The sequence below is a fragment of the Pteronotus mesoamericanus genome, unplaced genomic scaffold (assembly GCF_021234165.1).
Source record: "Pteronotus mesoamericanus isolate MK-2021 breed Mesoamerican mustached bat unplaced genomic scaffold, CSHL_Meso_final contig_2, whole genome shotgun sequence".
Classification (NCBI taxonomy): domain Eukaryota; kingdom Metazoa; phylum Chordata; class Mammalia; order Chiroptera; family Mormoopidae; genus Pteronotus; species Pteronotus mesoamericanus.
Window position 1 is genome coordinate 8,017,136 of NW_026555084.1, and position 144,179 is coordinate 8,161,314.

General features: G+C 46.7%; 1 protein-coding gene and 1 non-coding gene across 2 annotated transcripts; both read left to right on the forward strand.

The window, feature by feature from the left end:
- Positions 1 to 13,161: 13,161 nt before the first annotated feature.
- Positions 13,162 to 92,920, forward strand: ATP10B (ATPase phospholipid transporting 10B (putative)). Its single transcript, XM_054568593.1, has 22 exons — positions 13,162 to 13,442; positions 14,425 to 14,619; positions 28,511 to 28,715; positions 40,451 to 40,536; positions 43,850 to 43,956; positions 47,395 to 47,526; positions 50,553 to 50,680; positions 52,197 to 52,449; positions 53,498 to 53,736; positions 59,911 to 60,102; positions 60,599 to 61,202; positions 63,609 to 63,718; positions 65,880 to 66,006; positions 68,600 to 68,784; positions 72,854 to 73,175; positions 75,865 to 75,941; positions 77,324 to 77,449; positions 82,621 to 82,821; positions 84,575 to 84,655; positions 85,995 to 86,099; positions 88,861 to 89,048; positions 92,476 to 92,920. Exons 1-22 carry the CDS (start codon positions 13,168 to 13,170, stop codon positions 92,918 to 92,920), a joined length of 4,383 nt encoding a protein of 1,460 aa, XP_054424568.1. The 5' UTR covers positions 13,162 to 13,167.
- A 22,769-nt stretch (positions 92,921 to 115,689) lies between these two features.
- On the forward strand, positions 115,690 to 115,793 carry LOC129066795 (U6 spliceosomal RNA). Its single transcript, XR_008528730.1, has one exon. It is a non-coding gene; the product is annotated as a U6 spliceosomal RNA (small nuclear RNA).
- Positions 115,794 to 144,179: the final 28,386 nt, after the last annotated feature.

Sequence of the window (144,179 nt, forward strand, 5' to 3'; positions counted from 1 at the left end):
GTTACAACTTAGCTTTTCATTTTATGTTTGATGGATATTTAAGTTCTTACCAGTTTTTAACGTGTAGTAAATGATATGCTGAACATGTCTGAACATGTCCCCTGTGCCCATGTGCACCCATTTCCCCAAGGTGTCAACCTAGGAGTGGGAACGCGGGGTCTAAGGGTGGGCACACCCCTAGCCCGGCTCGATGAAACTAAATCACATTCCAAAGTGGCCCTAACAATTTGTATAAGACAGTGCCCCTGGCGTCTCATCTTTGCCAAATACCAATGAAATTAAACTTATTTTTTCCCCCAGTCTGATGGTGTAGCCAGGCATTATTTTCCTGGTGTTTGCATCTACATTTCCCTGATTACTAGTGAAGCTGGAAATAATTTCACGTCATTTAGAGCTACTTGGATTCCCTTTTCTGTAAACAATCCTGTCATTTCTTATTTTTCTGCTGGGTTGTTTATCTTTTCCTTGTTGAATTTGTATTTGTAATAATGTTACAAACACCTCCTCCCAATTGGTGACTTGCTTTCCACATTCTCCAGGGCACAGCAAATTTAATGTAGTCAAACTTACCCATCTTCACTCTAATTATTGATGTCTGTCTTATTCCCTCCGTACCACAAGGTTGTGGGGATATTCTCCTGTATTTTCTTTTAACCCCCGCCCCACCAGGAGGGAGGTCTTCAATACACCTGGAATTTATTGTTGTGTGTGTGAAGTAGAAAGGTGTTGTTACATGAGCTAACAATGATCTCCACACTGTTGACTGAGTAGTCCATCTGTCCACACTGATTTGTACGGCCCCATCTGTCATGTATAAGGCTCCACATATGCGCGCAAGTCCGTTGCCCACCTCTCTGGTGTGTAGCCTTTGTTTGCTATCCTGGTGCCAACACACACTGATTCTCGGTCTCTAAGGGGTCTTTAATCCATGAGTTAATTCAGGGACCTTGGTTTGCTGGCATCACGCAGATAAATGAAATCGTAGTTAGGTGGTTTTTCCCCTGTTCAGGCTGCTCTTCCAACACTACATAGGACAAGTCTCAGCGCTGCAGAAGTGAGCACAGCAGAAGGGAGGAATTGAATAGACTCAAGCTCACCTTTTACCTCTCTTCTCAATACATACCCTTGTGGTGTTGCCGACTCCAAAGCCCGTCCCCGCAAACTGCTGCTGTCACAGTCTACCGTACACGATGCTGTCCTCAACGGTCCTCTCCTCATATTGCTGGACAGCAAAGACACTTGTCTTTCTAATGGCCCAAAGGTCCAAAGGCAAGGTGTCTTGATGCAATATGTATAGACTGGATAATTATAAAGCTCTTGTGAGAGAAACCATTATACTGGAGATATAAAACACCACCAAATCTCCACATGCACAACTCTAAAAAGATTGAGAAAATTGGAAATAAATGAATCACCCACCAGATGGGGTGTTATCTCCTTGGCGCTTTTGTGAAAAGACAGAATGAAGTGTTAGGGGGCGGGAGGGAGGGTGTGTGTAGCTAAGTGTTAATTTGTTTTTATTTCAATTTCCTATGTCAGAACAATGAGCCAAACAAAGCAATGTCCCTGACCAGAAATATGCTTGCCTGTGGTTTAATGGGTCTTACAACAACGAGGAGCCCTTTCAGGGTCTCAGATGATGCAAGGTGAGGGATGGCTGTCATGGAGAGCCCCGGGTTCCAGCCCTAAAGCCAGACCCCTGTCCCCCCACCCCCTACCAGCTCAGGGGCGCTACCACAGTGGGAGAGCTAGGAGCAGTGTGGGTCCCATCGGAAGATCACTTAGTATTGTTTCAGAAAAGAATAAAGGGATAATAAAGTAAACGAACCTGTTAGAGCAACAGCAACTTCAGGGGAATGAGTATGCTACCTCCCAACAGGGCTATTCCAACAAAGGACGCTTGTAGGGATAGTAGTTACATCCTGGTATATATTGCTTTTACTTTGATCCAGTGTTCCTTTACGGTTACAGCCACTGACCCCCCAAAAACCACCATCATGCGTTGGGATACCCGATGATAAGAAACCTTTCCACTTTCTCTCCTGAGCTGTCTTAAAACCAGTGTGGCTGCGAACGGGGAGCAGAGCCCCCCACCGGAGCAGGGAGGGCAGCTGGCAGCAGTGGCACCAGACCGGTGACAAACAGGGGCTTTTGTCACATACATACATGTCTAGACGACGGCAGGACCAGGTTTCTCACTGTCAGGAAAGGGAGTTATAAACACAGAAAAGGAAAAAGAATAAAACAGTCCATAAACAAGCCTTTGACTGATCGAGTCTCTAGGTGCCAATGACCAAGTACAATTGTGGCGCTAGGGTCAAGTTCTGTGCTTCTCTCTGACTCAAAATTCTTTGTGATTTAAGAAATGTTTTGAAATGCCCTGGCGAAATCCAAATGGAGTCTTTAGTTTGTATTGTACCAGTGTTAATTTCTTATGTCGACAAGTGTATCCTGTTTCTGTAAGATCAGGAGACTCTCTTGGGTGAAGAAACTCTATATGATCTTTGCGACATTTTTGTAAACCTCCAATTATTCTGAAATCAAAAGTTCACTCAAACAAATCAACCAGGGCAATCACAGACATAAAAGGGAGAGGAGGAAACATTCACAGCTCACACTGAAATAGAAACACCAAATGCCAAGCTGCCCAGGCTATGGATTTGGAAACGGGTTAACTCCGCCTCTGCATTCCTTTGTGACCTTAAGCAAGTCACCTAGTCCCTCTTCATTTTATTCATTATTTCAGAGAAAAAAGAGCAATCAGATGGATGTTTAAAAATATGGAGAAATTCAGATTTATCCACAGGCACACCAAAAGTGAAAATTCCATATAAGCAAATTTACTTCTGCAGCTCTTCTGGTTTACCAGACAATTTCAGTTCCAGCGTATGCAAATATTAAGTCCTTTCTAAGGAAACAGGAAACTAGAGGGTTAGACATAAAGATGGTAGACTGGAGGTAAAGACATGCATGAAATGCTATTGAAAGTGTGTGAATGTTGACCTTAGCACTGAACCCTGAGCATGTAGGGAGAGCCTTTGCTGAGAGGCGTGAGAACACGCTGTTCAAAGTGCTTTGGTCAGAAATCCTCCTGGACAGGTTTAAGGACATGTCAACCCATGTCGTGGGAACAGAGTTTCAGAAGTACTGCCCCAATCACCTGCCCCTGTCAAAAACCCCAGTCATTCAGACTTACTGAGACCTAAGGAGGCAGAAATCAAAAGCCATGGGTTTTGTTTTTATGCTTCATAACAGATGTTGCCTATAAACAAAATTAATTTCAAGTTTCTGGTGTTAGGAGAGGCAAGCATTAAAAAAAGTTTCTGGGAGCAGATTCTGAGTGAAACTGTGCCATATCTATTGTGATTCAAAAGGACGAATGTCATTTATATTGACTTTATTTACTATGCCACCTTGATTGTTTTGTTCAACATAATATTTATTACACTCTCAAAACTGTAATGAAACTTTTTTTATACTTTCCTAGCTCACCAGGAAAGGGAACTTCTATTGGTTCTCAAGTTCCTTAGCCACAGATTCCTCTAAATGAGCACACAGAGGAACGCAGCCCCACAGCCGAGGTGACCCACTATGACACAGGCCCAACCTGCCTCAGAGGATTGTTTGGGGGGTAAAGTGGAAGTTCTCTGAAATTTTTAAAAGTAATATTGAAATACAGATTTTTTTTTTATTCATCAAAGAAATCAAGCCTTTCATGGTGTTTATCATTATACCAGGGAAGAAATGGTTTAAAGTGCTAACTGCTGCCAAGAGGTGCCAAGTAAAATGACAAGTGACCCTACCAGGCACTGGAACAGAGTGATCCCTGCTCCCATGAGACCCTGGGGGCCAGTGGTGACCACCCTGTAGAAGCTCTCAATCCAGACAAGTACATAGTTCCAACACACGGAACTACAAGCCAACACAGGGTGAGGACAGAACCCCATGAAGCACATACTTCAGTCATACTGCAGATCCAAGGAAAGGGTAGCGTCTAAACCCTGAAATATGGACAGTGGGAGAGATGCGAAAGGAAAGAAAGTAATTTCCCATGACTGGAGCAGAGCATGAGAGAAAGATTATCGAAGGGAGGCTGTCTCTAGCTCACAGAGGGACGGAGTCATAAATTACGTTCAAGTTTTGTTCGGAATCCTATCTGAGAAAAACTGAAAGCCAGAAAGGGTTTTGAGCAAGGTGATGACGTGAATAGGTTTCCAACTTGACGGTATCTTCCTGATGTCACTGTGGAAAAACAGAGCAGCGGGGAGCAAAATTGAAAGGAGGGGGACAGGCTCTGAAACCTTTCAAGTAATTAAGGCAAGAGATGAAAGAAGGCCGGGACTGGCGTGGTGACGAGGGGCCCAGAGGAGGGCGGCAGGAGTGGACAGCTGCGTCTGAGTTGCCATGAGCAGGGCTTGGGGACAGGCTGGATACCTTGGGGGAGGGCAGTCAAAAGCTTGGGCACCTGAAAGGGTAGCATCGCCTTTCCATGGGGCAGGAAAGAGGGGGCCATAGCGGATGTAGTGGTGAAGACAGTAAACCTGTTTGTAGGCAAACTGAGAGTGGCATTCCTAAAACACATCCCGGTGGAGATGTCCAACAGACAGTTGGATCTTTCATGACACTCCTCCCTACTCTGGGAATAGAAGTTTGGAGCATATAGAGACCTTTTGAGAACCTTGTTGTTTCTATATTAATCCAATGAAAGAGAAGAAAGAATAACTGAAAGAAGTTCAGTTATTTCCTTGGAAATATGAGAAGGTACAACCCAAAGCACGTATGAGAGAGGAACTCAGCCAAAACAGAGGAATAGAAAAGGCTGCATTTCTGACAAGAGAAGAGTCAGCCACTTAGCCAAGGTCACTTATGTTTTATGGATTGGCTGTCCTATGGGGAGGAAACAGGCCAGCCGCTGCAAGGTCCCCCGCCCGAGTCACGCATCCTCTTGAATTCAGAAAAGTCAGGGTGAGAATTAAACCCAAAGCCAAAGAACAGGGGCCTTAGTGACCACCTGGTCCAATTCCCTCATTTACAGGAGAAGGAGCCAGGGCCTAGAGATTACTATTCAAGGCCCTGGGATATTATTCAGCCATAAAAAAAAAAAATGGAAATCTTGCCATTTGTGACAACATGGATCCATCTTGGGGGCATTACGCTAAGTGAAGTAAGTCAGACAGAGAAAGACAAATACCAAATGGTCTCACTTGTAAGTCTAAAAAAAAAGCTCATAGACACGGAAAACAGATTGGTAGTTACCAGAGGTGAGGGTAGGAGGGGGTGAAATGGGTAAATACAGCCAAAAGGTACAAACTTCCACTTAAAAAATAATTAAGTCATGGGGGTGCCTATAGTTAATAATACTATAGATGGCTATGGTATGAGGACTATAGTTGATAATACTGTGTTGTATATTTGAAAGTTGCTAAGCGAGTAGATCTTAAAAGTCCTCATCACAAGAGAAAAAGTTTTCTGTAACTTTGTGGTGATGAACATTAACAAGACTTACTGTCATGATCATTTTGTAACATAGACAAATACTGAATCATTATGTTATGTACCTGCAACTAATACGATGTAATATGTCAACTCTACCTCAATTTTTTAAAAAAAATTCTCTGCACTTTTCTGAAAACGCAAACACCAACCTGCTACCATCTTCTTAATTTCCATTTCTCCCGCTTTTGCCAGCTCCTTCTCCCTCTCCCTACTTCCTCTCCCTTTGCCTGTTCCCATAATTCTGGTTGCCTTGCCTTTCACCCCAAGGGTTGGTCAGAGTATATTCCCACCTTAAGAAAACTCTGGAAGCAGATGCTAAAATGTCAGTTTTTCCCACCCGACTTCACAAACCTGGTCCTACATTCTTTGCAGTAAGCCAGGCGCCTAGTCCCTTTGGCCTTGAGAAAGCCCCTCCCAGGTTTCTCAGCCTGCCCCCGCCTCAGTCTTTCCGGGTGGCTCAGTCGCTTGTAACTCACAGGCACGTGCTTTGAGGGAGTTGGACTGAGCTCGTCCGTGTGTACTATTGTCGCGCAATTACGTTCAGCCCTGCGGGCCTGGCACAACTTTCTCCTCCCTTCAGCTCAGCACTGATTTATTTTGTTTCTGTGAGCAATTTGTCCACTTTTAATTAGACCCAACTTAATCATTTTGTCAGTAAAATAAGCCAAGACAATCTATAAGACAACATGTAAGTAAAGTCACATTTCTGCCTGGAGGGGTATAAGAAATGAAATTACGCATTTCATTTTACCTGCTTCTTACCCAAAAAAACCCCAGAAGATTGCCCACATTGTCTTTTTGTTTCCAAAGATCTTTTGCCTTTCATTAGGAAATACCTGGGAAACCAGCCTTGGACTGCAGAGAAGAACATGGGAAAAGGTCATTTTCAATGGAGAGCAGATATGTGAATGCGTAAGGCAGTATCTCTCCCGGTTTGTTCTTTGGCACCCCCTACCTTAGAATGATCTGGGAGCTAGTTAAAGGGGCGTATTTCCTACCCCATCCCCAGAGTTTCTGATTTAGTGGGTCTGAATCAGAGGTAGATGTTATACAAAGGCAATCATAAAGAGCATTAACAAGAGAAATGAGCCCTGACTGGTGTGGCTCAGTTGGTTGGGCATCGCAGGGGTTCGGTTCCTGGTCAGGGTACGTGCCTAGATTGTGGATTCAGTCCATGGTTGGGGGCATGCCAGAGGCAACTGGTTGATGTTTCTCTCCCTCTCTTTTTCCATCCCTACCCTCCTCTCTAAAAGAGAGAGAACAGGTGAAAGAACTAACATGATCTGATTTTCACCATAGGAAAATAACTGGCTGCTATGTGAAGACTAGATTGGAAAGGAAACAGGGAGGGTGCAGGAACCAGTTAGAAGTCTGCTGCAGTAGCCCAAGACAAGAGAACGCAATACCTTTAGATTAGATTGAGAGCAGTAAATGCTGAGAGGCAGATGGACTTAGAGACTATTTAGAAAGCAAAAATTGTATAGAACTTAAGAAATAGATTGGCTCTAGCAAATGAAGGAGAAACCTTGAAGTACCTACGTCATTTGGGTAAATGGAGATGCTTTTCATAGAAACGGGCACTACTGAAACCAATGTGAACTTTGGACAGAATCCAAGAGTTTCAGAAATGTTAAAGTTGCGCTACCTGGGGAGGTGGAGATGGCAAGTTAGAACTGTGGTGGGCTACTCCCGTCCAAAGCTCCAAGAGAGAGGCCTGAGTTCCAAGTACACCGAACGGGAGGTCAGCTTGCTGGGTACTGGCGATACCCTAAATGCTAATGAACTTGGGGAGTAATGAAGTACGACACAGTCGACTACAGGAATATCTTCTTGTCTGCTTAAAAAATAGTTGTCCTTGAAAATCTGGTGGAGTGAGGCTCTTAGGGCTAAGGAGCTAAGAGAAAAACCAACGAGGGATAAAATGCATTAACTCAAAAAGTAGAAAGAGGCTGAGTGTGGCATGTTGATGCATGAGTTTTGTGAAGACCTACCCATTGATCATTCCTTTCCCATGCAGCATTCCATTTGTTGTGCATTTTCATTATCTTCTACGGAACTGCATCCTTTGGCTAATTTTATTTAAGGCGATTGCTGTTTCTTTCTCATTCTCCCCTCCCCTATCACACTGGTCTTCCCTCCCGCCAACCTCCGAAGGCGATCCCCACCCCACCCAGTACAAGGGCCTAGACTCATTTCTTATTCAATATTTTTCCTCTCTAGAGGAAGTCAGCATCTGGCATCCTAATTACAGGACACGTTTTGTTAGTCTGTGAATGAGCTGTATCACAGCTCTCTCCCTTCCTATTGGGAAGGGACAGAGCACTTTCTGGTGCTCACGAGACTGGCTGCCCATGGCAACTCTGTGTGGGCGCCAGTAGCTGAGGACCACGTGCACAGAGGCTCAGAGGTTCAGCCGTCGGCCCCCATGGCGCCTGGACTACCTGAAAACTTCACTCCAGAGTAAAGCCTATCCTGTGACCCTCCTTTCCCACAAAGGCCTGGGCCGGCCCCAAAACTGAAAACCTTAGTAATGGGATTTCAAACTGTGATTTTAATACTCTGGCCTGCAACTAAATATGTGTCCTTGAATGTATAATGCCACCAATTTAAGAATATGTTGTGAGGATAAAAAGAAATGTTACCATACCAATTATGTTGACATATCTTAGGATCAAAACATTAAAATGGCTGGGGGGAAGTACACCTTGGGTTCTAGGAGATACAGATTTTCCTTAAAGGAAGTAGGAAGAAATGACAGATTCTAGAGAGGAATTATTCTGTCACCCTCACTTTGTTTCTTCATCTGTAAAATAGGAATGGGTAAAATGGGTACAAAATTTCATAAAGTAGTAGCCATTTCCTCAAGCAAATCTAATCAAAATAAGTAGAAGAGGTGAAGTGAATATGCAATTGATGATGATTGTTTTAGTGCAAATCTTTCCTTGATCTAGTAGACTGCTTCTGGAACGGATAGGAATCTGGTTCCCTGGGGTTTTATTTAGTTCAGGGTTGATAAAGACCTTTTGTCACTGTTGTCTTGACATGTCTGTAGGAAACAAACAAAAGCTTGTTAGCAGCCTTTTGTGCATTTGTAGGTGAGCCTCAAATAATGAAAAATGACTGATGCTTTCTGAACGATTGGTGATGTTTCTGAACCTGGTCCTCAGGAGAGCAAATCTAGAACAAGGTTGTAATAACAGGACAACAGTTTTTATTTTAACAAAACAATAGGTCCCATTAGTACCCACTGGGGAAAAAAAAACTAGTGTGTCACATCCCTTAATTGTAGATATTAATGCTTTAGCACAAAGCCAAAGTTGATATTTTAGCTTCTAAAAAGTAATTTGACAAAATATATTGCATTTAATGAAATAAATTATATTCAGATATGGCAAAAATTAGAAAAAGGGGACTCACGAATGATTTCAGTTTGAGCAAAACTGATATAATTGATTGATTACACTAACTTCAGGTGGTTTCTTCTAAGGTGCTTATTGTTTGTTAATTAGGTGTCTAACAAGAAATCATTTTTATTTTTGTGTGCGAGATTTATATATTTTGTCCTCAAGATAGAGTGATATAAAAACCCCTGTGGTAAGGGTCAAACTTTTTTAGATTTTAATTAATTCGAAAACCAGGATAGTGTACCACTTATCAAGAATCCAAGTGTAGATTAAATTACATAGGTATTTTTCCCCCGTAGTCCTGACCAACTGATGAACTTTTTAGATAACCGTATTTGAATGGAAAATAATTTTTGAGTAACCACTTATCCTTGCTTTCTAGCCCTACTTGAGTCTTCTTTCATTTTTAAAGTCAACATGTTTACTCTGGCCACAGAGAGCTTGCAAATGTGACTTCTTCCTGGGATGCTCACTTGCTTCCAGACACACATGTACACACACACAACACATACACATATACTGCATGTCAAACACACACATAGACACACAACACAGACAGATACACACAGAAGCACATACACCGAGGTCCGAGTTACCTCTCACTCATCCCCTGACCTCAGCTCAAGCCCCACCTCTTCAGGGACAAGGTCGCGCCCCTCTGTAATGCAAGCACATTGCACCCATCCTCCTTTCTGGCACTTTTACTGGACAGTAAATATATATTTATTTCTATGAGCATGTGTTTAAAAATCTCTCAGTCTCACTAGAGTGTAAGCTTCAGGGAGACAGGGGTGGATGTGTAGGTTTGACTCACTAGGTGTAAAACCAGGGTTCATTCAATAGCTACTTGTTGATTCAATGATTGACTGGTCAATTGACCCATAGGAGTGCAAATGGAATTTGCTAATGATGGGTTTTATTAAGGTTCATTAAAATGAAAAAGAAAGGGCCTGGCTGGTATGGTTCTTTGGATTGAGTGCCCTTGGCCTGGCCTGTGAACCACAAGGTATCCAGTTCGATTCCCAGTCAGGGCACATGCCGGGGTTGCGGGCCAGGTCCACATTTGGGGGCATGGAAGAGGCAACCAATCAATGTATCTCTTGCATATTGATGTTTCTCTCTCTCTGTCTCCCTCCCTTCCCCTCTCTCTAAATAAATAAATAAATAAATAAATAAATAAATAAAAATATTTTTAAAAAGAAAGGAACTGGGGTTTATTGGAAAGCAGGACAGAGGAAGTTTGGGAATGAGAACAGGGTTTCTCAGCAATCTATAATTGACCCAGTGTGTTAAGCTAATGGTCCGCCACCGAGAAATGTCCCCTTAACCACCATCTAGGGGACATTCTGCACAAGGAAAATGATGTTGGTGCTGGAGAGGATTGTCACTTCAAGCCAGAATCATCCAAGTGTGTACAAGCAAAACTGGAGTTTATCGTTAATGGGAGGTGCCGTTGCAAAAACTGTGAGAAAGACTTTACAACTGGGAGGGGCTTGGAGAGTTTCTTCAGGCATGCCCCTCCCCCCTGAAAGCACTAATAAACCGCACCTCAGATAAAAGCGTTACACAGTCCCCCTTCATTTCCTTTTCTACTTTTGGAAAGAAGTCATTTATTTGGAGGAAAGTAGGAGCCTAGACTAAGAAGCTGCCTCTCTGGCGTGGCCTTGGCCCCGGGGCCTGTCCTTGTGTGCTTGGGCCAAAGCAGCTCTCGTCTGCTCCCTTCCCTCCCTAGGGCTCTTCAGGATTCCTCCTGCGGCACCGCCACCTATGAAGGCTGTTCCCTGAGCCTTTGCCACTTTGTCCACAACTTCTGTGTACTCTACAGGGCACTCCTGTGAACTGTCTCTTCCTAGAAATAGTTCTACCTGGAACAACCTTTCACAAACCCCCTACCTTGCTAACTTGGATGTGTTCTTCAGGTGACTGTGAAAATAAATATTCCTTTTTCCAGGAAGTCTTTCTGACTCTACTACCTTGTGGTACACACAGATGCACACATACACATATATACATTATTTTTTGAACCACTGGGATGTCTTGCTTCTTTACCCTACCTACTTTAGCATGGACTTCCCAGGAACAAGAATATTTTCTTACATAACCACCATATAATTATTAAAATCAGGAAATTCGACATTAGTAAGATATCATTCCCCAATCTGCTTTTACATTCAAATCTTGCCCGTGGTCCAATAATGTCCTATGCCTATTTTTATCTCCGCCCAGTTCAGCATCCAGTCCAGTACCACACATTGCATGTAGTTGTGATCTCTTTTTAGTCTTTTTAAATCAGCCACAGTCCTCTGTCCTTCTTTGACCTTTGACATTTGAAAAACATAAGCTCACTGATTTGTAGGCTAGCCCCCAATTTGCGGTTGTTCAGTGTCTCCTTGTGACTGCCAGAAAGGTAGTGTCATGTCCTTCTCAGTACATCGTACGTATCAGGAAGCGCAAGCTACCCCACCCAGTACTGGGGACGTTTGCTTGGATCTTTTGGGTAAGGTGCTCCCTGCCAGGTTTCTCTACTACAAAGTGATTCTTTTTACCATTGTAATTAATAACTGGGGAGAAGATACTTTGAAACTATGGGAATGTCCAGTCCCTCATCAAACTCCCATCCACTAGTCCGGCATCCATTTTATATCTGCTTTATTTTTAAGGAAGCTTATTTTACACTGTTAATAAAGACTATGATAACTATAATAGAATATATAACTATAATAACTGGGCTTTTTAAACCACCCCACCTAAAATACCTGCATCTTCCATATCAATGCAACCTCTTCATTTGTGAAGATCTTGTCACCTACAGCTATGAGACGTCTCATTTATACGGCACCAGCCAAGGCAGTATTTCTCATTTGCATTTTCAACTCTGTTCATGAATTATCTTTTCATTTCCTTTTCTTTTACAATAAAAAAGAATCCATAAAAGTGGCATATTTTTTGCAATGAGAAAAAAGATATACAATATCATTTCTGGCTTGTCAAATGTCATAATACTGCTTTTGGTCACATTATGATGGGCATCTGTAATTGCATTTATTTTTTCATGCTTGCTACAAGGACTCACTTAAGACTCTGAATAGCTTCTTATAGCCTTGGAATCTGTGGATTGAAAATCATTTGGATTGATTAAAGTCATGAGGAGAATTATGATAAGGGTCAGATCACATGGGCACCAGGAAGGGAAAATATTACCATTTAAACTAGAAATGGGACTTTTTCTCCTTAAGTGAATCATATTTACAATGACAGAAGGGTTAGCTCATTGTAAGATTAATAATAGCTGGCATTCACTCATCCATTTATTCAAAAGAAAATCATCCTGTGAGCCTACTAGGTAAGAAGCACCATTACATACAACTTCTAACTACAAAGGATATCTTTGAATAATATCCTTCTGGGTCTTCAAGCAAGCTTTGGCTTAAAGGAACCTAAGGACTTGCTTATAGCTTTCATTGAAAGAGCTCAGAAACTGAAATATCCAGGATAAAGCTTCATTCACCCACCATCTAGGGAAATCGTCTGCTTGACAAGTGCACAGTTTCAGAAACCCTCAAACGGAGCTGAGAGAAAGGAAGGACTCTCCCACCCCCAGCCCCAGGCAACCAGGTCAGAAAAAGCCAGCTGGTGTTCCTGGAACGCCACACAGCACGTCCCAGTCATCTCAGGCGCTAATGTGCTAGAAAGGAGCCTCTCTCCTCTGTCCTGCCTATCACTGTCATTTGAGTTTCTGGCCACAAATACGGTTCTCCAGAATATCATCAGTATCAGAAAATTTCAGAGCTGTAGAAAACCTAACGAATAAATACTTTTCCCTTTAAGACATGTCTCAACGTACTTTTACGTACTGTCCAATTTGTTCCTCCCAAAAACCTTGTGTGGAAACCTAAGACCAGCCAGGTGAAGGGACAGTTCAGCGCTAGTGATGAACCAGAGCTAGAATTCTGACCTCTGTGGTCACAGCCCACCAGGCTGGCGGCCACAACTATATTCAGAACCCCCTCCTTAAATGCTTTTGTAGCACTTAGTCCCCTATTAGTTGTGTATTATTTATACGATTATTCGCTCAATGTCTCTCACCCTAGGACAAACATGGATGATGGGGATTGAACCTACTTTTCTCACATTGTATCCCAGGATCCTCCTTGGAAGGATAGGTGGAAAAGGGATGAGCTGATATACCACATACACATATTTACATATTTCTTCTGACCCTAGTGACTTCTCATGTCCGTTTCCAGACCGTAGCTTGCTGTGGGAAATGGCCCTCTCAGTGGACTCATCCTGGCACCGGTGGCAGTGGCGATTCAGGGATGACCACCTGCAGTGTCCATCAGAAGCCACACCACTGCTGTCCCCAGAGAAGGGGCGGCTGAGCTACAACCTGACGCAGCAGCGGGTCGTGTTCCCCAACAACAATACGTTCCACCAAGACTGGGCAAAGGCCTCCAGGAGATACTCCGGCAACCGAATCTGCACGACCAAGTACACCCTTCTCACCTTCCTGCCCCAGAATCTCCTGGAGCAGTTTCACAGGTACACACGCACTTGGCCAAGCGAAGCTCACTGTACCCAGACATCTGCCACTCACAGAACCTCCAAGAGGCGCCCTGTGAGCCTCCTCTTCTTAAGTATCCAAATGTATGTACACTGAGAAGCCCTGTCGTTCATTCACTCATTCAGTAAATATTTATAAACACTCTACTCTGGGTTAGACCATGTGTCGAGTTCTAGAAATACATGAGGAAAACAAAAGAGATTGTCCTGAATATATTGTCCAGTGAAAGAGACATTAATTTTACAAATTATATAAATAGATATAAATTATAATTCAGATAGATATTTTGAAAGAGAGATATATGGTGCTGTTGAGCAGGAGGGAAGTCTGACCTAGTTAAGAAAGACAGGGAAGACTTCCAGGAGGAACTGATGATTAAAGTATAATCTGAAAGAAGAGAATGCATTAAGTAGGTGAAAAGAGGCAGAGAGGAGTCAGGAAAGGGAGCCAGGAAAATGTTTCTACAGATGGGTCTTCATGTGCAAAGGCACTGTGGCAAGGAGAAGCAAGATGCACTTGGAAAACTTAAAAATGCAAGCCACTCTTGCAAGACAATATATGCAAAGTTGTCTTTTAATTAAAAAGCAAAACATGCACTTAGATATCAGCCTAAGTTGTAATTATTATAAAATACCATTTATTGAGCAACTACCATGCTCCAGAACCCTCTGTTGTTTACAAAAATATGACGCCGTGGACTATCTAGAAGAGCCCTTTAAAATAGGCAATGCTATTCCCGTTTTACACAGGACAGAACACACTCGGAAAGGTCACACAATTCATAAACAGTAGGAACCAAGTTTGAATCAGATAGATTTGGTTTCAAAGCTCTTTCCATGATTCGAGGTGACACTGAAATGTCATTTTAGCTCGTGAAGGGCCGAGAGTAGGGAAGGATTAGTGTGGAGAGTGTGTTTCCTTCTCCAGGATGCTCACTCCTACCTCGCTTGCCCCTTGCAGGTGGGCCAACCTCTACTTCCTGCTCCTGGTGATTCTGAACTGGATGCCCGCCATGGAGGTTTTCCACAGGGAAATCACCATGTTACCACTGGCCACCGTGCTGTTCATCATCATGGTCAAGGATGGCATGGAGGACTTCAAGAGATACCGCTTCGATAGAGCGATAAACTGCACCCGCATCCAGATATATGAAAGGTAAGGGGAACCATTCTTCTGTGTTCTCTCTTGCAAATAGGTTATGCAGACTCTTCAGCACTTTCAAAAGATCGGTCTGTCTTCCCACGTATTTTCTTGAGTTCACTTAATTCAGTGATTTTTCAAACAGGGCAATTTTTCCCTACAGGGGACATTTGACAATGTCTGGAGATGTTTTTAAATTGCTATTTTGGGAAGGAGAGTATTACTGGTGTCAGTCTAGTGGGTAAAGGCCAAGGATAATGCTAAACATCTTGCAATATATGGGACAACTCCCCCACAACAAACAGTTATTATCCAACCCAAAATGTCAATAGTGTTGAGACTTAGAAACCTTTATTTAACTTGTGTAAACATGCATATAATTAAACACAAGGATGTTGTATTATTAAGAGTAGGACCAAGAATGCTAGCGTTGACTGAGTCATCTCAGGAGACCCAGTTTAGGAGCAGAGCTTTGGAGGGTGACAGGCAATGTCTCCCAAACAAGCAAATGAGTGCCATCTTTCAAGCACCTGAGCCTCTTAGTTAAAAATCCCTGCTTTTACAACTTAACCAGGGAGGTTTTAGGACCCAGAGTTCGCACACCTGTTCTCAGCTGCTAGGGTGGAAAAGAAAGATACCTGGGGGTGACGTCTGCATTCCAACAGGTGGAGCCTCAGCAAGGAGGAGGAAGTGGCCTAGCAAGTGCACACCTGTCCTCTGCAAGCTCTTTCCTCGTTAGATTTCTCCCCGGGTGTTTGTGTACTGGCTTTTTATTTTTAATTTGCCTTTAAAAAGGAGAGAGAAATTTCCAGAAGAGAGAGAAGGTAAAAGATGTCAGGGACATGACATGCTGGTTGCAGAACATGGAACTGAACAGGGAAAAACCTCTTCTCCGTGGAACTCACACGCGATCCTATGAGAATTAAAGAGACGGGATTGAGCAGAGATGAGAAAGGAAGGGAAGAGAAGGCGGAAAAAGAAAGAAGACAAGAAACGAGTGGTGGTCTCCAACCTGCCCTTTGAAGGATGGTCCCACAAAGAGAACCCCAACAGACACTACTGTGGGAATCAAATTAAGACCAGCAAGTACACTGTGCTGTCCTTCGTACCCAAGAACATCTTTGAGCAGCTGCACCGGTTTGCCAACGTCTATTTTGTGGGCATTGCGATTCTGAATTTTGTCCCCGTGGTCAATGCTTTCCAGCCCGAGGTGAACCTGATACCAATCTGTATCATCCTGGGGGTCACTGCCATCAAGGATGCTTGGGAAGACCTCCGGAGGTACAAATCTGATAAACTGATCAACAACGGAGAATGCCTCGTCTATAGCAGGTAAAGCAAAACAGTCAGCTTGTCTTGTGGGCGCAGCTCTGCCCTGCTGGTGGTTGCTACCACAACAGCTGCTGTGTGGAGAAGGGATGAGTAGGGAGAGAACATTATTGTATCTCAGGGAAGCTGTTCAGTTCTTCACAGTGGAGATTATGGTCTGAAACCAAAACACGGAAAATGAAAAAATAGAGGATTGGCTCCGTACTTTATTAAAATTAGGAGGTCTTTATTATATGGCATTTTCTTTACTGATTCAAATGTATTTAGTATTTAAGCATTTGGCATAAATTCTCATGTATTCTTAATCCTGTGGGCCATGAGCATATTGGAGCATATTTGGAGGCCCCCCCAGGCAGGCGGCCTCGCTGTTTGTTGGGGACCTACTAGTGGAGGCTGTACTGGGAGAAGCAGCATGGGAGACCCACCGCCTGCTTAAACACTGTCTCTGCCACTAGAGAAGTACGTGACCTTAGGCAATTCACCTAATCCCTCTGAGCCTTGCTTTGTCATTCATAAAATCGGAACACTTCCTGGGGTAGTCATTGTAATTGCCCAAGATAATCCTTGGCAAGCGCTTAACACTATACCGGACATAAAATAAATGTCAGCTCAATACATAAGCTGTGATGGCTTTATTTTTAGAATGTGAAACTCAGTCCATCATCAAGCCTGTCCTTAAGCTTCCTCTCTGATGTTGTCCCAACCAAAGCAAAAACTGCACACCACCTGTCTTGCCACATTATTTGTTATTTTATATGCGTCATTCTTTTACAAGGGTTCCAAAGAACAATTGACCAGTCTCGGATGTTAGGGAAAGGACATGCTCTTGGTCAAGAGGGGAAGAAAAGAGAGTTATCCTGTTTCTCAGCTTTGGTCCCGCTCACACAGGCTGGAAGGCAGGAAGGCAGCGGAGCCTGGGCTTACCGATCGGCTGCCTGACTGAGCGCTTTCCGGGCCAGCAGGCAGACACCTTAGATGATGGGCTTGCTAGCCAGGGAGGGCGTGACATCTTGGCAAATCTGGGCAATGTGCCTCTCACTCAAGGAGCAGTCTGGCTGACGTTTCCACTCTGACTTTATCAACATTAATTCTGCACAAGTCACAGCGGCTCTGGTCTCTCTCGCTTCAAGGCATGTGCTGCAGTGCAGCTGCGTGAGCAGGAGCTGCTTCCTGTCAAGGGAGAGTCCTCTTCCTCAGGAGGGGGATGGTGACCCCCTTGGAGCTGCCTGGCGAGAGGGTTTCTGAGCAAAACTCCATCTGGAAAGTTGTCACCAGGGGAGCGTCTCATGCAGGTGACTCATTTGTCTCCAGGTCACCCCAAGAGAGGCCCTTTGCTCTCCATCGGCTTCAGATGAGCTTCCACCCTCTGCGTTCTGGGCCACCCCTGCGTCTAAGAAACTGAATCACAAGGCTTTAGTTTGGGTTTGTGGTTGCTGGTTTCTCCGCTTGGCCTAATTGTCTTGAATGTTGTTGGCACAAGCTAGAGCTGAGATTTAGTCATTGCTCACCTGTGAATAAGGAATGATAAAGAGAGGGGACATAACTGTGGGGGTCGAATGGCTTTCTTTGAAGAGAATGGTTTTGTGGAAAGCATCGCTTTTCTCTTGCCACCGATCCACACCATCACTTTTTGTTTCCACCTTTCTCCTTTGTTGTTGTGGGTTGTTTTTTTTGTTTTTGTTTTTTTTTTCCCCCTCAGAGAAGCTAGTGAGCCAGGAAGCTGTTTCCTTGGGGCAGAATGCTTGGGGACCTCAGCTAGCCTGGTCCTGTTCTCCCTGCTCAGCCAGAAATCCTCCGTCCGGAGCGTCCCACAATGCTGGGCCTGTTCTCCGGGATAACGTCAGTGTTGATCGGCCCACGGCTGGCCTGTGCGGGGTGCTGGCCCGTGTGGGCGCTGGCCTGACGGAGACTGGGCTGCTGTAGTTCTTTCCTTAAAATAACCTCCAGGACAGCAAAAAGCTGAGCTGGTAACAATCCCAGCAAAAAGAGACATTAGGCCACAGGCTTACTGGCAGAGAGGGACATTACAGGGTTTTGTGGCAGTATTTCCCAAAGTGTATTTAGTGGAATAACAGGGACAAAGAGACATCTTGAAAAAAAGACATCCATAGCCAAAAAAAAAAAACAAACAAAAAAAAAAATGTATGCTGGCCCTCCTGACCCCATGGCCCATTAGGGACTATGAAAAAGTGCCCAGTAAAGAAACCTCTTCATCATTGATTCACTCAGTGGTGTTGGACTTACTGAACCTTAGAAATATTTGTCAATATTTATTACTTTTTCCAGCATAGCAAAATAATTGACTACAGGGACTGGAAGGTAATTGGATAAAATAGACTGGATACAAAGAGGGAAGCCATATTGGTGTGTGCGTGCTTATAAATGGCAGCTGACACTTGGCGTCAGCATTAGGGTGCCGTAGAGCTCGCTGGGACTGTGGCAAAGGGTGGGGGGAAGCCTTGCCCTTATCTCAGGAGGCAGAGATGGCCTCTCAGTGGTAGCTGGTCATCATGTGGACATGCAGGGTGGGGCAAAAGTAGGTTTATAGTTGTGAGAGCACAGAACAAAGTTGATTCTTGTATTACTTATTAATTACTTGTTAATTAATTCTCCATACAAACAACTATAAACCTACTTTGTCCAATGCCATATAGGCCTAGTGTTGCTGGATAGCCTGAGTTTTATTCGAGGAGCCAGAACTGATATTTTTATTTGAAACAACCTGATTTTTAAATGTTGCTAATGGATTGATTTTTTTTTTTTTCAAATACTTCAGACATGTTTTATTTGACATAAAGTTACGTTGCCTGTGAGCTCCCTAGTTTGCAACCTTTGCTTTATAGTTTCCTAGGAATCTGGTCTCTGCAAAAGAATAATTAGATTCTTCTTTTGAAATTTATCTTCATGGAGAGAGCCTCTTAACCTCTTTGGGCAGACAGGAGGTATGATCTTGAAGTGAGAATGCAGGCCTAGGAGTCAGGAAGCCTATCCTGTAGGCCTAGATCTTCAACTAACTACTAATACAGTCAGCTCTTGAACAGCATGGTTTTGAACTGCACAGGAATCCATGTATAAAATGGACCCGCACAGCTCAAACCCGCGTCATTGATGTAATAGCTTAGAAAAGCCATTTAAATCTCTGGGTGTCTATTTATACTTGCGTAAAACTTTGGAGTCAGACTAGATCTTCTGCTGTGAGACACACTGTGAAAACAGAACTCACAGCCAAATAAATTGAGGAAATGGTACAACCGTGCTCATTAACATAACAAAGGATCTGGGAGACCCTCCGTAAGTCCTAACCACCTGTGTTTAACTCACTCATGTCGGTTGAAATGCCTCTGCTCAAAGCAGCAGAAAGCTCAACTCAAACAAGTTTAAACAACAAAGAGACTTCTTGGTTTAAGTCACTACAAACATCCCGAGGTAGGCATGGTTCAGTCTGCACTCCAAATTCAGCACTTCGCTGTCCTTTTCATTCAGTCCCCTCTTTCTGTCCTTTTTATCTTCAGGCATGCTTCCCTCGTGGTAATAACATGGCTCCAGCAGCGCCAGCCCTCACATCTACATGCGGTAATTCACAAAGGGAGAAAGAAAGGCACTCTCGAAGCACCTTGGAAGGTCCGTCCCTCCTCCCACCTCAGTGACCACAGCGGGTCACATGCCCATCCCTCAATCAGTCCCTGTGAGCAGGAGATGGGGTTATGCTAATTAGGTTATACCTGAGCCACAGAGTCCAACATGCAGTCTGCTTCCCGGAAAGCATATGAGCTACCCAGAGAAGATTGAAACACAAATTTTTTTTTTAAAAAAAAAGAGAGAGAGAGAGAAAGTTTCTGAGAGAAGGGTAAGCAGATATTAGAGAGGCCATCTCAATTGTTCTCAAAATTATCACCTTAAAAAAAAATTTGAGCTTAGATTCTTTATAAATCGCTTTCCACATGTTAACAGGCAGGAACATATATATTTTGGGACATTCTGTACTGTATATTCCTAAGGTTCTTCAAACTCTGGAGTGAATCAGTTCTATGAAAAAACCCAGAACAGGAAGCTAGGAAATGCTAGGTTGCGTTAGTTATTATGTTAACTGATGGATGCTCAATGGCACTTCCTTTTGTCAAATATTGATGATACATAACAGGGGGTCAGACAAAGAATACAAGATCTGAGAGGGTAATTTTTTTTCTGAGAAGCAACATAAAAGCTTATATCTCAATCACTAGCTCTCTCCATTTTGTCTCAGATTCATACATTAGAGAAACTGATGTCCTTTTTTAGGTTGTTTTCATTTTTGTGCAATTGAATACTAGGGCCCTTCGAATTTTGCTCAGCGTAATCCCGTGCATCATCCAGCCTAGACGTGTTTAGACTCTGAGGAAATCTTTTTGCAAACACCAGAAGCCTTGTTAACAGACTTACAATCCTGTTAGAGCATTTTCTTTTAATACAGCAACTGTGCTTGCGGTGTAAAGGTGACCCATTAATCAGATTTATGGAGTGACTTCAAGGAGAGATTAGCTTCAGAATTGTATTAGCGCTGTTTCTCCCAGGGCTCAGTTTAATGAATCTAGAAAAAAATACCCAACAAGAGATTTTTTTTCCATCCAGCTTAGTAAATTTTTATTTGTGTTCAGAAAACAGGCAATAAGGAAGCAGGAGTGGGAACCAAGAGAATCCAGACTGATTGTTGTATTTTGTATGTTGTAATATAGCAAAAGTGCTTCAAGAACCGGGCACTCACTCATTCATCTGTTTAGCAAATATAAATTCAGGACCGAGTATGTATGCACCGCCGTGGGCCATGTGTGCCCTCGAGCGGGTCTTAGTGGTCCAGGGGTCAGGGGGAACTTGTGAACAGCTACAGTGGCCCATGTGCATTGGTAGCCTATTTACAAAGAGCCACAGTCATGCAGGGGATACAGTGACTCATCTGCATGTGAGGAAGTTTAAGGCCGAGGGGAGCCCCAAAGAGGTGACATTGCAGGGGGCATTGAAGGCTGTGCAGCATTTAGCCAGGTAAAGGGAACGCCTTGCCGTTCCCGTGTCAGCTAAAGGTTGTGTGTGCGGCTTTGTGCCGCTATCGAAAGGACCAGGGACAAGAAATGTCAGAAACCGAGAAGAATGACTCAGATGAGAAAATCTTAAATTCTGACTTTTCCCAAGATTTGGGAACTGTCTTTTCTACAGAGTCAGGAAACTGCCGCAACATGAAAATAATTGTGGGTGCGGCAGGCGAGGGGCTACGTCTTCTGACCACGTGGCCCCGAGGACCTGGTTTCCTGCCGGAGACGGCGCCTGGCCTGCAGCCTGTTGGTGTTTGTAAAGCAGTTGCCTTTTGTGCCTGTGCCCCCATCCGAAAGCCTGAGAACGAGGACACCGAAGGTCCTGATCCTGGGTCTGTTTCTAATTAACCACATGACCTGAACAAAGCTGCTTAAGCAGTTGGGACCCCACATGTCTTATCTTTAAATGGCAATGATAATCTCTCTGTGGTGTGTTTTCTGAAGCCATGTGCAGATGACATGCAAGAGGGCTTGAAAATAGCACAGCTGTAGAAATGAAGTACGCGATGCAATGCAAAAGGATAGCAGGTAAGGCAGTCTCAGCAACGACATTGAAAATGTGACACCTTACTGGATGCTTGGCATCAAGGACTTTGGCGTCAGACCTGGGATTAGCACAGAACTGTCACTTACTAAATGTGTACTTACAGAATTGCTTGATCCCTTGAGCCTTTATTTCCACATCTGTAAAATGGGGACGATGCTAGCACCTCTCTAGTGTCTTGAATGAAATAGTCCTTATAAGCCATTTAACTCAGTGTCTGCACCATAACTATTAGCACTAGGTAATTTAAAAAAAAAAATTTCCAGGCACTTCAATTCTGCTTTTACCAGTAGCAGTCCTAATGTGAGCCTTCATCTTTCTTGCTACATTCCCCATTCATACAAGGGAGGGAACGGCTTATTTCAGTAGTAAAAAACAAGGACATTCGCAGAGCCACATTGACCAATGGGCAGGGTTACAAGGTTCCACAAGCAAAAACCTGTGCTCTGCTTTCTCATTTCTCATCTAGTCTATGGAAAGGATTTCAAAACTGAATTCGAGAAATCCCTCTGGAGCTTGGATCTCCTCTCCACTCCGCCCCTGAGCACGCTCGTACCAACTCTTAGATTCCGGCAAGGGATGTGGGTGGCCTCAGCCAGCCCAGAGCCTCGGCCATTTTGTTTAGCCCAACTTCTAATGCAGAGTGTGCATTAGAATATCCTGCCTGTGCAGCTATTCCTAAAGCAGCTCTTGGACCCCATGCCACTATTCTCTCTCCTGAATGACAGCTCTCTGGGAAACCCACAGGAGATGAGGCAATGGATGAGGCAGAACTGAGGTTTTGCCAGGGCCATTCTAACATCTAAATACAATGATGAATTCATTTTCACCCTAAAATTACATCCTGGGCTGTTGCAGGTATTAAATGAGATAAGGCATGTAAAGTGCTTAGTACAGTGCCTGGCATCCGGTAGGACTCATAAAATATTAGCTAACATATTGCTGAGGAGAATTCTATACTCTTGATAACCAGAAAGCACCATGAGTTTGACTCAAAGGGAGGAAGAAAGAAAGACCATTGACTGGGGTTTGGAACCACAGGTGAGGAAGCACATTCTTTACCGTAGAACAGGAGTATAAGCTGTAACGACATAGCAAAACGGGCCAGGGGGAAGAATCTAAAAAATGCAGGCAACACAGCAACATCAGTGGCGTTTGAAGCATGACGATGAAACGCACCGCCGGCTGGAGACGGCAGACCAGCAGACCATTGCATCCACCCCGCAGGTCTTCGCTCTGCATTTGGCACCAGCAAACAGGCGCCGCTCGGAAGCGTTAATTTTGCAAGTACCACCCTCCACCCACTGACGCGCCCTGTGCTCCCAGAAGGCCATAAACCATTTGGGCCAATTCAACTTGTCATTTCAGGATAGGATGCATTAGGTCTTCCCTGAAACTCAATGGGTAGAAGAGTCATAAAACAAGAATTCAAGTGTCACTGAACTTGTGTCAACCAGCCTGATTTGTGTTTTAGTGGGTAAGGATTTATAGCCTCTGTTTTGCCATTAATGAGCTCACAGTTTCTAAGAGCGAGGCTGCTGCCCTCCACCCCACCTCCTTGATGCCTATGACACCAGCTGCTGAGGCCTCACCTGCTTTGTGGCTCACTCCCCAACAGAACCAGGAAACCACAACGACCCACAAAGCTCTTACAGCTGTCACTCGTACGTCCTGGTAAACACACCTGTGTGACCTTACATAAATTAGACCACCTTTCTGGGCCTAAGTTTTTCATCTGTGAAACAGAGATAATGGTAACAACAAAAGTTGTTTCATTATGAGATAGTTAAGTGGTGATATAGGGTAAGTGCTGAGTAGATTAAGGGTACTCAATATATATAACCTTATTGTATTTATTACATTAGAATAAATTATATATTATATGACGCATATTATTTATATCATAGTATATCATATTATCATATATTATCATTACTGGAAGTTTCCACTGCTGAGTCTACGACAAGAAGAGGTAGATTGGATGTTAAAATAGCTAAAGGTTAGCAAAGCTCCTTTTCTGCTGCTTCATGTTCAAGACAAATCTTCTCTTACGCTATTGCCTAGGAATTTTATAGTTTGCATTTTACATTTATGTCTGTGATCCATTTTGAGGTAATTTTTTCAAAAGGTATAAGGTCTGTGTCTAAACTTTTTTTTTTTTTTTGCATATAAATGTTCAGTTGTGCCAGCACCTTTCGTTGAAAGGCTGTATTTCTCCACTGTATTGCCTTTGCTCCTCTGTCAAAGATCAACTGACTCTATTTGTGTAGGTTTGTTTCTTGGCTCTCAATTCCGTTCCATTGATCTATTTGTCTGTTCTTTTGCCGGTGCCATACTGTCTTGATTCCTGTAGCTTTATAGTAAATCTTGAAGTGAGGCAGTGTCAGCCTTCCACCTTTGTTCTTCTCCTCCAATGTCACGTTGACTACCCTGGGGTTTTTTGCCTCTCCATATAAACTTTACAGTCAGTTTGTCAGTGTCCACAAAAGAATTTGCTGGCAGTCCTGATTTTAAGGTACACTTTTCCGAGAGTTTGTTCCAGTTGGCAGCACTCAGAGCCCTCAGTCTTTGATCTGCTGAGTTTGGGTCCCTCTTTTCTGGGCTTGGAGAAAAAGTTTAGATGTTTGGATTTTCTTGTGTTTGCACATTGTATGCCTGGGCCCAAGCCACAGAATGTAATCGCAGGCATAAAATAGGCGTCCCAATAGCGTGAAGAAGAACATGCTGGGGCTGGCCTTGTAGTGCTTAGCCTTCGCCAAAACACTAACAGCCACTGTGCTCCTCCTCATCATCATCGTGAAAGAAGCTTGTGTTTATTGAGCAGTAGGGGCAAAGCCCTGAGCTCAGCACTCTGTGGCATGTCGCCGATCCTCTGGGGCACCGAGAGTTAAGTAACGTGCCCGAGATCTCGCAGGGAGGGAGTGGAGGAGCTGGGATTCAAGCCTGCTCTTAAACCCTACCCTGCGCTCATTGTCCCTGACTCTCCACTCTCACCCTGGGGCAGCCACACTGACCATTCTGGGCTCAACAGTCAAGCTTCCTGAAGGGCAGCACATCGTCCTTTGCTGAATGAGAAGTCCCGCAGACAACTGGTCCTCCTGCTGATGTCCCTCTATTCCAGCTCCTTGAAACCCTTTCCATAAAACCCACATACTTGAGAAATGAAGCTTTAAGTATCCCCTCTTCCCCTACCCCCTCCCCATTTACCTGCTTTCCTACGGCATCCAGTTGGTTACAAGTCTCTCTTGCTGTTTATTTACCTCTTAATAAGCTCTATTGCCTCTCGGAAAGCCATTTAACGCGGCCTCACTTAATTTCTCCTGGAGGCAGAATCTGCCAGATGGAGTCCTCGTCCCAAGCCACATTGATTTGTCTTATTTTTTAGACATCAGTGAGCATCCCATGAAACTAAAATAGCAGTCAGTTCCCAGGTGTGGACTCACTGAGCAGCGAGGTGATCCAGAGTGTGTGGACGTGCCCACCTGGGCCAGCTGTTCCAAACAGGCTGGATAACAAGGGAATGACTCCCTCAGGGGGCTGGAGCCAGCAGCTGGCCATGTCGGGATGTCACTCTGAGCAGGAGCTTGCCGCTTCTCCGTGTCCACTGGATTCAGCCACTCGCCACCTCTTCTGGCTGGACCCCCGGGGCTATGCATCCTTGTCTTTTCGACAGTCATGCCCTTGACAGTTGAAGAGACAAAGTGGGCCCAGAGGATCAGAAGACCAGTGCAGAGTGGCCCAGTGCCACAGGCAATGTTCCTGATGTCTCCTTTTCTTTACCCCTAAAATTCCTACAAAATTGGACTCGATTTCATAACATAACCATATTTGGGTTAATACAAATAGGATTCTTTAAATTAGGTGCCAGCTAATTTACCCAACCATATTCCCTACCCCCTCCATGCAAAAAAACATCTTTTTTAAGAACCAGCACCCCCAGATTATGTTGATCTCCTTACTCCCAGACACACAGGGCAGGGCGTGTGCCTGGAGGTAGGCGTGCCTCTGCTGGAGAAGCACAGCCTGCCGGTGGGCATCCCCAACTTGGGGAGGTAAGCCTACAGCTGGGCTGAGGATGTCCCTTCACCACTGCGTGCTGTCATAAGGGAGAATGGGTTACATCTAAAGGAAAGACCAAGATTGGTCTGACTCACAGCTTCTTGGGAGGCTCCATTGATGTGTGATGCCTGTCATCAAGGTGGCAATTGACAAGACAACTCTCCAGCCCAACACAGAGGTGACTGTTCATAAAAATGTATACCATGAGCTCATTGCCATTACCTTCCAACTTCCATCACCTTAATAACCCACATTCCATAATGAGCAGTGCAATCCTTTGTAAGAAGGGAGAAGAATGAGATGTGGTATCTGTCGGTGGAGGTGCATTAGCCTTGCCGTTGATAAGCCTGCATCTGCAGCACCGCCAGCTAGCATTTGCAGACCTGGCCCAGGGTGCTCTGAAAGTGCTGGTAATCAGGAGGCTGCTCCCAAGTCACAAGTGTTCTCATGAAACCCGCTCTCAGCTACCAGCTGCAATGCTGGGATTGTAACAATCCAAGAGACCCCGCCATCCCCAAAGGCATTATCTGATAGGATACAGATGTTAAAGAGGAAGGGTGGGGAAGAAGGTAGACAAGTTGAATGATAATTCTTTGTTCCTTGGAGTAATTTTGCTGTTAATATTTAAGAATGCTTTCTGAAAGCACACTCACAAAAAGGGGGGGGAGCAATAGAGAAAGCCATCACGCCATTACCATGTAAGATCTCTTTTTGCATAGAAAGCTCAGGCCATTCCGAATTCCTTTCAGCAGTGTTCCCTTTAAACTGCTCTGAAGAAAGACCAATATTTGCCTGAATCCGTCCCTAAGTGAATTATTTGACAGAGACATTGACACTCCCAATGGAGGCATATCGCCCTAAATGCATCAATAAACAGATACATGTATTTCTGAAATCACGCTGAGAAACAATCTGGGGTGACTGTTCCCATTCTTCATGTGGAAAAAGAGTGATGTGGGGCAGAGAGCAAGCATAAAAGAAGCTGAAAAGTGCTTAAAAAGCCATGACATGCTTTCCCATGAATAGAATTGTTACTAAAACTCTATAGGTGCAAAGCCCCCGCTCCTTAGACATGGTCTCCGTAGCTAATGGAATGCTGTTGCCCGTGGAGGGATTTGACCAGAGTGCTGAGCTCTCAGAACCACAGGCCCCCCCGCAGAACTCTGTGGGTCTTGAAAGTTGCAAGGCTACTCTCCGGCTCTGAGGGTCCCTATTGCCTTGTAGACGCTGAGAGCTCCCCTTGGCCTTCCAAAGAGAAGCACATTCATCTCAGGGACTGAGAGAGTCCTCTGTGAGTCTTTTATGACAAGGAAAATAGAGTCATAGGAGGGCTTGCTTGAGGCTCTTCAAAGGGCCCCAAAGCAGGGGGGGGTAGACATCAAATCCCTCAGGGATGTTTGTAAAGCCAAAGGAGAAATGGGACATTCCAGTCATGCCTCTTTCTCTGGAAGAGTGGGCTTGTCATGCCCAGGGCAGCCCAGATTCCAGTAGAAACAAAAGCAATAACATGCCCAGAGGGGTTCAGCATCAGTAGAGAAAAACAGCAAAGGAGAGCCGGCCTGCCCAGGCCTGGCAGGGCTCCGAGGCCCGCGTGGCAAGCCAGCTGGGCCCGTTGAAAAGACCCCATGTGGACTATTGGTTTGTTTCCCACTTCCACATTTAAAGAGGGACATTTCTAAATGCTGCCTGAGATAGGAGAGCCCACACCCCCAGGACAGATCCTGAAACCATGTCACACAAGAACAATTGCAGGCACTTGGAAAGTTAACTTCAACCTGACACGTCCCAAAGGCTTCCTGGGACATCTGATGAATACCTTACATTATTTTTCAAATGGTAGAAGATGAGACGGATCCGATTCCCTGGGAGAGCAGAGCTAGCTCCATGTTTGGCCAAGGAGAAGGAATACTCTCTGCAATAGGAACTCCTTGATGAAGAACAAATAGCCTGGGGAAGTAGCGAGTCCTTTTGCCAGTGGTGGGAAAGCTGCGGCTGCCGTATGGCCTGAGAGGAGAGAGGGGCCTGTTTCTGAGGAGGTAGGCTGTCCAGGCAGTGAAAACTGTGGGGTTTGGCACCCCTTGGCCCCGGGCTCAGGTTCCAGCTCTGTTTTATTGTAAGACCTTGGGAAATCTTTTTTGGATTCTCAATTTCCTCATTCTTACAATGGGTACAGCAGTATCTACTCTAGTGGGTTATTATGCAAGTAAATGAAACATAATTAACCCCTGAACTTGGCGCAGTAGAAATGGTAAGTTTGTCATTACCACTGCCACTGTTATTATCTGAGCTTAATAAATTGGATGGGAAGAGAAAGTATTTAATATCCTTAGCTTTCTTTAGTCCTCTAATTCTATGATTGCTGTGGGTTCCACCCAAAGTTCCTGGTGCCATTTTCCTAAATCCCTGACAGCCCAAAGTTTGCTGTTTCAGAACCACTCAGATCTTCCTGGACAGTAGCCTCTACCCTCGCCTTTCCTATAGCCACTCTCTTCCTATAATCAGAAAAAGTCTTTCCCATACCCCAGTTTCTTGCGACCCTGCTTTCTATGGAGATAACTGGCTATTCTGGGAAAAGATATATATTCAGAATGCATGCTCATGTCACTGTATAGTTAGTTACCTTCTGCTTTCCATTTTTCCTCCTGGTGGGAAGCAACCTGAACACAGTAGTACCCAGTCAACAGCAGCAGTCAATCAAAACTTTAAACAATCATAAGGCTGGAACTTTTATTGGTGGGATTCTATAGATCACGCTTCCCTTTTCTAGTGGGATTCTGGTGGCAGTCACTGGGGGAAGGGAAAATACAGAACAGCCTTGTGACAGGATGCAGGCAGGACCTGCCTCCATTCACTCATCAGTTTTCTGGAGAACCTCAGGACTCGCTCTGACCCTGTCTTTCTCCCACCCAAGGAAAGAGCAGAACTACGTGCAGAAGCGCTGGAAGGATGTGCGTGTGGGGGACTTCATCCAGATGCACTGCAATGAGATCGTGCCAGCCGACATACTCCTCCTCTTTTCCTCGGACCCCAGCGGGATCTGCCACCTGGAAACGGCCAACTTGGATGGAGAGACAAACCTCAAACAGAGGCGTGTGGTGAAGGGCTTCTCTCAGCAGGTAGGGCACTTTCTAACACCTCCAAGGGTGAGGTCAAAGGGAAGAAGCAAACCAACTCTACTGGAAAACTGAACTTAACCTGGTGAGAAGAGGGGGAAGTAGTGGCTGCCTCCTTTTCCCAACCACTTGGGTACAATCTCCCCGGCAACTCTCTGAAATGGGCATTTATCCCCTTATCACAGATGAGATGAAAATGGATGCAAAAGTAGTACCCTGTCCACAGGATAATCCTAAAGACCAAATGCTATCTCCATGAATTACTTAACATGAAGGTGTTAAGTAATTCATGGCACCCCTTGGCCCCAGGCTCAGGTTCCAGCTCTGTTTTATTGTAAGACCTTGGGAAATCTTTTTTGGATTCTCAATTTCCTCATTCTTACAATGGGTACAACAGTATCTACTCAGTGGGTTATTAGTAAGAGACCGGTAAATAGTTGGCTGTAAATGTCAACAGTGTTCATAAGCAATAAGTATTGACCAATTAAAGCTGGATGCGATATTCTAATTTTCAATTAAAATTCTCCTTGATGGAGTTGATTTCCAACCTCGTACCTTTCTCTACCCATGGAAAAGAACACACTCTCATCAATTTTCTTCACTCTACCTGTCTTTGGCTGGGAAGAAATTGGAGAAGACAGGGGATTTAGAAGAAAGAGAGCAAGCGATCCTCTTGAGTTGAGTTATCTCTGTTGCAACTTCTCAAGAGGAGACTATTCATTGTACCTCACTCTGCCTCTCTCACAGTACTGAATGAACAGTTCTCATAAAATCCCTTTTTGTGTGATTAGTCCAGTCCTCAGAAAGTCTGTCGTGTCGTCCGGACCATGGGAATGTTATAGCCATTGCATAGTTTTGCTGTGAGGTTCAAATGAGATAAGAACAGTAAAGAAGAAAACACTTCTTTTTGGTGCATAGCAGACACACAGTAAATGGTCTGCTGCTGCTCCCTCAGCTGCCACTGCCACTGCCACTGCCACTGCCACACTGGGGTGGACCCCGGGGTGACCACGCCGCTGCTGTCCTGCTTCATGTCGTTATTAAGGCGGCACAGCCCTCCTCGTGGTCTCCAGGGTCTCCCTGCATCGGTGCGGCTCAGTGTCTGAGTGTTCTCTCCTTTGCTTGTCCTCGCCTCTTGGGCCAAATCACCGCAGTGCTTACAAAAAGGCTGGGCAGGACCTGGGAAAGTTCGCAAAGCCATTCCAGACGTGCAATGGCAATCTGTTTCTGGTCTCAGGCCTGTGGCCTGTCCACAAGAGCAGAGGCTCTCAGCCTCCCCTAACTCTAGTCCACAGTAAGAAATACACATTGCACACACGTGCACGTGTGAGTAGGTGTGTGAGTGCGCAAAGCCTCCGCCTTACTTAAACTGCGTGCAAAGCATTCTGAGAATTTCTATTCTGTTTCATTTTGTTTTTAAGTTCTGGGAAAGGTGAAACTTGTATTTGCTTATAAATCTCCCATCCACCTCCTCACCCCGATATCCTCATTGCAATTCTAAGCCCCTTTTATTCTCTCTTGGGCAGTTATTTCGGTGTTGTTGAGTTTCAACAGTCAGTTGGTTGTTTTGTTTTGTTTTTTTCCCTATCTTTGGCAGCAGCTCCCAAGCTGTTTCTTGTATATTAATTAGTCAGATAGTTTGGGATTTGACCAGAGTGAAAAGCCAGATGAAGGGGTCAGTCCCACTCCAGCGCGATAGACCAGCCAATTTAATAACATCGCTCAAACTCTAACCCCGAATCCTCACAGGGTGCTCGGTGTAATGACTTACAAAAAAAGGTAAATTCATTTGTGAAGGGTGGAAAATTTATTGGAGCTTGAAGTTTTTCAGAGCTCTCTCTTCTGTTTTAATTCTTGATTCTTCCCCCCTGGATTTTCTCAAGTGTATTTTTTCCATTTCTAGGTAATAACACTAATAATAATATGCTTTTATCAAGCCCTTACTAACAGCTTTACACGATTACCTTATTTAGCCTCATAAAAACCCAATGAGATGGGTGCCGTTATTATCCCATTATACACATAAGGAAATTGAGTCATAGAAGATTAAGTAACTTGCCCAAGGTCACTGAGCCTGGAAGTGTTGGAGCCAGGATTCAAAGCCAGGGGTGTCCAGAATCTGAGCCCATCTCCCTGGCCTTTATTACCCTGAGATTATCCAGAGATGCTTATTTGAAAGTACACATTTATCATTTCCAAAATTCTTTCCACATATAAGTAGTAAGTGGCAGGGAGACGAAAGGTAGGCTTAGCTCCCCAGGGAAGAGGAATTTTGCTGCTCTTTGCTACCTGGCTTCCCATCTGTCTTTAGTGCAAAAGGATTCCTGAATCTGCATAGAATTCTCTTCTGGCTAACTCTACGCTATAGTATTTCTCCGAAGTGTTGAACAGAGGCATCGATGAGAGTTGCAAGAAAAATACATGTTGCTGAGTCGGGAAAGGTCAGAAGGAGATAGGTTACAAGTCTGCAAATACTGTGCCCAGCAGGACTTCTCAGGTAGCTCAATAAGCCCCAAGGAAGCGAGGGGGCAGCTGCTAGTGTAGCGTTTCTAAACATTTAACCACAGAAACCTTTTACGCCAGGGCTACTACAGAAGAGGTGAGATTACAGTTGAGTGATTTGCCCCCAATTACATTACAGGTATTTACTTTTTTAAAGTACATGCCTTGGGTCTGGGCATGCATATTTTTCAAATGTTTCCCCAGATGGCCTTGATGTGAACCTACCCCCACCTCCTTGAAAAGCTGTACAACAAAGGGAAGGTGCCTTTGTATTCAAGTACTTCCCCAAAACCCTCAACAGCCATGAGAACAAAATTACTACCTTTGTGTTTCTCACCTGCACTGTCTTTTAGTCCTTGCAACCACCATATGAGGCGGGGCATGATTAGCCCCATTTTACAGATGACATTACTGAGGCACAGAAAAAGCACATTTCACCAATTGTCTCAGATTTTGACCACCTAAAAACATAGATTGTTTGGCAACTCAGTATCTTAAAGAATAAGTATTGATGGCTTTTGGTAGCTTGTTTTCCCTCTAAATTCCTATTGTCTGTGAGACTTTTCCCTTGTCAAAAGGGTTTTTACTAATCACGGGGGTTTCTGGAAACCTCCCACCTGACACACATACCTACACCCATTTTCACCATGTTACAGATGATGAGAGATGACTCTATTCTGTTTATTTGAAGTCAATAAGGCAAACTTTGTTCCAGCTCCCGTAGAGCAGTAGTATCTCAAGGTGGAGTCTGCCAAGCCCTTATCTTAACTGATAGCTCCTGAAAAACAAGGTTCCTGGTCAAATCCTGTGTCCTGCGGACTCCTCTTGCTTGGCCTTTCCAACATATATTAACACAACAAGTTCTCCAAAAAGATTTGGCGTCAAGAGGCTGGTTAAACTCTCTAACCCTGAGCTCTCCAAACTTATTTAACTTCAGAACCATTTTTCAGCACAATAAGTTTTAGTGTTCCTGAGGAAATTTGGGGTAAATGTTATACTGGACCACAGAACCCACAATCGCAACAGGGGTGGAGCAGCGAGGAAGTCGACAGTCCTCATGGCTTAGGCAGTTCGCTCTTTTCTTTCCTGCCTAGATTCAAATGAAACCCTAAAACATGAAAGAGCTTCTCAACAGACTCTTCCTTCTATGACAGAGCATCACTCTCAAGGTTGCCAAAGAGTTGGTTTCAAAATCTTTTTCTCCGAATTCAACGTGGACCAAGCCAGTTTTTCTTTTTTCAGTTGGAATTTTTATTGTGGTGGGACATCTTTGAGTTCACAAAAGTATTGACTTGTTCATGAAATATGTATTCCCATATCGCATTGCCGGAAAAAAAAAAAAGGCGGGGGGCAGAAAGAGGAGGAATCCCAAATATGGATTATGCTAAGAGGGCAGCCTTGGAGAATTAAACTGTACAGTTTTCTCTTCGGTGGCATCCTGATACCTGAAAACTCTTCTTTAAAAGGCTTTCCAAGATGGGCATCTGAAAATGAGCATGCGCCATTCATTTTGGGAAATGGAGCAGTTACCAAACCAAAGAATCAGAAATTAATTCTTTTAATTAATGTTTCACATCAATCACATTCCTGGTATTAAAGAACAAAATTCAACTGAGTACATTTGAAGATGTAATCGGCTTTATTAAGCAATTCATGAATCAGGGAGCTTCCCATGTAGCAACTAGAATCGCACTCTGGGGGGGCTGTAAAAATGGAAAGTTTTTACGGGAAGAATGGTGGGCAAGGGAGCCATTAACCGAAGAAGAGAAAGGATTCTTTTTCGAGTAGGACATCTTTTGGAGGAAAAGGAATCGTGAGGGTTTTTATGGTGCAGATTGACTCTTCTTTTTATGCTCCCTGTGGGGAACGGAGTAGGGGTGGCAAATCCCAACATGACAGGCTACCTCATTGACGTTGCCCAGAAAATTTCAGACCGGTTGTGTAAGGTTACATCAGTAGGAGAGGTTGAAGTGGCGCTTAGGTCAGGTATTAAATCTAGGTTTGATAGCATGGGCTTTAGCACAAGGGAGACCCTTTGGACCTGTGGTTTTTCTCTTTAACAGTCGTTACCTGTTGTTCCGATCGCCAAAGCCTAAACTATAATGAAGCATATGTCAGGTGGTTCCCCAGTGCCACCCAAGGACTTGCTACGCCAAGTGAGGCACCTGTGTAGACTCTCACACCCTCCCCGGGCAGAATCAGCACCTGCCGTTTAACGAGATCTCCCTGTGATTTCTATACACCCACATTGCAGTTTGGAAGCACTGGCCTTGGGCATCATCGATTATAGCAGCAATTGTGCTTACCTCTTCACTGCCCAGGTTAAAGACGCTCAGCTGGCTCTCCCTTTTAAGTAGCTTGCACGCCACCGTTGGCTAGTGTTTTTAAGCCATTTGCTCACTTGTGAACAGCCGCTGGAACTTGGACCCTCTGCAGTGAAAGTCGTGCTGACTTGATGTGCAGGGGTAGGTAAAAGTAGGTTTACAGTTGTGAGTACTCGAAACACAGTTTGTTCTTGTATTAGGAATTAATTATTGCTTTACTTTCCATGGGAACAACTGTAAACCCACTTTTGCCCACCCTGCATTGAGGTAGAGGTGCACGTTGCTGACACATTGAGGAGGGGCAGGGAGTCATGCGTCGCCATCCCAGGTCGGCGATGCCGCACCTCAGGTGAAGCAAAAGGTAGCAAGCAACGCACCATCTCAGACTTGCCTGCCCTGAGAGCCACAGGGAAGTCCTGTCTCCTGGTGGACTCTGTAATGGGACCTGCCCCTAACAGGTTATTCCAAACTTCCGTTAAGGATAATACGTAGTCTTTCTACGTGTTGACCACTGCTTAAATGTTGAGCCAAGAGCATGTTGTTTAGGGTTCTTTTAACATCGGACCTACATAATAGCATATAATAATAATAAGTAATATCAGCAGATAACTTAATTGAACACATGAAATAGGCATAGACAGTTCTTCTAAGTGTTATGTAACTATTATCTCTTTCTACTCCTCATAAATAGCCCTATGAGATAAGGCTATTTGTGACTTTGATCATCCCCAAGTCACAAAAGGCAGGAGCAGGTAAGCAACCCTGCTAGCAATTGACTGACCTCAGATTTAAACTCGGGCAGAGTTCTCGCTCTTGCTCTCCTGTGTTTGCTTGTTTTACTTTTTATTACAGAAAATTTTCGAATATATACAAAAGTAGAGAATACTATGATAAATTTTTATGTATCCACCCCCTAATTTTAATAATCAACTCATGATCAATCCTGTTTTATTTATTTCCTTACCCTCTTCTCTCTGCAAATTATTTTAAAGCAAATCTTTCATATTGCAATATTTTACCCATCATATTTCAATATCTGTCTCTTAGGACAGGATTTTTTATTGTTGCTCCATTAGAGTTGTCCCCACTTTTCCCCTGTTGCTCTCCCCTGCCCTATCCAACCCCTACTCCCAAAGGATAGGATTTTAAAAATATTCCATTATATCATTGTCAGGCCTAAAATATTAACAATAATTCCTTGATATCAACTTCCAAGTCAGTATTCTGTGTTTTTCAGTTTGTCTGAATCAGGATTCAAAGAAGGCCAAATATTGAGATTAGTTCCTTAAGCCTCTCTTAATCTGTAGGCTGACGATTCTGCTTTCTTTTTTATTTTCTCCTATATTTAGTTTTTGTTGTGGAATAAACCAGAAGAGCGTAAACTCTTCTGTAGTGTCGATTTCGCTGATTGCATTTCCATTGAACACGTTTCCCAGTGTGACATGCGTCTAAGATTGGTGGTTAGATCTAGAGCCTAAATCAGATTCTGGTTAGATTTGTGTTTGTGCCTGTTTATGTCAGTGTTTCATGAGTTCGCTCCCTAGCATCCTCCAAAGGTGACCAGCGAGTTTTCCTTTTTTCTCTCTATATGAACTTGTGGATTTAAACAATATTTGGTGGGTGTCAAATCAGTTATCATCTTTATTGGTTGTCCCATCTGTAGCCAGTGGGAACATCTTCAGATTGACTCCTGATTTCATTTGCCACAACCTTAGTCGTCTTATGTCAACACCTAAAACTAATATAATTTTAGGTCAACTTAAAAATGGATTGCAAGATTAAATTTAGTCCATGTTTGTCCACTTGAAAAGGGGGAACACAGACTGTGAGACAGAGCCTTCCTGCCTCAGCCCCCAAGACCGATCTGTGTTCTTTTGGGGGAATCACTCCTGCAGGCTGAGACCCGGAGTGATCGAACGTGCAGTTTCCTCATCCAGATCCGAGGGGCCGTGACTGCCGGTCGCCCTGTGGTGGCTGGTCTTGGAAAGAACTCCTGCCCGACCCAGCAGCAGGAAGGTTACCAAGTGCTGGGAACTGTCATTAGTTTTCAGATAGCATTCTCAGGAGTCGGTGGGTTCATTTGGATGCCAGGAAGGAATCCTGGCTCAGCAGCTGGGGCGTGAAGAACATTTGCTTCTACAATGTATCCAAACTAGCATGCTGGGAGGGAGAGACGAGAGAGAGGGAGGGAAGGAGGGAGGGAGGGAAGGAGGGAGGAGGGGGGAGGGAGGGAGAGTGGGTGGGAGGGAGGGAAGGAAGGAAGGAAGGAAGGAAGGAAGGAAGGAAGGAAGGAAGGAAGGAAGGAAGGAAGGAAGGAAGGAAGGAAGGAAGGAAGGATCCTTTAAATAGCATGTGTGCCAGGCTGCACTGTCCGCCTGCACTGCTGCCAGGGCTGCTAAAGACTGTGCACCCTGCCACTCACAGACCCTGTGGAGTCCCCGGGAGCATTCCACAAATGAGTTTCCTCTGCTGTTTCGCCATGCTAACCCCTGTGTGGGGTGGGGATGGGGGTGGGGGTGTTTCTTCGGGTCATCTAGCCTGAGGGCTGTGTGGAAAACAAACTCGCAGAGCAGCAGCAGCGTGCAGTGGTCTCTGGTTCAACTCTCCTTTTCCACAAAAAACCCAGGCTCACAATAAAAAATCAGTAAATAAATGCATTGTGTTTAAGGAAAGTGTTTAGCTGATTTCTCTTTTTTCAATTGATAACATCTTCCTTGAATATTTCCTACTGGCCAGGGAGGGCTTCCAAAGTGATCTAAGATATATTTCCTCTCCTCTAAGACTTCAGGATTATGGGCCCATTTTTTAAACTATAAAGACCCTTGTGACTATCAAAAAATTTTGATAACCCTAAGCTGCCTCCTTTCCCAGCTCTCCTCCCTGAAAGTAGTTGTCCACTTGGAGTCCATTATTTAAGAAAATAATGCAAAGTTACTATGAATTTGAAAAATGGACTTGTAATTGACGCAAGGATTTCTATGTAAAAATTAGGAAACCACGTATATGTGAGACTTACTTTTACTCTGTCTACAGGTGACATTTTGGTGCACATGGGAATTTACAGACCAGTTGCGATGCCTAACCCACCAATTGGCTTATAGAAACAGCTTGATACTTGACACTTAAAAGTGTAAGAAAAGTTCAGAGAAAGTGGTACAGATATTTAAGAATTGTCTAGGCTCAAAGAAAGGAGGGATTATAATGGTCTGTTGTGGACAGGTGTGTCCTTAAGAGGTGTAACTGTTGAGCTTGGCTGTGAAAGTTTAAGAGAATTGTCAATTTGGAAAATTGCCAAGAAATCACGTAAAAGATGCAGAGGGTCTGCTCTGTGGGCAAACAGCATCAAATGGTCATATCAAGCAAAGAACAGCACACATTTTTGAATCGGACAAACCTGTGTGCCCATGACCTGTGTGACCTTGGGTTGTCACTTAGAGTAATCAATGTTCAGTTTCCTCTCCAATAAAATGGAGTAACCTGTCCTGAACGTGCCAGAGGAGAGTTGGGAAGATCAAATAAGATCAAATAATTAAGAAGCAGAATTTTCTGGACTGTAATTTTACCAAATTAATAAACATTATTTTTAAAGGCTCAGATATGCCCATGCAACTGAGTAGGCCACTGTGTTGGTTAGGATCCTTTGTCTGCAAGCAACAGAAATGATCTAACTTGTGGTGGGAGGTGGAGCGGAAGAAAGAAGCACACACTGTGGCTAATAGCTCACAGAAACAAGAACCAGTCTCAGAAACAAGAACCAGGGAACAGCACAGTGGGAGAGATCGGTAGTAGCAATTACTTAAAGATCTCATTTGTTTTTTCTTTCTTGAATCATTCCACTTAAGTCAAAGTCCCACAGCAGGAGAGTCTAGTGGGCAGGGCACCCTGACTTATGTTCCCATCGAGATGATGAACCAGTGTTGGGGGTCGGGGGGAGATAGTTTTTCCCGAGAGGAAATGAAAAGGTTGTTAATGGAAGAGAAGTAGAATGGATGGTGAGTCTCCAGAAAACAACAATCCCCTCCAAAGAATTTCAAAAGATCATTCATACTTTTATGCATTTATGTAATCTCATGAAATTCAGCTGTGAAGAATAGTGGAATGTAAGCCTAGAAAAGTAAAAGTTGAGGCAAGTGCAAACAAAACGGCCCATTCCAGTTGCTGGAATATATTTCAAGCTGTTTGCTTCACCTTGGCCTCCCCGGCTTGCCTGGGAGGGCGCAGCTTCCTATATCTGGGTGATAAATCAGTGAGGAGTTCAACCCTTGGCTGAATTTCCTGTGCATTCCTAAATAACACTAGTGATGCACATGAGCTCAACTGGGAACTTTGAGTTGTTTTATGGCTACAATGATTGATTCCTGTCAATCAACTCTTCTCTCTGATCCTCCCTCACCATGATGCAGAAAATGTTTCAATGCATGAATGAATGATTAGGAGACTAGTCAGGCCCTTGTTGGGGAATTAAAGGAAATAACATGTGTGAAATATTTAGTTGGTTCTTGGCACAAAATAAGCATTCAATGGATGCTACAGCAATAATAATCATCATAACGGAGAAGGAAGGGGAATAAATATGACGGCGATGGCAATGGCGATGATGATGATGATGATGGCAGTGATGACGATCATAATCGGCTTTGGATCCCAATGATATGGATCGCAATCCTGGCTCCGTTACTTACCAACTGTAAACCAATGGCTTTAGTGCAGCCTCCATTTGCACATCTGCCAAAACCATCTGCCCACACACCCCTTTCCGCAGCCCGTCTTGGGGAGACAAGGAAGGTGCCCAGGGGATACGTAGCTAGAAAGGGCAAGGTCTCTTCTGCACGTGGAGAGAGAGACAGAGGACCCGAGGCCAGAGCCCAGAAGAAAAGCAAAGCAAGGGCCACTTCAGTAGGGAGGTCACTGGGAAGCCCCTTGGAGGGACGAGAGAGGAAAACGTGGCCATTGCGGGGTATCCATCAGGTCTGATTAAACCAACTATGGGGACTTCCTGCAGCAGGATCACCAGCTCTCAGACCCCGCGGCCACTCCTCTCTGAAATGAATTTGGATTTCGAAAGCCAGCGATAGGCTGATGGTCGGGGTCGGGAGAAAAGCGCATGGCTTAATCAGGGCCGTGAAAGCAGCTGACAAATTACTGCATGATTTGTCATCATCTCAGAACTCAGCAAGTGTTTGTCCCTGAAAGAATCGATACCTGGAGGGAAGAGGGCCATATTTTTAGAAACTCCTGGATGGGTAATTTATTTCAAGAGACTGGAGAGTTTATTTATGCCAGTGGACGGTATATTTACACGAAGCCAGAAAATGCTATCATTTCTTCTAATCAATTTGCCCCTTTGAACAGCTGTACCTTGGAGCTTTCAGCTGTAAATTCACTGCTGTGCTAAAGGCTCAGCGCGGGAACCATTTCCAGCCCCGCCTCTAGCACTCCATCCTTTTATTTGCTTAGCACTCTGCCCCTCTCAAAACATTCCCCCAGGGACCCTGTCTTCCTGGCACAAATGTGATGGACGGGGGCTGGTCCCATTCTACAGATGAGGAAACCGAGGCTCAGGAGATGGATGCAGTGGCAGCCAATGTGCAGTAGAATTAAAAAGCAAGAGTTCTCTACCCCAGTTGTGCCCCATCCCCCCCCGTTGGACTCTAAGAGATTATACAAGTAGATGGCCCAATGAAAGAAGAAAAGGGGAGAAAGAATCAAGGGCATGTTTAAAGTGGCTTGCTCCAAGAATATTCACCCGGGGGAGCGCGCTGTGCAAGTGACGCCAGACGGTCCACAGCGAGACTTGCATTCCAATCCCAACGCTGGTGTGACCTTGGGCAGCCAGTCTGATCCTTCTGAGCCACAGGCGTTCCAGCTCCAAAGAGGGGATAATTAAAAGTCCCACTTCACAGAATAGTTGTAAGCTCGAAAGTAATATGTGTAAAGTTCTCATCGCAGCGTCTGGCAGAAATGAGAATGCATCAAATGCTGTTTATTTTGTTTCATTAGCAACTATTTTCATGGAATTTTTATAAGAGCAAAAGAAATTGAAACAATGTAAATTTTCAATAGTGAAATGATTAAGTGAAATACGGTGGCATTCAGACATTGGTTTCTATGTAGGTATTAATGAGGATGCAGAAAATTTTAATAAAATTTATTATAATTTATTATAATGTTCAAGTATATGAACATTAAATCTCCGTTTTGAAATCCATCACTGTATATGTGTGTCCATACATGAATATGTGTGTGCGTGTATATACTTATACACTCTGGGAATATTATATACACAAGAATACTAACCGTAGCTATCTCTAAATGGCATGATATATAATCTCATCTTTCTGATCATCTATTTCTGTGCTTCCCAGTGTGGAAGCCACTAGCCACACGTAGCTGTTTAACTTCAAATCAATTAAAATTAAATAAAATCTAAAAATCAATTCCTTAGTCTTCCTACCACATTCCAACAGCCACCTGCGCCTCGTGGCCCCACCTGGGCCAGGGCAGACTTAGAACCTTCGCATCAGGCAGGGGGCCTGCCGGACGGCGCTCGTCCCGCAGTTCGACTCCACGCATGTTTGCTGGTCACAGCCCGGGAGTGTGCTGCTGGCCTCTAGTGGGTAGAGACCAGAGAGGCTGCTCCATATCCTACGAGGCACAGGACTGAGAAACACAGCTGTCCAATGTTCTCTGCTGTGCGTCTAAATTTTATTTCCATCTGTTTTCTTTTCCTTAATGAGGATGTAAACTTTTCTTCCAATACATTACAATTATCACAGTGCAGCAAACCAGGGGTTACCTATTTGCAATGATTCTAACAATGATTAGCTCCCCAATGGCCCTATTAAAACTAGATCCTTGTTAATAACCTCATGATGTCAAAATAGTAACCTCATGACGTGCTCTCTCTCACAGGAGGTACAGTTCGAACCAGAACATTTCCACAGCACCATTGTGTGTGAGAAACCCAACAACCACCTCAACAAATTCAAGGGTTATATGTAAGTATCTCCTGCCCACCTGCTGCTGGTAAATATCTCCTCTGCAGCTCAAAAACATTTTCTTTTCTTAAAATGGCCAAACAGATAAGTATTCAGGTCCTGAGGAAATGTATGTCTTTATCACAAAGGTCTAGAGAAACCCAAGTTGTGAAACTTTTCTGATTGTTTCTTTTTGCTGGAGAGACAGTTAATTATCTTGCGAGGTTAGATTCAGAAATGTTGTTTCTTAGAACTCTGGTGAAATAGCATCAAAATCAAGACCACACTCTGATTCAGAGGAGGCAAGTTCGAGTTAACTGAGATTGGTTTTCTGAAAGACCTGGTATTGCATTGTGGGTAAGGACAAGGACTTTGAAAGTTTGCCAGACCTAGGTTTGAAATCAGATTCTATCACTAGCAAAGCTGTGGGACCCTGGGCAAGTTAATCAACCTCTTTGGGCCTTAGTTTGCACATCCATAAAATAAAGATTATAATATATACATCACAGGATTTTTCGTTTCAAAGAACAAAGTTGTTTATCCTACGCAAAGCCCTTAGCGCAGCCACTGGCGCAGAGGAAATATTCCATTAGTGGCGGCTGCTGCCGACGCAATTATTGTTATTCTTGTTCCTCAGTTTTGGTTCGGCCTGAGAATTTTACTGAAATTCTGCTCTCACATCAGAAGACTGGTCTTACTGGGGAAAAAAAAAAAATATCACAGACATGAATAAATGTCCATATGCAGCACTTCAACAGTGTTTAAAGGAGTTTCACAGAGCCTCATCTCATTCAACCTGCACAACAACCCAGGCAAAAAGTATTTCATTTTTCAGATAGGGAATCTGATGATCTAATGGTTCTCAAGGCTCACCTGAAGGCGCACAGCAGGTGTACGACAAAGCCAGGACCTGCATCCAGGCCCTTTCACTCCACCCATCCCCCACCCCGTGTGTTCCCCATGGCTGGCCGTGCGGGACGGACCTCAGCCTTGCTGTGGCGACTTCCCCACCACCCTGGAGGGGCAAGGCAGGGGTCGATGCTGTCCCTCCACCCACATTTCCTCGGGCCGCAGGGGACATCATGAGGAGCAACGTGAGAGGGGAGAGGGGTCGGAACAACACAAGAGAAATAGCAGCTTGTGAACGCCACTGACCTTTGGAAACCACAGAGTGAGCAGATGGAGCCAGAGGAGGGCATGAACTCCTGGGGGAGAGGCGGCTTCGTGGCGGGAATATGGCAAGGCAGGGCTTGCCACCTGCCCCCCAGCAAGGGGTCCACCCCTCGCGCCCGAGATTTGTGAATCGGATTCATCCTGAGTCACCTGTGCCTGGAGTCGCTCTCCTTCTCCTTCCAGAGCAGCCTCATCGCTGGGTTTCTGTTCTGCCCCAAACAGCTTGGGCCGCAGGCCAGCCTCTGAGCCTTCCACCTGGGCTCTGTCCCCACCTCTGAGCCTTCCACCTGGGCTCTGTCCCCACCTCTCAGGCAGAACGTCCCCATCGCCGCCTGACCCTCAGCACTCCCTCTTCTGGTTGCTGCTCCTAGGGACGCCTTTTCCCCACCTGCCCAGGCCTCGTGCGGAGCCCTAAAAATCCAGTGGGTCCGCCTCGTAGCCAACCATGGAATGATGGGAAATTCTCCACTGTGGTCCTGCATCCCTTTTAATGCTCTGTTTGAAGGTTAGGGTTGTCAGATAGGAAAATGTAACTTTGAAACCAAAAGATTTCTATGGAGCAGTGGTTCTCCATCAGGAGCCAACCCGCCCCCTCCTCCGCCCTGGGGGAATCTTTACAATGTCTGGAGACATTTTTGGATATCACACTAGGCAGGCGGGTGCTGCTGGAGAGAGGCCAGAGATGCTGCTGAACGTCCTGCAAGGCACAGGGCGGTGCCACAACGAAGAATGACCCCGCCCAAAGTGTCAGGGTGAGAGAGGCCGCTCAGCTACAGACCCTCCTTTGCGCAAACCGCCCTGTATGGAAAAGTTAGATATGTAAATGCTAGAAAAAAGTGAGCGATACGCCAGCACCAGTCGGAGACACGTCCCTGCTCAAGTGAGAAGAACTGCAAATGGAAGTGACTCCGACTCAGTATAAGTTACCTGGGCACTGCTTCGCAAACCCTCGTGCAGTAAAACCACGTGAGGGTAGGTGTCACATGTTCCGTGGGTTCCCAGGTCCTCGGATGTCCCACGAGGCGTGTGTCTTTGGAAAAGGCGGTGATCCTCTCTGAGCCTCCCCTTTTTCACAAGGATCATCACCCTGCTCACTTCCCAGAGCCTCAAAGAGTCAAATAAAATAACATGAGAACATACAGTTTATAAATACAATGAGGAATAATTAGTATTAAAAGGCATATTGAATTTCTGGGTTTAAATCTCTGATCTGCCCCTTAGTAGGCCTATGAACTTGCCTCAGATTCCCTGTCTATAAAGCGGGTGCGATAATATGACTTATCTTAGAAGCCTGTCTTAATGATTGAGTTAATGAATAAAAAACACACGTACAAGACCTGGGAAATGAACTGTTGAAGAGCAGGAAGGAGAAACGGCCCTAAAGGTTCAGACTATTATTTTTATTTTCCCCAGTGTTGTGGGGAAGTTATGTTTAAATTTCCTAAAAACCCCAAAGGAACGCCATCCGGGCAGAATAAGGGCCAGACACTGCGTAATCACTGGTGTTGCCTGGACCCAGAATTTTCTAGTGTGGGGTGAAAAAGGCAATGCTCTCTGGGGACAGAGCGTGGGGAAAACTACCCCTCTTTAAGAAGCTGTGTCCCTGCATATAGCATGAGGGCCACTTTCCGCCTCCTGTGATGGAGCCAGAGGGGGACAGTTCAGGAGCTCGGCCAGGGAGAGAAGGAACTGGAAGGAGAGGCGCCCGCCCGCTGCCCTTCCCTGCCTGGCTCCCGTACGAGAGGCAGGACTACCTGGTGTTTATGGCGGACTCGGACAGTTCCGGTCCCCGCAGCAAGGGGACAGCAAGCAGGTGAACACAGCCTGAAGGGAACACAGCACAGTCCTCACAGGGCCAGGAGCCCATTCCCGCGCAAACCGTTTTTGAGGCTTTTTCAGAGTTCTGCTTTTTGGGTGGGGAAACGAGGATTTCCGTAGGGGTGGGAAATTCCCTCCTGCTGGCCCGGACCCCCAGGGGCACCCAGGAGTTGCACCTGAACATGGGGATTAGATTCTGAGGTGATATTGCTCTTCTGAAAAAGAGAGAGGACAGGGGTTGTGTTCACTTGCCTCTTCTAGTTCTGGGATGCCAGCGAGGTTCCGCTGTGCCCAGTGCCATGGAGAAGCCACCAAACTGCTCCCTGTCTTCCCTCATCCGCAGGGAGCATCCTGACCAGACCAGGACCGGCTTCGGCAGTGAGAGTCTTCTGCTTCGAGGCTGCACCATCAGAAACACTGAGGTGGCTGCTGGCATTGTCGTCTACGCAGGTGACAGTTTCTTTTGTCCCTTTCCTTTATCTTTCCTCCACCACCCCCTCCTCCAAATTCACCTCCAGTCGGGGGGAACTCGCGTCCATCCCAAGGGGTAGAGTCACATAACTTCCCATTTCTCAGCTAAGCAAACTGAGGCTGGAGTCACAGCTGCTCATGCAGTTCACAGGAGAGAACATTAGAGTCCAAGGTACAATCACTCAGCTGAACAAGACAGGGAGGAAGATTCCCCATCATTCACCTCAAATGGTTTGGCAACACTAACCATAGGCGAGATAAAGTGTATGCAACTGAGCCTGAGGAATAACCTCACCAAACTTAATAACTTCATCTTTTGTGCCTCAGTTCCTCATCTATACACAATGGGGAAAATATTTTTATCTTTTTCATAGAGTACTCATGAGGATCAAAGGACCCAGCACAGGAAAAGCACTTTATCCAGCGTGCCAAGGCACGATTGGTGGTCATCGTGTTGTTTTTGCCGTTAAGTTTTTATTGTAATCTTTATTCAGCTTATGGCTCGAGTTTCAGTGGTCTGTCTTTCCTTGCTGCTGCCATTTTGCTTTCTTTAAAAAAGAATAATAATAAGATAGCAACATTTCTTACAATGAAATCTGAAGTCTTAGAGGGCAGTCTTAAGACGACTGTATCCCTGGAACGTAGAACCCGGTGCTCTGTGGGCGCTCAATGAATGTTTGTTGTGATGCTGACAACTGCAGGCTTCTGTGGGGGAGACACGGTCTCCCCGAGGTGTCCGCTGACCCTGGAAGACTCCGGGATACATTTCCCTGGGTCTTTCATTCCCTGGAACACCTTGTAATATTTTGTCTACTTGTGTTGTTTGACTTCTTTTTTTTTTTTGGTCTGAGTAAAACCCCACTTTTGATGGACATAGAAGAACATTTTAAGCATTGATCTACCTAAGAGTCATTTTTTTCAGACTGTCAAAGAGAAAACAGGTGTTTAAACAAATAATGCCACAGTCTGGCTAGTCTCCCCTCATTTGGGGGGAGGGGGGTTGCATTTGTCGGTTCAGGCGACTGTCGTCCCAGGTCTTTGGTAACGAAGTCCAGCGCCGTCTGGCAGACCCACTGAAGCCAACTCCGCAGCAACCTCCGCCCCACCGGGAAAGCTCACCCAGGCTTAGAGGTTGCCTCTCTGAGTGATCAGAAACAAGGAAGAACACCGGTGGGTCACGGGAGTGGTATGTAAAGGGGCAGATTTGGAGAGAGCGTCACCGCGGCTCTGGGGGCATCAGCTGCCTGGGGCCAAGTCCACGCACCGGCTGTGCGCTCCTGTGCGAGTCAGCTAAGCTTTCAGCACGGGGACAGTAAGAGTTCCTGCCCTGTGGGGTCATAAGATTCAACGGAAATGATCTGTGAGCGGGGTTAACACAATGCCTGGCACATATTAAACTCTCAAACGTGTGAGCAAAAAGGATACTAATTGGCACCAGTGTTATTGCCTAGAGCAGGGGTGCTCGGCCTCGGCACAGCAGGCTCGTGGGCCCAGACTGGTCTCCGTGGTGGCGGCTGCCTTGCGGGGTGTTGCGCGGCATCCCTGGCCTCCACCCGCTCGGTGCAGCTAGCACCGCCTTCTCAGGGCGTGGCAACCGGTCTCTCACGGCATCTCCAAAGGTCTTCCGAGGAGTTAAATCCCCTGATTGAGAACCACTGGTCTAGAGCTCTCCCTGGATGGTATGACGGACAAAATCAGAGCAGCTCAGTGTCAAAGGCCCAAAGAAGCCAAGCTGAGCTTTCCAGAGAAGAGGCCCGGTGTGGAGGTGTGTGCTCTGCTGTGTACAAGGAACGCATTTAGGTGCTTCATGTATACCTATCCACTCCCCCACCCCAAACACGCACGCAACCATTATCTCCTACTCTGCAAACAAGGAATCAAGGTGCCAAAGGGTGAAGTCATTCAAGGTCACTAGTCTCCTGAGATTAATTCTGTGTAACCCAGGGCCAGGTATCTGCAGAGCCTAGCTCTGACTCTAGAGCCCACGTTCTAACTGCTACACCACGCCACCTCCCCCGTGCGGCCAACGTTTGCAGAAAGGACAGGGGGATCTGGAAGGTGAGGAGGAGCAGGTGTTTGAAGAGGGTGGGCCCAGGTGCCCTTGCGTGGGGTGGCCCTGAGGAGGCCCTGGGGCAGGCAGGAAGGCCCAGCCTGGTCAGCACAGCCGGCCTGTGCGCACTGCGCTGCGGAAAGCCCCTCGCCGCTGCAGCAACCCCACTGTTGTTTGATAAGCCTAGAGTCCGCTCGCTCCTACCATTCTGTTGCACTTTAAATCCGCAGGGCAACTAGCTGAACAGCATTAAACCCATTCGCTGCCCGAGTTGATCTATTAGTTTCCTTTAATTTTGCACAGAAAAGATGGAATTGGTGTTTTTTCATTTGACTGCTAAGAAGTGCAGCATGGTAGTTAAAATTTAGCAGCCCCCAAGCACAGGCTCTGCCTTAAGACAGAGCCTCAGTACGACTCTCAGCCGTGAGCTGGCGGAAGGAGAAACAGGCTGGGGATCGGAATCCAGGGGCCTCCGTGTGGCCCTGGTGCTAACTTATTCGGTCATTCTAGGCAAGTCCCTTCTACCTTTCTCCAAATAGAAAAAGGGATGATTGGATGAGGTTGATAGTTTTCAAATTTTGAACAAAACATTATGCGTGCAGAATTCCAGGGGAGGAGTGGAAGCCTCGGCCCCACCACTCTTGCCTGAGCATCACCCACACCTGAGGCAGAGACATGTATGAGAACGACTGGCCCCGAGCAGTGTCCTGCCCCAGGGCCTTGGCACCTACCGTTCCCCATCTGAAAACCCTCTTCTCCCAACCCTTCTCTCTCCCTTCAAGTCTTTTTCAAATATCACCTCTTTCGAGAAGCCTTCCCTGATCATGCTCTCTGAAACCATCTCTTCTTTATTAGCCCTTTGTTTATTGTTCATTTCATGGGACATATTACTATCTGCAATTATTTATTTGTTTCCGTGTATATTTTCACCAGAAGGTGAGTCATCTGTCTTAGCACTGTCTACCACCATTAGCCCATGATGGTGCCTTTGTGCACGTTAGAAATAGACAGCCCTTCCTCAAAACAGCTTACTGTCATTCGCCAGAAATGGACCATAATTAACTTACAATTCTATGACAATTGCAAAGTGGCGGGCACCTCTAGATTTGTGCGGGGCACAGCCTGAGCACGGTAGCTCCGTCAGTGCCCACCAGGGTCTGCATGTTGGGATGCTCAGTAAATACCTGCTGACCAATTGTGTGCAGACGCTGCAGCGGTTCTCAGCAGGCTCCCTGAGGCGGGGCAGATGCAGGGCAGGGAAGGAAGCCTCTCTGAAGCTGCGAGCTCCTGTGGGAAGGGCCAAGGCTCTGATCCAGGCCAGAGGCCAACGGGGGGCAGGAGACTGATAACCTCATTTTTGCCCAAAGGCCACGAGACGAAAGCCATGCTGAACAACAGCGGCCCGCGGTACAAACGCAGCAAGATCGAGCGCCGCATGAACACAGATATCTTCTTCTGCGTCGGGCTCCTCTTCCTCATGTGCCTCATTGGAGCTGTAGGTATGGAATGTTCTGGAAAGGACAATACACGCTACCACAGTAATCTTTTTCTTCAACTCTCTGAGCTTTAGTTTCCTCATCTATAAAATAGAGTTCATAAAAAATAAAGCCTCCCCTGGCCTGTAACAGAAGAACAGTGAACTTAAAATGCATGTGAAAAATCTCCTGTAAGTACTAATTACTGAAACTATGAGGAATATCATCTATTTTATTTGTCCAAGAGATACTTACTGAAGCCAAGCCCTGTCTTAGGGTGAAAAGGCAAAACAAGATGTATCAGCTGGCGCTCCCGGTCCAGCAGGAAGGGGCCGGCATGTGGACAGGGCCCGTAACAAACCGTCTGCTCGGGAAGGGCCATGCACACGTGCTGTATTCATTTCCTGTTGCTGCTGTGAAACGCTAACACAAACTTATTGGTTTAAAACAGCACAATCTCTTCTGTTAGCTCTGGCGTTCGGAAGCCCAAAATCAATGTCACCATAATAAGATCAAGATGTCAGCAAAGCTGGCTCCTTCTGGGGGCCCTGAAGGGAGAATCTGTCCCTTGTCTTTTCCACTCCTAGTGACTGCCTGTCACTAAATCAGAGGTAACCTCTCGATTTGATCCGTGGCCCCTTCCTCCACCTTCAATGTGTATTACTCTGATAATAGACTCTGATAATTCAGGTCTTACTCTCCTCGCATTTTTTTCTGCCTCTCTTTTATAAGACACTTGTAATGATACCGCTGGGCCCACCAGATGACCCAGGATACTCTTCCTTGTCTCAAGATCCTTAACTTAATCCAACACATCTACCAAGCTCCTCTTGCCATATAAGGTAGCATGTTCCCGGGCCCCCGGGGTTAGGGACGCGAACATCTTCGGGGACATTATTCATGCTACTCGAGAACACAAGGCTTGTGGGAGCATCAAGGGGCCGTAGGCATCCTCAGAGAAGGTAGGCCGGGGGCGGGGCAGGGGGCTGGGGCAGATGTGAAAGAGAGAGGTCACGCGTAGCCCCAGGGACAGCACAGAGGTAGAAAAGCCAACCACTTCAGACAGAGGAGCCTTTGGCTGTTTGGTGCGGCCAGAGCAAGGCCAGGACAGAGTGCCGATCGCAACCTGGCCAGGCCAAGCTCCCTCCTGCGCTGTGTGGGGGGCCATGGGGGGCAGGGGTGGTCGGATCCATTCACATTGAGCCTCGGAGGGCAGGCACGGAGGGACCCTCGTTCTCACCCACTCTGCCGCCACTATGGCTTATCTCTAAGGGTGGTTCTCAGGACCCCAAAGGAGGCCCTAGAAAGTGCCAAGGAAGGGCAAGAGGGAGAACCCCCGTGCTGAGGCCAGAACCCCTTGCTGACCCAGCAGAGGGAACAGCGGTGATGTTCGCTCCTGTGTCTCCTGCGTCAGCTACTGTCCCCATCCCTGGTTTTAAAAGAGAGTGTCTAAAAGGCTAAGGCCTTCCTAGGGCTGGGAGAGCTTTCGTGTGCCACCATGGGGGAGACGGTGAGATTAGCCTGCTGGCTGGCCTGGAGTGCTCAGCGAATACTTCCCAGACATGTCTAACGGCCGTCCCTGTGTGAGCGGCCCACGGCTGGGAGGAGGGCGCCTGGAGGGAGGGACGCAGACAAGCGAGGAAACCGTCGTACCCGTGTGGCCACGCCATGCACTCCGAGACGCTGCAGGACATGTTTTTCAGGGAACGTCAGGACTGGGAAGGACATTTGAGATCATCTCACTGTGTCTCCAGAGAAAGGAAGTTAATGATTATAAAGGTCGCACAGTGAGACAAGGTACAGACAAGCCAGAAGCAGCTTGGCAGATTGCCCAAATGATAAATAAATTGAGAAAGGCGTGGGAGGGGCAGAATCCTACTCTTCCTGAGAGCAATGACTCATGCGCAGAGAGGCCCCTGCAAAATATGAACGCTCTTAGTGAACACCACCATTCAGGGTTCTTTATCACACATTTACTTTGACTGTATAAAGGTGGTGTCTGTCTTTTCTTTTTTTTCTTTTTCTTTTTGCCAAGCATGCCCTCCCAGGCCTTTCTGAGCACCCCACACCCACCCAGGCTCCAGGGCCCCCCAAAGCCTCCTCCACTATGCAGCCTTCTCTGGTTTCTCCCGGGGCTTCTGGCTCCTCTAAAGGCTGGGGGCCCTTCCTCTGCACCATGTATTGGCCCCTCACCTCATGCCTGTGAGTCTTCTTTCTCCTGCCACGTATGATGGCATCTGGCCCAGCCTCCCGGGAAAAGCAGCAGCCTGGGGTCTGGGCAGCATTCCATTCTTCTTTTAGTCCCTGTGGCAGGTGAGGATGCTGAGATTCAGAGAGAGGGTGGCAGGTGATGGATACACTTCATCTTATTAATCCTCAGATGATGCGTGTTCTTATCCCCGTTTGCAGACAAGGAAACAGAGTTCAGTCTGCGTCAGGTGCTCTCACAGCATTGCAGGCCCTGGCACAGCACCTCTCAGACCGTAGGGGGCTTGTCCGTTCACATCTGGCTCCCTGACTTGGTGGGGACACCTCAAGGACAAGGACGAGGACCAATTCCTTCTTGAATTGACAAATGTCAGACAGAGGAAGGGAGGATGGATGGGTGGGTGGGTGGATGGATGGAGGACGGATGAGCAGAATGAATGGGCAGGTGGCTGGATGGGTGAGTGTGTCGGGGGAGTGGCTAGGTGAAGGTCTGGCAGGACCCCCCCACGGTGTACTTTCCACCCTGCAGCTGAAAAGGACTTGTGTCCCCTTCTCTTTTCCCAAACCCAATATAACAGAACTTCATGAAAATATGAGTGGTCCCCCTGCTAGCCTCATCTGGTAACAGATTCAGTGCCTACCGAGGGACTGATATGTAGGTTATAGGAAGGACCACTTTAGAGCTAAATGAACACAAACACACACACAGCTAGGTTACATGGAAGAGGGGCGGACTCCTCCGAAGCACACTCATTTCCAGGAATAGGTCAAGGGCTGGAGCAATTGACCAACCCTAGGACTAAGTGGAGATTCTGTCTCATGCTGACTTTGCTCCGTCTCAGGTCACAGCCTCTGGAACGGGACCTTTAGAGAGCACCCTCCCTTCGACGTGCCAGATGCCAAGGGCAGCTTCCTTCCCCTTGCCCTGGGGGGCTTCTACATGTTCCTCACAATGATCATCCTGCTCCAGGTAGGAAGTCCTCTCTAACTCATGGTTAAGAAAACCTGTGGCCAATACCTGTACAACTCTTGAAATAGAAATCATTGCCAGCCCCAAGAAAGGACTAACGGGACTGAGACGGGGAAATGCTTGTTGCTTTCGTGGGGTCCTTTGAAAGTATTTACCTTTGGGGTCATGACAGGACCAGGCCTACTTTGTGAGGGGAACTTGCCCCCAGTAAATAGTGGAGAGAAGTATTTACCAAGTTTTTCTGTACGAGTAAGATTACAGCAGTGACCCACGCGTGCCTGGTCCTCTGCCAGGAATTGAAGAGGGGAAACTAACGACCTGGGAATAAGAAAAGATAAAGTAGCACGGAGTCCAAGAAAGAACCGTCAAGCCCTGAACTCTGAGAGACAGAAACCACAGGAGAGTGTTTCAGCATTTGATAGGTTGAGATTTAAAATGTAAAAAAAAAAAAAAAAAAAAAAAAAAAAAAAAAAGGAACTGATCTTATATAAGAGAAAGAAAGAAAAAGATAGAGCAATCTTTGAAAAGACGAGGCTTCACCTACATTCTCTCTCTTGTACTATTTGAGAGGGCGGTCCATTGTCCTCTTACTGGTGCACGTTTTTGAGTCAGGAGCTCATTCATTCATTTAGCAGAGTAACCCTCTCTACATGCAAACCAGCTCATACCCCTGCTCTGCACCAACTCTCCAATGGCGTCACAGCCTCTCGAAGTGAAATCCAAAGTCCTTACCGCAGCCAACAAGCCCTGAGCGATCTGGGCCCTGAGTCCCTCCCTGCCTGGCTCATTCACAGGTGTACTCTCACCCCTCAAACGCCCGGCCACTCCCAGTGCCCGGCGTTTGCCCGGAATGCTCCGCCTCCCACAGATAACCTCACGACTCACCCTCATCTTCAGGCGTCTACTCCAAGGTCATGATTTACAGAAGAGTCCCTCCCAGTCATCACCTGCTGCCCTCTTTACTTTTTCTTTATGAGACTTACCACCACCCGCTATATATTTATTGGGATTTATTGAGTTTGTTGGAATTTAAGGTCTTCAAGGCCAGAAATCTTGTCCTGCTCACTGCCATGTCCAGGACCTAGAATAATAGATGACACACAGAAAATGCTCCATAGATATTGGCATTGAATCCAGGGCCAACTGTCGACAATAGATCTGAATCCCTGTCAAAGTGGGAGGCCACCCTTGGCGACACCGGGATCCAAGGGGAGTCCAGGGACTCTGGACTGAGGCAGGGTAGCATCTCGCCTGCTCCCCACTCTGCATCAGACAACCAGCAGTGAGTGCCTGCCTCACACGCGTGTCCCCTGCTGGAAGGAAGCATGTCTCCTCCTCAGGTCCCCCTAAGAATTTCAAGGGAGACATGAAGTCATGGACCTCCCGTGTCTCAGAGCATGTCCATCAAGTGAACTGAACTCAGCTTTCCATGGAAAGCCTTTGCCACCCTCTAAACAGGGTCCTGGGACAGGGACCGGACCTGGTGCCTGACTTAGTGGGACTTGATTTCTCGCAGGTGCTGATCCCGATCTCCCTGTACGTATCTATTGAGCTGGTGAAGCTCGGGCAAGTGTTCTTCCTGCACAATGACCTTGACCTGTACGACGAAGAGACCGATTCGTCTATTCAGTGTCGCGCCCTCAACATCACAGAGGACCTGGGCCAGATCCAGTACATCTTCTCTGACAAGACAGGGACGCTGACCGAGAACAAGATGGTGTTCCGGCGCTGCACCATCGTGGGCAGCGAGTATTCTCACCAGGAGAACGGTATGAGGCCTCGCAGGGTCCTTGTCCCGCTTCCTAAAGGAAGCATCCTGCACGTCTAGAGATGGTGATAAAAGACACTATCCTGGCTCTCCCCAGAGGCTGCGTGGCTAATGGAATGTAGCCTCCTGTCTCCCTGTGGCTTCCTTGTCACAGATTGGTGCTCTTCTCATCGCCCGTGAACTCGTGGTCACTCACAAGGCTATCAGCAGCCTCCTGTGTGTGGCCCTGCCGTCCACCTTGGTCCCGCGCCCTTTACGCACAGAACAGTTACTTGTCAGGAATGGCCTGGTGACATGTCCCAATTAGGTTCCAAGGTTTAAGAATTTCTTGGGTCACCCTACCTGAGAGGACAGACCTAGGTCTAGGTGCACAGTCTGACTGACACAGCCAGGAAATGCCTTCCATCTCTTGGGTGTTCAGAGGCAAAGCTTCAGCTTAGGAGATAGGGCTGTAAAATGCTGGGACTGTCATCTTGTGTGACTGAAGGCAACCTTCAAAGCTGACCTGATTCCCTCAGGTCTGCCTCCCCGGCCCTGCCCCGCGCACGCACACACACACTTTAACTAAGGGAAGAAACTCTCAAGAGAGCAGTGTTCATGATTTTGAGGAGGAGGGACAGAGAAAGAGAAAGAAAGGTGGTGATATTATAGGGAACCCGGTTCCCTTTGCCACAGCGGCAACCATTTACACGGGAGCTTCGGATCCTTTTTAATAATAAAAGCCGCTATCATTATCAGGACTTAGAGTGCTCTAAATCTTCAAAACAACTCTTAGATTTCGGTACTTTTTTAAAACCCCCGAGGAAACAGAGGCATGGGTTTAGCCAAAGCTCAGCACCACATAGCAGGAGGCAGTGGAGCCAGGATTTGAACCTGTGTGATTTGGTTGCGCCCCTTTCTCCAGTCAGGGTAGCCAGCTCCCTATTTTCCAGAGCAGTGCAGTGTTCATCCTCCGTGGTCTCACCTCCACTCCTAAAGTCTGGGGTCTCCCCCACCATGGCCCCGCCAAGGTGTGACGGAGCGATAATAACAGGATTTCTCTCTTGCAGCCAAGAGACTGGAGATTCCAAAGGAACTGGACTCGGACAGTGAAGAGTGGACCCAATACCAGTGCCTGTCCTTCCCGAGCAGGTGGGCCCCGGGCCCAGCAGCCCTGAGAAGCCGAGGAGGGGTCCAGCCCCTCCGGAGGAGCCAGAGTGCCCGGGTACCCATGCAGGGCTGTTCCCGACAGAGGTCCGCGGGGCGCTGGGAAAACATGCAGTCCCCTGTGGCCTTCAGCAGCTCCATAGTAAGTCCCTGCCTTTTCCTCTTTGATTTGCAGCTGGTCTCCATCGGGGCAAGATGGCCGAGGGCTCTTGGGCGTGGAAGGCGAAGGGCCGTATAAACCCCGAAGAGCCCTCAGAACGCCAGCCCTGGGTCTTGTGTGTAATCCTCCTGTGTGTTTTCTTGCCCATAACAATTCTTGTTAATTTCCAAAGTTCAGTATTTAGAAATCGGGAGATTTCATATAACCATAGATTGATGGCCTCTATTCTAAAACTGGAATTGGGAAAATTCTCCATACTGAGCCAGGATTCCCATGTGGAAGTAACTGCTCAAGTTACAGAGTTGATGACATTTAAACAGGACATGTGATCTTCAGTTCATCACGGTCCCCTGCCTCGCTTCTCTGTTTGTCCCCATCGCTGAGCCGAGAGCCAGCAGCATGCCCATTATGCATGTTTTTCCAACAGTACAGGTAAGAGGAGAGAGAAATATTCGCCTGCTCCTGTTTCTGTAAAGTGGTAAAACAAGAGATGAGACTACAGGCTTATGCAGTTCAAGAAAAATGTGATCATCAAAAAGAGTCTTAAATTGTTATAAAGCAAAGAACATCGATGTCAAAATTACCCATGTCAAAACTCCCTTAGGTTACCTGCCCGGTCCCTGTGGTCATTTGACCCTGCAGCTTTGGTCTGGGGCTTTCTGCATAGGGTCCCTTCACTCTTGATCCACTGAGACATCCGTCACTAAACAACCAGGTAGCAGGTGAAGAAATTGAGTTTCTTCTCCATGATTTCACAGCATTCCCTAGAAGTCAAGGCCAAGCCGGAGCCTCTGACTCCTGTCCCATTGCACTTTCCTCTGCACCATGGTCTTCCTCTAGGGGCACATCATCAGGAATCTTCTGCACTTACTGATATGGGCACAGGAAACCCCAGCTATATTGAACAACTCACACCGTTAAAGAGGAGCCTAAAGTGCTATTATCCCATTACTAGGAAATTAGATTTTCAAAATGACCCTTTCAGTGAATCCCTTCCAGTCTTTTATTTTCAATAATACAGACACATAACGAGAGAGAGAGAGAGAGAGAAACATGGATGTGAGAGAGAAACATTATTGGTTGCCTCCTGTACATGCCCTGACCGGGGATTGAACCCCCAACCTTTTAGTGTACAGGACAGTGCTCAAACCAACTGAGCCACTGTGCCAGAGCTCAATGTTCCTATCTTTAAAAAGTATCATTGGTCTGCCTCCTGAGTTTCTTTTGAGGATTTAATCGTTCAGATCATGACTTCTAGATGGATGAGTAACTAATAGAGGTTTTAAATGACCTTTCTGAAAGAAAGCTCTCTGCTTTGGACACATGCTCACATATCTGGAGACAGGGAAGGGAAAGGGGAATTTTTTTATAAATATAATGGAGAGCCCTCCCCCCCTGAGATTCTGGTACATACATTTGGTCTACAAGAGCGCCTGAGCATTCATATCTTTATTTCTGATGGTTCTAGTGAGCAACCAAGAGTGAGAACCTCTGGAAGCATGCCACCCCTCCACCACCCCCCCCCCCAGTAGGCCTCTATTGGCTCAGATAGGCCCCTTCTCCAGCTTGGAAGGCGTTAGCTGAAGCGGGTGATTGATGCCACCTTACAGAGCTGACACCCGCTGTATTGTATCTGTGGCTAGAGTGGCTGATCTTGAATTAGTCTGTGAACAATGTCCGGGGAAGCCCCGGAGGATCTCCTGGTTCCCGCCCCACCCACTCTTGGCGGGCTCTCAGAGCCTGCTGCTTCTGCCACCTGCCCATCTGGCCTCGGTCTGGTCTGACCATCTCCTGGCTCCGCCAGGTCTGGACCTTCCCTCTGTAGGCGCGGTCAGAACTTGCCTCTGAACGCCCCGGGTGCCAAGCCGTGGCGGAGCACCTGACCACATTCTGAGGGAGCCCAGTCTTGGACGCCTTGGCTCTTTGTTCTAAATCAGAAATATAATGAGTGTCAACAAGAACAACAAACGCTGCCTTTCTTATTTCACTACAAAGAACAATGAAGCATGGGTTATTTTTGCCTAATTAGCTGCTATAATATTTGTGGCTGGAGGGTGAGGTAATATACTTGTGAAAGTGGTGGGTGCTAAGCCACTTGCTTAGCAACGGACCAAGCAAGTCTCATCTGGTGGACTGACAATGGAATGCCTTTTTTCCCCCTGGTCTGGAAGCAGCCAAGATGAGAGCAGAGAGTCTTTGTTTAGAAGTGCCACTTGCAAAATGTTTTCCAGAACCATCAGACCAAAGCATATCTTCCTAATCATAACATTTCCATTGGGGACCCATGTGTCCCCAAACATCATCAGCACCACTCCATTCTGTGGGCACAGCCCCTCCTACCCCTCCGGAGAGAATGCCTCGCCCTCTGCCCCTTTCCCTTAATCTAGGTCTTCCTTTCTGTCTTAGCAAGAGATTTGCGCAGCACTGCAGTCTGTTCCCGGTCGGAGGGACAGCCCACATGCTCCCGGCCACACACCCCACCTCCCACCAGAGCTTAGATGAGAGTCTTGAGTTAATTAGCAAAGTGGAGAAAAATCTTTGGGAAGTGATGTGACCACAAAGGCAAGATCAGATAAAGGCAATCTCAGCTGTGCTTCCCTTAGTCCCCAGGGTCCCCTGTGGGGACACATAGCTGCAGTGACACTGTTCACAGATGGAAAGCTCCCTTCTCGCTAGGCCACTGAGGTTTTTTCCCCGCCTTGGGGCTTACATCCCATTTGGGGAAAGCTTACCTTAACAGTCCGTGCGTTTCCATTTAAGCACAAATTTACAAACATCAGGCCCTACCTGTTCTTGAGCCAGACTTGGTATCATCAAGGGCACAGCGTCAGCCCAGGCAACATCGCTGCCCCCAACAGTACTTCGGCCTCCAGCCCCTCAGCACTCAGGGAAGGCTGTTTCCACAACAGTAATACAACCATGCGGTTCCGCAGTCAAAAGGGACCAAGGGGCAAGTGGTAGAAAGTGGATCTCCCTCCCTTCTTCCCTCCTCTGTCCCCGCCACCCCAGAGAAACCACGGTTCACAGCTCCCTGCATCCTTCCCAGCAGTGTTTTACATACATAAAAGCACACAAGCATTGTATCCTTGTGAGCACATCGTTACTGCAAAGGGAATGGTACCCTATGCACTGCTTTAAACTTTGCTTTTTCCTTCTCACCTAATGAATCTTCGGAAATATTTCATATACAGGGTGGGGCAAAAGTAGGCTTACAGTTGTATGTGAAACAGTTTATTCTTGTATTATTATTTATTAATCATTGTACTGGGCTCGCTGAGTCAGCGCCTGTGTTGACCCAGGTGCCCGGCCGGTGCGTGTGCCTGTGGATTTGGGGCAGTACTGGCAGTGTTTCGGTTCCGGTTTTGCATCAGGCAGAGCTGGACCCCGTCCCAGCTCTTTTTCTGATTTTGTGACCTTGGACGCATTACTTAACTTCCGTGAACCTCAGTCGCCCCTTAATTAAAATGGGAGACTGACAGGAACTATTTCAATGCTGTTCCAATGATCGAATGGTGTACGTGGAAGCACTTAGCAAAGCACCTGCCTTTGCTCTAAGTTTTCAGTAAGTGTATGTGAGGATAATAATAGGATCCTTAGGGTATCGAGTGAGGTGCGAGGTTACCTTCCCCAAAGAGGGTCCGTATGAGCTTTAGGTCGTTCGCAATAGAAAGAAATCCAACCAGCTGGGGTCCGGCTGCTACAAGCACTCATCTCATCGGTGGCCCCACAAGGTTATATTTCTTTTCCTTCAGAGAAGTAGACGAATCAAAGGGCCCAAGGGCGGGAAGGACACTGCTTTCTCTAACTGTCCTAAGTGCCCCGATCCTGAATGTTCATGGGCCAGACAGGAAACCAGTGGGCTGTGGGCAAAGGGGGACGTGGAGACCTTGCCCTGCAGCAACAAGTCTGTCGTGACTGGATAAACTTAAGTGACATCTGTGGCGGACACCTGCAGGCTGGGCCCACTGCCAGCGCCAGAGAGAAGTAGGTCCTTTGCAGAGATTTTTTTTGAATGCGTCCCTGTACGATTGGGCGCAAGTGCGCTAAAGAGGAGCGTGAACAAAGAGGCCCCGTGACCTCACTGTGCTGAGGTGGCGTGGCGTCCTAGCTGGGAGTCAGCTGACAGAGGTTTGCGTGCTGCAGTCTGCCAGGTCCTGGGAACACATGACGGCCTCTCCTCATGGCACTTAGACTAGAGGGTAAGTGGTCATGCAATAAATAACCGTTAAATCATTTTAACTGTGTCACCATTTGGAAACACATAACACAGAGCTTACGGCAAAGGGAAGGGTGTCAGAGTCTGGGGGTCAGGTGACGGGAAAGCTGCCCCGGTTCTGACCTGAATTCAGTGTGTGATCTTAAGCAGTTCACACCCCTTCTCTCGGCCATTCAGTTTTATTGTTTTATTGTCACAAAATAGGGGTTTTTGGCTTTGACGACCTCCAAGCTGGTTCCCAACTCTGGGCATCGGTGGTAAAGATTAGAAGCACCCCACTCATGTAGCCCCCTCTCCCCCCAGCAAAGTATCTATTTCCTGAAGAAGAAAGATTCCCATAACTCCTTTGTAAACTCCTGGACTGTCCGCTGAGCCCTAAGGATTAGGTACACGAACCCATCCGTTGTGTTTGGGGTGCCAGGCATGAAAGATGCTGGCCGCCAGCAAGGGCCGGAAGGTCCCTTTCCTTTCATAGGGACCTTCCCTGGCCTAGAGGTTGAGAGTGTGCGTTTTAGGGTCAGATGATGTCCAGTTAGCTGATGTCAGATTATCTTGAATCACCTGAAGGAATTTCTCCCCTTTATGGTGTGACCTCCAGGGAGACACATAGTCTCCCCAGAGAGCAATTTCCTCATCTGAAATATGAGGTAATTGGGAGGACTACTGTACTCTTTAAACTTTAAACCAAACTCCAAATACTGGTAGGAATGATCTTACATGGAAACGTCTTTGCAGAATGGCTTTTGTCATAGCTAACTGTTGAAAGCTGATGGTTGCTGGAAGCTTCAGACAAAGCAGGGGTCAGAGATCTAGAAGATTCAGCTTTGTGGTAAATGCAGTCTCTCTGTCTTTGAGGCTCTAACCTCATCTCCAGAGAGGACATAAGAAATTTGGACTTAAAACACAGGTCAAGGTATAGTGAATTCCAAATGGTGGTGCAAGTGGTAACTTCTACAAAGATGTCAAAAATCGGAAACCCACGGACCTCGCCCACAGATTAAAAATAATAATGAGTTCTCAGATCATCTCTGCTTTATCTCAAATAATCAAGGGGCTTGGCAAAGCTGGCCAGCACTGGGGCATTCCAGCAGCAGAGCAGCGGCCAGCCTTTCGGTGGGGCGGGGCCGGCCGGCTCTCCCAGCCCCCACCGTCCCACAGCGCCCTCCTCTGTGCTTCGGCCCCCTTCCCTCATTCGCCTGGCCTGCCTGACTCCTGTGGATTCTGAGGCAGGAGCCAGCAATTGTGGCTCGGAAGACAGAGAACTCATTGTGGGCTGGATAAGCTCTCATGGACACGTGGGACTTCTCATGGTTGTTGAAGTCGACGTAGGATTTTGGTAGACAGGAGGAGACTTTCCAAACAAGGTGCGATCAGAGGCATAGAACAGGAGTTTTCATCCGCGAGGCAGCAAACAGACACCTGGCTAAGCTGGGTGTGTGTGTTTAGAAGAGGTGGGAGCAAAGAGCGGAAAGCAGACTGCAAACAGGGTAGGTGACAGAGTCCATTGATCATGTTAACAATGGAGATCTCCCGAAGGTCTGTGGACCTCAAGAGTGCCTGAGGGAAATGGTGTTGTAGGAGGATGCACAGGTGATACATACGAAGGGTTAGAAGGAAAAAAGGTGAGAGGCCGCAACATCAGTTGGGAGGTGATGCAGAAATCCAAGGTTGAGGGCTGCAGGATCTGAGCCTGGGGGGTAGCGTCAGGACGGCGGGGAGAGGCTGTGAGCGGAGAATTGCCAGAGCCTGGAACTGATGGGCGTGTGGGCGAGGGAAAGGGAGGCATCAAATGGGAATCTGCCGTGACCAGGCCCGCAGGACGGGGAGTCAGCAGGATTCAAGAGTGCAGGGAGGACGGTCATTTCTTCCCCAGGCATGCAAAGAACCTGCTGGAAGGGACCTTCCTTTAGGAAAGACTCACCCAGTTCTTTCTCTTCCAGGAAAAAGATGTGACTCCAGATAAAAACCTACTGACCAAGGTGCAAGAGGCTGCCCTGTGGCTGGGGGCCTTGCCGGGCTCCAGGCCCGCCAGGCCTGGCGTCTCCACCACCTCCTCCATCGCTGACTTCTTCCTCGCGCTAACCATCTGCAACTCCGTCATGGTGTCCACAACCACCGAGCCCAGGCAGAGGGTAGGGCCCGGTGGTGGTGGGGTGACGGGGGTGGGCGAGGAGGGGTAAGGGCAAGGGGTGTGGCCCCGAGCAGGAGGACAAGACACTTGGGCCCTGGCCCCACAGTGTCACCATTTCATTACTCCGAGACCTTGAACTCGTACCCTTTCTGGACCTCAGTTTCCTCATTTTTTAATAAAAAATGAAAACAGTTCTATATGAGCTCTCTGTGTAGCTTTCAAATTTTGCGTCTGTCTGTCTGTCTGCAGGGTAGATATTAGGAGTTAATATTTACTAAACCCAAAGATGTCAGGGGTGCAGGAAACATCTAGCCTAATGGCCTCGTTTTCCAGGAGGGCGAACCGAGGCTCACCTAGGGGAGGAGATTCGCCCACAGGGAAGAAGGCCCAAATAATTGATTTATTACACAGTGACTTTCAGGTTCTGCCATAAGACAGCTTGATATTTTTTTTCCAACATTGAGAGTAACATTCTCTTTCCCTCCTTTGATCTCAAGGTCACCATGCCACCTTCAACCAAGGCTCTGGGGACATCGCTGGAGAAGATCCAGCAGCTCTTCCAGAAGTTGAAGCTGCTGAGCCTCAGCCAATCTTTCTCATCCAGTGCGCCCTCTGATGCCACCCTGGGGGAGAGTTTGGGGGCCAACATGCCCACTACAGACTCAGATGAACGAGAGGACGACGCGTCAGTGTGCAGTGGAGGCTACTCCACTGATGGCGGCTCTAGGAGCAGCACATGGGACCAAGGTGACATGCTGGCGTCTGGGCCGGGCGCCTCCTTAGAGGAAGTGCTGGGGGACCCGGCCCTAGGCCTGGCCAGCTCCGAGCTCTGTTACGAGGCCGAGAGCCCCGACGAGGCCGCCCTGGTGCACGCTGCCAATGCCTACAGCTTCACACTCGTGTCCCGGACACCCGAGCAGGTGACCGTGCGCTTGCCCCAGGGCACCTGCCTCACCTTTGATGTCCTCTGCACCCTGGGCTTCGACTCTGTCAGGAAGAGGATGTCTGTGGTCGTGAGGCACCCGCTGACAGGGGAGATCATCGTCTACACCAAGGGCGCCGACTCGGTGATCATGGACCTGCTGGAAGACCCCGCCCGCGGTGAGTCCCCCTCCCCAGGGCTCCGGGAAGAGAGGGCTCCGAGGTGTAAGAGGGAGCATGGAACAGTAATGGCGCGCTCCAGTTACAGCAACACTAGGTCCAGCAGGTTCCTGCGGAACACGGGCCCACGTGCTGCTCTCCTCAAAGCAGGTTCCTTAACACATGCTCCATGCCACTTCTCCTCGACCTGGAGAAGCACGGTCTTGTAAGAGCAAAGCCCCTTTTTCACCCAGTTTCTAGTTTTCCAAACTCATTGAAACATGGAGTATCCATACACGATTTTTTACTAGGACATCGATTAATATACCCTAGAACATGCTGTGCTCCTAACTCTTAGTTTTGGAGAGAAGCCCACCGAACCCAGAGAGCAAAGTGACCTAAGAGAGGAGGCACGGTAACTAGGGATAAACCCCCGGGCCAGGCATGCACACTGAAGCCCAGCCAAGCGCTCCGTCCCTGCTGCCAGAACTCCACGCAGGGCCCGGTTCACACTGGGAAGCCTCAGGTGTCCCTCTTTATCATCCTTTTCCCCAGCCTCTCCCAAATGGATTTTCATAAACCTGCACCAAGCCAGAAAAACGTTCCAAAGTCTCTACCTATCAGTGTCCAATTTTGGAGCAGCATGAATTAGTGCACAGCCGCTCCTTGATTACTAACAAGGAGAAGACAGTGATGGGGCTATGATTCTCCCAGGACAGTGGGTTCCAGCCAAGCTTTAGAATTGCCCAGGCAGCCCTGTGCCTCCTGCATTATCAGCTATGGAGCAAAGCCAAGAGGTTCATGGGGATTGATGAGTGTTTAGAATGGGAAGGGAGCTAATTAGGTCTCTTCATCCCCAGACTCTGGCAGACAAGCGAATTCAGTGTTTCTGAGTCAAGGGAGCCACAACATTCTGTCCCTGGGCCACAGCCATCAGAGCTACCCTGGAGATGTTTTTTTCATTTGTTCCTCGGCCAATTGCAAAATGGATTAGAGATGGTCCCAATAAAAGACTCATGAGCAATGTTGATATAAAGAACTGAGAACTAAAGCTTTGAAATGGAGGGGGGAAAAAAATAACCCTGTGCTTAACATATTGATGGTTCGAACATCCAATTGGACCCTGAGGTTTCTGTTAGCCCAAGCAAAACAGGTCAATTCAAAGGTAACCAGATAGAAGGCAAAAGGGTTTAATCTTAGAAACTGATGTCTTTGGAAATAAAATATTGCAAATAGTGTTCAATAAGACAATGCATAAAGGCGGTGCTTAAGGCACCAGGGAAACAGTAATACCTTCTGAAAAAATGAGAAAATAATCTTTGAAAGACTTTTTGCAGTGTATAAAAACAGCCTTAGACAGATGTCATGGGGGGGGGGGGGGAATCAGAGCTCGTTGGGCTTTCTTATACTTATCTTATGTTTTAATATTGTATCTTTAATTTTGCATTATATGGAGGGATGGATGAAGTGCTCCAAATCTGTTCACTACTTAGGGCCTTTGAAGATCTCTATTAGATCTGTTTAAAACAAAAACAAAAAACAAACAAAAAAAATGACACTTTTTTGGAGCTCAGCTTTGTAAAGTGCTGCAATTGATTGGTGATGTCTGCGACATCTTAGATAAAATAAATGGTGATAGCATCAATCCCGCCCCATACCCACAAACCCAGGATGAAAAATTATTTTCATCTGGTAGATAAAAGTATTGGAATTTCAAAAGGAAAAGATAACTTTTTCTAAAAGAAATATATTATATAGGACTTCATAAAGGGGACTTTGAGCAACACAATGAAGTATTTTTCATTCTAAACACTACATTGGTAGGAAATGCAAAAAAAAAAAAATTTCTAAGACCATTTCTTATCTAAAAAGAAAAGCTAATACAGCAAACCCAGTATGGCAAAGCATTTAGCAATGAGAGTCAGGTCCAAAGCTGTCTTGGGACCAAACTTGATATAAGGGTGGAAGTAGATGACAGAGAAGATGCTGGATAGTTTGTCTAGCACTTAGCAAAGAGCTGGTTATCCAGGGCTAAAGAAACTACAAAGAAAACATAGAGATAATAATAGATTCAGATTTCTGGTCCCCTGATTCAGCAGAGCTTCAGCTGAGCCTGGAAATCTCTATTATTTGTTGAAGTTCTTAGAGAATTCTGAGGCAAACAGCTGTTTGGGAACAACGCCTTAGACCATCTATGCTCCTGAAATAGTGCTTTGCCCAGCCAGGCTTTTGACAATCAGCTATAGAGGGCAGATTGAAGGACCCCCAAAGTTACCACATCACCTTCCTGGACTCCCTGACAGCCAGGAGAGCTCTGTTTCTGGGGAGGGCTGTAGGGCATTCCTCTACTAAAGAGTCCAGAATGTTAGGAAAGGGGATTCCAAAGCATTTGTATGTGATCTCATGTGGACAATGACTATCACACAGTCACTGATGTCGATGTGGAAAAGAAGATGAGGAAAATCCGAGCCCGGACCCAGAAGCATCTGGACTTGTATGCAAGAGATGGCCTTCGAACTCTGTGCATTGCCAAGAAGGTGAGAACAAATTCCTTTCAGTGGCTGAAGGGCCTCAACCCTAATTCTGTATTTTCTACTCCTTTTTAGAAGACCCTTGATGTTGGTTGCTGTGATACTTCCAAAGTTAGCTACTTTGACTCACCACAGACCCATGACTTTAACAATTCAGAATGTCAAGGTTCCCTATCATTGTGGCTTTGCTCTATCCTGCCTTGCAGTGTCTATATAAACTGGTAATCCCTAACTCATAAAATAATTTTTAATTTATAATTTTGCCTTCAGCATATTCTTTTAAAACGTTCATTATTTGCATAGATTTGGAATTTGGCAAACTTTATGCGATCACATAAAAATCTAAATTTCTGGTTTCTCTTGAAAATGTAGAGGACCTGTCAAAGTGGCTCCCCATTATTGAAGGGCAACAAATAGCTGCACCCTGTTGCAGCTGATCCGTGATGAGGAATGTATTCTGCTGTGTATGGTTGGTCACAGGCCCAGCATTCCCTGTAGAATCGTCCTTGTCCCAGCTGTAGTGATGTGGCTTACCCACCGCAGCCCCTGCAGGTCTTTCACTTGGCACAGAGGTAGACAGAAAGACCGATAAATCCCAGAGCACGGACATCTAATGAGGCACCTAAGATCAGGTAGGGGAGCTATGATGGGCATAGATTTCTAGAGGCTAGATTGATTTCTGCCCCATAAATCCCCAAGAGCTCGTCTCCTTTATGATGCTTAGGTAGCCATAAAAATGTAAGAGTTAATGGTTGAAACCTGTAAAAGCCACCCACTTGGAAGCCAGACCAACCTGGTACAAGTCCAAAGCTCATCCCTTATCTGTTGTGTGACCCCTTACGTGTTGTGTGACCTTGAGCAAGTTTCTTCACCTCTTGGAGTTTTGGATTTTCTTACCTATAAAGTGGTGTCAGTGCTCCTTTCCACCTACAGTTGTCATGGAGATTAACTAAGGTAACACATGTACATGGGACAGCAACCGGTGTTTACTACTTTATAGATTGTAATTACACCTTTACCACCTTCTATTTTCCATTGAAATTATTTGTGCCTATTTCGTCTCCTCTAATAAGACTGAATTTCACAGGAGCAAAAGGCCCCTGTGTCCCCTTGGTTTTCCCTATAGTGCCAATCACAGAGAAAAAGAATATTTGATGTTTGGACAAAAGAATTATCTGTTGCTCTAAGGGACAGTATTCATGTAATGCCAACAGAAGGGTCTAAGAAAGTGCCAAGGGACTGCAAAGGAGGAAGACATGTTCTCTAGCTGTATTCTTCCAGCTTTTGGGTACCACCTCCAATAGCCAGCTGATGGAACATTCTACCAGGCTATGCAAGATCTGGTTGCTGCTTACCTTTCAAGCCTCATTGCTGGCTCCTTTCTATCTGGCTCTCCATCCCTCAACCAACTGGTGTATTCAGGGAAGAGACAAAACCAAGTTCAAAGCTATTTCTCAGCCTTTGCACTTGCCCCTCCTCATGACTGAACCCTTTCCATCCCTGGATCTCAACTTGCATGTCACCTCATTTAAGAGACCTGAAGATTCTAAGGCAGCAGCCCCTCTTCCCACAGCTATCCGCCTACTCAGTAACCCACACATCATCATATCATCCTCTTTAATTTCTGTACAGAGCTCCTTGAAATGACCTATTTTTTAAAATTATTTACTTGGATAATCTCTCTCACCCTCTGGTAGCACGTAAGCCCAGGGGTACAGGGATCTTGTCTCTCTCGATCACTGCTATATCTCCAGTGCCCAGAGAAGGACAAAGCTCAACAGATGTTTGGTGATAATGAACATAATTGATTCCTTGACTCATGTATTTAAAGAAACAATCATGAGGGACAAAGCCCTACCAAACTGTGTAAAGATCCCCTGACTGGTATCGCTCAGTTAGTTGGGTGTCATCCTGCAAAACGAAAGGTTGCCAGTTCAATTCCCGGTCAAGTCACATGCCTACGTTGCAGGTTTGGTCCCTGGGTCAGGGCACATGCGAGAGGCAACTGACTAATGTCTCTCTCTCACATCAATTTCTCTCTCCTTCTTTTTCTCCCTCCTTTCCCCTCTCTCTCATAAAATAAGTTATGTAGAGAATCTCAAACAGACACATGGGAAGGGTGAGAGATTCACTCAGAGTTGTGAATGAGTCTGTTCCTGTCCCGTAGGTCCTAAGTGAAGAGGACTTCCGGAGGTGGGCCAGTTTCCGGCATGAGGCTGAGGCAGCCCTCGACAACCGAGAGGAGCTTCTGATGGAGACCGCACAGCATCTGGAGAATCAGCTCACCTTACTTGGTAGCTAAAAATAAGTCCTCATGAAATGAAAAATAAGAACGCAGCAAGCTGGGAAGGGAGTTCTTGGCCCTGATTCTGACACTGGTACAAATGTGTCTCAATTAGGAGCCTTCCCTGGGGTGCCTTTCCGGATATTTGGCATGAACAGGCTGTGCCAACATGCCACCCAGACTCCACACGCAGCTTCCTGAGGGTGCCCAGGAGCATTCCCGCACTCTCTGCCGTGTGAAGCCTAGGGGTTTGGTTGCTTCTCCTGCATTCGCTCAAACGTTTACTGAGCACCTCCCTTGGCCTGGGGGCCTAGGACGGTGCGGGCAGGCTGGACTGAGTGGAGAAGAGGGGCTGGTCAGGCCGAAGGGGAGAGTGTTCCCGGCGTGGAGGTGAGCAAGCCTGGGCCGGCTGGTCAGTCGGGTCTGCCGTGGCTGGACCGCGGAGGATGGGGGAGAAAGGACCCGGATTATGAAGGGCCATGTAAATGACATGCCAAATGTTCAGAGAGGCAAAGGGAGTGAAAGCAGGGATAGAGTCAAGCTTCACGGAGGCGACTGCTGTGCAGAAGTGAGGCTGACCTGCTGGGGAAGACCAGCGGCACGCAGACCCCAGTTCAGACGCCGCGTGGTATATTTCTGTTAGACAGAAAGCCTGGCTGAGAGGGAGGGGGCTTTATCTATCAGGATCTACCTCACAGCTCAGGAGTGAGACCTCAGAAAGGCCCTGCGGGAACGGCACGCACCCAGGGGCCCCTGATGGCTTTCTTTCATCTCGCGAGGAGGTGCTGCCCTGGACATGAGGGCCGCCTCTTGGCCCTGTCGAGACCTTGCCGTGTGCCCAAGGACACATCCTCGCTGCCCTCTGAGCCTTGGCTTCTCTGGATGAAACACACTTCCCCACACTGCCCACCAGGCCAGCATTTCTATAAGAAGAGCACGGTCCCTTTCTGTGCAGAGGCGGCAGCAAGTTGTGGCGAGATGGGCGGCAGTGGGGGCGGGAGTGTTGCTCCCCACCTCCTCCCCCTTTTGTTTCCATGTTTCGGCTGCGGGGGCCTTTGTCTGCTGCCTCACAGAGCCCCCTTGAAAGCTGGTCACAAGAACTCATTTCAACAGGAACCAGAGGGTAGCTAGGCCACAGTTCTATCCGCCACACAAGGTCACTGGAGCGTCATCCCATTAGGGCGCTGACCCCTCCTCACCCCCCAAGGTTTCGGGGAGCACTCTGGTCTCAGTGGGTGAGAAGGGCTCTTCAGCTTGAAAGGAGAGCATATTTGTCAGGACCTGCCGGCTTCCTTGGCAGGGGAGGGTTTTCTCAGCTGCCCTGTTTCATTTTCTCTTTGACACAAATAAATGTGTTTTTCCTCCTCTCTCCTTCACTCTGCCTCCCTGTAATACAAATCAGCTTCAGAGGCCCACCTCCCAAGCTAAGCCTGGAAGGGAAGATAAGGCCAGGCCCGCGCTCTTCCAGGGGTGGTGTACCTGCGTGTTTGGGCCTTGGCTCCAAAAAAGGCCCGCTTTGGGACAGAGAGGCTGTCTTTCTCCCCTCGGGGCGGCTCTGGAAGCAGATGGCGGCGGCCAGGCCGAGATGTCGCCCTGCCACCAAGAAACTGGCCTGCCCTTACAAAGCTGCCTGGCACTCACGTTCGGTCCCACAATGAAATGATCTTTTCACTATGCATCTGGCGTAACGGGTTTGCCCACCTATTGTCACTCGATATTATTGAAAGAAATGAAATGCCATGCTCCTGCCCGGAGTGAAATGGGTCTGTGCTCTGCAATGAATCTCAATTTAAATGCTGGCTTATTTTTGCTTAATCACTGCTATTCAATATTTGGGTTGGTGCAAAGCTGGTGATGATTCAAAAATTAGGGAAGCTGCATGTTTAATTCTCTCTGAGAATATTAGCAAAAACCTGGGTCTCTATTAACCCTGCCAAGAGCGGTCGCACAGAGAAGATTCCGGCCCCCGTCCCCCTCCGCCCCACTGCCACTGTGCCCGCTCGTGCTCAGCCCCTGTCGGCCCTGAGTTAATCCACCCTGCGGGCTCCAAACTCCAATCAGTCCTCTAGGATGATGTTCTGAAAACTCAAAACTGATCCTGCCACTCTCCAACTTAAGTCCTTATAATAGCTTTCTCGGCTGCAAAATAAATTCCAACCCTTTAATGCCCTGATCAGCAAAGCCTTATCTCCTGGCCCCCGCTCTCCCCAACACTGCCTCCTCTTCTGTGCCTTCTCTTCCTCTGACCCCTGGGCCTTGACACCTGCTGACCCCTCTACTTGGAATTCTCTTCCTTCTCCACCTCCGGGCTCTATCTTCCAGGTCTGAGCTTAAAGGCCATTTTGTCAGTAAGGCCTTCTCTGACCTTCCATGGTACCCTGGGCCTCTCACGTAGCTCCGCTCGGAACCCTTAGCAACAGGCCTTGGAGCTCCGAGAGGGCAGGGACCAGCTCTGTGTGTCTCAGTGCTATGCCCTGGGTGCTTAGCACAGCCTAGAACGTGGAAGATATTTAATAATTACTGCCTGCCTTGATAGGGCTTTGGGGAAATTAAGCAGCTATTTTTCCAGCGTAACTGCTGTCTGGTGGCTCTGATCCCTCCAGGAGCCACTGGGATCGAAGACCGGCTGCAGGAAGGAGTGCCGGACACAGTCGCTGCTCTGCGGGAAGCTGGCATCCAGCTCTGGGTCTTGACTGGAGATAAGCAGGAGACAGCGGTCAACATTGCCTATGCCTGCAGACTGTTAGATCAGACCGACACTGTGTACTCCATCAACACAGAAAATCAGGTGAGGACAAAGCAGGGCCCAGATGTCCAAGTGCAGCGTCACCCTCAGGCCAACTGGAGATGGGCTCATGGGTGGCGTCTGGGTACAGGAGGAGGCCCCCCTACCAAAAGCTTGGGGCTCAGAGGGCCCTGGAGTCATCTAGCCCAGGACCCTCTACCTGTCACCCATGTGGGCTCGGCCGGTGTATTTGTATCACGTCTAACAGTACATATTAGAAAGTTAAGCCTCTCCCGGAGTCCACCCTTGGCCCAGCCTCCTCATTCTACGTAGGAGGAAACCAAAGATCATGGAGCCTGTCACCTGCCCAGGGGCACCTTGGGGTTTCTGATTAAGCCTAGAAAGCCACCCTCCTTCATGCCACTGCTGACTGCATGACACCATACTGCTTGCTCACAGAACCTCAATGGTATAATGGTTCACTTGTTATACTTCGGATTAACTCATCCATTGGGGAAAAAACTTCAATTACATTGAAATGATTCTGAGTTTAAAATTTCAGCTCCAACTTGTAAGTCAGATTGGTTTGCCACCTTCCCTGAAGGGAATGATCCGTGAGACCGGTACATTTTGATGGGCTAGGAGAGAGAAAAGCAAAGTTACTGTGAACACTGTGATTTTCAACCCAAATAGATCGTTAGTGGCAGGGAGCAAGTTCTGGAAACGGGGCTACGTACAGTCTGAAGAATATTCAGAGTTGTAACACAATGTTATATTTAGGAAGAAAAATCGATCTTCACAATGCCAACTGCAGAAAATAAACTTCCACCATCTCCTTGGGTGATGAATATGGGAAGTGGCCATTGACTCGTCTGCTCCTACCAAAAGGAAGCAGGGGACGGATTAGATGTGGGGCGTTAATGAGGAAAGCAAGGCATGGCAGAGGCGGTGAGTGGGGCAGGGCCTGGAGACCGAGGACATGCCACGGGGAAGGATGGAGCAGAGCGGAGGATGGGAAAGGAAAAGACCAGCACAGAAAAGGGGAGAAGGGTGATAGACTCTCAGGCTTTCAGTTTTGCCTGAAGCCGATCAGGATCCAAAAATGTGTGAGGTTTACATTTGATTTTTATTTCATGAAGAATACACATACACATTTTTTTTAAGGGTAGTGTAGACTATGAAAAGTGCCTAAGGCCCTTTAAATTAATTGGAAAAATCATTTACTTTCTTGTCAGGTGCACAGATGATGCTATAGTTAGATTAAGCCCCAAAGATTTTGAAAATGAAAATAATCTCGGGGAAATCTTTGGCATTAATATTATGCTTAGGAGAAAAAGTAATTTGCAGCTTGCTTGAGTGCTCGATCCCTGCAAGAGCGTTGATATCTTCCTGCCCTGCTGACAGTGGAAATTTTGTTTGCAAAGATTATTTCACTCAAGGTGATTCTAAAAGGACATCGAAAACCTGTGAGCCAGCTGGGGGTGGGGGGGGCGGGGTCTTCTGTGGGCTCTGTTAAATGCAATGCATTCCTGTAGGAAGCTGAGATATTTGTTGATTAATTAGCCAAAGTCTCTAAGGAATGGTGGGCCACACTGCACATTGAGTTCAGTCACCGTCAACTTTTAAAGTTGTCTGGGACCCTCCAAGATGGTGCCTGAACATTAGGCCCCTGGGAGATAAGTCTATGAATCTTTCCTGTCCCCTTGTCTGGAGGGAAAGGAGTGGGTACCTAGATATGTCAAGGCAGACACTGGGGAAATCCATTCTAAATCACAGGTTTATTCAAACACCCACTTAATGTAATTACATATTCAGTGGATATTTCCTCCATGCATTTTTATCTACCTAATTCATTATAAATTGATTTAGAGCTACTGTTTCTTTATTATGAATCTTAAAGCTATAAGCAAGTTAGCAGGCCTGGGTAGACCCCAGGGTTCTCATCCATAAGATAAGAATTAACAACCCGTCACTGGAAGTGTTGGTCTGTCATGGAATCTTAGATGGGACTGTAGTGTTACATAGGAACTAATAACAGCAACCACTATTGTTATTATTAACGACATATCAGAAGGCTTGATATTGTCCAGATACCATAACTCTCTGAACTTCATTCTCTTCAACTGTAAAATAGAAATGTTAAAATATTTATTTCAGAGGCTATTTGGGTTGATTGAATAAGATCATAGAATGAAAATATTTATTAGCACAGTATTTGAATTAGTTGGCAAATTACGTCACAGTTGTCATCGCAGTTTCTGTGCGTCAGCGGGCCAGGAGTGGCTTAGGTGGGTATGCTCTCCGGTTCAAGGTCTCTCTTAAGGTTTCAGTCAAGGTGCCAGGGTTGTGGGCTCATCTAAATGCTCAGCCGGGTAGATCGTTTGGGAACGCAGAGGAGTCCTGCAAACTCACGGGCGCGATTATTAGCAGGCCCTCCGTTCTTGCCACGTGGTCCTCTCCGCAGGCTTTGCAACGTGGCAGCTGGCTTTCCCCAAGGCAAACCATCCAAGGCCGAGTGAGGAAGACTGCTTTGTGGGCAGCCAGTCCAAAAACTAGCCTGGGGCGTAAGGTGCCATCACTTGTGCAGAACTCCCTTCATCAAGAAGGGGCTGCTAGTCCTAGCCCACACTCAAGGGGAGGAGGTCACACAAGGGCGTGAACTCCAGGAGGTGGGAGTCACTGAGAACCATCTAAGAGGCTGCCTCCGCTAGTATCTGACATACACTAAATGTTAAATGAGTGATAACTCCTGTGATTATTACATAGAAAATTCAAAATAAGTATATTTGGAAGCTTACATTTCCCAGGACTTACTATGGTCCTGTGTTGAAGGAATCTTATTTAGTCCAACCCCAGCTTCAGCGAGGACTATCTTGATCTCTTTCCCAAGCAAGTGTTTCAGGTATAACCAGCGGCTCCTCAGACTACTTCCGATGGCCGCGTGCACTCTGGGCATACCTGATTGCCCCTCAGCGTCCCCTCAAGGAAGGATCAGGAATAACGAACTGCATTCCTACTCACTCCAGAAGAAATTATAGCGTTCCCAGAAGCTTCTAGATCAATGGTTCCCAAACCTGCCATTTCAGAACAACTTGCACAGTGCTTTCCAAAATCCACATATTACCTGTACTGTTTTTTATGTAATGATTTCACTTAAATTGACTCACTTTGAACATTTAAACATTTATTTTTAGGAGAAATATTTTTGGCATGACAGTAAAGGAAAAATCGTCACCCTGTGCCATGCATAAAAATATACTGCTAAGTAAAGACCGTGTAGCAACACAATGCTGTTAAAATTGATGATACAGCCGCCCGCCACAGCGTTTCTCTATCTTTACTTAAGAGTGAGTTTTACAGAAGGTAAAGAGGATTAAGAATATATTTAGAACCCAAATCTGATTTGGTATCTGATACAATCAAAAGTAATGGAGGAGAATTGATAAAAAGAAATAACTTCTTCACTATGTTTCAGGGGAGACACCAGAAAAAATAAACAGTTTCTTTAAACCAGTAAGACTTTCACATCCATGGTCAGTTTTAAACAATGTGACCAGCACAGTCATACCAAAAGATTAACACATAGTTGATGTCGTTTTACCATTAAGCCACGATTTGAGTGGTAATGAGCTGCCTCCACTACTAAACTGGATGACCTTGGACACGTTACTAAAAATTTCATAGTTGCCATTTCTTCATCTCTAAACTAAAGCTGGTAATAATGCCCCCTACAAAGTTACCACACAGGAATGTTCTGAGGAAAGAGGAGATCTGAAACAACGGATTCACAGAAAGCCTGCTAGCATGACATGTTGCCAGCTATTTACCATCAGATTAGGTTTATTATCACATACCATCCCTATATCTGTCCCTGTCTTGCTGAGCTAGTTCCATTCCCGTTCTCAAGCCATCTCCCCTATTTTGGACATTAATTTGATTCCAAATTAATATTGCTTCGGTGCTGTTTGAAATATTGCAGGGAAATGTAAAAATCAGAGAAGGATCCCTAGGTGAATAATCTGTAGGATGGTAGAGTTTTATAACTATTTTACTGAAGGATCAAGTGAGATTTTAAACCTACATTTCCAATGTTGCTAACGAATACCAAATGTATTATTCTGACTCTTTACAGGAAACCTGTGAATCCATCCTCGACTGTGCGCTGGAAGAGATAAAGCAATTTCATGGGCCACAGAAGCCAGGACGCAAGCTCTTCGGGTGGCGCCTGCCTTCTGAGACACCTCCCCCCACCTCCGAAGCCGCAGTTCCAAAGGTTGGCCTGGTCGTCGATGGGAAAACACTGAATACCATCTTCCAGGGAAAGCTGGAGAGGAAATTTCTGGAGTTGACCCAGTACTGCCGGTCTGTCCTCTGCTGCCGCTCCACCCCGCTCCAGAAGAGCATGATCGTCAAGCTGGTGCGAGACAAGTTGAGAGTCATGACGCTTTCCATAGGTACCCGTCATGCTGAGGTGCGGGTGGCAGTCTGGGAAAGCTGCTCTGGCGAGAGGCCTGGACCAGAGGTGGGGCACGGTGGGGAGGCTGGGTATCTAAGTCCAGATGCATAAGGTTGAGGGTCGTTGTCGTAGAGGGACAGAGGTCAAGGTGACAAGATGTGGCAACCAGGAGACGAAGCACAGGCTAAGCAGAGTGGGAGAGAGAACCAAAGTTCTCAGGATTAACAGGAAAAATCGGGACCTGGAGGGAGGGCAAAGCCAAGAGGGGCCTCAGAGTTGGGACATCCAGGTGGCTCAGTAATATACACACAGGCCAACTCAATTGTGGGATAAAGACCATCTCCCTTCCAGACTTAATATATGGTGCAATCCTGTGAACCTTGGGTGTCTGGGGATTTGATATTCTGCTGAGTGTGGATGGCTGGTGGGAGATTTAAAAGTTAGGCCTGTCCCATATTTAATTTTGTATTTTCGTTCCTAAATACAAGCATATACTCAATTAAATGCAGGCTTGTTGGTTGATGAAGAATTCTTCATAGGAGACTAAACTTTAATCACGGCTGAGGCAGAGAAATAAAACCTGTCCTTACTTCAGACCTTCCAGGACAGGATTCTTGTAAACCTTACAAGAATCTTACTGATTGGGTCTCCATTAACCCTCCAGCCATCTCTCCCCTCAGCTTCCAACCCAATGAAACTGCTCCCCATTCTCCGTGAGCCTTGTCCTCCCTCCCCCTCCCAACTTCCAGGCCTTTGCGCAAGCTGCTTTGTCTGTCAAACGCTCCTTCTCCCAGTCCCACCTAACCTCCCTTTTCTCTGGGACCTCCCCTGGCACACAGCCCTCCTAGCTCCAAAGTGCTCGTATGCTTTCTGTGGTGGCCTGCTCAGGAGACCAGGAGTCCCAGCGTAGAGGGACAGTGTCAGTCTTACCCACCATTTCATCCCACACCCAGCACATACCACACAGAGTAAAGAGTGCATTTATTTAGGGACATTCTTACAGATGGTTTCAGGTTCTCTCCTTCCTACATAGACATGGAGAGATTTTTCCTTCCTGGTATTCCATATAAGGAGCCTATTATACATTGTTTTTTCTCCTGGTATTTAGGTAAAAGCAAGTCAAAAAGATAGGGGAGCAGGCACAAAAAAATACAGGGAGCAGAGCTTTTGTCACTACATTCTAATTTTATTCCCCTGAATTGTCCTCTTCAAACTTCAGACACACACAAGGCAATAGCCCAGGACTGATTCCCTGAAGAAAGAGATTGGCTTCACTCCCATAGCAACAAAAACAAAACCAGTGGGGCGAGAAATAGCATGATTATACACCTCTACTCCCACTGGTTTGCTAACAGAAGAGGGTAAAGGTTGGATTTGTTCTGCCACCGGGAAAGATTAAAATTATGTGCTGCTCTGCTATCAAGAAAGAAAAATCACTCTAAGAATAATGGCTACTTATAATGACACAATTCTTAAGATCAATACATTTTGTTGCCAAATAATTAGGGGAAGAAAATTCTCTCCCCCACTGCCATATATTCTATGACATCTAATATAGATTTAATTGCAGATTATGAGAACCTACTGGAAAGAGGTGGGGTCAGAGGGTTAAGGCAATTCAATCTACAAGCCACGCCCCACAGGCTGAATCCAGCCCTCTGTGTGTTTTTAAAGGGATGCTAAGAATGGTTTTTATTTTTCTAAATGTAAGGACAGTTGTTCAGTTTTGCTTCTTGGCCGACAAAGCCTAAAATATTTACCATCTGGCCCCTTACAGAAAAAGTTTGGTAAGCTCTAGTGTGAAAGATAAAGCATTAGGAAGAACCAGGCTTGTAAGCTATACTGCTCCTTATCCAAAGTGATTGCCACCCATCTATCTGTGGCTATTGACATTTAAAATTAAACAGACTTTCACCAGCCGCATTTCAATAGTTGCATGTGGCTAGTGGTTTCCATACTGGGCAGTAAAGATACAAGACATTTCCGTCATTACAGAAAAATCTATTTGGCCCCCACCTCCAGTTTTCTGAATTATTCACTGAATGGCAACTCAATGTGACTAAATGTACCGCAACCAAAAAATTAGTCAGTCCCATTTTTCTCTATTCGGAAACAAAACCGAACGTTGTCGCTGTCCATAGAGTCCATGGACATCTGATGAGCAAACATCCCAGTGGTCTTGATACGGTCAGTATTTCACGTTAGGCTGAGTTAGGAACCTATACCAACCTTGGAAGCGGAAAGGTCTCCGTTCCAGTTTCCCTGGGTCCCTTCTCTCACTGGAGAACTCTTGCCAAGTCCCTATGTTGCTCAGATTCTCCATTTGCTCCTCACTAAAAAGTCCACTGTAACATTCAGGAGGCCTTTTGTGTAAACTATAAAGCACAGCTCAAGTCTCACTCACCATGGTGTTCCCAGCAGCTACCATTGTGCCTAGGAAAAGGACACAAACATTTGTGGATTAAAAAAAAAAAAAAAGTAGGTCTCCTTGTCCAAAGAAGAAAAGACAACTCTCAGGCCAGGTACCGTAGCAATTGACTTTTCCTGTGGGACTATTTAGAGCAATGTTAAAAGGATTCAATTAAGTACAAATGGGACACTTTGGAGCCATTTGTGTATAACCCTCCTCAGGGTCCCACAGCCGTTGGACCGGGAATAAAGATACCTCCTGACCTCTCTTCCTTTAGGTGATGGAGCAAACGACGTAAGCATGATTCAAGCTGCGGATATTGGCATCGGAATATCTGGACAGGAAGGCATGCAGGTACAGTTCCCTTCAGCTGTTCTCCTTTCTTCCTTGCTCCCCTTGATCCTTGTTGGAGAGCTAAGGCCTTCTGCAAAGTGTGGAGTAAACTTTTCTCCCTGAGAGTTTCGCAGAATTATCGTCTGAAAGTCAGGCTTCCATGTCATAAACCTCCGTCACCAGCCCCCTCCTGGCCGGTGCTTCAGGACCCAGAGATCAAAGGGTGCTTGACTTTTTACAGGCAGCTGACAGTACCTGTGTCCTAAAGCCCAGTAGTACCCAACCATTCAGGGAAGCGTTCCCGGAATCCTAATGTTTGTCCTCAGGCCTGCCTGCCTGCATGCACTGGCCCAGAGAAATGCACGAGCAGGGGTTTCCAGCATAGAAGGTTTAATATCGAGTTGGCTAATCCAGAGGCAGGGAGCTAATGTTAAAGACTCGACTCCCCAAAAGTGTGTAGGTTACAGATTATACGGGGCAAAATCATTAGACGCTGTGGTTTAGGGGTTGTGCTCGGAGCTGTCAGAGGCGAGATAAGGTGATAAATTGTTTCTTCAGGCCTTGAGGACAGCTCTGAGGCCTTTTCTGGCTTGTCCCTCTGTCTGGTCTCGTGAGAAAATAGCCAGGGGGTCGTCCACCCCAGGGCTCAGGGACTGAAACATAAGTTAGGTCAAGATGTTTTCATTAGCCTGCCAGGTTACCCAGACCATGTGACCATTTTTCAGGCTGGGGCTGCTGTCTTCTACCACCTTGGGGGTTGCTGATTATCCAGGGTAAAGGGAAACAGAGGGAGAGATTTCTAGATGTAGCATTTAAAGCTAAATTTAGTCCAAGTCGTAAGGACCTCCGGCTTCAGAAAACTAAGCCCTCCCCTGACCCCATGCTGCCTCCCTAGATTCATGCCAGGATTTAGAACCAGGCTTCTGCAAACCTCGGAGTCTCAAAAGAGCAGTAGGAACTGTGTCTTTTCTGAGGGATCCCCAGGGAAGAAGACACTCTGCATCTGGGAGCGGAGCGAATGGCCTGCCTCTGCAGTGGCCAACAGTGTCCAGAGGTTTGAGGATCCCTGGAAGCCCCGACTCTCCGGGTCACCGCTGTGTCCCTAGCTTGGGGAGCATGGGGAGCATGGGGTCCGCAACGTACGGGGCCACAGTGGATGTTTGTTGGATAAATGGAGATGAAGGGCCCAACTACACTGCAGGCTCCTTCTGACCTGCCCTTACTGGAGTCCAGTGAGGTCTGGATCTCCCACAGGAGAGGGTAGGGCGTCCGAGTCAAAAGAGCCACCCAAGGGCACCACACAATGGCCTCTGGGGCCTAGAACAAAGCCCTGCCCTTGGGAGAGTCTCCGTGGCGCTCTGGCAGCCCAGGCGGAGGCTGATGTCTCTGTTCCGCCCCCGCAGGCTGTCATGTCCAGCGACTTCGCCATCTCCCACTTCAGGCACCTCAAGAAGCTGCTGCTGGTGCACGGCCACTGGTGTTACTCGCGGCTGGCCCGGATGGTGGTGTACTACTTCTACAAGAACGTGGTGAGTTCCCTCGGCCCCCTCCGGCCTGTGCCCCGGGAGCTGTTGCCAGGGCCCGGCCGTCCACACAGCCGCAGACAAAGCGTCTCAGCAGCGGGGGAGGCGCAGGCTCAGCTCTGCCTTACTAGCTCTGTGGCCTTGGGCAAGACAATGCACTCCTCTGCGCCTCGATTTCATCTTCGGCACAATGGGCCTAATACTAGCTGTTCTGTGAAGTCCCTGCGAGGATGGCAGTACTGTGTGGAAAGCACCCGGTGCCTAGGAGTCAGGCACGGTTGGTCCAGGTCCAGGCTCCTGTGGTTGGTCACGGCCCTGCGCCTTAGTTTTGTAACATGGGGCTGGTGAAAGCACCTTTCTCGTGTATTTGCTAAGAAGACGGAATGAGAGCTTATGGATAAAATGATTGGCACAGCGATTACCCCACAGAGTTAGCCTTTATTTTTTATCATTGTTGCTGTTGCTTCATCTATGAGATTTGTTTTCTGACTTCAAGGAAGAGGGGGATTGGAAGACCAGCTAGTGTGGCCTTTAGATTTCCTCCCCAGATAGAGCCGCCCTAATGCAAGAGCCATGGCCGGCCCCTTGGGAGAGTAGAGGTGAAGGTTTAGCGGGGAGTCTTAACTTCCCCCGGACCGCACCTCTCCCTTCCCAGCAGGGAGCTAACAAAGGGCAGGACACTAAATAAAATATCTACTGACAAAAATGTCTGGAGTAGGGCGGTCACCTAGGTGACCTGGGAACAGTCACTTGACCTCCCTGAGCCTTGGTTTCCTCATCAATAACAGGGGAGACTCTGACTCTCTCTGTAGCACTATACACATACCATCCCCCCGCCCCCCGCAAAAAATGGCTTCACCTAAAACATATGTTCATTTCTGTCTTGATACATATGTTGATACGGGTCCAATGCAGGCACATACCAGCTGAGGAACGAAAACTGTCCCACGCTCTTGTGTGAAAAGCCCTTGAGTAACAAGGTGTATGGGAGGAAGGCAGAACACTGCCGTGCTAAGGAACGGAACTGGGCCTGAGTTTTTCATTACCAAGTTCAAGGACTTTTGAATAATCCCCAAGAGCCCCCAAAGAGAATCCATGCCTGTTTGTTTGCGTGAGGGACGAGGGGGAGGACTGAGATCCAGGGGATGGAAGAGAAAAACAGTAGCCAAGTAGCGGCCTATGAAGTCGATTTGTCCCGTCCTGCCCCACCCCCAAGCCCCGCTCGCAGGCAATGTTGCAGTTACCCTGGCTCAGCAGTGAGCATTTTTGCCCAGAGGTCAATATATATAAACAGCATGGCAAACAGTGTTGTTAATTCGATAAGCTGGATGATACTCTTTCAGCAAGTCTATGCAAAGTCACTCAATTTAACTTGAAACTCACTCTGAGCATGAAAGACTGTTTCCTTAGAATTCAAAATACCCCTGTTTAATTTGTTTCCCTTGGCCTCCAAGGAAATAGTTCTTTTGAATAAGCCCAGCCTCTTCTCTGCATTAAATTTGTGAAATAGAAAAAGAAATGTTTCCAGCCAGCCCAGCTTTCAAAGCTTAAATGATATTTATTTCGAGGCCTGTGCTGTGTTTGCCATGGCGATACTGACACGGCATTATCTCCCCTTTGCAATTCGGGGGTGGAGAGTTAGGACTCCCACATCCGAAACCAATTCTGGAGGGGACTGCAACCCTGCCTGCTCCGAAATGTGAACAATGCATTAATTACTGCACAGTAGCTCCTTGGGCGCTGCCAGCGTTGCAATGCACTCGTTCCGACGGGCCTGGACTCCAGCCAGACAGAGGAAGTGGAAGCAAGCAAAGTCCTCCCAGGGCCTTGAAAGAAGAAAACACTCTCATGTTAATGTTACAACTCCAGCATGAGCGTTAGGAAAAAAGAACAGCTGAGATGAACGAATAATTAGTCAAATTATTATTATTCAAATTATTATCAGGCTCTGGGTATAGAGCGAGATGCGGTCACTGCCCTCACGAGGCTTACAGTCAAATCAGGGCTCAGCAAACTTACTCTGCGCAGGGCCACACAGTAAATATTTTCAGCCTGGGGGGGTCATGCAACCTCTGTCACAACTGCTCAACTCCTCCACGGCAACACGAACGCAGTCATAGACGCTATGCACGGGAAATGACGTGGCCGAGTCCCAGCATTTACGGTTGGGTTGGTATGTCAATTCCTGGTCTCGATAAATCTTCCTTTTCAAAATGTTGTTCTTGGATCAGCAGCATTCGCACTCCCCGGACACATTTAGACACGCAGACCCTTACGGTCCACCCCAGACCTGCTAACTCGGCATCTGCATTTTCAATATGATTCCCTCTATGATTCCTATGAAGCTTTAGGACTGATAAGCATAAGTATGGGAGGAAGAACTTAAAAACCTCTCCCTAGAAGAAGGTCAGGGTGCTAAAACATATCTCCAGGAGACAAGGAAACCAAGGCTCAGAGAGGCCACATGACTCTTCCATGTACACACAGCATGCAAGAGTCGCGGGAGACTAAAACCCCAGGGGCCTCCCTAGTCTAAACATTTTCGCCAGCAGATAGTGTAGTGAGTGTCCTGACCTCTATGAACTCGCTGTTGGGAAGTGAGGTGTAGGGTCTCCGGTGGAAACCAGGAAGAAATGAACATGTTTCAGCTTCGACCTGAAGGACAGTCAATATAACAGTTAGTTAACCAGCACCCTGGATGACCAGGAGAGGCTGGACCCCGAGTCCTTATCAGAACTATTGCAGGCAGCCTATTTATAATTTTACAGCGTACATTGTATCTAATTCCCAAAAAGTGTAAGTGACTTAACAGTAGGAAAAACAAAAAGGCAATAGGAACATTATAAAGAAAATAGAAGAGTACGGATCAGGAGAGGGAAGTTAATTGTGCCAGGACCCTAGGATGAGATACTAAGTATTAAACATCTGCTTGAAACCAGCAGACCAGTTCTCTGCTTGGGGCCGGGGGCGGGGGTGGGGGGGTGCGCAAGGAGAGAAGCTCTCTCTTTGCTCTAAATTCAGAGATTAATTTGTCAAGCAGACCTTTAGAAAAAGGCTACCCAGAAACCTTCAGGAACTTGCCTTCCCTGGCATTTTTGTAGGAAATGAAAATTAACCTCCATATGGTCAGCCTTTTTTCCTAACAACCTTTAATAAAAATCAATATTAAATTATAATTCAGTAAGGACATTTCTGTGGGAACCCAAGCCAGTGATATCAAAGTGCCCAGAACTTTTTCGCTTTAACTAGGACTTAGTGAAGCCCATCAGTACCGCTGGCATGTGTGGTGTAGGGCAAGGAGCTTAATAAATGCCAGTTCTCCGACGCCCAGTTCACGGGGGTTCTCCATGCCACCCCTGATTTCTGTACTATTTTCTTTGTACTCAATACTGCTTGCTACTGTTCGGCAAAGCATTACCAACAGTAACACGCACCACTAGTGACAGAGAACCAGTCACATACTAAACACTGTGCCAAGAACTTTACATATGTATGTACCCATGAAAGTAAGTGTAGTATAAGGGCTCAGAGCATACGTGCTAGAGCCAGACTAGGTTCAAATCCCGGCCCCACTCTGCTCCTGGGCAGCCACGTGGCCCTAAGTGACTTATTCAGGCTCTCTGTGTCTCAGTCTCCTTGTGTGAAATGGGGATGATACCTAACTCATGGGATTGTGTGTCCCTAACTGAGTTGCTATGTGTGAGGTGCTTCGACTAACACCTTACATAGTAAATGTTTACTTGGTCCAGACTAAACTAGATGATGAGTGACAGCAGGAGCAAACAGCCTTGTGGGGTGGGGACAGGGAGCCTCCCGCGAGGCATCTGGGCAGAAGAGCCCAAGGCTGAGGCACCTTGGCTGGAAGAATCGCAGGCAGCCTTGCTATTGCACAGCCTGAAGGTGGGACTGAGAAGGCTTGGGGGTGGTGGGAGAGAAGGGGCTCTGAAAACTCAGGTGCTAATCGTACCACTTCCTAGCTCTGAACTTGGGCAGGGGGTAACTGGTTATCTCAGAGCCTGAGAGGCCTCATCTATAGAGCGGGCTAGCAATGTTATCATCAAAACATAACATATATTAATTAACACAAACATTATAGTGTTATATTATATGCAATAATAATCTTACAAAGTTGTAGGGACCAATTATAATGTATATCACACATCTAATAACGTACAAATACTAATGTTCAATAATATATATCACACACCTGGCACAGTCAGTCAAATAATAATTATTGGTGTAACTAATGGTATTATTAACATGTTTGTATTATTATTACGATAATAAATAGAGCGCCTCTTCAAAGTAACACTAGCCCGGCAGTTAGGGAATGAGACTTCTAGTTTCAACACAAACCTGCTGAACAATTTCTCACAAAACCCTTCACCCCTCTGTGCCTCAGCCACACAGAGCAGAGAAGTTCTCGTCCTAACTCGGGGACACTGCTCCTGTGACCGTGCGCACGTCACCAAACCACATCACGACCTGGATCACTATTTTCAGAGACCACAGTGGTGGCCCGGCCCCTCCCAGGGAAGGGCTGGGGTGGGACTGAGCTTCCGCGAGGGGACAGCAGCAGTCAGGCAGCAGTGGCTTAGCGCCCTTCCGAGTTGCGTGACCGTTAGGAAAGCGCTGAGAGAGAGACCTACCTCCTCATGAAGTCGTCTTCCTTCCAGGCTTCCTGCCCACTGTCCCGTCCCTCTGCCGACCCTTCCTCAGAGCCACCCCTTTCTCTTTACCAGCCTGCTACTACCTGCTGCCTCTCTGTAGCACATGCCACGGTCTAGGACCTACTCCTGCCATCTGAAAGGTGGCGAGATGATGTTCAGAAAGGTTGAGCGCTTTGTCCAAGGTCACTCAGCTAATAAGCGACAGAACGGGCATTCAACACCAGTCCTCTGACTCCAAAACCTGTGCTCTTAACCACCATCGTACACTCACCTTAACAAGGCCCCAAAGAACATGCGGTTAATAATTAGTTAGTAGCGATAATAGTGTCAGGAGCTGCTGCTCTGAGGATTTGAGTTCTCCCCAGTTTTTACCTGACTTTGCATGTCACAAATGAGGAGACCGAGCTCCCTGTCCGCACAGTGACTTGTGAGGCGCCCCCACACAGCAGTCGAGGACCCTGAACCTGCGGGTCCGCGCTCACAAGGCCACGCCGCTCCTGCCCGCAGTGTTACGTCAACCTGCTCTTCTGGTACCAGTTCTTCTGCGGCTTCTCAGGCTCCACCATGATCGACTACTGGCAGATGATATTCTTCAACCTCTTCTTCACCTCGCTGCCCCCTCTCGTCTTCGGAATCCTCGACAAAGACATCTCTGCGGACACACTGCTGGCGCTGCCCGGGCTGTACAAGAGCGGCCAGGACTCCGAGGTCAGGGCTTGGGGTGCGGGGGGCGGGGGCTCGCTTCTCCCGGGACGGGGGCTGGAACCCTGCCTTCTGGCCACCACTCTGCCACTCACCTCCCGTGTGACCAAGTAACTTCGCTTCCCATTCGTGGCCTGTTTCTCATTTGCTGTTGAGGGTCATGGACCAGACCAGGGACTATGTTTCTTTTTAGTGATTTCTTAATTATACCACCCACTAGAAGACTGCCCCCGTTGAAAGGGCAGAAGGCACAAAGCCCGCCCCCCACTCCAGGCCTTCAACAGAACACCTGGGACGGAAAGCCAGCGGGCTCATCACTGGGTAGCACATTCATCATAAGTGAGGGCTCCCTGCACGCATCAGGGAAGGCAAAACCCACGGTCACACAAGGCCTAGAACTTGCTGATACCAAGTAGACCAGTGGTCCTTAACTGTCCTGGCAACAGGGCCCAGTTTCATGGGAGACAATTTTTCCACAGACCGGGGGACGAGGGGGAGCTGGTTTTGGAATGATTCAAATGCATTGCATTCAAGCTCCCCTCCTGCTCAGTGGCCTCGTTCTCAACCGGCCGCGACCAGTATCAATCTGCAGCAATCTGCAGAGGTTGGGGACCCCTGAAGGAGACCAAATAAGGCCTGGGAAGCCATCAGGATGGTTTCTTAAAAGACACAGGGGTTACCATGGCACCTGACCAATTTGGAGATGTCAGGCAGCAGGCGCTGCAGGTGGTCAGGAGGCTGGATGCAGGAGCCAGGGCGGGAAGCTGCCTCGGAGGAGGAGCTCTGGGAAAAGGGACGGGGACGTGCCTGAGAGGAGGTTCCTTGCCTCTGGGGGAAAGGACAGCAAAGCCAGGTGTAGTGCTTGTAGTATTTGTGGCCAGAAACAGAGAACCAAGCCCAGCCCTAACCCAGAGACAGGGCAACGCAGCAGCCCCACAGCTTCAGGTGAGAGACACTCGTGCACATCCCAGGCCTTCTGACGGCCCTTTCCACAGGGCACTGGCTGCCTCCTGTGCTCCTTAAGCACCTAACATTAGAGGACATTCATGTAGCAAAAGCGTACACTGTGGATACTTTCCCTGTTCCCAGGGAAGGCACAAAAGGAGAGGGCCTGTGTCCAAAGCCACTGAGCTCTGTCTCTTGGCAAACTGTGACCCTGGTCTGGGACAGATCGTCTTTTAAAATGCCATTTAGAAAACTTAAAACCTGTAAACTTACCAAGTTTTTCTAAAGAGGTTTTTCTTGTTACTCATTTAGTTTGGGTTTGGTTTTTTGTTTTTTTGTTTTTTCAGATTCCTCATGGAGGTGAGATCATATGGTATTTGTCTTTTGCTGAATTATTTCACTTAGCATAATACCCTCTAGGTCCATCTATGCTGTCGCAAATGGCAAGATTTTTTTTTTTTTTGGCTGAATAACATTCCATTGTGTGTGTGTGTGTGTAAATACATTTTTTTATTTACACACACACATATGTATACACAATGATCATAGGGGTACCTATAGCTTTTTAAATTAATGTTTTTGTTTTCTTCAAATAACACCCAGAAGTGGAGTTTCTAGGTCCTATGGAAGCTCTGCTTTTAATTTTTTCAGGGGTCTCCATGCTATTTTCCGCAGTGGCTGCACCGACTGACCCCCACCAGCAGTGCGCGAGCGCTGCCTCTCCCCCTCCTGCTCACCAGTGCACGTTGTCTGCTGAGGCACTGACGCCAGCCCCTCTGGTGGTGGTAACCGCTGGTGTGTTCTTTCCTGGCAGTGCTATAACCTGGCGACCTTCTGGATTTCCATGGTGGATGCGTTCTACCAGAGCCTCATCTGCTTCTTTATCCCTTACCTGGTAAGTCATAGCGCGCCAACCATACAAACCGCAGGGTGGAACGGGTCCTGTTTCTATGACCTCCTAGACTAGTAGTGGCTTTCTGGATACTTACTTCAGAGCAGAGTTTCAAAATAGGTGGCCTGCAGACTACATCCAACGTTGGGTATTTGACAAGTCAGAAAGCTCTACCCAAACATTTCTCTCTCTGCCAGGTTTGAAAAACTGAAAGCCATCATGACATTGATCATTTTTCCCTCGTGGCAGAAATCCAGAGTTGACGCACAGCCCTGCTTAGATGGGACGTATACCCCCCAGTTTGCCACAGTCCCCACCACCCTCTCTTGTCTTATATCTGGCCGCCTTCACTTATTTACTGTTTCCTACTTTAGCACTGTAGAGATTTGAATTTACAACCCTTGATTTCGATTTGTGCTTCTTAGGTCAAGACAGCAAACATGCAGTCAGCAAGATAATAAAGAATACTGCAGATCCTAAAATAAAACAAAGACTACATACAGCAAGGATACCGGCCCCATCTCGGTCCGGTTCCCCAGTGTAGAGTGAGAATTTAGAGAGGGAAGGATATCTGTATTTCTCCTGGACAGGGAACCAGAATGCGGGGTAACTGCCACCAGGTAAACAGTAGTGTCTACCTGGCCTCGGGGCTCATATCCTTTTGCAATTAGCAAACATGGGGGTCGAGAAAGCAGGCATTTGACACTTCATGTGAATTTCCTGGCCAACAATACCCTCCCTGGCCAGGCCTCTGCTTGTCTTTCCTACTGAGTCTTGCGCTCCTGTTGCAAGGTCAACAGACCCACCATCCAGGGCTGTTTGACGTTCCACAACCTCAGTTCTGGCCTTTGGCTGGATGGCCTTACCCTCTTCAAGAGACTAACTCCTCTTCTGAAGGTCTCAGCTGATGCAGCCCCTCTTCTTTGCTCCCAGTGCACCTTGTCCTTTTCTCCACTGTGGAATCTACCCCCTTAAAGAGTTCTGCGCTAACCCTGCCAAGTAGGCTGTGAACTCATCGAAGGTGGACACAAAGTATCTTCAGCAATTAGCATCATGCCTAGCGGGTGCTCAATCACTTATCCCGTTCTTCCCAAATGTTCTGGAATGCCCATGATGGCTTCCTGTGAAAATGGGTTTCTAAATAGCATAGCCCCATCAATTCCCCCCTCACCTCGTCTGTCCTGTGGGTCAGTTCCACACAGGTGGCAGCTGGACATCTTCTCTCCCTTCCTTCCCCAACCTTGACACCTGCTTTCACTGCAACTTTAGAATCACTGTGTCAAAGCCAAGGCCTTGAGCCCACGGGCACAGCTGACAGTACCTCTTTGGTCCCCCTCGGCAGGCCTACAAGGACTCTGATATCGACGTCTTCACCTTCGGGACGCCCATCAACACCGGCGCCCTTGCCACAATCCTCTTGCACCAGGCGATGGACATGAAGACCTGGGTAAGGGGCTCGCTGCCTTAAAATCCGTGACCGCATTCAGATCTGTTGTTCTTCGTGCTGTTGATCCACTCAATAAATACATATTGAGCTTTTTTTTCCCCATGTCTCTCCTAAACGAGGAAGAAAGAGGTGTAGAAGATAAAATTCCCAGCCTCAACTTGCTTCACATCCAGCCAGAATGATAAAGCTAACATATATAAAACAATGAGACCATTAGTTGCAAAAATAGATACTAATAAAAAAAAAATTGAAGGGCATTTTCAGAGACAAGGAGAGCATTAGACTGATCGCACTGTGGTAGAGAGGTGTGCTTCCCCTTAATTTTAGGGTAAAAGGTTAGAAAAAGTACCTTTACGTACCATATCTCAAGCCAAAATAGCCCATTTTAGCATCTGAAAGAGAAACTCCAGCTTTTTCATTAAGTTCTTCTAATCAATAATTATTTTTAAAGAAAGCTTAAAATTATATGCCAGGTACCTATCTACACAATTTTTTTTTTAATGTATTATCTCATTTAACTTCCCAGAGCCCTTTGTGGTCAGTGAGCTTTTGTTTTGAGATTTAACTGGCGTACAGCTCTCTCTAAGTTTAAGGTATACCGCGTAATGACTTGACATACATACATTGCAAAGTGGTGGATGTTAACTTAAACTTACTGTGGTCCCTATTTTGCAATACACACACGTTAGGAGTTTTTCAATTCCCACTTTACAGATATAGAAATAGGTACAATGATGTGAAGAAATGTGCCCCAAATAGTTCAAGAGAGAAGCATGACTGAACCCAGCAGTTTGGCTCTTGGGTTTTTAACTGCTGGGCTAATAGTGTGAGGGTATAAGATTTCATGGCGTGAGAAACCACTTGACAGAAAGACTTGTCCTTGGCCAAGCTGAAATGGTTCTTTCTGAAAATATAGGTATTCGGAGTTTTCTGAACTGCCCCAAGCAGGCTCGGTGTGTCCCCTGCATTCTGCAGGGGCACTTCCCCCCGGCGGCTGTCACAGCCAGACCGGGCGCCGACATGCTGGGCAATGGCTGGTGAGAGCCACCCAAGGGAACTTCGGGACCCGTGAGTTCCCAAACCCCCCCCCCGTTCCAATTCATGCCTGTAGCAAAAAGAATAAAATGATAAACCCAAAAAGGCAGAGCCGAGATTAAGTGCAGGACAAACTTCTCCGAGAACCACCGGCACCAGAAGAGGCTGCAGCACAAGGGAGAGGTGCTACACAGGCTCACCCTGCAGGCCCCCGGGGCGCGGGGCGGCGGGCGCCTGACTCTTGCGGGGCCAGCCCCAGTTTGCTGCTGGGTCCAAGGCCTGAGCTGCACCAAAAAAAAAAAAAAAGGACAATGACAAGTATTTGGAGTTACAGTTTTATCAAAAGCAAGAGCTTTATGAGGAAGAGAGGCAAGAGACAAATGTGTAACTTCAATACTAGGAACTGAGCCAACCTAGGAAACATTTAGAACTCTTGAAATTGAAAAATTGTCACTGAAATTAAAAATGCAATTTGTGGTATCTTAACAGGTCTAACATGCATTTGATTAAACTCTCAGAAGGAAATGAGAGAAAATGAGACAGCGGGAACATGTTAAAGGATAGTGACTTGAGAGTTTTGCTGAAGTGATGAACTGCACCAACCCAGAGTTTCAAGAAAGTCAGTAAAACCCAAACAAGACAAAAAGAAATCCACGCATAGTATATCATAAGGAAACTACAGAACACTAAAGACAAAATAAAAATCAGAGGCCAGGCTTTAAGTGACAGATGTCCTAAAGAACAGCAGATGAAGAGTCGCAAACTTCACAGAGCGACAGTGGGAGCCAGGAGACAGTGAGGTGCGGACGTAAACATGCTGACTGAAAATAACTGCCAAACAGCAACGCTGTATCCATCAAAAATGAGAGCAAGATAAAAACATAAGGAAAAAATCAGGGCAGACTCTACTAAAGGCAATTGTAAAGGACGTACTTACAGCAAGAAGGAAGAAATCGCTGATGGGAGGTCCAAGATTCCAGAAGGAATTCAGGCATAGAAAGTAGTAAACATAACTAAATCTTAATAAACATTGGCCACATTCAAATAGAAGAATGGCATCTGTGCTTTGAAAATGATACAATTAAAACAGACAGTAGCAATAAGATACGCTGGCAGGGAGGTTAAACAGTATTCCAAAGCCCTTGTACAATGCAGGGAGAAAGTAGTTCTAAACTTTAGACTGTGGTAAGTTAAAATTGCTTATTACCATTTATCGCGTAATCGCCCAAAGAACAGAAATGGAGTACGTCACTTTCAAACTAGTAAAGGGGGAAATAAAATTATACAAAATAATACATTTAAAAGAGGACAAGAATGGGGAAAGAAAGCAGTGTAGAATAGGCAGGACAAAACATGACTAGGCAACATCATTGAACTTGGAAAACAAACTACAGCCACCTGTGGAAAAAATGGATTCGTCCACAAACACTATATGGAGGGGGCAAAAAGTTATACAAAATAGAATTCTATTTACTAACATCTAAAAAAACAGTCTCTGCAGAGAAACATAGAAAAGTAGTAAAACGTCAAAGGACAGCTTGGAAGTTATCACCAAAGTCGAGGCTGAGATTTAGGGGTGCTTGGGGTATATGTGCTCAAATTTTATATGCATTGCATCCCACCACCCCCCCCCCTCAAAAAAGAAGCTTAATACAAAGTTAGCCAAGTGACGGCCCTGCCCGCTGACCTAAGATCCACTTCAACAGCATTTACTTCTCTCCCACAGACTCTCCTCCACGCGCTGGTCCTCGCAGGCAGCTTCCTGATGTACTTTGTGGTGTCCCTGGTGTACAACGCCACCTGCGTCACCTGCAACAGTCCTACCAACCCCTACGGGGTGATGGAAGGCCAGCTCTCAGACCCCACTTTCTACCTCGTCTGCTTCCTCACACCGGCCGCGGCTCTCCTCCCAAGGTTTGCACAGGGGGCCTCTTTCCTTCCTAAGACCACCCGCCTGCCCCCAATAAGCCATTTTCACGGCCCAGGAGTCAGCAGTTTGCCTCCTGGCTGGGACCCTTGAGGCAACTGTTTCAAAGATGGGGTCCTAGGACAGAAAGAACAATGAACTTGGAGGCAAACAGCATGGACTCTGGTCCCAGGCCAGCCGCAGAGCAGCCAAGCCGGCCGACCTGGCCTGGCCGCAGTTGTGGCATCTGTAGAGTGAGAGTGATGATCCCCATCCTCCGGCCTTACAGACTGTGCTGTGTCTCAGGGATCGTTTTGACAAGCTCGGCAGCTCTTTATAAGCCCAGGAGCCTCACACACAAATGCCTGAAGAGACAGGCAGGCAAGGGGCTGAGGGAGAGGCATGGGGAGCAAGACCTGCGTGCCTTCGCCCGTCATCGCCACCAGGAGTGATTCGTTTAGCATGCCAGAGCTTTAGCTAGTTCTCCCAGACATTCAAATTTTGCATGAAACAGCCAACGTTTTAATATTACTCAAATTTGTTAACATGCGCACATGATGTACCAGCCAAATAAATCATTCATGCCTAGGGACTCTTTCTAACATTTTTGGCCTAAATTGTCTGCACTTGCCTTTTCCAGGAAGCTGGCGACAATGCCTGCACCTCCTTGGAGCTTGCTCTTAGCCCACACTCTATCTGGTGCCTCATTTTATTTTTGCTGTCGCCTAGAAATCAGGCGGAGCTGCGGTTGTAGTCCCATGTGCTCAGGGCACAACTCAAGGGCCAGGAAGGACCAAAAGTCTGCCTGCAAGCTCACCGCAAATCCCAGTGGGAGCTGGATTCTCCCAACTTGGCGGCCAGGGTTCTAGTCTCCGTCCACACTGTCTAGTCAGAGCAGTCGGTGACCTTGACAGTGACCTACCCACAGACAAAACTTAGCCCCTCTCGCCATCATCCTGGTCTCACCACTCTGAGCATCCAAATTCAGCCACTTCGCCATTGTAAGCTGTAGGGAAAACAGGCCAACATGGTGCAGAACATTTGCTAATCCAAAATCGGCAGACAGGGCGTCCTTTAATAAATCAGGCGGCTTGTTTCACCGAGGTTGGGGCGCCACGTCCTCTCTCTCAGGCCCCTCCGAACCTGGACCTCTCTGCAAGGCCGGAGGCCTGTCAAATAGCCGTGTTGGTCAAGTCTGAATGTCCACTGTGTGCACGGCCCCTGCAGCCGCATCCCCCCACTCCCTGCCCCAGCCTCTGCGCTGCACACCACCCGGCGGCTTGTACTTCCCTAAGCGCCCCTGCCTCTCACCTTCCCACCTGGGCTCACACTGTTCCCTCCACTCAGAGCACCCTCCCCACTACCAAAGCTCCTCCCCCTTTGACGTTGTTTCAGGTAGTGCCGATTCCAAGCCTTCTATGACTTCGCCTACCTGCCTCAGGCCGAAACACACTCCCCTCTCTCACGTGTTCATCACCTGGGTATATCTCTGTCACTGCCCTTTACCCCACTTATTATAAATTGGCTGTTTGTCTCTGTCTGACCATTAACTCCGAGACAGAAGATACCCTCATTATACAACCAACACTTAGCACAGTTCCTGCCGCAGTGGCTACACCAAAAAATAAATGAGCAACGGATGCTAAAGGATCAGAAAAATGGGTAAAACAGGAGCCTTGCTCTCAAGATGCCTACAGTCCAGTGAATGACTCAGACCTAAGTGTGATGATAATACAAGAGTCAGAAAGACGAGTATTCACAGAGGGCCCTGAGAGTCAAGAGTGGGGGCCAATTAAGGACAAGCACAAGCCTCAGCTGACACATCTCCCGCCAGGCCCCTTCTTCAGCCCACCCTCTCGGAAGCTGGGCCCTGCCAGAGACCCCCGAGGATGGTGCCCTCTTTGGAAAAGGGCATCAAATACGTGGGTCAAATACTTTTGTCCACACTTTTGGGGTTAAACGCAGTTGTGATCACCACTCACCAAGGACTGAACTGCTCTGTTCTGTGGCGGGGGGGGGTGGTTGGGGAGGGGAGGGGCATACAGAAATAGAAAATTACCAGCCGCATATTCCTTGTCTCACCCTTGGCTAGAAAACACACTTGGAGCCAAAAGCTACAAGCTTAATGAGTATCCCTGAAAAGTCTGAAAAACTGTTAACACATGCTTTGAAAAGACAAGCACTGAACATTCCAGCTTGCTAAAGAGATAAATTAGGAAAAAGTGAGCAAATATTTACTTGTTGGTTACCATAGCACATACGTTAAATCTTTGCTTATTATCATCATAAAGTTGAATTTCTGTTTAATTCTGTTGACTAAGTAAAGCAAAGAGGTTTCTTCTGAGGAAGGATTTTTTTAATAGTTCCAAAGACTGTTGACTTGTAACCTTGAAAAAATTAATGTTTGTTATAGAAATCTACATGACAGAATGTTTGCTGTAGAACTCTATTTGTTCACGTAAGGTTATAAGCTGTATGTGTCATACTGGAGGTAGAGTTCACTCACCAACCTTGTGATAATTAGCCCACTAACTATGACCTCACTAATCTTGGTCTAATTAATTCAACCAGAATAAAAGAACTGTACTTCTCATAAACTAAGAACATGTACATTGCTTTGCAGATAAAAACAAAAGAAGCTAACACATGAAGTTTATAACATAGTGAGCATCTTAATGAGCTACAGTACAGGATCCAGTCCTTGGACACTCTCCTCAACACTCTTGGTTTTTCTAATTCACGTCCTTGACATGGTATATGCCAAGCCTTGGTCTTAGGTTCTTCTGTCTTCTACCTTTATACTCTCTCTGTAGACATAGCAACCACTATTGTGAAATAAATGTTTTTAACAGATGAATCTCCAATATAAATTCTCAACCCAGATCTCTCTTCTCAATTGCAGATGCATCTTTCTAGCTACCTAGGCACCACCTCCAGTTGGTGTGTGAGTTAGAAGAAATTGAGAGACACAATGTGCCTCAATCAGGATAGCCCAGAAAGAGAAAGGGCTGCCCTGTGCATGGTAGACAAGAGAAAACCCTAGGGATCCAGCAGGCTTGACATGGACCCCAGCTAGACCGCTCTGTGGCTCTGGACAAATTACTCACTATCACTGCCTCAGTTTCCTCATATGTTACAGGGGGGAAGCAAAAACGCCAGCCTCATGGGACTGTTGGGAAAGACAAGTTAATGATACTCCAAGCATTTAGAACAGTTCAGGTGTGTAACAAACGTCAGCGTTACGTGCTGTTATGGAACTCCCAAATCCCAGCGGTGCTCAGGCATAGGTCTCATGGCCCTCAGTCAGCAACGCAGCAAGAAAGGCCCTGCCCTGGGTGGGGAGCTGGATTCAAAGATCCCTTTCGATGCCAAAATTCAGGAAGACAACAAAAATCAGAAAACGGCTTGACTCTGTTATTTCTTATTTCCCGCCAGGTACTTTTTCTTGTCTCTGCAAGGGACATATGGGAAGTCCCTCATCGCAAAAGCTCAGAAAATTGACAAACTCCCCACGGACAAAAGAGACCTGGAGATCCAGAACTGGAGAAGCAGACAAACGCCTGCCCCTGTCCCCAGAGAGCCTCAGCCCACCCGCTGTCCAGTGCCACCTGAACAGGACTTCAGAACCAGCGCCCCAAAGAGCTCCAGCCCTCCCAAGCAGAAGTGCAGGGCGAGCCAGGGGGGTCCTGGAGAGGGAAGCAGCAGGGAGCACGCACGGGAGGACCCATGCTCAGTGGACTCTGCAGCGACACTCGCCTCCAGAGACCTTCTTCTGGGCAGCCTGATGGCTCCCGGCGCCCACCCAAGTGGACAGACCGGCGCATACCAGCGTTCGGGCAGGGGCAGCCATCGCCGATCCCAGAGCTCAATGACCATATGAGCGGCCTGCAAAACCGGCACAAGCTCAAAGGAGGCCGCCCAGGCACTGGCCCCGTGAACCCACGGCGTCTCTTCTTCATGGAGGAAAGAAGGAGCCAGTCCTACTCCTTTGTCCCCCACCAGTCTTGGCTTCCTCAGAGGAAGTGTTGGCCCCAAGGGGTTTGACCAAAAAAGAAAGACTGGAAACCGGTCGACCTCCAGTTTTCTACTGCTGCCAGGCAGCACATCTTGCAAACGGAGTTTTACAAAGAGGCTCTGTTTCTATGGCATTGAGTTCTCAAATGTTTTAGCTCAGAAACATTCTTCTGATCCCCTAGATTAAGTACAGTCTAACAGTCCCAACGCCTAAGTTTACAAGACTCCAAGAAATGTATAACCGACGCGACCTCTCAGGCTATGGAAGTTTCTTGGCTTGTCAAACCATCACCTCACCCCACGGGTGCCACGGTTTAAATTTCAGAAGAGACCCATCCACACAGGGGCTTCATCGTGTTGGCATTACAGAGATGGCCATGTCGGGACTAACATCTCTTCCAATCACAAAGAGTTGGGTCGTTTTTTTGTCTCTAAGCCAAAGAGAACCACATCGAAAGACTAAAACTAGACTCGAACTCAGTGCCACAGACGCTTCAGGGAGCTGTAGGGCCACAGCCACTGTAAGGGGCAGAAGGAGCGGAAGCACAATAAAGGAAATGGGTGTCCCAGAAGCCCAGGCTTCAGCCGACAGACCTCTGTCCCACAGCCTCGGGAATCTACCAAGAGAGCCGCACTTTTTGTAAAGCTATTTACTGGATTTGTTTTTAAAGAAAAGTACTCATCCTCATCCAGCTCTCAGAAGAGGACAACACTAAGACCAGTAGACCTTAGCAGGCCTGCACCCAGAATAGACCCACAGGATCCGAGCAGCTCCGAGCCCAAACAATGGCATCTTCAAGGGTAGGGTCAGTATCAAACCCTATTCATTAGGCCTTGTCCAGAGGAGCACCATCGGAAGGACACAGGCAGGGTGCTTGAATTAAATTAGGGAGTCTCAGCTAGTAAATACCAAAAATGTAAGAGCTCAGAAAAGAGCTGAAATAAAAGAATGGATGGTAGAATTCTAACAGGCTGTCAAGAGAAGCTAGGTCTTCTATGGACGAGGATAGCCTGTCCCCAGTCCTTTCAGGGAAGTCAGGGAGAGCTACTAAACCCTTTCTCCTTAAGGTGGTGCCTATTCATTAGGCGCAATCCCTTTCGGTTAGGAATAAATACAACAGTCTTTGAGCCTAAGAGTCATCGCCACCTCACCTGAGTAACTTCTTGGCAATGATGCCCCAAAGGATCTCAACAACCAAGTTGCCAAATGGCAGACGGAGCTGGTCCCCTGACCGCCCGGCTGACACACCTGAACTTGAGAAGCCATTTGGAGCATCATCCTGGAGCCAAAACACTGGACCACTTTCGCTGACTCTGCCACATAATGACACTGGCACTGGCCTGCTGGTGGGTATTCAGAGGAGTCTTATGATAAAATGATATGCCTTGTCCCAAATGAGGGAATTGAGCCAAAACTTGGACCTCAGGTTCTCCATGTGATTCCTGCCCAGCCCTGAAAGCCAGATGAGACAGGGTGTTTCAGAAAAGAACAGAGGAGTGGGAAGCACAGAGCCCCAGACGAGCTGAGACAGAGGTCTTTGCTCTCTAGAGCCAGGAACCTTGAGGCAGGAAGCCACACCTATAACTTAGGGCTGACCAGTCCTACGTCCCAGGCTTGGCATTAGGATCAAGTCCAAATTACGAGGAGGGGATGGAGGGGATGTGAAAACACTTTGAAAGCTGTAACACCCTCGATAATCACACAGGGATTTTTATTTCAGAGCTAAGAGGAACAGAGGTGACAGAGAAGTTGAGAAAATGTCTGATCCTGACACCTAAATGCCACACCATAACCATCATTGCGATGCTGCTGTTGCTGGCATGACCAACCATCCCAGTTAGTCCGGGATTTCCCCGCTTTTAGCACTGCAAGTCCCACGTCCTGGGACAACTGGGACAACTGGTCACCTACTCCTGCCCTCCTTTGTAAACCAAATCAACTGTGACCAACATGTCACCTTAGGAGAAAAGGTTATAACTATTTACCTATAACATAATGTTAATGATTGCACTTACTACATTTTTATACTTTCATGAACTTTTACTGATTGACTGGAAATGTGTCATCCTTTATTTGAAGAAAAAAATAAACATCGTTTTTCAGAAGTGCTTGCAGTGCTGCACAATCTCTCATCCATCCATCCCTCTTTGCATTCACTCAGCTCTTCATTCATTCACCCATCTGTGCACCCATCCATTCATTTATCTACTCACTAAATTTCTGGTAGGCCCCTCCTGCGTGCCCAGGGACATGCTAGGGGCTGCCAGGAACTCATCCCTGTGTGACAGAAGCTCACAGCCTGGTTGGGTGCAGGGTATCAGGAACATATCTGATCCGGTGGAAGCGTGCAACACAAACCGAAGCGGCTGCAGGAATGAGAAGCAGCACACACGGTCCCCTCTCGCTGAAACTCTAACCTGACGACCCCTTTCCCGGGAGCCTGACCCCAACCTCAAGCCTTATTGATCAGGTGCCCCCTTTCATTCACGCATTCGGCAAATATCCAGTGCGTGCCTGCTGTCCGCATGGCTGTGGTAGGCAGCAAGCATAAAAGGGGGAACAAGCCCACTCCTGCTCTCAAGGGATTTACAATCCAGAAGGGGAGACAGAGAAAGTGGGGGTGGGTGACTCCCAGGATAATCAGAAGTTTCCGCTGAGACCTTAACCAGGAGAGAATTAAGTATGAAAGCTCTAAAAAAGGAAATAGTTTGGTAGCTATATCTCCCCAGGCAAGGGAAACAAAAGAAAAAAATAAATGGGACTACATCAAACTAAAAAGTTTTTGCACAGCAAAGAAAATCATCAACAAAATAAAAAGACAACCCACAAAATGGGAGAATATATTAGCCAATACATCTGATAATGGGTTAATAAACAAATATTATATAGAACTTAACAAAACTCAACACAAAACAAAAAACGAAAACAACAACAAAAAAAACAACCCAATAAAAATGAGCAAAGGACCTGAACACACACTTATCCAAGGAGGACATACAGAAGTGGCCAGGGGGCTTTCTGATTCCCGAAGTCCGCCTACGCACACTCAACCCCAGAGCCATGCAAATATGAGGCGGGGCTGGAGGGACCAGGCACAGAGGGTCTGGTCTTCTCCCAGACATAGTCTCGAGAGGCCAGGTAGCACAGTGCGAGCCTGAACTCCATCCCAGCTCTGCCTCAGACTGGCAAGGTGACCTGGGGGAAGCCCACACCATGTTCAGTTGGGTAGTTCACCCAGACAAAAGCTTCAGGAAGGAAGGAAGATAGCAGTGCCTACAGAGACACTAACTCCAATCTCTGCAAGCTCGTTTCCCAGCTGGGACTTCCCACTCTGCACGCAGAGCCCCCAAGAGAAATCCCACAGGAGTGACTTCTCCCAGGTCACCAGAGAAGCTGGGGCGGTGTGGGGCCAGGCAGGACTGCACAGGTTCCGAAGGCGGGGACCGTGCACTGGGGCATTGAGAGCACAAGAGGAGTGCAGCCAGCCAAACTTCAGGATTCGGGCATTTTCAGGCAGGAGCCCAGACCGGCAGCCTTTCGTTCAGAGGCGCTCTGCTGCCACCTAGCAGCCGCGGAGGAGCCGCTGCACCCAGGACCTGGGGGCTCTTCGGGCAGCCAGAACAAACAGAAACAAAAACAAAAAAACAAAAAAAACAGGGCAGAGGGGGAACGGGGAACCAAGGCGAGGCGTCGGGAGACCAGATTTCAAGCCTGGCTCTGCCAGCAGTTTCTGCTGTGACTCTGGACAAATCCCTTCATCGGGCTTCAACTCAGACTGATGTTCAGTCAGTTTCCCGAACGCTCAGGATGGGAACTGGACTGATCCTAACCTGCTGTGTTTCTATTAAAAGCTATTTGGGGGCGGCTGGTTACAGCATAGGAATGAGCCCCGGTAAAGGGACGTACTATTGCATTCTCTCGTGTGCGTGCAGACACACACACTGCACAGACACAAACACTGCGCAGGCGCGCGCGCGCTGTGGACGGTCCCATGCGGGAGGGACCCGGCGATCCGCTCTCTGCTGCGTGCCCAGCACTCCCTGCTCGACAATGTTGTGACTCTGGCTGTTAAAGAAAATCACAGGTGAGGCTGGTCTCAGCAGAAGTAGAAGGCAGGGGGGCAGCAACCGTGTCTAGAAGACGATGGGCCCCCAAAGCCTTTTTGAGGCCCCGAGTTGCCCTTTTCAGGTCGGTAGCTATTAAGGAGCCGCAAATACCTACAAAGGGGCAGGCAGCCCCATTTCCAGCCATCAGAAGGGGGCCGGCACTAGATCACCTCTTTCCCTGACCCAGGCTTCATGGAGTCAGTCCAGGTGCTGAACCGTGTAAGGAGTGGGGAAAGGGAGCTTTCGTCTCCTGCAAGCTCCATTATTAGCATCTCCAACCACCCCCAAGAGGAAAAGCTGCTCGCTACCTAAGTGAAGCACCAAGACAAGTCTCCAGCACCTTCCATGTGCAGCGCTGCCCCTAAACCCCACCTGTCCCCCAGTCAGTCCACAGGAGGGGCGAGCCCCTCACAGCTCACGCCGGGACAGGTAAGCCCGGGCACCTGGCAGACCAAGACCACCTAGAGGCAGCAATACCCTCAGAGTCTGTCCTCAGAACCTCAGTCAGCCCAGGGAGGCTGGCTGACAGACATGTGAGTGAATTTTGAGGGGGAAATGGGTTTTCTTCATTCAGTGTCATGAGCCCTTCCTACCCAGCTAACCTCTGTTCCCATAGATGAGGTGAAAGATAATCCTGAAGATGACGAAACTCAGGTAAGAGAAGTAGACGAGCCTCGGGTCACCCAGGAATTTAGAGTTAGAGCTGAGACTAGGATGGGGTCTCCTGAAACCCCTTGGCGAGAGTTCCTTAACCACCTCACCAGCCAGAGATTAACTAGCAATGCTTTCCAGGGCTGCTTGGACATTTTGAAATGATGAGATAAACACAAAAGGGTAAAAATTTTTAAAAGGCAACATGGCAAGTGAGTCAGAGATCTGTTTGACTGCGGAATCCTTCCAGAACACCTCCTGTTACCCTGTTTGCAAAAGGGCAGTTTGAGGAGAGAAAGGAGCTATACCAGTAAGAGGTCACCTCTCAGTGTCTTCCATCTGTAGAGATGAAAATTAATTCTGAAGCCCCAACAACTGCTGGTTCTGAGCCTCCACCTGTCCTGCCTTCCGAACAGCCCACCTTTTACACACACAAATGCACACATACTACCTATATATAAACACATTTGGATGCAAAAGACAAAAGTGTGAAGAGAAGCATACATTTGCTTTCCCCCTTTATAAGAGACTGGTACGCTGGACAGTGAAAGCTCTCTTTCAAGAAGCGAGTTCAAGAACCCTGGGCAGTGGCCACTTCTGCAGCTTTTGCACACAAGTGGCCCGCATCAGTTCATGCTGAGGGCTTTCCTGGAACTTCTCAGTGGTCCCCAAACCGGCAGCAGGTGGCCTCAGTGTGCTCTGTACCTCTTGGTAAGCAGCCCCAAGCATGGCCCAAGCAGAGACCAGCCTCAGCTTGCACTGTAACTCCCATCAGGTGGCACCAAGCCTGGCACAAGCTGCAGCCAGAATTGTCTTGGAATGTAGACTCAATAAGCAGCCACAAACCTGGAACAAGTGGCAGTTGGCCTCAGCTCACAGCGTGGTGCCCACCAAGGCGTCCCCAGACCAGCACTAGCGGCAGCCAGCCTTGATTTGCAGTATAGCCTCTCCCAAGTCCTCCAAGCCCAGCACAAGCAATGATGACCTTGGTCTGCCCAGGAACCCCTCCCAAGAGACTCCGGAACAAACACACCCAGGGGCCAGCTTCAGACCACACCACGGACCAGCCAATCAGCTCCGCAAATGACACCAGATCCCTGCTCAAGCAACTCCCACTCCATGGGGTTAGCCCCATATAACAGCTTGCCCAGCATGGTCACAGCCAGCCTTCCCAGCCAATCGGTCTGAGAGTTATTCCCAGCCACCGACCTCCTAACAGCAATCAAGGCTCAACTACAACATGAGAGCACATGCAACCCACACAGGGGACACCCCTGGAGCACCGGGCTCAGATCAATAGGGAGACTGTGCCACTGGGCCTTACAGGACACCTACCTACCTAAGGACACAGAGTGACCTACCTAAGGTCACTCTGCCAAGACTGGGAGACATAGCAGCTCTACCTAATACATAGAAACAAACACAGGAAGGCAACCAAAATGAGGAGACAAAAAAAGATGTCTCAAATGAAAGAACAGGACAGAACTCCAGAAAAAGAACTAAATGAAATGGAGGCAAGCAATCTACCAGACTCAGAGTTCAAAACACTGGTCATAAGAATGCTCAGTGAACTTAAAGGAAGACTAGAAGAACTCAGTGAGAACTCGACAAAGAGATAGAAAATATAAAAGAGAACCAGTCAGAAATAAATATAATATCTGAAATGAAGACTACAGTGCAGGGAATCAACAACAGATCAGATGAAGCAGACACTGAATTGGCAATCTGTAAAACAAGGTATCAGAAAACACCCAATGGGAAGGGTAAAAAGAAAAAAGAATTTTAAAAGACGAGGACAGATAAAGGGTGTCTCTGGGACAACATCAAGCATGCCAACATTCATATCACAAGGGTACTAGGAGGAGAGAGAGCAAGGAATTGAAAACCTATTTGAAGAATAATGACTGAAAACTTCCCTAACCTGGCAAAGCTAATAGACATGTAAGTCCAGCAAGCACAGAGAGTCCTAAATAAGACGAACCCAAAGAGGCCCAAACCAAGACACGTTATAATTATAATGCCAAAGGTTAAAGGCAAAGAGAGAATCTTAAAAGCAGCAAAAGAAACACAGTTCCCTACCAGAGAGCTCCCATAAAGCTGTCAGCTGATTTCTCAACAGACACTTTTCAGACCAGGAGGGACTGACGCAAAACACTCAGAGTGATGAAAAGCACGCATCTAAAACCAAGATTACTTTGCTCAGCAAGACTATTATTTAGAATTAAAGGAGAGAGAAAGAATTTCCCAAACAATAGAAAAACTAAAGGAGTTCATCACCAATAAGCCAGGGAGAAAAGGGAAGCTTCATGCACTGTTGGTGGGATTGCAAATTTGTACAGCCACTATGGAAACCAGTATGGAGGTTCCTCAAAAAATTAAAAGTACAACTTCCATATGACCCAGCAATTCAGCTTCTGGATATTTATCCAAAGAAATCTAAAACACTAATTCAGAAAAATATGTGCACCCCCATGTTTGTTAGAGCATTATTTATAATAACAAAGATACACAGAAGCAACCGAAGTGTTCATTGATAGGCAAAAGATAAAGAAAAGGGAGTACATCTATATATAACGGAATATTATTCAGCCATAAAAACAAAATCAAATCTTTTCATTTGTGACAGCATGAATGGGCCTAGAGGGTAATTATGCTAAGTGAAATAAATCAGACAGACAAAGACAAGTACTGTATGTTCACCTATACGTGGAATCTAAATAACAGAATAAGGGAACAAACAAAACAGAAACAAACAGGTAGGTACAGAGAATAAACTCATGGTTGCCAGATGGGAGGGGGTGGGGTGTGGGTGAAACAAGGGACAGGATTAAGTACAAATTACCAGATATAAAAACAGTCACAGGGATATGAAGTATGGCATAGAGGATAGAGCCAACGATACTGTAATAACTATGTGCGGTGCCAGGTGGCTATTAGACTTAGAAGGGTGATCACTTCCTAAGTTATATAAATGTATAATCACTCTGTTGCACCCCTGAAACTGATAAAATATTGTATGCCAACTGTAAATGAAAAATAAAATTTAAACAAAAGCCCTGGGAAGCTTAACATGCGCTATGCTTCAAGTCGAAGTGCTCTCTTTTTAAGAAGCAAAGGAAGTGGAGAGGGGATGCAAGACCCAGACAGGGGACACGAACTTGCAGGAGGCTGAGTGTCACTTTGGCTCTCCTGAGCCTGCTGACTACTCATCTATTTTTTTTTTTTTAAATCACACCTTCTAGAATGTTAGAGCCTGGAGTCACAGGGCATGAAACGATTCCCCCCAGGTCATCTTGGGGCTAGCACCACGCCTGGCCAGGGCTAGCCGCAGACTGGCTCACCAGAGAGTTCTCTCTTGGTCCTGACCACAAATTCGGGAGGCAGAGGAGGGCCGTCTCCCCTGCCTCTCCCCATGCCAAGAAGTCTCTGTCTCAGCCGCCCGTCTTCTCTACCCCACAGGCAGAGACCAGATGATGACCCAAGTCCCGGGAAAACCATTAGTTCTTGACACCCTCTCCCAAAAGCGCTCTATATTCTGGACTCCTGCGTCGGCCTTGGACTCCGTCCCTCCAGGGCGTCAGGCTACCGCAACGGGGCTGAGACTCACCTCATGCGGAAGCCAACCTCTCTTTTGCTCACTTTCCTCTCTTCTACTTTGGGCCATTGGACTCAGTTTTAAATAAATTATTTTTGTTTCCATCTGTGACTGTTTCTTCTGGCACTCGTCTGGGCAGAGGAAGCAGGAGAATGGGGCAGTGGAGGCCCAGGTGGGGGCGAAGACGTGAATGTCCATTTGGGCTACAGACATGCCTGAGTTCTATGTCCGTGATGCCACCAAAATACCATCAAAATTTCAATTGTATATTTTCCCCCATTTTACAGGTAAGCAAATTGAGACTCAAAAAAAGTAGCTTACCCAGAGATGCACTAGTCCTAAGAGGCAGACCAGCATTCTGCACCCAGAGCAAACTTCCAGCCCATTAGCAGGCAGGGCAGCCTAGTTTCCGGAAAGAGCACGACGCGCAATTTTCCCTAATAGTCTTATCTCACAACCTCCCTCAAGGTATCAAACTGCACTTCCAGCAACTTAAACTTTCCAGCCTCCTTCCCACCCACCTTTTCCGCAGGCACACCCACCAGCCCCTGCCACGGAGCCCCAGACAAAGCCTGGCGCCCGGGAAGACGTGTTAACGTTGGCCCGGCTCTAAGTTCAGCGCGTGCGCTCTGCCTAGAAGACAAACCGTAGCAGAGGGGCATCTGTTTCCACCCCAGCAGGCTCCCACCATGGGCCGGCTCACACTGGCATGCTCAGAGGGGCCAGCCCGAACCCCCGACGCAGGAAGAACGCCCCCGGCCCTGCCTCTCTTCTTATTCTTAATTAGAAGTTCCATTAAAACCACTACAGCAATGAGGCACACACCAGGCAGCACACTTCAGGACAATTAGCACACTCCTCAGGTTGCTAAAATGGCCTGGGCCCTGGTCTGAGCCGACATAATTACACCAAAACATACAGCCTTCCAGGAGGTGCCCGTGGTAAGGGGGAAGGAAACAATTAGGCAGCACAATCTAACAGGCGGTTAGATCTGTAGGAAATGATTCTCTACACATGAGAGTTTACCAGAGGCTGAGACACATGGAGATGTCTCTCGCCTACGGCTCAGTCCCTCCGTAAGCTCCCCGGGGCTACGAGTGCTCCGTGCATGTGTGCGTGGAAGCCAACCGCCGGAACAGACTGACTGTAATCATCCAGGGTCTGGGTCACAGTAGACATGAGCATTCCATTCCTGGACTGTGGGACATGATCGGTGGGGCACAGAGGTTTGGGAACCCCACCTACCTCCCTGCCACTTCCCAAATCCCCAAGCCACTCATTAAAACCTGTCCCTGAGATACCCCCTGGCTGAGTCATTCTGGTGAGTCGGAGGAGTATAGAAAAAGAGCAAATTAGAAAACCAGGAGGAGCTCTCTGAATACCGAGAAAGCCGCAGAAAACCACCCGAGGCTCCCTGGACTCTGTTTGAAGCCATGCTCTCAGTTCCGCAGGCAGGAGCATCTCTTCTGCCTTCGATTTCCCGCCCCGGCTCTCGTGGCTGAACCGCCGCGCCTTCCGCAGGCCAGCAGTGCCACTATCATTAATATTCAACTGGCATTTCCACTGCGCACTCCAGGCCTGTTCTTCCAGCCCTTTCAAATCCTGTTCAGACCGAAGTAAGCCTTGCCCTTGCGTTTTGGTCCACGCGGCAGCAATCACTAAGACTGCAGATGACGGTTTATTAGCATTTATTGAACAGCCGAGGACCCGTGCACGATAGCGGGGCTCACTAGGCCTCCGACTCCTACACTGAGATTACAAGCCAGCGGGACACAGATACAAATGGCAGAAAGGAGGCCACTTCAGGAAGAATTATTATTTATGGTGTTTCCCACAAGGCTGTAGGCAGGGTGGAGGGCTGTGAGGCCTAGGGAAAGGGCGTGGCGAGGCTAACAGGAGGAGGCCCCTGGTTGGTCACTCATTTTAGAACAGACCAGAAACTGAAGGACAAGGGCACTCATGGTCAGTGGTTCTCATACTTTAACAGATATCAGGGCCACCTGAGGAGTTACCACAAAAATTCCTGGACCCACACCCAATGTTTCTGATTCAAGTTGGCCTGGGGCAAGAGTCACGAGTTTTCCAGATCACCGGCGATGCTGGCGTGACGCAGGGGTGACACTCATCCCGGGGCCACACATCGAGTTCGGCTGCCACGGGCCCTGGGGTGCAGGCCGGCGTCCTGGGCACTGAGCAGCGTGGAAGGGGCGGACAACTGCTAAGGAAGACGTCCAGCACATGTGCACGTATCCAGCCTGCACCATTCGACCCATTAAACCGGGAGCTAGCAAATGCTGTCTGTAAAGAGCCAGAGAGAAATACTTCAGCCTTTCAGGCCAAACAGTCTCTGTTACTACGCCTTAACTCGGCCATCACATCCCAGTGCTGTCACAGAGAACACGTAAATAAAGGACAGTGGCTGTGTTTCAATAAAAAGTTCCTTTTATTTCATTATTTATAAAATTCTATTTACCATGAACTCATTTACGTCTTCCCTGCCTTCGTGTCCCCAGTGTTCAGAACAGCCACCCACAACGGCTCACTGAGTGCCCACCCTCCCATGCAGCTTTTTCAGGGCATCATCTTTATGCTTCCAGGAGACCGAGGCTCAGTCTGCTCCGGTCAGGATAGGCACTTGGGTGGCTGTCAATTCATTTGTTGAGCCAACACAGTTCATCTGCACCGTGTGTCAGAAATTGTGCCTGCCAATCATTCCGGAGCCAGAGACATCCACAGTCCCTAGCTTTGGAGGTTAGTCAGCTAATGAGACGTCAGTTAAGGTTTTCAGGTCACAAGCAACAGATGTGAGCCTGAGTCACTTCGATGAAAGGAAATGCGTTGGGAGAACACTGGGATGCCCACAGGCTCAAGAGGCAAACAGATCAGCCGTTCATCGCAAAGGCCAGAAGCCAGCGTAGCTCTGACAAGAGCTGCCAGGGCCCAAGCCCACCCCCAGGACTCAGGTTAACTCTCTCCTGGATGGGACCCCGGCTGACGTACAGGCATACCTCAGAGATATTGAGGGTTCAATTCCAGACCATGCAATAAAGCAATATCACAATAAAGTGAGTCATAATGTTCTTGGCTACCATTTGTAAACACATACACGCGCATGCAAGCGCACACATCTGTGAAGCACAATAAAGCAAAGTGCAATAAAATGAGGTACGCCTAAAGTTTTAGATTTTCCCCAGATGATTCTAATTTGTACCCATGGTTGATAACTACTGTTCTGGTCTCTTCAGCAGAGTTACTGTCGTTCTCCTATGTCACTCTGGCTTTCAGCAGATTGCTGACTCCTGACAAAGTTAAAGTGTTTTAATTTTATTTTTTCCATTACCATTTAGTCCCCTTAGATAGCCCCCTACAATCACTGTGCTGTTGTGCATGTCCATGAGTCCTTTTTCCTTTTTTGCTCAATCCCTCCACCCCTTCCCTCTCCCCGGCCTTAGCTGTCATCTGCTCTCCATCTATGAGTCTGTCTCTATTTTGTTTGTTAGTTCAGTTTGTTCACTAGATTCCACACATGAGTGAAATCATATGGTATTTGTCTTTCTCTGACTGCCTTGTTTCACTTAGCATGTTCTCCACGTCCATCCACACTGTCACAAAGGGTAAAGTTTTTTCTTTTTTTACAGCCAAGTAATATTCCATTGTGTAAACATCCCATAGTTGTTTTATCCAAAATCAGCTTTTGAAAACCCACCCCAATTCCCCAGCTCCCCACCAAGTTTACAGGTAGACAACAATAGAGTCCATGTTTACAGCACATTTCTTTTCAAAGCATTCTCAGGTGTCTTCTCTCAAGAGTCTCACGGCTGCCCTATGAGGTAGATGGCATTGATGTAACTGTTCCTTCTTAGGATGAGGAGGCTAAGACTTGGGTAAGGGATGTAACCACACTCACGCAGCAAGCGAATGGCACAGCGGGGATGAGAACCTGGGTCTCCACAGGGCTGTGGTTCTCCAGCTTTAGAGTGACTAAGACACACTGGGATCCTTGTCCCAATGCAGTCCTTGGTTTCAAACCCAGAGGTTCTGGCCCAGTAAGTCCTGAGTGAGTCACAAGCACCTATATTATCACCAACGTGACCCAGAATCTCAGTTGGTGAAACACTACCACCGAGGAAATCTTCTCTAGCCAATGGCTTTGCATATTACCCTGCCCAGAAGAGAGTACATCAGCTGACTACCTAATGATGTTTTCCAAACCTATGGCATTTCATTTGCTTTTCCGTTTGTCCTCACTGCCTACGAATATTAGCTTTCCAGAGAAATAATAGCCAAAGACAAACTCCAGATCAGTGGTGGTCAGCAAGTTTCAGTTCAACATGCGACCTCCAGTCAACAAGCAGTAGCTTCTTAGAGCCTTGGGATAGAAGCAACGAGACAGTAACAGGCACAGTGGAAAATACGACGTGGTTAGTGATGTCTGTCATGGGCACAGTGAGGATCCTCGTGAGCAGTCTAACGCTGCTCTGGATATTTCCCTGGCCTCTGTTCTCTCTTCTTTTTTTACAGAATACTTCTACAAAGAGAGACCTAGTTTCTGACTACGGATAATAAGAAATGATTTTTTTAAATTGCCTCCATGTTGCCCGTAACTCTGGGTTCTGCTTGAGACTTTTGGATGCCGTGATTTAAATGTAAATATCCCCTGAAATCCATCAATGTCTGGGTAGCTGATTAAGCACCATGGACTAGAACAGTGTTCCTTTTTCTGATCTTCGGGCGTTTTTATTTTTGTGAGCTGATATATTACCACGGTGAGGGGACTTTCTCACACATTCTGCTCATGATAACAGATGAGGTGTGAAATTGATTTTGAGCACCTGGGAGGGCTATGATTTATCATCATACATTAGGCCCTGTGGAGCTTTGCTGGATGAGTCCCAACTACACTCAGATCCAACCACACTTCTGGAAAGAGGACACAGAGTGACTCAGGATACGTTAAATACAGCTATTTCAAGCTGACATCCAATAAGTAGCTCCCTTTCATTCAGTCAGTCAACAAATATTTACTGAGCATCTACTAGGTGTCAGGTACTGTTTTAGGAGCTGCAGATAACACACTGGACAAGAGAGACCCATCCCTAGACTTGCTTACTCTCCCCGATTATAACTTACCCTCACCATTGTGCAAACACGCCAACAGCCTGGTGCCTGCGGGTGAACATTTGACATAGCCTGAACAAGACTTCCTCCTGCAACTTTCTGGACGACAGATAACCAGTCTGGACTACAGGAGCCAATCTGACAATGGCTAATGCTGCACCTCCATTGTTTGTTGCTCTCCGTACCAAGGAGGGGCCCATGGAAATTTTTTTTAATTTATTGATTTTAGAGAGAGGAAGGAATGAGGGGAAGAGAGAGAGAAACATCAGGTTGTTGTTCCACCTACTTATGCACTCATTGGTTGATTTTTTTGTATGTACCCTAACCAGAGATGAAACCCACAGCCTTGGCATATTGGGATGACTCTCTAAACAACTGAGTACCTGGCCAGGGCAAATGGAAATTTCTAATGATGGTGTATAGCACGTGAGCCACACAGGAAGCCACTCAGTCATGGGTCTTCAGGCAAAAGCCTTCCCTAACTGGAAATGCGGTGGACACCTAGAAAGAATTCTGTCTTCTGCCAATCAATGCCTAAACCCATGTTCTTACACAAGGTTGGACAAGGGAAAAGGGAGCAGGACACCAGAAATGCATCATGAAGTTTTCTGAAAATATACACTCCTGAGGCTTTGTTCTGATGCCCCAGAATTCTGCCTCTGAAGTTCCGGGCTGGGCATGAGACAGAGAGATCCGTGTTGAAAAAGTACCTGGCAGTGATTCTGATGAATCTAGAAAAGACTGTTTCACTCAGATATAGACCTGGCTTCTGTCAAGGTACAAGGCACAATTAACTGTGAAGAGCACAGAAACCCGCATGACTGGGAACCACGATGTTGGGGTTCCAGTCCTCATTTTGTCTTCCAGCAGCTGTGTGACCTCAGGCCAGACGTCAGGCTCTCTGAGCCCCATTTCATTAGGTGCATGTGAGGGGAGACTTCTAGAGTGTCTCAAAGACCTGAGGTTATGTAGCTACGGTTTTTCACATTTGCAGGCCAATTTCAAACACTAATTGATTAAGCCCAGTATAAATAATCACTGTTAAATAGTTCTTTCAGGAAAGTAATGCATATTTAAACACATTTGCGCCAGCTCAGTCCATTGTATATTTAAGTGTCATCAGGATCCATAATTACGCTTCTGAGGTGCTCCGTGTGGGGTGCTTATAAACCTCCCAGCTTCAGTCCCCCTTGAGCTCTTTGTCACCTGCCTTCTGCCTTCCCGCCCTTGCCCCATCTCTTGGATGTCCCCACAGCCATGGTACTTATTCACTGTCTGACTCATACGTGGAAGCTTCTAGATTTCTCTAAGAATATTTTCTGTAAATCCCACCTTCTCATTAAAGAATCCAGAGTTGTGTCTTTCTACACACGTTCCACAGACTGACTTTTTGCCTGATCATCTCCATTTGATTAATATTTTCGCACTTTTTCATTCCGATCACCTGCCTCTCTCTATGCCTCTCTCACAATCACCTGCATGCAAATGCTCTGTGCTGATGGCTCAGCAACAAATAGAGGGACAAGCATCGAGGTTGTTGTACCTATTGCTTCTCCAGACAGGTCGTTTCCTTTGATGAATGGGACTGAAATCTGACTTTCTTGCCCAGCCAAACTGATTATCTTGTGCATAGCCCTACCGCAGTTCTTCACCAGCTGCCACTTGACTCGGCCGGTGGTCACCTTTGGAAAGGGGCTTGTATTTCACTACTGCGCTAGGATCAAAGCATACGAGAACAGGTATCAAAACTTCCACGTGATGAGAGTTCCACGGGGGTGTGGCAGCCGCACACTCCCCCTGCTCCCCCTCCTCCGTGCTGCCAGGCCTCAAAGCCTGCGCACTGCCTTTCCTGCATTCTCTCTCCAGAGGCTTTGGTTAGGTCCAGCCAGGATGAATCTCTGTTCCCTCACGTCCCTCCTGGGCCGTGCTGGGGGCAGGGGAGGGGGAAAGTCAGGGAGGCAGAGGGTGGGAGGGGGGGCCACGGAAAAGTGGAGAGTTTCTCCTCTCTTCCCATATATAACATCCGGACTTGTTGGAACCTGTCTCCCTCCAAAACACTCCTCCACTATCCGGGGCAAGTTAGCAGCCCTTTGGGGTTCTTAGGATTTTTTTATTACTCAGGGTTCATATCCCAGTCATAACCAAAATGTTTCTTTTAAAGACACAAAGTGTGCTCCCAAAAAGAGCCTAATGAATAAAGTTGTCTCCAATAATGTGTGTCCGCACACGCATCCATCCAGTATTTTGTAAGCAAAATCCCATAAGCACACAATGAAGACTGTACCTATATTCACATTTATACATTATAAAAACATCTTTGCTTGCCAATAAATGCTTTTACAATTTCATTTTCAAAGCTATACAACACCTCACTGATTGTATGTATTGATTTTTTTAAAAGTAATTGTCTACTGTTGGACAGCCAAGCTAGCCAATATTCTTCATTTTGGATATCTAGTTTTTCCAAATTATAAAATAAGGAAAAAGAGCTTTTTTTTTTTTTTTTAACATTCTCATCCCACCTGTCTCATGTGCTCAATTATTTCGTTAGGCTATATTCTATAAAAAAGGAGTAGCTCAGTCAAAGAAAAACAATGGGTACATTGAATGAATCGATGTGTTTTCCCAAGTTTTTCTCCGGGTCTGGAGCAGTGGACAGCCCATCAGTGACACAAATGTTTACACGAAAGGGTTTGTAAGCCCCAGTTATAAAGAAAGAAGGAAGTATGTATTGAAAAGCCTGGAGGCCTCTCTCTCTGGGTGCTGGAGCTTTATTTGTTCTTCCAAATAAGCTGATCTCCATCACTGTCCCTTTGTAACCTTTAAACATCTCTGCTCCTGAACCATGCCTCTTCTGCTCCTGCTTCCTCCCTGACACTTTCTCAGGCAGTCAAAATAACTGTAACGAGAAATATTTCATCATCTAGTCTCAGTGCTAACTTATACTGGCAAGCACCGAGGTGGCCCTGTGTATCAGACAGCTATTACTGCAATACTGCTGCATAAGAAAACATTCCAAAGCCCAGCTTGTAATAGCAAGCATGTATTTCCTTGTTCACGGAACTAGAGTTTGTTTCAGGTGTTAGGGCAGCCACTCACCCATCCCACTTCATGGGCAGCACTCTCGATCGCCTTCCTGCTATAAAAAAATACAAGGTTCTGGGGTCCTACTTACTACCCACTTACTGGGGAAGTCATTGAAAGGCTGAGGTAGTGCCTCATGTCAAATCATGGTTCAGAAGGGCATCATTCAGCCAATGGCAACTGCTTTGAAAGCACATCAACAAAATTTAGAACATAGAGGAGGAAAGAACACTCCCAAACGAATTTCCCAAAGCCAGCCATTACCTGACACCAAAACCAGGCAAGAACACTGCAAGGAAACAAAATTACAGGCTTAATCCTGGTTGAACACAAATGTAAGAATACTCAACAAAATATTAGCAAACCAAATTCAATAATATGATTTATTCCAGAGATGCAAGGAGACTTTAACAAATGCAAAATCAATGTGATACACCGCATTAACAAAATTAGGGATGAAACATCACATGATCATCCTCCATAGACTCAGAAAAAGCATTTGACAAAATTCAACATATGTTCATGATAAAAACGCTCAACAAACTGGGTATGGAGGGAACATGCCTCAGCATAATAAAGGCCACATATGACAAGCCCACAGCTAACATCATACTCAGAGGTGAAAAGCTGAAAGCTTTTCCTCTAATAAGAACAAGACAAGGATGCATCCTTTCAGCACTCTTTTCCAACACACCCCTAGAAGTCCTAGACAGAGCAATTATCCAAGCAAGAGAAACAAAAGGCATACAGATCAGAGAGGAAGGAGTAAATGTGTTTCTATATGCAGGGGACATAGTATTACACAGAAAAAAACCTTAAAGACTGCCCCCCAAAATCTGTTAGAATAAACAAATTCAGTAAAGTTGTAATATACAAACTAATATATTAAATTCAGTTAATTTCTATACACTAATAAATCTTCAGAAAGAGAAATTAAGAACACTTCAGTTGTAATATCATCAGAAAAATCAAATACTTGGGAATAAATTCAATCAAGGAGGTGAGAGATCGGCACACTGGAAACTATGAGACACTGATGAAAGAAAGTGAATATAAAAAATAAATATTCCACGCTCGTGGACTGGAAAAATGAACTAATGTTAAAATGTCACACTCCCCAAAGCAATCTACAGTCCAATGCAATCCCTATCATTTTTCACAAAAATGTTTTTTAAATTCTAAAATTTGTAGGAACACATAAGACCCATGAGTAAAAACTTTCAGTTATGAGATGAGTAAGTTCTAGGGATCTGATGTACAGCATAGTGATCATAGTTAGTTATACTATCCTATATATACTTGAAAGTTGCTGAGAGTAAATCTTGAATATTCTCACCACAAAAAAAGAAATGGTAATTATGTGATTTGATGAAGATGTTGGGTAATGTTATCATGAGAATCCCTTCATAATATAGAAGCATAGCAAGTCAACACCTTGTACATCTTAAATTTACACAATGTTTTATGTCAATTATATCTCAAGAGCTAAAAACAAATCTAGAATCCAAGAAGTGATTTGGAAATTAAGAGTAATTTGACTTATAACATACGCTACAACTTATTTGCCAAAGAGTTTTTAAAAATATGTAGTATATAAACTAAGAGGAGTTTCATATTATTTTGTGTTTTATTTCATATTTCACAGTATTTTATTTATATTTTATGTTTTTATTTTATATTATCAAACAAATTATTAACTATTTTGAGCATCACCTCTGCCTCTTATGCACCAAGTACATTATAATCTTCTTCACTCCTGTACTTGTCTCTCTTGTTAGAGTCTGACCTGCCCCATTGCCCACTAGGAGGCAGGAATACCTTCCCTCCCATCCCAAGGTCAACATACTAGCACACAGGAAGTGTCTGCAAATCACAGGCTCAAGCAGCTGAAATGGACTGTAGAGATCAGGTCCACATTTCACTTTACACATGAAAAACTGAGGTCAGGGCAGGGGACTGACTTGTACAAGAGTGACCAGCTTGGATTAGAACCCAGATCCCCTGCCATTTAGGAGAGACACTGGAGCATAGGAGTTAAGAATTTATGCCAACAGATGTGGGTTCAAATTTTAGCTTTGCCTCTTACTAGCTACGTAACCTTGTTTCATGTCTCTTAGCCTCTACAAAATGTAGGTACTCCTATGCCTGAAGTCGTGTATAGAGTCAATGAACCTATGTATGTGTGTATGCATATACACTCGTATATATAGATTTATATATTCTCATTATTGTCTTTTTGCCTTTGACTTCTACTATAGGGAAATCTCCTATTTTTCTCATGCTAATCCAAATAGCCCTATAATCAGATGGCCTCCCTCTAGGCCACGAATTGAACATGAAAGGGTAGAAAGTAGGAAATGAACGCAATGACAAGGCACTATAATAATGAGTAACAAACTTGTCCAGATACTCCAAGCAATACAAGTGGCCATGACTTTAATGCCTGCTGGCTCCAATGTCAGGGGGGCTCTGGGGCACCATCATGGTTTCCACATTATTTGCCAAACTGTGCCAGGGAAAGCAGGCAGCCTGCAGACACACAGCTCAGAGCAGCCTGGGCTGGGACCGGAAAAAGCTTGTTCTTGGGTCAGCGACATCTTAAGCTCCACAGGCCAATGGAACACTTAGCACGAGCCTTATAAACTCACCACTAGTGAAACACCCTAACAACAAAATTAACTTAATCAGGAAATAAAATTAAAATCTGTAAGATTGGTAAAACCACTGCCAGCTGAAAAAGATTCATGGTTGAAAAGGTCAAAATCTCCTGGAAAAATGTAAGACTGAGAGAAAACAAGCATAACCCGAATAAAACTAGGTCTTCCAACTCCTGCTTTGTGGCTGCTCTGAGTGAGGTCACACTCAAACACAAGCCATCCTCCAAAAGCCTCCAAGAGGAACCAAGTCTTTAGAAAACATGTCCTGAAGATGCACAAAAGAGGACTTAATTACAGCACAATTACAGAACAGTACTGAACTTCCGAAAAATCCTCTTTGGCCATTCACACCTCCTTGTCCCCAAAGCTGTCCTGTGTCCTGGGTGACCTGGGCCCTTCCTCCTGCAGACGGCCTTCCTCTTCACACTTTCTATGGGCCACCTCTGCAGTGCAGAGAGACCCATGGCCAAGAAGCGATTCCCTTCCTACTTCTCAGGCCACAATGGGAGTAGGAATATTGGTTCTTTTCCCCTCTCTCCCCTAACAATCGATTTTTGGTGCCATTCAGTGCATTTTCAGACCACAGTCAAGTTCTAAAGGTTGCCGCCACAAGCACTGAAAACCAGAAACTCATTCTCCGAATCGCTTTCTTCTCCGGTTACCCAGAAAAGATCGCTGCAGTTTGGGATGCTATTTGGGCACATTCTCCTACAGGCTTTATATTCAATAGACTATTCTGGTCTTTCTGTGGTCTTTTTAAAGGAGCCCCTGTTAACTTGAAATTTTAACCTCTTTTTTTGCTTTCAGTCTTTCTTGTTTCATTTTCTCAAGCCTCAGCCAAAAGCTTGGGAACCACATAACCACCACTCAACACTCCCATTTTTGTAAAAGGCTTATATTCCTAGGCCTGGATTTCCGTGAGCAGTAGAGAAGATGAAACCTAAATTAAGCCACACATGGGCTCATTGGTTCTCCTGGAAGGGAAAACTATTGTTAGGTTCACATTTTAAAGCGAGTACACTGAGTTACAACAACAACAAAAATGAATATTTTTATATATAAATAAAGAACAATGCTACATCCAAATCACAGTGTCTCAGCATTTTGACATTATTAACAGACACACCAGGTGCCCAATGTCCCAAGATGTCAAAGGGCGGAAAAATCTTTGCCTCATCCTGAACTAAGTTTACTCTTGCAGTAAAAATGGTCTTGTTACAGAAGAAAGGTCACAATCCCTGGAATCACAGGACCGAAGTTCAAGTCTTGGCCAACACTTGACTTTGGCCAAGTGCTAGTATGTAGTATACTATATACTAGCTATATATATATAAATATATATATATAGCTATATATATATAAATAGTATATATTTTATATATATACTAGCTAGTATATATATAAAAGGGATTATATTTGTTGATCTCCTAATAAATCAAATGTAGCTACAAATTTTTTACAACTTCTGTCTCCAACCTTTGAATCTTAGCTGGTCTTGTGACCTGCTTTGACTAATACAATGTAGTGGACACAACACTGGGTAAGACCCAAAGCCCTTACGGCTTCTGTCTCCACCATCTTGAAATGCTTTCCTGAGACCACCATGTAAGGAAGCTAACCTAGCCACTGGAGAAGCCACGTGGGGAAAAACAAGGCACAGCCCACATTTAGCATCAACTACCAAATAGACAAGTGAGGCCTTCTCCTACCTTCCAATCCAATGGACTCGCCAACATCCAGCATTTTGAGTCCAGGCAAAATCAACAGAGGCACGTGGCTAACCTAGAAAACCATGAAGAATGAGCCACGTTACTTTCAGCTTTGGGGTGGTTAGTTACATAGCAAGGCCTAATTGAGTCCCTATTTCCTCATTCAAGTGGAATGACAATCAATGCCCATCCAACTATTCATTTGTTCATCCAGTAGAGCTATTGATGGCCCACTACAGAATATCCATAGAATATATAATCGCATGTAATTTTGAGAATCAAATGAGATAATGGATGTTAATATACTTGGTAATACTAGTTTTATTATTGTTACTAGCACCGCCCTTTCACTGAGCTCCCACATTTTTGGAGCACTTAAAGTCACTTTGTAGTTGATACTCTCAGAGGCTCAGACAGCACTGTGTCCAGCACTCTCTGATAGAACTGACCTTCTACTCTCATGAGAAGACAAGTCTGCCCTTAAGTAAAGGAGCTCTGGGACTTTCTTTTGACAGGGCCAGAAATTCAGTCCTTTGGGGGAACACACAACCACTGCCACAAAGCGCTCAGATGCAGGGCTTTCCTGTTACCATCCTATCAAGAGCCTTTCAAAAGATTCTTCAGTAACAGGAACAGCTAAAATGTAGTGAGCACTTGCTGTGTGCTGGGGCAGTGCTGAGCTTTTTAGTAAACTGTAGTCTACCTCTACAGCACTCTAAGTAGGTACTGACTTGGGGGTGAGGGAACAGAAGCCCCAGCAATGTTAAGCAACTTGCCCAGGGGCAGACGGCGTGAGGTGGACCGAGGTTCAATCCCTGGGAGGCAAGAGGCCAGAGAGCCCCCCTTTACCACCACCCTGGCCCACTCGCTTGAACGCCCCATGCCATGTTTTGCTGTGGCTCCCAAACCTTGTCCAGGACTAAGAACATGTCTTTTTGAAGCTGCATTCCTTGGAGGTTAAGTTCTGCAACCTTGGCCAAGCCATCACCCGTGCCCCACACCAGGTAAATTATGCAGGTTAGGCCAGGCAAAGTGGAAAATGCCTTCCAGCCATGAAAATTAAGATGGTAAATTCTTCCCCAGCATCGCATTACAGTCTGCGTTTTATTCTTTCTTACTAAGGCAACTAAAGAGCATTCAGGGAGGGAATGAAAAAGCAGAGGTTATAAGTGTGTTTGTTAACTAACGTAAGAAAATGAAAGGGCTGCAGAGGGGATTCTGTTTCTGCCTCCCTCAAGGATTAGGCCGCGGTCTATAGTGTTTGATTTTTTTTAATGCATTCAGTCAGAGCTGAAGGCCTGTCGGGTGCTCCTTAAGCCTGACACTGAAGAAAATAATTCAATTAAAATAGGTTGAGGCTTTTGCAAGGTATTAAACTTGCTGAAGAGAAGATTTAGCAAGTCCTCAAGGCGGTGTGGGTGAGTCCACGGGAAGCCGGAAGAGCTCGCGTGGGGCGTCTCTGGAGGAGGTTGAGTTCCCCTCTCAGAGTGGGAGCCGTACCTTGGGGAAACCCGACTCAGCCCGAGAGCTTCCCGGCAGCCCAGGGGTTGAAACCTGCCTCTCCATGGCATGAAATGGAGTTTAATAACAGTCATTCACGGGTACCATTCACCGAGCGCTCCTATATCCCCGGTAGGGCGCGCACCTAAGCCCTGTACCTGCATTATCTTACGTAGACTTTGCAATGGCGTGAGATTAAATGACACCAAGCCCAGTGCTCATTTTGACAGCACATGTACTAAAATTGGGATGATACAAAGGTTAGCGTGGGCCCTGTGCAAGGATGACACGCAAATGCATATGGGGTCCCATATTTTCCTGTAATCACTTGTACTTTTTTCTTTGTGTAAAAAAAATATATATATATATTTATATATATATAAAACGTGTGTGTGTGTGTGTGTGTGTGTGTGTATACATATATATGGCCCTGGCTGGTGTGGCTCAGTGGATTGAGCAATGGCCTGTGAACCAAAAAGGGTCACCAGTTTGATTCCCCACCAGAGCACATGCCTGGTTTGCAGGCCAGATCCCAGGCTGGGGGCATGCGAGGAACAACCAGTCCATGTTTCTCTCCCTCCCTTCCCCTCTCTCTAAAAAAATAAAATACTTCTTAACTACAGTAAAAAATTTAAAAATTAAGTAAATCATCAACCCATTTTATAGATAAGAAAACTGAGGTGCCAGAAAGTGCCGTGACTTTGCCCAAGGTTACACTTGGTGCCCACGCCAGGGCTTCTCAGCTCTGTGCCACTTAGAAATGCAAGTGGCATGTTACTGCAGAGCCGGAACTTGGAGAAGTGTGGGGCTACGAAGAAATAGAGACACAGTCCCTTTCCCCAGGCACATCCAGTCTGGTCAGCAAACATGACTTAGACTAAATTACAAATGATTGAGCTAGGATCCAAACCTGAAAACAGGTTTTCACGGGAGCACAGCACAGAAAACAAGATTGCAGAAAGAGGAGGATGTGAAACAGGCAAAATGGGGGCCAAAAAAGTTACCCTTCACTTGGGCCACCCAAGACTAGCCCAGTTAGCCACTTTTTTTTTTTTTAATGCTCATAAAATTCTTGACTCAAATTCCAGTGTTGGGGTGGGGGTTGCGTTCCTTCCACCCCAAGTTACACGAAGTAATTTCCCCATACCTGCTGGGCATTTGACAATTCAACTCACTTTTTTTGTCCCTATTTACCCACAGGTAGCATCCGATCCACAGGGTGAGGGCTCAGGCCCACGAGACGCCCCCCCTCCGCCCCCCGCCCCGTGTCCCCACTTCAGATGCCACTCGCTGGCCCAGGTTTCCTGACTGTCCAGCTTATGTAGGTTAGAGGTAACAACAACCTGCCCCTTAAGCTCAATTAATTTACTTAGAGGGACTCAAAAAACTCAAACATTTTACTCACTGGCTCACAGGCTCACTCTGAAAGGATATAACTCAGGAACAGCCAGGCGGAAGGGGTGCGCTCTGGCCACGAAACTCCACCTGAGTCTCTCCGTGCTCACCGACCCGGAAGCCCCTCTGAAACCTGTCCTTTCGGGGTTTTCTGGAGGCCGCGCTAGGCATGATTGATTAAATCATTGGCCATTGGTGGCTGAACTCAATCTCCAGCCCCTCTCCCCTCCCCGGAGGCCGGGGGTGGGACTGAAAGGTCCAGTCTCTTACCCAGGTGGCATCTCCTGGCAATCAGCCCCCTCAGGTGCTTTTCAAAATTCATCATTAACATCACAAAAGACGCCTGTATCGCTTTCATCTCAGGAATTTCAAGGGTTTCTAGAGCTCTGTGCCGGAAATGGGGACGAAGAACAAATATATATTTATTATTAATCACAGCATCGCAACTGGGCATTCCCGTAGGGTTAGGAGCTGTCCCTATTCAGTTCCCTATAACCAGTGTCTGGCACGTACGTTTTGTTGGGAGAATGGAAGAGCACGTAAACAAAGAAAAAGAACATCTACAAAATTAAGCAATCCAAAAGAACAAGAAATAACGCTAAATCTCACCATTCTCCCATGAAGGGAAAAAGGTGGGCGGGGGGTGGGGCGGGGAGAGACAGAAAGAGCGCGCGCGCCCTCACCCGCGCGAGCAGGCTGGAGCTCGTGCAGCAGGGGTGGGGGAGGGTCGGAGGGGCACCGCGGTGCGGACGGTAGACCCGGACAGCTGAGATGACCACCGGGATTGCTGCTCCTAGATTAGTACTTATGAAACCTGAGTGTTCGTTAGAATCGCCAGGGGAGCTTGTTAAAACACAGATAGCTGATTCGCCCGCGTTTCTGATTCAGTCGATTGGGGAAATTTGGCATTTTTAACTAATCCCTGGGTGATGCTAACATTCCTGTTTCAGGGTCTAGCACTTGGAGAACCAATAACACTCAACCTTCACTGCACATTAGAATCACCTTGGGGGTTATAAAAGCACCCAGGCTGTACCCCTGTCCAAATCCATCAGAATACCTGGGGGTGGGACCAATGTATTTGTGTTTTAAAAAACTGGGACCAGGTGGTTCCAATGTGCAGCCAATGCAGAGAGGAACTAAGGAGGAAAGCATATGTGGGCTTGAGGTTCATACAGCATAAAAATAACAGCTAATTTTATTGAACACATGCTACGCAACCATCATTCTGCTGGGTACATTACGGCATGATCTCATCTCATTCACGCAGGAACCTTTCTGGTTGGAACTATTATCCCCGTCTGCCTGACAAGGAGAGCCAGAGAAATTAGTCCTAGTCCATAAACTGGTGAGCGACACCCTGGGAATCCAGTTCAGGTCTCTGTCTGTGTGAAGACTCCTACCCACTAGGGGCTCTGCAGCCCCTTAGTGCTCTGTCTCTGCCTTAAACCTTATTTCGTTGAGTTGAGATGCCAAAAATCTGAGTAGGAACAACTGGAATCGGCTTCATAGTTTGCATGACAGGTATAGATTAAGAGATAGATAATCCGCATCCATAGACACATACATGAAAATCACAGAATGGTTGTTTTAGCGAATTCAATACTTTTCTTAAAACCCAGCCTATGTCCTGCCTATACTCCTTTCATGGTTCATAATCACTTCCAAGAGAAGTTCCAACTGCAAACATGGCATTCCAGGTCCTGGAGGATGAGGCCCTTGCCTTGCCTCTCCAGCCCCTCCCCTCTCCTCCTCCGTTCTCACGCTTCTCTTTTCGGTTCCCCAGATCCAGCCGTACCACTAGGTCACATGCCTTTGTCCATGTTCTCTTTTCTCCTTCTCCCTCGTTTGTCTGCCTGGAGAAGTTCTTTCCACCATCCTTTAAACTCAAATTGACTACCACCTGCTGTCCATAATCCTCCCCATACCCTTCCTCTGAGCGATCACAGCAGCGCGCATCACATCCCATTTTATTGTTACTATGGGTCACTCCCTGCACCCGCCACCTGCAGCTCCGACCCTCCCCCGTCTGCTGTTGTCTCTGTAGCCTCTCGCCCAATCTCTACCAGAATCCTAGCTCTGCCCTGAGAATGAGATTTTCCCTGAAGATGCTTCGGGTCAAGGCTGTGCAGTCTCCCAACCACCATACCTGGACATAGGGTAGTATCCTTCCTCTCTTCCAGAATATTCTCCTTCCTTCCACTGTAAAACGCTTGCCCCTGTTAACCTCGTGTTATCAGATTACACTGTCCACCACCCCTCCTCTTTCAGCCGTACTCCCCACCTCACATGCTTCATTTCTGAAACATTTAGCTCCTGCCTCTCCTTCTCTCCAATGGCAGTTCTGTCTTCATTATTGGTGATTTTAGTATCTACTTTTTTGTTTTAAAATTTTGTTTATTTTTTTCAATAGTCAATACAGTCACATGATTCAAAATTTAAAAGCAACATCGATGGCGTTATCTCCCCCCCTCCAAAAAAAAAAATCAAACCTTAATCTGAACAAGTCTCTATCACTACCAATTTACAGAAAATACAAAAACCAGAAGACGAGCATGTTAGGTGACACCGTGTCAATGCAGTCAGCAACATCCAGAGCATCTACATTTCTGGCCCTTCGCATATCCTGTTCCCTCAGTTCCTTGACTTTCATGCCTCCGATGAGTTTCTTCTCCATCCCATTTTACCAGTCACTCCCATGGCCTCACTCCAGACCCTAGACCTTGTCATTACCATCGCGGCCCAGGCTGCCCCAAGATAGCCCACCATGACATCATTTACAAGTAAAGATACTTTAAAAAATAGGCAATGCACTTTAACTGGTAAGGCTCAGTGGGCTGAGTGCTGGCCTGCAAACCGAAAAGTCACCAGTTCGATTCCTAGTCGGGGCACTTGCCTGCGTTGCAGGCCAGGTCCCCAGTAGGGGGCATACGAGAGGCAACCACACATTGATGTTTCTCTCCCTCTCTTTCTCTCTCCCTTCCCCTCTTTCTAAAAATAAATAAAATCTTTTTTTAAGAAAACTGGCCATATGAGAACACTCTGACCTCTCTGTCTGTCCCCCAGAAAGCGGAAAGTAAATGTGTCACGTGAAACCTGCCCTGCCTGCACCTGGAGGCTGAGGGAGATGCCCTTGTCACTAGAGTTAAGGAATCCAGGCTCAAAAAGTTGACATAAAAAACCTTGTTACTAATTTCTACCTAAGCCCAAACTTCATTAGATTCCTCACTAATGAGCACCCTAAGTGCCCTCTCAATTCTTCAGAAATGTATTGTGTCTTTGTCTAATAAGTATAAAAAGTTGGCTGGTTCAGGGAGCGCCAGCTATGACCTCCCGTCTGCACGTAGCTATTCCTTGGGTCTTGTGTCCACATTATTATCGGTCCAGCCATAAAAACCCAAGAAAGGGAGCGGCCGGGTTTCTCTCTGCAATTGCACTCAGAGGCATCCCTCTCCCCAGGCGAGCCCGTGGCACGGAAGAGAGGGAGAGAGACAGGGACCAGAGGCTCAGATCTTGGTTCATTTTATCATCGCCCCCTCTGGCCCAACCCTGTGGCCTCTTCTCACCTGTCATACTCACTTGGCTAAACCATGCGTGTCTCAGATAAAACCAAGCCTCTGCCTGCTCTGCACCTGCACCCTGAGAGCTTAAAGGCACTGAAGAAAAATGTAGCCACGCCAGCCTGGGCACTGGAAAGTCATGACCATGACCCTCGAGCCCCTCTGGTCCTGAGTCCATGCACTGTTTCACCCTCCTGGATGATTCTTTCGTGCCTTTTCTTATCACGGCAAACCTCAAATCTCCATCCCCGTTTTCAGCCCTCAACGTGGCTTCTCCAAATCCTTAGGAAAATAAAGGCAGTCGGATAAGAACTACCATAAGCTCCCACCTTCGCTTTACTCTCTTGCGTCTGTGCCCTTGCCGCCCCTCCCAGGGCTGTGACGCAGGACTCGAGACCTTCCCCTCTGGCCGCCCCAGGGACCCCAGACTCGGCAGCACCGCAAAACCAACAGTCCAAATGCTCTAGCTCTGCTAGATTGAAGGATAGCACAGACACAGAAAATGAACTGTGGTGCTGGTGTAGATTTCTTTTCTTTTGTTAAATTGGAATTTTAAATTATCCTTTTGTGCTTTGTACCCAAGTAAAGGATAAGGCCCTTGATACGCTATTATTTAAACAAACGGCGAGACCTCTCCATTGTTCTCCTGTGGATGTCTGTTTATCTGGGTCTTACTTATTTCAAGTGCAGAGACCCAGAGAAGACAAACAAAATAGGATTTGGAGTCCTTAACGTGTTGTGTGTTTACTGAGAATCACAAAGACCAATTGTTCGACTTGATTAGCAAAAATAAAATCATATTCAGTCTTTTTCTCTTGTAATTGTTGGAGGTTCTCAAAGTGAATCGCGTCCTGGGTGGGAAGAATAAATGGTGGTGGGGTGGGGGCGGGGAGAAATGCCATTGTTGTCAACTGTTTTTTTAAATCTTTGCTTTCCCCAGACAATTTTTGAAAAAAAGTACAAGAGATGATCTCTACAGTTCCTTCCAGATCTAGTGATCTCTGGTCAAGTTACTTGCCTGGCAACATGATGAAGAACATGCCAGACTGACCTTTGAGTCCCCTTCCCATTCTACGCCCATCGCTACTACTGCCACCTCCTAAGAGAGGCCTTTCCTCCCCAGGCAGAAGCCCACAGCCCTGCATTTTCTCTCCCCCCATCAACGCTGACCTCCTCTATGACCCATCCATCCGGGGACCTTTCCAACAGGGAATCTGCTCACGTTATAAACTATAAAGTAATCAACACTACAGGCAAAAGCTCTTAAGAGGTTAAGGTCTCAAAAACAAAAAGAGAGAGAGGTTAAGTTCTCATGCATTTACACATACATATTTACTCTCTTAAAAACATATCTGTATTTACCTTCCAAAACCTCTGCATCTGTTGCTAGCCATTTGTCTTTCCCAACTCAAAATGTAACATCTGCACTTGAACACTGCTGTTGATTAAGATGATTGGACTTGATTCTCATTATTCTTCGTTAAATCGAAAGTAGACGCTTATACATTTTTTTTCAATGATTAATCTGTCCTAATATTTCTGCAGTGAATATTTCTTCAATGCAAGAATTTAAATAATGAAAACAATGAATGCAGAAACTATTAAGGATAAAGAATGAGCTCCCGTCCTGATCCCCTCGATGATGCTTGTCTTTTTAATGCTCTTTCTCCCTCCTCCCTAGCAATTAAAAGACAAGCATCTGCGCTGGGGAAGGGTGGGTGGGTGCGTGCGTACGTGCGTGCGTGCGCGTGTGTGCGGGTGCGCCTGCGCGTTTTAAAGCAGAGGTGAACGGTAGGACAGTTCTGCCACAGCCAATGCAGGAAAAACCTGGCATGTCTTGACTTGGAGAATCATCTCAGCACATATTTTACAAAGATAATGACGAGTCTTCTCCTGGGTTCTAGTCAGATCTCAAGGGAATGTCCTACCTAGACAAGACACAGCACAAGTGGTCACACGTGCCCGTGGATCAATAGTCCCCAACTCTGGCTGCGCGTTAGAATCGCCTGAGGACCTTTAAAACTACTCATGCCTGGGCAGCGCTCAAACCAAGATAATCAGAACGTCTAGCAGTGAGGTCCAAGCCTGGACATATAAAAGCCCTGCAGGCGGTCCCTGTGCACAGCCAGGCGCGGGAACCTCTGCGTATGAAGCTTTCGCTTAGAAGGAAAACAGTGCAAGCAACTGATAGTTTATTCATTGGGTATGATTAATGAAGGTGTAATAATGCATCCACACACGGGGATGTTTACCTTTTCTTTCTTTCTTTTTTTTTTTTTAATAAGCCAAATCATCAGGTGTTGTTCAAAGGCATTCTCTCTATCTATGCTGTGGGCACAATAATCAAGGCCTGTAAGTTCTGGGGAGGCCTACAAAAATGTTAGAAACCTGAAAAAAACATCGATTACAAAATCAATTTATAAAAGTAAAACACACATGGACAAACAAGACAGGAAATCTGAGTTTACTGCAAAGAGCCTGATTCGGTAGCGGGCCGTTCCTCTTTGGGTCCTTGAAGTTCACCAGTTCTCTGATTTTGCTAAAACAGTGTGATAGCTCATCTTGTCAGATGTTCTGCTGCTCACCTGCATCTGATCTGTCTGCAATACTTGCCAAGGGCTACCAATGGGGAACCATCTAGTGCATCCCATCCTGTCCCCATCTCTACACCAGTGGTTTTAAGCACTTCGGGGTCATGTGCCCTATTGATATTCTACTGAAAAGTACAGACCCTTTCTCCAGAAGACCCATGTACGCACAAAATTTTGCACACAATCTCAGTGAGTACTAAACCACCTTAAGACTTACGTGGCAATCGTTTGTTCATTTATCTGCTCATTTCTTCACTTACTTCTCATTCACTTATTCACTCACTCATTCATTTACTGTTAACTGCTGAGGTCCAGGCGCCGTGTTAGATATTGGAGATGCATGATCAAGGAATGGTTCCTACCCTCAGGGAGTTTATAGTCAAGATTAGAGATGGGGAAAAGGCCATTTGTGATGGTAAATTTTATGTGTCAACTTGACAGAGCTAAGGGCAGCCCAGAAAGCTGGTAAACCATTACTTCTGGGTGTGTCTGTGAGAATGTTTCTGGAAGAGATTAGCATTTAAATGTGTTGGCTGAATACAGAAGATCACCCTCACTAATGTTTGTGGGTATCATCCAAACTATTGCTGGTCTGAAGAGTATAAAAGGGAGGAGAAAGGGCAAATTTGTTCTCTTACTTGAGCTGAGACATCCATCTTCTGCCCTCAGACATTGGCATTCCTGGTTCTTGGGCCTTTAGACTGGAACTTACATCATTGGCTCCCCTGGTTCTCAGGCCTTTGGACTAGGACTGAATTATACCACTGGTTTTTGCATTATTTTTCTTGTTGTGGTATAATAGACACAACAAAAAATTCACCATTTTGAAGTGCACGAATCAGTGATATTAAGTATATTCACAATGTTGTACAATCATGGCACCCGTTTCCAAAACTTTTTCATCATCCCAGACAGAAACTCTACAGTTATTAAATAATAACTCCCTACTTCCCACCCACCAGGCCCGGGTCACCTGTCTTCTGTTTCCTGCCTCTGTGAATCACCCTGTGGCCTTTGGGGAGCTCACCATCTCATGGGAGGGAAAGGCACTCCTCTGCTCAGTCCTAGTAATCAGAGAAATGCACATTCAAATGCCGGTGAGAAACCTCTTCAGACTCATCAGATTTGTGGTGAGGACACCAGAGAAGGGGATTCTCGTGGGAGTGAAAACCTAAGGTCATCCTGGAGGGCACTGAGTCAGTGCTCACCATGTGCCCCGCCCTACCTCACCCTAGGGTCAGCATGGCTTACCTTACTGCTCAGCGATCCAACTCCTAGATATGCACCCCCAGAAATTGCCACACTGAGTCCTAAGAGGACTTAAGTGAAATTATTTTCCAAGATTCCTGGGAATGCTCTCCTCCTACTTAGGGGGATGTGTTGGAAACATTGGTTAAATAATGCTCTACCACCAGGGGAAGAATACAGATGTAATGCCCTTGACCTGACCTCACCTCCTGGCTCTAATTCTGGTCTCCAACTAGGAAGTGCAACTTATCTCTGTTTCCAGGAGGTGGGGTTGGGGGAGAGGGCAAATGTTCCCTGGATACGGAAGACAGAAATCACTTCAGAACCATGGCCTCAGATTCAATAGACACCGTGGCTGTCACTGCCTGAGAATTGGGAGCCAACCTCACCAGCCCCTTCCATCTAGCCCTCTGCCTCTTGTGGGTTAAATACTTAAGGCAGCGTCAAGAGCCCAGATCTAGGGAAATAATTTTCTGGTTTTTTTCCCCAAGATTATTTAAAACTTTGGGCAGGAGAGCTATAAACTCGTGGGTGGAGGGACCTAGAGACAGAAAGGGGAAACTGCAATTGAACACAAAGGTTTTGAGAGTAGAACCTGAACATGACTACTTTGTAAATCATCTTAAAACAACATAGTTCCACTTACTAATAATGTGCCCTATCCAAGTTGCTTAAAAACCTCAGTGTCTCTTTGGGGATTACAGAGGAGCCTACCTTATAGGGCTATTGTGAGGAATAAATGAAATAATAATTATGAAGCATTTGGCACATAATAGCTCATAAATGGTAGTTATTATTCACAAAAATTTTCCTTTTATTTTCTCAGCCAATAAAGTTGGGGGGTTTTTAATGATGTTATTTATTTATTTTTAGAGAACAGGGAAGGGAGGGGAAAAAGAGGGGGGAAAAACAACAATTTGTGAAAGACACATCAATCGGTTGCCTCTTGCACGCCCCCAGCTGTGGATCTCGCCCACAACCCAGGCATGTGTCCTGACTGGGAAATGAACTGGCAAACTTTCAGTTCACACTCAGTCCGCTGAGCCACACCAACCAGGGCACAGTCGATAAAATTTATTAAGCTCTTTTGTGTTCACTGAACTAGCCCTTGGGTATAGAAAGTTGGACCTAGAATTAGAATATTTTAAGGCTGAACAGTAACTTGGGTATCATCCGGTCTACTTTTTCCATCTAAATTCTTAGTTGTAACACCAAAAAAATACAGTAATAAAAATAGAAGTGCTCTCGTGGGAGAGGTTGGTAAATGAAGACCTGCCCTGGGATGTACCCAGGGAAACCCAGGGCACCACAGAGCACAGTTGAAAACCACAGCTCAGTCAACCTCTTCGTCGTACAGATGAGGACTGTGGGACTTAATGGTCTGACTCTAATTGCTTGTTCAAGGTCACCCAGCTAATCAGAAACAGGCTGCATGGGTTAGAAACTGAATCTCTGATATCAAGGAAGTTACCAACTAGCTGCAGAGACAGGATATGTGCATGCTGGGATGTAGAAGAAAATTTGGGCTGTTTTTCAAGTTGTGCTAACAAAGCACGGGTCAAGCTCCTTGCCCTTTGTTTCTTCGTTGAACTCTCTGTTTTTAGTAAGTTATGCCTAAGCATCCCTTACCATCAAAAGAATGATCACTTACATGCTCAGTGACTCCCACCAGCTTATCTTTGGGTATTTTTATGAATTCATGGATTTGTTATGAATTTATTCCCTAAGTAAAATAAAAATACAAATATAGTGACATTGTAATTAAGGAAAATAGTTTTAAATAAAACCTTCTGTAGTTGGGAAACACACAGAAAAAGCTCTGAAAGCAACTATTAAGTCTGATTTCTATCTTCTCTGTGCTTCAAACTATGAAATCTATATCATTTCATGCAGCATGGAGGCTTTATTTATTAAAACATATTAAGAAATATTTCAGATATGCAAAGTAAGCTGTACTTGCTCTGACACCTTAATCTAAGCAGGCAGAGTAGCAGTGAAACAGGTTGCTTGGATTAAATGGGATTCTCGCCTAATGGCAGGGCTGACGATTAAGTGACCCTGAAGATGCGGGGTCTTCCTAGCTTCCCCTGGGGCAGAACCACCCCAGAGAGGGGAGACCTTCTTCCACGCTCTGTCCCACAGGGCCTGGTGCTGCAGGGGCTGCAGAGCACCCTCCAGACCCTCCCTTTAAATCTTTTTGAACACTGCATGAGCTTTCCTTGGAAAAACCCACAGACATTCTGGTCTATGTTTTTAATCCTATTTAAAAGGCCTCAAACAGAAACAGAGAGGGGTTTCCATCTGAGCACAGAGCAGATGAAATGGAAGCCATTCCCTTCCGGCAGCACCTCCTCCTCCCTCCACCCCTGGGCCCCGCACATACACTCAATGCAGAGGAAGACAAAGGCCCAGCCCCGGCTGGCAGGGTTTGCTGTCTGTCTAGTGGTAAAAAAATTCAAACACAGACATTAAAAGGAAGAGACATTTCAGGGGAAAATGTTCGATGCCAAGTGAGTTCAATGAATTGAAAAGCCATGGGAATTTAAACCACAAAGAAATCATTTTTAAAAATCATTGCTAGTATTTTAAAAAAAAAAAAGAAGAAGAAAGTAGCAAAAAGAAATGAACCATGAACTAAGCCTGAAATAATGCTAAGAATTGGATGTTCAGGATGGAAGGTACTCTAGGTGGGAGAAACGGTGAACAGAGGGCACCCCCCAACCCTGCCAGAAAAAGATGTAAGAAAGCAAGGGCGAAGGCTCATCTAAGCAGTCGTAGGCTGTTGATTAGAGACAGAAACTGAGGCCAGACTCTAAGGCAGGGTCCTCGGTCCGTGGCCTGTTAGGATCGGAGCTGCACAGCAGGAGTTGAGCGGCAGGCAAACCGGCGAAGCTTCATCTGTGGTTACAGCCGCTCCCCAGCTCCCGGTAGCTTGCATTACAGCCTGAGCTCTGCCTCTTGTCAGACCAGTGGCGTTAGATTCTCAGAGGAGCGGCAGCCCTACTGTAAACTGTGCGTGCGGGCGATCTGGGTGGCAAGCTCCTTATGGGAACGTGATGTCTGATGATCTGAGGGGGAGCTGAGGCGGTGATGCTAGCGCCGGGGAGGAGGGGCAAATACAGACTATCATTAGCAGAGAGATTTGACTACACAGAGACCATAATAAATCAATTGCTTGCAGACTCATATAAAATCTTATCAGTGAGCCGCCAGTGACAATTAAGCTGCATCTAGTGGCAGGCTTTATGGTGGCAGGCTTTATACTGGCAACTGAGTTGATGTACTTCAATAGTACAGCTGCATCTGCACTAGGGTGAGTTATATGATTATTTCATTATATATGACAATGTAATAATAATAAAGTGCACAATAAATGTAATGCACTTGAATCATCATGAAACAATCCTCCTGTCTCATCACCATCTGTGGAAAAATTGTCTTCCACTAAACTGGTTCCTGGTGCCAAAAAGGTTGGAGACTGCTGCGCTAAAGGGTATTACTACCCTCCACCCTCTGGTGACACTAATCCGATCATATAGCTCACAGACAGCACTCGATGGCCTGTGCCTTGCCCTCTCACTCTCAGAAACCCATGGATGGAAAATACCTTTTCTTTAAAAAAAATTTTTTTTAATTTTTATTTTTAAATCATGTTTATTCTATTACAGTTGTCTCAATCTTTTCCCCTTTGCCCTCCTCCACCCATCCCACCCCCATTCCCCACTCCCACAGTCAAATCCCACTCTGTTGTCCACGTCCATGGGTCATTCATACATGTTCTTTGTCTAATCCCTTCCCCTTCTTTCCACTATTGTCCCTCTTCCCCATCCCCTCTTGTCACTTTCAGTCTGCTCCATGTTTCCATGCCTGTGTTTTATTTTGTTCATTAGTTTATTTTGTTGAATAGATTCCACTGATAGGTGAGATCATATGATATTTGTCTTCTACCAAGACAAATGCTTATGCTTATTTCACTTAGCATAATATTCTCTAGTTCCATCCATGTTGTTGCAAAAAGTTCTTTCTTTCTTTCTTTCTTTTTTTTAAAATGCAGATTGATTTTATTTATGTTTTAAATGTCAAAATCCATTATAAAATATTAAAAAATTTAAATCCATTATAAAGTCTCTGCAATTAAAACAACAGAAGACCAGCACAGAAATAATCAAGTAGATCAATGAAATAAAATAAGCATTCTAGAAACAAACATATATATCTGTCTGACAATGTAATATATGATCAAATTGATATTTCAAATCAATGGGGATAATAAGGCTTATTCAACAAATAAGATGCATGAACCACTATTATTTGAAATAAAACAAATATAGAGGCCTATTTCACACATTATACAAAAAATATTCAGGTGAGTTAAAAATCAGTATGTAGAATCTAAGGAGTTTTAGGAGAAAATACAAAATAATATTTTTCTTACCCTGAAGTAAAATATTCAAGCCCAGAAGCTATAAAGTAAAATATTGACAATATGACTATATTAAACATTTAAGACTATACAGTAATATACACATAAAAAAGTTAAAGGACAAGTAATAGAATAGGAAAGTATTTGCAACACATCTAAAAAAAAGGTGAATAGGTTTTTCTTAGGGAAAACATTCTACAAACAGTTAATCAAAAAATGGATAAAGAATACAAAAAAGTCATTTAAAGCTTTTTAAAAATAATAGAAATAGGCAAGAAATATACAAAAACATGTTTAATTTCAACAAATAATAAAGTAACAATTAAAATAACACATCATTGTCTCAATCAGAATAAGTATTAAAAATATTGGTAATATCAAATATTAGTGACTGTGAAAGGAACTGGGTATTCATAGACTCTTTTTCTTCATCTTCTTAAAACAGTCCCTTTAGTGTATATTGCAATGCTGGTTTGGTGGAAGTGCACTCTTTTAACCTTCTTTTGTCTAGGAGACTCTTCATTACGCCTTCCATTTTAATTGAGAGCCTTGCTGGGTAGAGCAGTCTTGGTTGCAGGCCTTTGCTTTTCATGACTTGGAGTATTTCTTGCCATTCCCTTCTGACTTGTAGTGTTTCTGTTGAGAAGTCAGCTGCTAGCCGTACTGGGGCTCCCTTATATGTTATGTTACTACCTCTTTCTCCCTTGCTGCTTTTAGGATTCTCTGTCTTTGATATTTGCCATTTTAATTATGATGTATCTTGGAATGGGCCTCACTGGGTTCCTCTTAAATTGAGGCCCTCTGTGCTTCCTGGACTTGTGACTTTTTCTCTCCTCAAATTAGAGCAGTTTTCCATCATTACTTTTAACAGGTTCTCTATCCCTTGCTCCTCTGCTTCTCCTTCTGATATCCCTAGTATATGGATATTATTATGTTCCAGGTTGTCCTGCATTTCCCTAAATGCCTCTTCATTTGTTTGAGTCTTTTTCCATTTTCTTGCTCTTTCTGGGAGATTTTTTCTACCTTATCCTCCAGCTTGCTGATTCATCCCTCAGCTTCATATAGCCTGCTTTTGATTCTTTTTCCTGTGTTCTTCAATTCAGAAATTATATTCTTCATTTCCTCTTGTCTCTTATTGATAGTTTCTATGTCCTTTTTCATGCTGATATAGTTTGCAGTAAGTTCCTCGTAGTTTCCCTGTAGTTTTTTGTAATTCTCTCTGAGCTCACTAAGCTCATTGAGCTTCCTTAGAACCATTGTTTGGAACTCAATATCTGATAGTTTACTTGCCTCTATTTCATTTAGTTCTCTTTCTGGGGATTACTCCTTTCCCTTCGACTGAGGGGGGGGTGTTTCTTTGCCTTCCCATTATTTGTGAGACTCTTCTTTGTTGCTTCTGCTTCTTAAGTTGATCTGTCTTGATTTCCTGACTTTGTGGAATGAACTTCTATGGTAAGAGACCACTGTTCTATCTTTCTGGATCTGCCTCTGATGATGTCAGATGTTGACCCCGTCTGACCTTAGGCAGTCTGTTTGAGACTTCCAGGAATCTACTGTGTGTGGCCCTCTCCTTCAGCTGTTAATCTAGTCACTCTGCACTCAGCAGGCCAGCTTATACACCACAGGGCTGGTCAGAGTCCCTCCTGGGGGCGGGGTTATTTGGGCCTCTCACTCTGCTGCCACTCAGGGGAGTGGTCTGCCTGAGCAAGGTGGCTGCTGCCATGTGGGGGATGTGCCAGCACCAGGATCCTGCTGGCTACTCTCTCCATTCTCTCCCCAAAGCCTCCACCTCCAGTCTCTCCTCAAGTGTTTCTAGACCACTCTGCACCTCCTTTAGCAGGGATCTACTATCTGTGGCTGCCACTTTGTACTCAGCAGTCAAGCTTTAGGACCACTGGGCCAGGGCAGAGTCCCTCCTGGGGGTGGGGCTATTGTGTCCTCTCACTTAGTTGCCGCTCAGGGGAGTGGTCTGCCTGAGCAAGTGGCCACTGCTATATGGGGGATGAGTCAGCACCGGGATTCCACCAGCTACTCTCTCAGTTCTCTCCCCAAAGCTTCCTTCCCCAGTCTCTCTTCAAACGTCTCTAGCCTACTCTGCCCCAACCTCTGCCAGAGACCAGGGTAAACGGCAGTTAGGTTGTGCTAAAGCTGATTCTTCAGTCTGTCCGAGGTTATAAGCCTTCTCTCTAGCTATTTCTCAGTTGTTTGTTCCAGGTGATTTCTCCACAATTTAGTTCCAGATTGGTCCTGGGAAAAGGTCAGTGTGTTTTCCATTCATTCCTCTGCCATCTTGATTTCTGTGCCAGAAAATAACTTTTCTGTCTCATACAAATCCCCTCAGTTGGTAGAGGCTGCAAGGAGAACTCTGTTGAGAAAGATTCTAAGATCACTCCTGAGCTCACCGTGAGTACCAAGATTTATAACTGGTGCCCATCGGGAATGAAACAGGGAGGAACTACAGTAAGAACAGCAGTGTGGATGCTTTGTATTTGTCACATGTGCTTTATCCAAAAGGAATGGTTATCACAATAGGAAATGCAGGCATCCAGGTTGCTTCATGGGAAAAGTATTGTGAAGTAGAGAAGGTCTCAGAAGTTCTGCTAATTAGGTGAACTACTCATCCTATGCTTAAGACCAACCCCAAATGAGTATTCTACCCAGACTATCAGTACAGCTATTGAGGCTGACATCTGTCCTCAGCAGTATAAAATACTGTAATTGATTAGTTATGTCTGCCATGGGCTCCCCAGTAAGAAGGAGTGCCCTGCATGCTACAAATTGACAATGCCTACCTTTATCAAAAGGACCAACCACACTAAAAGTATTTCAGGCATCAGAACCAACTTATAGAAGGTTAGGTATTCTATTTTGGTTTGGTTTAGTTTGGGGTTAGGGAAGATATGTTTTTCAAACTTCTGAAAACTTGGTTATTTTATAACCATGTTGGCAGGTATCTTTCTGTGAATCTATGTAATTACTAAGATCAGGCCAGAATGAACTCAAGGCAGGACCACAGAGCCCACTCATAAAGAGAGCTGAGGGATTTTAAAGCCTTCAGTCATAGCAGTTGTGTTTATCGTAACTGTTTCTTTGGTGAGACCTACCCAGTACTTGAAAACTTGCAGCCCACACCTTGCCACTGATTCCTGGGGTGGATCAGCCCTCCCTGGCAGCCTCTTCCCCTCACCTTTGATCTCCCTGCCTCTAATCCTCTCTCCTGTTAGAAGCCCTCCCTCTCCTTCCCTACCACACTCCTGGAGACAATGGAGTTTGTTGGCAGATAGAGCAAATTTTTTTCTTCTTCTTATTCTTCCTGTAAATGCAAACAAATGACCAGCACTGTAAGAACTTTCCTATTTGCAAACACTCCAGTGTATTTCACAAAAATCAATTTAACCAAGACCCATAAAATATAAATTCACTTGATACAAACATGGGATGACTATAGAGATTTCTTCCCCTACGTCCACATTACACAGTGTCCATACAAATGACTCTGGAAACTGCACCAATTACCAGAGCCACTGGATGAATCTCAAGGTCAGGAGGATTTGCAGGAAAAAGAAAGCAAATGAAATGCACCATTAGAGGTTCCCTTTGCATCGCAAACACTGCCCTGGTGCACATTCAAACAAAAGTAGATGATTTGGAAAAGAAATAAATTGTCCCCCTTCCCTTTGTGAGACTGCAGCTGAGAACCACAGTGCCACCGTCCATTCCCAGAGGCAGGTCCTGCTCTGGAGTCTCGGCAATGTGTTCCTGTTGATGAGGAAGAAACGAGGATCGCACTGGGCGTGGGGGGAGGTAGACTGGAGGGGCAGAGCTGCAGAATGTTCATGCATGTAAAATGGCTACTTCTTCTCCCTGTAAAATAATATCCTTACTTACTGTAGAAATGTTACAAAACACCAGGGGAAAAAAAGCATCTGAAGTTGTCATCCCTCCCCAGCCATGCAGTCTCTGGAGGCTTGTGGAACCATCTCCTAGCGAAGACAGCTGGGCCTCGGGCCACCTGTGCAAAACCCAGATTTCTGGGGATGGCTGGGTCCCTATCTGCGTTCTCTAAAATCACCCCTGCCCATTCTTGTGAGGCCTTCCTCTTTGAACTATATTCCAGAGCCTAGCCCACAGGGGGTCCTCAATAAATACATGTTGAATAAATAAATAAATTCTATCCTATCTTGTTTCCTTGCACAGATACATGTTTTTCTTCTCTTTCCTTCCTTGTTTTTTTAAAATATGTTTTCATATTTTCACTTAACAATAGACAAGGCACTTACCAGGTACTTGTCACTATCCCCTGAGTTTTACAAATGTTTTCTTACCTACAATGATCCCATAAGGTAATTATTATTTATAACCCCTGTTCTCCCATGAAAAATCCTAGATGCAGAGGATTTATGTAACATGTCCAATGTCATAAAGCTAGAAAGTGTTGAAGCTGATTTCAGCTTCAAGGCTATAAATCCACAGTCTTCACACTTTACATCTGCATCCACCTTGAACCTCTTCTGAGGCTTTCAATATTCTAGATTTTTTAAATGACAACATAGAATTCTACTGTACAGGTGCTTCAGAATTTGAGAAATCATTAGACAGCTCCTCTCTGTTTTACAGCTCTGTATAAAGAACATGTTAACTAAAATTTCCCAAAGCAATATTTTTATTTCCTTAGAATCAATTTCTGAAATGGCATCACCAAGCCAAAGGGTATGAATGCTTTGGGGGCTCTTGATTCATATTGACAAACTGTCTTCAAATATTTTAATAAGATACACATCCACAGCAGCATAAAGTGCTTATTTCTCCCATTAAAAAATTCAGAAACTTTGAATATCATTAAAAATAGAAATTCATGGCTCCATGTTTGGGAGCGTGTTTCAGTTTTCATTCTGACAGGGGAGCCTCTCATCGGGCGGGGTCCTGGCAGTACAGCGGACAAAGAATTAGGAAGACACAACTCCCCCTACCCCCAGGGAAACCCCAGGTGCCCGTATCCCAACGCCGTTTGGGTTTTGTTTTGTGTTTTCATTTTTTTGTTGTTGTTGCGCTTTGTAACCTGTTCACCTTTACTACTGAATATGTTACTCCCCCAGCTCCTTGGGGTGTTCTCATTTCTATGCATTGGACAAATGCACTTCCTCCCATGCCAGCCCTTGGCTGGATCAGGCTTCTCGTATTTGTGAAAGGCCTGCTAAGGGCTCTTGTCTGCTGTCGTTATCCAGAGTCCTGATAGAGAAATCGAGGCTCAGCCAGGCCCAAGGTCACACAGCATGGAGGCAGAGTCTGGATCCTCAGGCCTGGAGCTCTTGACCACCATCCTCCACGGCGTCACCCTTGGCAGAACTTGCCGTCCATGACAGAGTAACCCCAACCTGTGAACCAACCACTCCCAGGGCTGGCTGACCTAGCTCCCCAACTGCCAAAATACAGATCGGTTGCTCCTGTGCAGGGGAGAGAAGGCAGGAGCCTCGCCGCTTTGCCTGAGGACTCCCAATGTAACCATCAGTCCTCCAAGAGTCACTGGCTTCAAATGCTGCCTCTGGTGTAACTGAAATCACTATCGATCCAGGGTGTTCTCTAAATGAGCTCACAATCTACCATAGCCTGCAGACAGCCAGGTTCCTAGGAGCAGCTGCTCCCTTGATCAGCTCTTCCTGGCTCATATTTACTCTGAGAAATTAGAAGTTAAAAGTAAAAGCAAATGGAGAGGGACTTTAATTATACTGAGCAAAGACACAGCAACCAAGGAATGCTGTTCTTCTCCTCTGATAGGCGAGAGAATGGTGGAGTTGGCACGCAGCCATCACTCAAGTTGACAACCCTTCTTTTCCCAGCATCTCTTCATCCACAGATCGCGTGTAAGCTCCGTGGGGGCAGGGGCTGTGTCCTGTCACTCATGTGCACTGTTTCCTAAGGAGAAGCCCAGGGGAAGGCAGCCTCAGATTGGGCTGACAGCTGAGGGGCGTCCTCAGGACCTGCGCTCCCCCATTTTTCTGCTCTGCCTTCCTCCTACACAGCCTTACTGCTCCCGCCTCTCAAGCTCCAGCCACCAACGCCCCACTCAAGGCAGGAAAACAGGGAAGGGGGCGGCACCGCCAGGTACCAGTTCATGTCCGCCCTTTTCCTCAGGAGAACAGATCCTTCCCCAGAAGCAGCCATCCTTCCCTTTACATCTTATCCAGCTCAGGGCCCACATCTGGCACCCACAGATGGGGGGGTGGGGGCAGGTGGGTGGACAGTATCCTGATCAGTTTCATTGGGTCGTCACTGGAGTGCGAATTCCACTCCAGAGTGCAAATTCTTGCCCTGTCCACCCCCAAAACTGAGGTTCTTTGAGAAAGGAAGAAAAGAGGGCATGACAAACAACGTCTGTCACAGCTGTACGCTGTGCACGCAGCAGAGGGCCTGGCATGGAGCAAGCGACCGATGAAAGCACACGCCCAACGAGTCCTTGAGCGCCTCTGCTCTGTACCTGAGGGTGAAGGGAGCAGTGTGAGTTAGGGGCGAGGTCGGACGGGAGGGCACAGGAGGGTGGAAGGAACGAGTGGGGATAGGTTTGATCTCCTGCAGGTGAGGGAGCGAAGGCCAGAAGCTGATGGTACCACAACTCATGAGTATCCCAGGGATATTTTGGATGAGGGGTGATGTCCAGGGCCTCATGGCACTGTCCACAAGAGCGCAGTGACAATAGGGCATGAGATTGGGCCACCACATCACCGAGCGGAGTTCTGCTCATAAGAAACTGGAAGCTTTGGGAGCGCCCAGAGAGACCCCCGGGCACAGAAAGCCAAATTGTCCTCATGATGGACCTCAGGCCAGGGGTGGCTTCGGCAGGTGGCTCTCAGGTGGGAGCGGAGCAGAGCAGAGGAGGGGGGAGGCCGCACAGACTGCAGAGGACGGGCTGGCCCTTGGAGCCTTGGAGTCAAGGCTTGGCGACCCTGGAAACCACCAGGGCACACTCAGAGGCGCAGAATGCTTCGGCACAGCTTGTATCTGCAGGCTGGTGACATTTGGGTTGCCAATGAACAAGATGAACCTGGCTGCGGTTTTCCCTTACAGAGGACCGTGGCCTCCCGCCTACAGGTCCGCAGGCGGATACACCTCTGACGAGAAGAGCTGGGCTTCCCTGTGAGGATATGAGGATGCCGTCCACAGAGCAGGGATCAGCGGAACTACTGGCAGCCAGGACCCCCGCTGCCTCTAGGCTGTACGATGACCAAGATTCACTTCCCACTCACTGCTTCACAGGAGATGGTCCCGTCCCCTCCTGTGGGCCTCAATCTTCCTGTTCATAAGATGAAAGATCACATAACGTTTCTGAGGTCCTCTCAACACTCATGTTCTATCTTGTTAGTTAAAGAATCAAACAAGAAGAAAGTTGAAATAAATTAGAGCAGCTGGGCTGAGGATATGGCCCAACCAACAGGCAAGGAGATTCAATAGTTGAGGATTCAGGCTCTGGACTCGGCCATACACGGGTTTAGGGCCAACATCGGTCGCTTACTGTACGACTTCATGTTTGTAAGCCTGAGATGAGTTTTCCTTATCTATAAAGTGGAAATAATAATAGCCATCTCATGAAGTAGCATTGAGAATTAAATAATATACTTGTGTTGGCTAATAGGTGCTTCCTCAGTGGCCCTTTCAACAAGCCAATGATGAATCCTCGAGAGACCATCATCCTCTGAGATTTCAGGGATCTCAAAATCCTGATTTGGGTTTCCAAGTCTTTGTTCCAAAAGGACTGTCCATTTTCTGACGGCCACCTTTGGGCTCAAGGAGGGTGCCAGAACCATCACACCTTCCCGAAAGCTCGACGACTGTTCGTTTTATGTCAGGCACAGCCAGGGCTAATCCGACACTGAGGGCAGTGTGCAGAGCCCTGTCTCCTGGGAAGGGGCCACCCTTCTCCCTCCCATGGGCCTTGTTGGAGAGCCAAACAAAAGGCTTTGCCCACTAACGTTCAAATATCTATTCATTAATGGGATGTAACTCACATTACATGCCACTAATTACCCTAGGAAGGCAGTAAAAATTAATAAGGAACTGCAGTTTAATTGTTTGATAATGACAGGGAGTTCCAAAGTGCCCCCTTGAGTAATAAAATTAACATTTAAACTAGTTCAGTCAAAGAACCTTCCCTTAAATGTAACCCTTCACGATTAGCATGGCTTATTTATTTACTTTCTCTTTGGGTGGCTCTAAAACATAACTTATTACCAAACCTTGAGAAGCCGCCCCGTGACCCAGGGCAGCGGCTGGAGTGTCAAAGGCATTGAGGGGGAGCTGTGCGCAGCACCCAGCGCGCACGCACGCAGGATGAAGTCAGGTTGTCCTGCGTTTATTCACCAAGAGCCAAGAGGCACCTCAGAAGCCAGTGCATCTCCTTCATGGGAGATGGGGGCCGCGCCCAAATCACCACCCAGGGCACAAAATCCTACAAAAACTCAGAAATGAATGTTTGCTATAGGGCCCTTCTTTCACTCTTGAGCTTATAGCGCTGTTCTGGGGTGCTCTCTGGGGTTTCGCTTAAGGGAATGCGGTGGTTTTAAAATATGCCTGTAAAAAAGGCAGAGTGGAATCTCCTTCCCCTAAACAGAGGCAGGACCTAGTGATTCTCACCTAACAAAATGTGGCAGGAGTTACTTTGTGTGACTTCCAGAACTAGGTTCTAAAAGGGCTTTAGCTTCTACCTGGCTCTTTCTCGAGACGCTTGCCCTTGGAATCCAGCCACCACATTGAAAGGACACTCAAGTACGTGAGAAGCTACACTTGGGTGTCTCGGCCAACAGACCCAGCTAGGCCCCCACCCAACAACAGTGTCAACCACCAGACTCATGAGTGAGGGAGTCTTTAGATGGCTCCAGCACCCAGCCTGAGGACCCACGCCCGGTACAACAGACCCGAGTCACGTGACCTGAACTCCTGATCCACAGGAACCATGAGAGAGTAAATGATAACCATTATCTTAAGCCACAGAATTGGGGGATAAGCAGTTAAGAGATGGCTCCCACAGGAAAGTGTAGAGATGTTGGGCTTCCTGGTTCCTGAACCAAGACCTTAAGGTCAAGGAGGGCTCATCCATCCAGGGAGAAATGGGGTGCAGGGGGAGGGCTCAGCTGTGCCTGACCTTGGCCCAGCCACCTGCCTGCCAACACGCCTGTCACCTGCAGAGCACCTTACCCCAAAAGAAGCTCTTTGATCCTGAGCAATTTTAAGGTTGAAGGGTTTTCTTATAATTCACAAAGAGACTAAACAGTTTATCTGCCTGGGATGCTTGCTTTTCCTAAAGAGCTAAGGATTGGCATTGATAATCCCTTGAAAGTGGCCATTCAGAGGGTTCCATCATGTTGTGACTCATTACACACAAGCTTGGGAGAAAGAAAAAGCCACAGAGAGGAAGTGGCTGTGTTCTGGGACGGGTCATGCCCATGTCCCCCCACTTGACCCCAACTCCACACCCCATGTCCACTGTCGCGCACCAGAGCTGCTCTCCTCTCAGGACAGGCCAGCTGTCTTCTCCGTCCTTCATTCATTCATTCACTCACTCATCCATTCACGCACGCATGTACGCATTCATTCGATATGTACTGAGTGCTTGCTGCATCGGGGGAGACAGGCATTAAAAAACTAATCATAGACATAAAGAACTCTGCTTGTCCCAAGCACTAGGAGGGAGAAATACAGAGTCCTCTTGGGAGCCAGGGCTATTGAAGCTGTGACCTAAAAACTAAGAGAATTAGTGAGGCTGGCAGGGCTGGGGAGGGGGGAAAGGGAGAGCAGCCCAACCAAAAGGCCACTCAGGAAGTAAGTGTATGGCGTATGGGGGCCTAAAGAAAGATGCAACGTTGGGAGTGGAGAGAGCAAGAAAGAGAGCACGCCCGAGGGTCTGAGGAGAGAGGGAGCAATCCAATCACGTGGGGCCACATGAAAATATTTTGTTTGTGTCCTAAGAACAATAGGCAACTAGAAAAGTTTACAGCAGGAGAGCGACAGGGTCGAATTTCATCCATAAACCATTCCGGTTCTCCTCTGTGTAGCTCAGGCCACGCTGTGTTACATCCAGTTGCTTAGGTGTCTTTCTCGCCCGCCAGGGCAATGGCCTCTTAAGAGTAGAAACCATGTCCCAGCCATATCTATAGCTCCACTGAGTCCCTACTCTTCTTGGGATCAAGAGCAAACTCCTTCTGGGGCCTGCAAGGCCATGTGCCATCTGTCCCTTGCCCACCTCTTCAGTTGCCTCTGTTGCTCTCCAGTCATCTGTCGTGGTCCAGCCACAGGGCAGACACCTCACTTCCTCAGGGACCTTCCAAGTGGCCCTGATTAAGACAGCACAACTGCTAAATGTTCTCAGAGCAATCGGTGCTTCCCCACCAGAGCACCTACCAGGATTTTCATCATGACTCGTATGCATTATTGATTTAATGCCTGTCTTCCCTCCTAGTCTCTCAGGTTCATGAAAGCAAAGAACTTGTTTGTCTCGGTCACCATTATATCCCCCGTACCTGGCACTCCAGTAAGCAGGCATTCCAGTGAGAGTTGTTAGATAACAGAATGAATAAGAATGCATGAATAGGTAAATGGATGAATGCATGCATGCATGACCCCAGTGGCCACGCAGGCCCATTCATCAGCTGAAGCTGGACAGCTGCTTCCCTGGTCTCCCTCCAGATCCTTCGGTAACATAACATCTTTGCTGGCCACACTGACTCTCCACTGGAAGAAATCAATGGTACCAAAGCCTTTATGGAATAAATGGAAAGTAGAAACGAGTAAGTAGAGAAGGCCAGGAAGGCATTTCTGGCAATCTCCGAGTAGTTATTATCTTAACCGTTCTGCCAAGCAGGAGAAGGAAAGCTGGCAAACACCCGTGCTCAGTGCATGGGTCCATGTATAGGGCTTTGGCTGCATTCAAAGTTCCCCGACTCCACGGCAGTTCAAATTCTTAAACAAGATCTATGGGGTCAAATACAGTCCTCTAGGCCAATGCTTCTCAAACTGTCTCTGGTAAAGGGCCAGGTTTTATTTTTTATTTTGAATCCATTACTGATCAATTCTCTATTAAACACAGAAATTATACACTTGGATGAGGCAGCAATGTCAAATTCCTTTAAAAGTTTCTAAATGCTTACTTCCCATTTCTGTACCCATTCTATCATGGGTAACAAATATTTTGCAGACCTACACCCACCTGCAGACCACACCTTGAGGAGCACTGATCCATGTTGACTTTCACTCCCACTGCCTCACTCCTCAGCCATGGCAGACATTGCTGATCAATCGTCACACATTTCCTCATCAAGCCTATGTTTGGCTTTAAAATCTTTCTCATCTCAGTGTTCAAGACAACCACCACCAAGCAAAAAATCAGAGACACTATAGACAAACTTATTTACCGTCCCTGTTCTACATGGTCCAAAGACTGGCCATTTGTAATATGTATGCCCAGAATTTTAAAAAAAGTCTACATTTTAATTTCCAACCTAATAAAAAGGTCATGGAGAATGGCCGTCTCATCAAAGGGAGCCCCTCCTGTTAATTCCGTCCATTCACAACCTTTTGGTGGCTTGAGATACACACCAAGAGAAGACACGGCGATCTTACAGCACATAGAGAAACTTCTGGTGTGGTCTTCAGTATAAACTGTGGGGGCTGTGTCTGGGCACCTGAAATTGCTGGCCCCTTATTGCTTTGATTCTTTCTTTCAAATTCTCCATTCCTATGGCTCACCTGCTTTTATTGCAAGTTGTCACAAGGGCTCATTCACAACGGATTGTTTGTGCTTCTCATCACACCCTTTGACAGTGAAGGCTGTCACTCTTCCCATGTTCAGTTTTCTCCAAGCAAGGTCGAAACTCCTCAGCCCTCCTTGGTCTCCTCACTGAGAGGCCAGAGAAGCCGCCACAAAGGCGGAGAGAATCGGTCTGTCGTTGCTGGGCTGCAGGTCAGAAAATCAGTCTGGAGAAAAACAACTTCCACTTTGAACCGTTTCTCTCAGCCTTGCCTGCAGTGATCCCTTTGAAATGTTTTTGCACATACTTCTCAGTCCCTGCAAGCCACAGAGTCAGGCTGTTGGAGCTAGAAGAGGCCTGAAACAGCACCTGGCTAAACCAAAGCTCTTTCTAATAAGGGGAGAAATGATGAATGAAGTTTGTATGAGGAGTCAAAAGACTGAGTCCTGTCCCTAAACAGATGGATGACATCAAAAGAGCTAAGTCACCTCTCTGAGACTGTCCCCAAGGAAAACAGATAAGACCCCTAATGTGGGGTGATCATGACCCGCTCACACAGGCTGGCTGAGAAGTAAATACAATAATATGAACAAAAGTGCCCGAGACAGTGAGCACCATATAAATGTCGGGACTTTAACTGCCCTTCTCACAGCATCATGGGAAACTGGAGGCCAAGGTCAGAGTAGAAACACTGGGAGTAGAAGGAGGGGGATGGGTGACCCAATATGGCTTTTGACAAAGACCTTTTTTGACTACTTGGAGCCCAAGCAGGAGATGGATGCAGCTGGAACTAGAATGGAGGTTTTGAAAGGAAAAAGGGCAGACTCAGAAATATTCATGAAAATCATCACGGCCTGGTGACGATTTGGATATGGCCCAAGAGAGGGCGGGGCGTGCTCAGAGTGACGTTCCTGGATGACCCAGCTGGACGGTGGCGTCGTTCGACCAGATAAGAAACATGAGGGCAGCTCCAGGGTGACGACCACAGCTGGGCACGCACAGTCTCAATTTTGGAATGTTGAGTTTAAGGTGCCTTTGAGACACCCAAGCGGAAATGTCAAATAGACCACCAGAGCTGAGGGATACGTGTGGTTCAAGATATAAAACGTTGACTCTATCCGTGTAGGTGGGAATCGAAGTAATTGCCTAGGGCAAGGTCACAGATGGAGAAAATACGGTGCAGGAAAAGAAGGGAGCACAGGGCAAGTCTCGGGGGAGCACGGAACAGAGTGGCAGGGGAGGGTGGACCTGAAGTGAGACTCAGGAGAGACCAGAGAGACGGAAGGAAGCCCAGCGAAGCACACAACTCTGGGAAGACAGGACCGGTAGCATCAAGTGCTGACAAGGATTAACTTAAGATAAAGACGGATAAATATTCACTTGATTAGCAATGGAGGTTGCTGGTGCCCTTTCATGACAGGGAGCAGACTCTAGATCCCTTCCAGACAAAGGTTCCTCCCTGTTCCTCACCCCTACTACTACCATCTAGATTCAAAATGGACCTCAAATCTCCAGGAAAGCCACCCATTCTTAGGGTCCTCACTGCTATGGCTGTTTCAATATGGCCGCCTGGGACCTTTGCTGAGCCTGTAATTTTCTGGAGGCCCCGCGTAACCCCATGTACTAAGAAATCCAAAAACTGAGATGGGTTTGTTCTAGGTCACAGGTGGCTAATATGCAGCATACCCTCAAAACCCACCAAACTCGAGTCCACATGAAACACCCCTGATCAATGAGAAGTCTCCTCCTAACATCGTGCACCTCTGAGGGGTCATTGTCCCCACCTGCTGTGTTCCCGGGGTGGCTGTCCAGCCCCAGACCCTGGATCCCCTGCCCGCCTCATTTACCCCCATTCCCCATCCTCCCCTGAGGCAGGTAAGACATCGGAGGACACAGAGATGAGACACATTCCACGCCACACTACGTCTCCTGTCCCTGGTCCCATGTTCCTGGCCGACTTGCTGCACTCAGCCCTCCTAGACTGCTACATCTGTTCCCGACAGAGATGTGACTCACAGTGATTAGCTTTGGAAATCAAAGCCTGGAGATTGTGGGCTTCATCTGAAAAGCAGGCCCTGCTCCCCTGGAGAAGGGGAATCTCTTGGCTCACCACACGGTGGTGTTTGTTTGGCTTGTCCTGTTGGACGCGAACACCCACCGGCTCCTGCCCAGCATGGACGGTGTGCGTGCCTCCTTGCTAGTCCGATTTGGGAGGCTAATAAGCTAAACAAAGGAGGTGATGATCACGGAGGCTTATTTGCAGTCTGCATGGTTTATATTTAGCCATCCTGTGACTGGGCTGCAGGCTCTGTGTGACGATTGCCCTTGGAAAGTTCAGTCCCGAGGGACGCAGAGGTGAGGTGGACCTGGGAGAGGGTAAGGAGGGCTTTGAACTGCCGCTCCTGGGCACAGGAAGACAGGCCAGACCAACTCTGTTCAATCAGCAATCAGCTGGACACTTATAAAAACATGGAAGAGATTATAACAATGTGTAAGAGGGGACACTTTTCTTACTAAGCTGTAAATTGTCAAGCTTAGGGGTGTGGTCCCTCCCTCGGTTCTTCAGGGCCACCCCCAGTGAGGCCAGCAGCTTAGCAATTCAGGAAACCTGAGCCGTAGGCCTCACCTGCCATCTGCTAGAAGCCAGCTCCCTGCTCTGTAACCTGAAAGGGCCAGGGCAGATGATCCCTAAGATGCTGTCATTCTGCCTGAGACAAGAAAAAGCCAGGTGACCCACAGGATGTGCTATGGGTGGGACAGGTGGGGACCCATTTAACCACCAGAGACTTGCTGGTTAAAACCATGGGACAGTCATAAGGGAATATCTGCAGTCCTTAAAAACTGCGATGCTGATGCCACCTGGCCAAAGACAAAAAGGACAACTTCCATTAAAATGTATCTTAAAATTAATCTTTAGAGAAAAAGTGATGCTGCTAAGCTATACTAATGGAGACTGAAAGTATGTATAATACCCCACTGAGTGAGAGTATATAATAAATGAGAGTGAAGCAGTGGTTAAGCTATGGGACAGGAGAGAGAGAACAGCCCCGGAAGGTTCTTGAGAGGAAGATGACCCCAGGTGGAGTCTCACCTCACCCCTGCGGGCCCCTCCCACTCTGTATGTTTGGACTAAGTCACCTGGGAATGTAAATCCCAGAAACTGATGCTGCCAGAGAAATGAGGTTTTCGTTCAGGGTTTTTGTGGTTGCTTGTCTGGGTTTATCTTTGTTTTTAGCCTCTGTGATGTTTCATGGGAGAGAACTTGGAGAGAAAGCCCAATCAACTGTCTTCTGCCAGCCGGAGCCAGCAAGGGGGCATGCAGACAAGAGCGGGTGTCCTGGAGTACCCAGTCCCCTGGGGGCGCCTCTTAGAACAAGACTGCAGTGGGAACCAGCCTCCTAGAGGCCTCTTGTCTGGGCGTTAGTCTTCTAGTTCTAGAATGACAAGGCGGCAAAGGGCCTTAACGACCATGACCCCGACCATGACCCCTCAACCCCAGAGCGGTCCTCCTCCCAGGCCATCAGCTGGCAGCCTCGGGCACTAGCTCAGTAAAGCTCTGAGTTCCAGGGTAACAAAGGGTTTAACATGAGTTTCAGGGAGAGACTTGCTTCGGGCAAATAGCCCCCCAGTCATTCTCCCCCATCAGATCCGAAGGCCTCTTCCCATCAAAGGCAAAGAGGGTTCTGGCAGTCGGTGGTGGATTTGAAAGAGCCGAGAGCACCCCTCTCGCCGCTTGCCCCAACCACCCGCAG

What these genes read in the sequence shown, in the direction of transcription:
- ATP10B (XM_054568593.1), top strand. Translation starts at nt 13,168, where the DNA reads ATGGCCCTCTCAGTGGACTCATCCTGGCACCGGTGGCAGTGGCGATTC. An exon ending in GAATCAGCTCACCTTACTTG is followed by an intron (nt 66,007 to 68,599) that starts GTAGCTAAAAAT and finishes TGATCCCTCCAG; the next exon opens with GAGCCACTGGGATCGAAGAC. An exon ending in ACTACTTCTACAAGAACGTG is followed by an intron (nt 77,450 to 82,620) that starts GTGAGTTCCCTC and finishes TCCTGCCCGCAG; the next exon opens with TGTTACGTCAACCTGCTCTT.